Genomic DNA, 139,764 nt, shown 5'->3' on the forward strand with positions numbered 1-139,764 from the left:
CACTGATTAGCCTAGACTGCCCAATAAATCCCAAGGATCAGCCACCTCTGCCTCCCCAGCCCTGGGATTACAAGTGCGCGTTAGCATGCCAGGCACTGATGTGCGTCCTGGGAATGGAACTCAGCTCCTCATATTTGCGAAGCAAGCACTCCATCCACTGAGCCACCTCCCCAACCCCAGACAGGGGTTAAAGAAGGTGGGTTTCTCTCTTGCTTATGCCCCTGTCCTCCGTGGGGTCAGCGTCATCCTGACTTGAGTGCTTTCTGGAACATTACCTGCTAGCAGGCAGGGAGAAGGAGAAATATGGAACCACTTCCTGTCTCGCGGATTCTTCTACCAGAAAGGTCACCCACTTCTTCTGTTCTCATCTCCCTAGCCAGAGGGAGTCCCAGCAAGCTCGGCCTCCGAGGTGTGGCCCTCCCCTCAGCTGCTAAGTAGAAGAGTGATGGCTTCACTTCTGCTTCTGGGGTGCATCAAACGTGCTCCCCTCCCACTCTGGGACTCTGCCCTAGATGATCCTTCTGCCTAGAATATTCTCCCCGAATATCTGCATGGCTCACTCCCTTGCCTTCTCCACATCTTTGTTCCAGGGTCTCTGAATAAGGCTTTCTCTGAACACTTAACACTTCAGACGCCTCTGGGATGGGGATTGCCAGTTACCCTTGCCCGTGTCATAGTTTTCTCACAGTTTTAAGAGACGATATCATCACAGCTTTCTTTGTTTTTAAAAAATCTTTTATTCATTTTTTGTTTGCTTGTTTGTTTTCAAGGCAGGGTCTCACTCTAGCCCAGGCTGACCTGGAATTCACTGTGTAGTCTCAAGGTGGCCTCGAACTCACAGAGATCCTCCTACCTCTGCCTCCCGAGTGCTGGGATTAAAGGCGTGCGCCACCATACCTGGCTAATTTTTTGAAAAATATTTTTAGTCATTTATTTGCACACAGAGAGACAGAGAAGAGAGAGAGAAAGCCGGGGGGTGGGTGGGGGAGAGAATGGGAACACCAGGGCCTCCTGCCACTGCAAACAAATTCCAGATGCATGTGCTACTTTGTGCATCTGGCTTTACATGGGTCCTGGGGAATTGAACCTGGATGGTAGGCTTTGCAGATAAGCGCCTTAACCACTAAGCCATCTGTCAAGCCCTAGGCTTAGTCTTTATTGCCTGTCTCTCACAGCTCGGGTGAAGCTTTTGAGGACAGAGCTGCTTCTGGCTTGGTAAGTGATATAGAAAGCTCAGCCCTGGAAACAGACCAGCCACCCAGCACCTGCTCCGCACTTTTGCTGAGGGGCTGTGTGGTGGTTTGATTCCGGTGTCCCCCAAACACTTAGGTGATCTGAATGCTAGGTCCCTAGCTGACGGAGATTTAGGAATTAATTACACTCCTGGAGGGAGTGTACTGTTGGGGCCAGGCTTATGGGTGTTATAGCCAGTTTCCCCTTGCCAGTGTTTGTTCATGTTGTCCACATGATATTGGCCAGGGGGCGATGTCCACCCTCTGCTCATGCCATCGTTTTCCCTGACATCATGGAGCTTCCCCTCAAGCCTATAAGCCAAAATAAACCTTGTTTTTTCCTGCAAGCTGCTCTTGGTTGGGTGATTTCCACAAGCAATGCAAACCTGGCTGCAACAGGGTAAATAGGCAGATCCGGGGCTCCTCCCTCCTCCAGAGTGTCCATGCATACCCCCGTCAGGCTGCAGCGTTCTTATGTCCTTAAATCTCTCAATTCTTCACCTGAGTCCCCACGACCCAAAGCCACTGCCTCCCCCAGGACTTCATTTATTTTTATTTTTTAGTAGGGATCAAACTCAGGACCTTGTGCATAATAGACATGAATTCTCCCACTGACTAAACCCCCCGGACCCTGATTCTTGCCTAGATCCCTGTTTTATATCAGTCTCCTGGGGTTCTCATAACAGCCTGCATCACCCTTCACCTCCAGTCACCCCATTCCAGACCAGTAACCACTCGCAGAGGCAAGATAAAAGTAACAGGGGTGTGTGGGTTCGAGAGCCCGGGGATCTGGGTTCTTTCCAACTGGGTTTTTCCTCTGGCTCTGCTGTTTGCCAGCTGTGTGCCTTTGAGCAGATATTCTAACTTCTCTGCGCTTCATTCCCACATTTATTTGTAAATGGGGTCGGTAACACCTCTTTCACAAGGTTGAAAGGCTTGAGTGCAAACTTATCCATGTACCTTAGTGCTTTGTAGCTGCCTGATCTTGCTCAAGGCAGATCCAAGGCTGCTGAACACTCTCCCTCAGCCCCTGGTGATTTTCAGTTTCTTCTCTGAGCCGGGGGCCCTCCAAAGCTGGTCTCCTTCTCCCTTTGCTCTGGTTACACAGAACCTGGGGCTTCCTGTGGGTGTCATGCCGCACTTAACCTTGGCCTGGTCATGAGTTGCTCTCTCTGTTCTAAAATGACTTGTACTTGGGTTTTTTTTTTTTTTTTTCACTTTTTTACATAACAAAAATCCCAGCGTGATTTTTGCACATTCACCCATAGCAAAAGGCCACATTCTTTTTTTAAAAAATTAATGAATGAATGAAAGAGAGGCCAAGAGAAAGAGAGAGAGAGAGAGAGAATGGACATGCCAGAACCTACGGCCACTGCAAATGAACTCCAGATGCGTAAGCCATCTTGTGCATTTGGCTTTACATGGATACTGGGGAATCAAGCCTGAGTCCTTAGGCTTTGCAGACAAGAACCTTTAACCACTGAGCAATCTCTCTAGCCACCACATTCTTTTTTACAGCTGCATAAATATTCCATCATGGGGATATGCCAGAGTTGTTGCTAATCCCATGTGGGTGGATATGGAAAATGTTTCCAATTTCCCACATGGCAGGAATGCTGTGCTGAGGAATGACTACATATATATATATATGTGTGATATGTACACATGTCCTGTTTGTGCAGGTGTCTGTGGGACAAAATCCTGGGCCCAAAGGTCACTAGCAAGGCATGACGTAATGCCTTTTACTGTCTTATCAACCCAGTATGCTCACCGACAGATTCATGAGTTTTGGGCCCTGTCCACTGTACTTCCCTGCCTCCTTCAAAAGAGGGACTCAAGTGGTTGGAGAGATGGCTCAGCAGTTGAGGTGCTTGCCTGCAAAGCCTAACCACCCAGGTTCTATTCCCCAGTACCCACATAAAGCCAGGTGCATAAAGTGGTGCATGCATCTGGGGTTCATTTGCAGTGGCTGGAGGCCCTGGTGCACCCATTATCTCTCTGTCTATCTCTCTTCTCTCTGTCTCTCTCTACTTGCAAATAAATAAATATATATTTTTTAAGTAAAAAGAAGAAGAGAGCCAGTGTGGTGGTGCATGCCTTTAATCCTAGCACTCGGGACACAGAGGTAGGAGGACCACTGTGAGTTCAAGGCCAGCTTGAGATGACAGTGAATTCCAGGTCAGCCTGGGCTAGAGTGAGGCCCTACCTCAAAAAACCAAAAGAATAAAATAAAATAAATAAAGCAGAGGTACTCAGGCCATAGGGCAGCTCTACTTTCTGACCCTCAATCAGGGTCAGCCAGCTGGAATCTGTATTTGGGAGAACTGGCAGCCCAGCTTGGAGTTAGCTGGCAAAGCGAGCCACACCCCAGGCCCTTCAAGAACACTCCATACAGGTTGTGGGAAGGTGTGGACTCAAGTAAGTTCTGTACTGGTCATAGCCTCCAGTCTCTCCATGGCACTGGCTCCCTCAGAGACGGAGCAGGCTGGGTGACATCCCCAGGTACCAGCAAAGAGAGAGTGCAGAACTCACGCCCTGGTGGGGGTGAGGGACAGCTCAGGAGAGGCAGCCCTGGCTGGGCTGTGTCTTCCAAGGCTCTGGCTCCAGAGAGCCCACACAGAGGCAAGAGCAGAGTCAGTGCCATCTGCCAGAGGGGTGGGGGCCACGGGAATGGCAGTGCCTTCGAGCCCTGTGCCAGCTTTCTGCAAGAGGGGGCCCTGTACAGGTATGGGAAGGGTTTGGCGAGGGGCACCTCCTCTTCTGGCATCAAGAAAGCCCCTCCTTGGGCTGAAGAGATGGTTTGGCGGTTAAGCACTTGCCTGTGCAGCCTAAGGACCCCGGTTGAAGGCTCGATTCCCCAGGACCCACATTAGCCAGATGCACAAGGGGGTGCACACATCTGGAGTGCCTTTGCAGTGACTGGAGGCCCTGGCATGCCCATTCTCTCCCTCTCTCTCTTTCTGCCTCTTTCTCTCTCTGTCACTCTCAACTAAATAAATTTTTTTTTAAAAAAAAGAACAAAAAATTTACGAAAAAAAAAAAGAAAGCCCCTCCTTGACTGAGCCCTCAGGGCCCTTCATATTCCGTTTACCATCATGCTCTGCTCTCACATGCTAACCTCTCCCACCGCAGCCAGACATGTGCAGAAACCATCCCCTGCCACCTCACCTTGAACCCTTTCCCTCCATTCCTTGCTCACCCAGCTAACTTCTCCAGGAAGACAGAACCGAGAATCACTTTTGGGGTGGTAGAGAGATGGCTTAGTGGTGAAGGTTCTTGCCTTAGAAAGTTAAAGGTCCTAGGTTCGATTCCCCAGTACCCACATGCATCTGGAGTTTGTTTACAGTGGCTAGAGGCCTTGGTGTGCCCAGTCTCTCTTCTCTCTCTCTCTCTCTCTCTCTCTGTAATAAGTAAATAAATAAATATTTGGGGGGAATCACTTTAACCAGCTGGGTAGCACCTGCATAACAACCCAGTGCAGTCGTGACGAGTCTCCCTGGACACCCCCAGATTTCCTTCCAGGCTCTAAGTCCCAAACTCCTCCCAAAGGCACAGAGCTCAGGTGTCTTGACGTCCACCCTAGCAGCCATGCAGGCCTGGCTGGGGCAGCGTGGGACTTAGGCTTGAGGTCGCTGAGCTGTCCCGGGACGAGGGGGTTTCAGTCTTGATGAACGCCTGGCAGGGTCAAAATCCCCACGTCGGCCCTAGGGCAGCCCCGAGGAAAAACCAGGCATCCAAGGCCTCTGGGTCAGGGCCTGGAAACTGCTTCGGAAGGTGTGATGGGGAAGTGAGGGTTGTTGAGGCGATGGGGGAAGGGAGGCCACTTCAAGGATATCATCTGCCGGACTTTCCCCCACCATCCCTTGAGTTTCTGCATGATAGGCTCCCTGGGGTCTGCTGGGGACAGCCCTAAAAGTATCATCTGCCGTCTGAGTGAGCTGGGGGCCCCCGAGAGGAAGAAGAGATGGCAGTGGGCATAAGAGCAGGGGTGAGCTTGAGCCAGCTTCCCGACCCCCCAGAATCCAGAGGCACCCTTGAGCCTCCTGGGCAAGGGAGGGAAGGGAGCTAGAGGCCGTCTTCAGCAGTCTGGTTCTCCTCTGACAGCACCCAACGCATCACCCCAGCCCTGGAGAGACCTACAAACCAGACACAGAAGCAGTCCCAGGCACCTCCCCACTGATTTACAAAGGCCCCTGGTAAGCCCAGGCTACCCAGTCCCTCCCAGTGAGACCATCTTTGGTGCATCTGGGGATTGGTCTCTGAGTTCACTGGTCACGGGGTGTGCAATGCGATCTTCCAAGCTCACGGGGTGTGGAGGTAGGGGGTTCAGCACCCCACCAGACTGGGCCTACCTCTAATATCTCACAAGCACCACCATTGCCTTTGCTTGTACAAAGAACATTCTGGGAAGACAGGATATTGCAGGATACCTGATCCAGTCAGCAAGTCACCTGTGAGTCAGTGTGGTGTAGAGCAAGGATGAACGGCACCCAGCTTCAATGGAGTCCCATAAAGTGTGACCTCACCCAACAAAACTTACCAAGCTGACTTGGGGCGCTGAACTCCACACTATGAAAGTACAACAAGCACCCCAGGAAGCCAGGCTTGGCCCTGCCAAACAAGGATGGACTGAACCAGACTATCAGCCTTTGCCCTCAAGCTCAACTCTCCCCCGCCAGCAGTAATAAAGGCAGGCTTGGTGGAATCAGCACCGCCAGCACCCAGATCCCAGAATCTAGGGTCTCAGGGACAAGAAAGGCAGTGGAGGGCTGAAGGAATGGCTTAGCGGTTAAGGCGTTTGCCTGCAAAGCCAAAGGACCCAGGTTCTATTCCCCAGGTCCCACGTTATCCAGATGCACAAAGGTGTGCACGTGTCTGGAGTTCGTTTGCAGTGGCTAGAGACTCTGGTGCGTGCCCGTTCTCTCTCTCTTCCTCTTTCTCTGTCAAATAAAGATATATATATTTTTTTAAAGAAAGGCAGTGTAGCCAGGCTGAAGAGAAGCCTGGTCTGGCAGACCCTGGGGGCCTCTGTCGCTCACCCCTCATCTACTTACCTGACCAGAGACTGGGAATCTTCAAAGCTTGGCTCCCTTTCACCTAGGACTGTTTTCCCCATTTTTTTTTTATATTGACAGCTTCCATAATTATAGGCAATAAGTCATGATCATTCCCTCCCCTCCCCTACTTTCCCCTTCACAACCCCCCCCATCATATCCCTTCCCATTATGAAGGTCTTGTGTAGGTAGTACCAGGCACTGTGAGGTCATGGATACCCAGGCCATTTTGTCTGGAAGTTTGCATTGTAAGCAGTCTTACCCTTCCTTTGGCTCTTACTTTCCGCCACCTCTTCCACAATGGACCCTGAGCCTTGGAAGGTGTGATAGAGGTGTTTCAGTGCTAAGCATTCCTCTGTCACTTCTTCTCAGCACCATGGTGCCTTCTAAGTCATCCCAGTGATTCCCGGCTGTCTGAAAAGAGAAGCTTCTCTAACCAAAAATGAGAGTAGCATTAACATATGGGTGTGAACTTTAAGAAAAGTGCATACAGGGCAGTTTGGTGAGCATAATGTGTGCATTTAGCCAGACAGCAATAGATGTGACTCCCTAGGGCTCATGACCTCCCCCCCTCCCCCACCGCACCATAGGCTTTTTTTTTTTTTTTTTTTTTTAAGCAAGCCCAAAAGACTGGCCTGTTTTTCAATGAGAGAGAGCAAAAGCAAGTGAGAGAGAATTGGTGCACCAGGGCCTCCAGCCACTGCAACTGACCTCCAGCCACGTGCGCCCCCTTGTGCACACGTGCGACCTTGCACATGCATCACCTCGTGGGTCTGGCTTACGTGACATCTGGAGAGTAGACCATGGGTGCTTAGGCTTCGCAAGCAAGGGCCTTCACCGCTAAGCCATCTCTCCAGCCCAGCCATAGGCTTTTGACTAAGCTTTCAGGACCAGGCACGCATTATTATCTTCTGTGGATCTGGCCTCCAGTCCAAGTAGAGAGCAGTTTGAGTCCCCCATAACAGACATGCCAATATTTCACCTGTTGGCTCATCTGGCTGGCCAAACTTAAAGCTTGCGGTGTCCAGTGCTGTTTATCACTGCTGATGACTTCTCTCCCATAGGGCTGCGTGCAGCATAGCTTCTTCCAGCTTTCCATCAGCTGGTCCACAGGGAGGATTACCTGGGACTTTTTGACCTCCAGCCTCTTGCCACACCGGTCTTGTCCCCCAGAAGAACTAAGAGGATCTAGATTAGGCATCCAGAGACCAGGGCTTCCCTGGGCCACTGCCTTCCAGGGTGGCTCTCGACAAGCCGTTCTTTCCCCTGGGCCTCTTTTTCCTCATTTGACTGTTGGTACATGGCCTGGAAAAGAGGGGTCCATGAAGAGCAACTGGTACATTTCGGGGGGATGGGACTCTGCAGGTCCCAACACAGAGGCACCGGATACCCTGACCATGACCCCCTCCCTCCCAGGAACTAGGAAGGAGGCAGAAGCAGGTCCACACAGCAGCAGGAGCCAGGTCTGTGTGATAGCACACGCATGGCCTGCTTGTCCCCCCGGCTTGGGACCCACCACTCCGTCTCAACCTCAACCACCACTGCTTTCTGCCCACCTCTCCTCCCGGTTCCTACCTCCTCTTTCTCCCAGTGAAAGGCCTGGCACCACACAGGTGCTCAACAGAATGCACATTGAAAGGCACAGAAAATAACAAGAGTTGGTAAGGTTGTGAAAAATTGCTGGAAGCTTCCCCCACAGGTGATAGGAATGTGAAACGTTGAGCCGGGCGTGGTGGCACAGGCCTTTAATCCCAGCACTTGGGAGGCAGAGGTAGGAGGATCGCCGTGAGTTCAAGGCCACCCTGAGACTACAGAGTTAATTCCAGGTCAGCCTGGACCAGAGTGAGACCCTACCTCAAAAAACCAAAAAAAAAAAAGGAATGTGAAACGCCACAAAAAGTTGAACAGGAGCTGGGCATGGTGACGTGCACCTTTAATCCCAGCACTTGGAAGGCAGAGGTAGGAGGATTATAGCTTAAGGCCACCCTGAGACTACATAGTGAATTCCAGGTCAGCCTGGTCTAGAGCAAGATGCTACCTTGAAAAAAAAAAAAAAAAAGTTGGACAGGGTTACCAAATGATTTTGTAACTCCACACCACTCCAAAGGCCTAGAAGGGCTTTTAAGTATTTAAAAAAAAAAAAATTTGTTTTTTTGGTTTTTCGAGGTAGGGTCTCACTCTAGCCCAGGTTGACCTGGAATTCACTATGGAGTCTCAGGGCAGCCTCGAACTCACGGCAATCCTCCTACCTCTGCCTCCCGAGTGCTGGGATTAAAGGCGTGAGCCACCATGCCCAGGTTAAAAAACATTTTTATTTATTTACTTGCAAGCACAGAGAGACATTGAGAGGAGTGATAGACAGAGAGAATGGGCACTCCAGGGACTCCAGCCTCTGCCGACGAACTCCACACGCATGCGTCACTTTGAGCATCTGGCTTTACGTGGCTACTGGGGAATCGAACCTTAACTGCTGAGCCATCTTTCTAGCCCGAGAACTAGAAGTTTGATGACACACAAACTTGTGCCCAAATATTCGTGCGGCATTATTCATAATAGCCCAAAGTGGGGAGCAACTCAAGTGTCCATTAGCCGACGAGTGGCTAAACAAAATATGGCATAGCCACACACTGGAGTATTATTTATTCAGCAATTGAAAAGATGAGAAGGGCGGATATGTGCTTCAACACAGATGATCCTGGAAAACCTTAAGCTAAGCGAAAAGAAGCAGACACAAAAGACCTCAGGGTGGGCTGGAGAGATGGCTTAGCGGTTAAGCACTTGCCTGTGAAGCCTAAGAACCCCGGTTCGAGGCTCAATTCCCCAGGACCCAGATGCACAAGGGGGCACACGTGTCTGGAATTCATTTGCAGTGGCTGGAGGCCCTGGCATGCCCATTCTCTCCCTCTCTCTTTCTCTCTCTGCCTCTTTCTCTCTCTGTCTCTCTCAAATGAATAAATAAAAATTGAATAATTTTTTTTTAAAAAAAGGACTCAGGGTGTGTGACTCCAGCTGCACGAAACGGCCAGAAGGGACAAATCCCCAGACAGAAAGTAGGTGACAGAATGTTCTAGAATTACGTAACAGTAAGGGTAACCTGGCATTGCGAGTCTACTAGAAAGCATGGGACTGTACACTTGAAGATGGTGACTCTTGCTGTGTAAATTTCCCCTCAGTAAAGCACAGGAATGAGGGCTGACAGTCTGCATGGACAGGTAGGGATGGCCAAACCTGACTGGCTGGCTGGTTTGCCTGTGTATTTGTGTCTGGTGGAAAACATCTTCATTCAAGCCATTCTTGGCTGAGGGAAGCGCCGCCCCGTCCCTGTGAAGAAGCGGGAGAGGCCAGCCGCAGGGAGGTCCAGAGGGTCTGCAATGGAGCCCTCCCCTTGTGTCCCCATCTTCAAGGCGAGTGTCCCACGAGAAGGGGACTCGAGGTTCGGCTGCAGTCCCAGCTTGGTCTAGATCCTGTTCCCGCCCGCAGTCTTGTCATCAGTCACCTCACAAGGTCTTTCTGAGGCAGGATGTGGTTTGACAGAGCCCCGGGCGGGATGTTTCCTTCCAGAGGTCTCCTTTTGGCATACACTCTGGCCATGTGGGTACCAGCAGTCGGGAAGTTCTTCCCTTGGTCTGACCACGCTGTCCCATTTGGAGAGGGCAGCGGGCAGATGTTTCCACTGAGTCCACGTAACGCAGCCTCACTCAGCCTCAAGCCCTCATGGGCTTCCTCACTCCCAGATGCTCATCTCAGCTGCTCCCTGAGAGCAATTCCCCTTCTTTCCCTCCCTCCCTTCCTTCCTTCCTTCCTTCCTTCTTTCCTTTCTTCCTTCCCTCCTTCCTTCCTTTTTTTCTTTCTTTTATTCCTTCCTTCCTTTTTTCTTTTCTGTGATGGTTTGATTCAGGTGTACCCCAATAAGCTCATGTGTTCTGAACTCTAGGTCCCCAGCTGATGGCAGTTTGGGAATTGGAGCCTTCTGGAGGTGATAGATTATTGGGGGCGGGATTATGGGTATTATAGCCAACTTCCCCTTGCCAGGGTTTGGCACACTCTCCTGCCTCTGTTGTCCACCTGATGTTGGCTAGGAGGTGATGTCCACCCTCTGCTCATGCCGTTTTCCCCTGCCATCATGGAGCTTCCCCTCGAGTCGGTGAACCAAAATAAACCCTTTTCTCTCACAAGCTGCTCTTGGTTGGGTGCTTTCTGCCAACAACGAGAAGCTGACTGCAACATTTTCTTCTTCCCTCCTTCCCTTCCTCCCTCCTTTATTTCCTTCCTTCCTTGCCTTCTTGCTTTATCCATGACAAGGACCTAACCGGGGTCATGTGCACACTACTCAAGCTTTCCACCATTTCATACGGGCTTCAACATACATAATGCTGAAAGCCTTAAGCTAAGTAAGCCAGACCATCCCAACATGGTTCTATCAGGAGTCACTAAAAGGACCTGGCTGTCCTCCTATTCCCCAAGAGGGTCCCCAGGCAGAGCCAAGGGGCCAGACCTCACCCAGCCCGTCTGGTCCCTTGGAGATCAGATTATCCAGGCAATGCCCCTCTCTGAGCTATGCGTGCCTTGGAACATGGGCTTCCAGGCCCTTCCTCTGGCAGCCAAGCCTGAAGCCCTAATGGAGCCCTGGTCACTGGAACTGACTCCACCCCAGGCAGTCTCACCAGTGACTCACCCACCCCCACCTCTTCCAGTGTGTACACTGAAGTTAGCCGTGGCCATAGCAAAGAGAGGCATACAATGTATGACCATGCATTAAGTGAATGAGAACAGGCAAGACAGTCTCAACCCTGGGTGTTATCTAACACCTTCACACTTGGATAAACAGCTCACCTTGGGCTGGAGGGATGGCTTAGCAGTTAAGGTGCTCGCCTGCAAAGCCAAAGGACCCAGGTTCGATTCTCCAGGACCCATGTAAGCCAGATGTACTTGGTGGCACGTGCTTCTGGAGTTCGTTTACAGCAGCTGAAGTCTCTAGTGCGCCCATTCTCTCTTTCCCTCTCTCTCTCTCTCTCTTTCTCAAATAAGTCAAAAATAAGTTTTAAAAAATGCCTGGCGTGGTGGCGCACGTCTTTAATCCCAGCACTCGGGAGGGAGGAGAATCGCCATGAGTTCAAGGCCACCCTGAGACTACATAGTGAATTCCAGGTCAGCCTGAGCTACAGTGAAACCCTACCTCAGAAAACAAAGATAAATAAATAAAAATAAAACAGCTCACCTTGCCTTAGTTCCTTTAACCAAACACAGAGGTCACAGGTTTGGACACAGCCTGCAGTCCCAACACTCGGGAGGCTGAGACGGCAGGGAGAGCGAGCTCCAGGCTGGTCTAGACTGCTGAACAGGCTCAAATCCAGCCTTTTGTAACTTGATAAGACCCTATTTTAAAACTTAAAAGAGTTAAAAGCAGGGCATGAGGGGAAGGGCTGAAAAGATGGTTCAGTGGTTAAGGCATTCACCTGCAAAGTCTAAGGACCCAAGTTTGATTCCCCAGGACCTACATTCATGCGTCTAGAGTTCCTTTGCAGTGGCTGGAGGCCCTGGTACACCCATTCTCTCCTTCTCCTCCTCATATATATCTTTTTCTCTCTCACTCTCTCTCTCTCAAATAAATAAATAAAATATTTTTTTGGAAAAAAAAAAGGCTTTGGGGATGCAGCTCAGTGGTGGAGCTGCATAGGACCCCTAAATTCAATCCCTAGTACCATAAAAAAAGGGTAAGGAGAGGATAAATCAGCCTCAAGGGGTTTGTGAGAAGACCAAAAATGTTTCCAGACAGTTCTGGGCAGGTGCATGATGCATTAGTAAGTATTCATCTCTATTATAACTAACAGTAGTTGTCCTTGGATACTTGCCTTTTGAAGTCACAGTGGTTGGTTGATCAGTGTCCCTTTTTGTTAGCAAGGAAGTTGCAACTAAGTGACAGCTTGGGGTTGGGCAGAGCGGCTGGCAATGTGGCTTAACAGCTCAATGTGCTTCTTGCACAAGCGTGAGGGTCAGAAAGAACCTGAAACCTTTAAGATCTCCAGATGTCACAGAAACAGCTGGGCAGGACCATGCGTGCCTGTGACCTCAAGTCCTGCAAAGGGGAGTAGGAACCAGGGAATTACCCAGACTAGCAAAAAACCAGTAAGCTCTGGTAGCAGTAAGAGGCTCTGGTTCAAAATGAAAATGGGTTGAAGCGTGTTGGAGCGGAATACCTGACACTCTGCTCTGACCTACCACAGGCAAACACATGGATGGTCACAAGGACACAGACATATGCATTCGACTCAACACACACACACACACACACACACACCATTATATCCATACATTCACACAGGCAAAAAATAAAAATTAAAAATTACAAAAAAAAAAAAGCTCTCTGAAGGCTGGGGAGATGGCTCAGTTGGTAAAAACACTTGCTGCGCAATTGTGAAGACCAGAATTTGGATTCCCCAACACCCATGCAAAAATGCTAAGCATGGTGCTATGCATTTGCAATTCTAGTGCTTGGCACATAGGAACAGGAGCATCCCCCAGGGCAAGATGGAGAGCTAAACTAGCCAGTGAGCTCTGGATTTAGTAAGAGATCTTATCTAACTAAGTAAGGTAGAGAGAGATGGAGGGAGACACCCCACATTGACATCTGGCCTACACACACACACACCCCATTAGCAAACACACATACAATTTTAAAAAGCTCTCTATTGCACGGGCCCATCCCCTGAAACAGGTCTGAGGTGCTTTAGTTCCTTCCCAAGAAGGGGAGGTGGGGCAGGGAGAGGTGGCCCTTCTCTGGTGCCAGCCCTCACAGGCCCTCGCCAGCAGAGGCTGCACTGGACAGGTGCTCTTAACAGGCACAGACCGGCCTTGTGCTGAGGTGGGTGGAGAAAAGAGGCTCTGAGGGCTGCCTGAGCCCAGACCTCAGGGCCTTAGTGACTTGAAAGGGCTTCCTGTCTAATTCGAGTCCTAGGGTTCACCTCTATCCTGGGACATCAGGAAGGCTGAGCACTCCAGGAAAGTCCCGATCCGCCCAGGAAACCAAAGCACCTGGCGGGGCAGCATCCGGTCCATTGTCCTGTAGGGACAGGAACAGTGGCTTGGTCACCACGACCATACACCCCAGGGACATCCAGTCCCCTGCTTTATTCAAAGTGAGGGGGGAGGAGGCCTTCCTGCCTGCAGCCACCTCACCCTGAAGCTGGCTCTGGTCCAGTCAACTGCTGTCCCTAGCTTTCAGCTGGGTCACAGAGCATCTCAGTGGGGCACAAGAGAAGGACCATCACTAATCCCACATGTCATCTTCCTGCCCCAGCTTCCTCTGCTCACCTCCAGATACGCCCCCTCTTTTTGCTGGCAAGTCAGCATGGCCTGGAAATGCCCACTAAAGTACTCGGTATCGATGGCAGAGATCTGGGTGCCAACCTAGGTTCCCAGAGGCCAGTGGCAGGGAGGTAGAGAAATTAGATATGGGCTTGCCCTGAGCCATGAACACATCAAGAAAGGGCAGTTAAGAATGCTGACCACGTGTGTGGGTGCGGCAGCTTTGAAAAGCCTGGGCGCTTGCTGTGGTGGGATATGGTTTGAGGGGTCATCCCCTCTGGAAGACATGCAGGGTGAAAATGTGAAAATGCACTTCCGATAGCATAGTCTGCAGAGCCTGTTCTGTCACAATGTCACAGAAAGGAAACATGCAGGCTTGGATCCCTACATTAAATACCTGACCCTAAAAAAAAAAAAAAAGAAAGGGCAGTTAAGACACTTGGCTACAATGCCAACGGACCAGGGTTCGATTTCCCAGTACCCACATAAAGCCAGATGCACAAAGTGGTACATGCATCTGGAGTTCATTTGTAGTGGCTAGAGGCCCTGGAACACCCATATTCTCTCTCTCTCTCTCCCACCCCTCTCTCCTTACAAATAAATTTTTTAAAAAAATTGGGGGGGGGCGGTTCTAGGTACAGTCTCATTCTAGCCCAGGCTGACCTGGAATGTAGTCTCAGGGTGGCCTCGAACTCACAGAGATCCTCCTACCTCTGCCTCTCAAGTGCTGGGATTAAAGGCGTGCACCACCATACCCGGCACACACACACACACACACACACACACACACACACACACGTTTGCAAGAAGCTCTCCACAAAATGAACATGTGTGTGTGTGTGTGTGTGTGTGTGTGTGTGTGATTGTTCCATGTGAGTGAACACAGTCAGAGCAACACAATGGCACCGGGGGAAAAAAGTCCCCCAGGAACATCCTTCCTGGTCTGGCTGCCAGGACAGAGCTCTGGTCTCATCTCACTCATGTTCCGCCTGGCCTTGGGCTGACCGTGGTTGGGTGGGTTTCCAGAGGGGGTGAATAGGCAGCGGGTTGAGTTCAGGAAAGTGTTGTGAAGCTAGGGTGCCAGCAGAGCCCTCACTTCCAGAACCAGTCTAGAACCTATCCAAAGGCTGGCATTTCCTGTAGCTTGACAAATGGCTCTGGGCTCCCTAGCTACCCACTGTGTTGAATTCCAGTTGACATTCAGCTCTTGAAGGGGCTGGGAGAAGGGAGCACCCAGAGCCAGGCAAAGGTCCTGAGACCCGTCTTCTACCTCACAAACGGCTGATGTGAACAGTCAGGAAACCTCACATCTGCTAGGAGATGAGACGAGGCGGTGAGAAACCCTGAAGTCGGAAACCTTCCCCTACCTCACCCTCACCTTAGCTGAGAGCTTCAAGTTCATACCTAGCTCTGCTTTCCTTAGGAAAGAGTATCGGGTGCAGGTGGGAAGAAGTGGGAAGAGGCAGGAGCCCCGTCTTCTAGACTAGGCTCCCACGGCCAGGTTGCTCCAGGCACGAATCTCACTCTTCTGGGCCTCATGGCCCATCTGTCTAATGGGGAACATAGGGTCTACGCTGGCGCTCTGCCTCCAAGGCACTACTGGGAGATGCCAGGAGCAAGAAGGGACTTTGCAGTAGAATTCCGGCATCGGCTATGGAAAGAGTTCACCCCATGAGCTCAGCATATTCCCCTTGGCTTTCCCCAGAGTTTCAAAGTTTCCTCTCATGAAAGGCAGGTGGCTTCCTCTGCCCCCACTTCCTGCAACAGGGACCCTGTTCAGCTCAGAGTGTGAAAATCATCGTGGGCCTGTAGTGTCACTTGTACACTCATTACTGCCACCAGAGAAGCTCTCCACAAAATGAACTCCCCAAAACCCAAACGTCCAACTCTCACACCCGAAGCTCTGGGGCAGGGGATGGGCTCCAGGCTGGGCATCCGCTGTGCACGGTCTGCTCCCAACTCTGCCACGGTGGCACCAGCTACCTTCACCCAGCCTCCAGAGACAGCCATGCCTGATGCCTGCAATGCCCGACAGGCAGACCCCAGCAGCTCAGAGCTGGAAGGTTACAAGGCCTCCTGCAAGTGATAAGTAAGGAGCCCTCGTAATGAAGGGAAGTTCCTCTTGGGCTGTGCACGGGCTATGATTGGCGGCAGCCTTCCTTCAAGCTCTCAGACCCGACAGGGCAGCCGGCTTCCCGTAGGAATCAGCGCATAAGGGCCGATCCGACAGACATGTCTCGTCGTCCATCCTGCTTAACCAACTGCCCCAGTGACCTGTCTCCTCTGCAGCAACGCGTGTTGGGGGCTCTCTCACACCCTTGGCTTTGCATTGGAGGTTCCACTGCCTGCAGCCCTCACACATGCCTCTGGGTCCTCCTAGGTCCTGCAAGAACTGAATGCACCAACATCTAGAAGCCCAGAGGCCAAGCCCGCTCTGTTCTTGAGGGGCAGAGCGTGAGACAGACCTCGGCAGGCCTGAGTGGGGGAGTGCTGACTCAGGGTCCCCAGGGCCAGGACAAGGAGGAGCCGGCCAGTGGCTAGGGCATATTGTGCAGACAGTGTGGATTGTGGAGGAGTCGGCGGCGGGCGCAGGGCCCGGCTTGGCGCAGGCGGCTGTGGGGGAGTCTGGAACTGCAGACTATTTTTAGGCTCCTGTTTGATTTGAGAGACAAGGATGCTCCGGGCTACAAGCCCCAGTTCATTGGGGAAAGACTAAGGTGGCCCCACAAACCAGACACAACCCCAGCCACCAGCTCAAGGTCATCAGAGCTTCCTCTTTTGTCCCCAGGAACCAAGGGTTGCAGCCAAGAGGTGGACTGAAAGCACCCCCAAAACCCCCTACTATGCAAACACTGCCTGGAGAGGTGATTTCCATACCATTTGCAAGCTGCCTGGCTTCCTGAGCAGAAGGAACTGAAAGTCTCCTCTTCAGTGGTGGGGTGCATTGCACCAGGGTCCCCCTTGAGCAGGAGAGGGTAACACGAATCAGAGAGCGTTCACGGGAATGCTAACATCATGCTAGAGGGGCTGCATAGGCTCAGGGTAGCAAATATCTTCTGTCCGGTGGATCGGTGGTCTCTCTGTCTCCCTGCAGAGCATTGCGGTTGGGAGTTCATTCACTCGATCCACAAATACCTTACTGAGTACCTACCGTGTGCCAGGCACGACTCTGGGCACTAGCAATTCAGTTGTGGACAAGCAAGGCAAAATGCACAGGAGGGGGGCTTTTTGGTCCAGTACACATGTCAGATGAGACTCACAGGTCACTACTGTAAATTTTCTAGTAAGCCACGTTAAATGAAAGGTTTAAAAACAGGCGAGGGCTGGAGAGATGGCTTAGCAGTTAAGGCACTTGCCTGCAAAGCCTAAGGACCCATGTTCAATCTCTCTCTCTCTCAGATCCCACCTAGGTAAGCAAGCTGCACAAAGGCAAGGCAAGTGCACGGTCACATATGTTGACTAGGTGGCACAGGTGTCTGGAGTTTGATTGCAGTGGCTGAGGCCCTGGCACACCAATTTTCTCTCCCCCATCTGTCTCTCTCTCTCTCAAAAAAAAAAGAAGAAAAGAAAAAAAAAAAGGTGAAATTGCCAGGAGTGGTGGCACATGCCTTTAAGCCCAGCACTTGGGAGGCTGAGGTAGGAGGATCGCCATGTGTTTGAGGCCAGCCGGAGGCTACATAGTAAATTCCAGGTCAGCCTGGGCTAGAGCAACAATCTACCTCAAAAATCAATAAAAAGTTAGGCGTGGTGAAACACGCCTCTAATCCCAGTGCTCGGGAGGCAGAAGTAGGAGGATTGCTGTGAGTTCAAGACCAGCCTGAGACTACATAGTGAACCTGGGCTAGAGAGAGACCCTAACTGGGAAGACGAAATAAAAATAACTTGAGCATGGTGGGACACACCTTTAGTCCCAGCACTTGGGAGGCAGAGGTAGGAGAATTGCCATGAGTTTGAGGCCAGCTTGAGAATACATAGTGAATTCCAGGTCAGCCTGGGCTACAGCAAGACCCTACCTTAAAAAATTAAGAATAAAATATGAGTAAGAATAGGTGAAATTAATTTTTAATGTTTTTATTCAGTACAGTAGATCCAAACTATTATCACTGCAATGTGTGGTCTACTTAGTAAGTTGAGATAAATCCCTTTATTCTACATTAGGTTTTTGAGATCTAATGTGTCTTTCATACATACAGCCTATCTCAAGTCAGATATGAGTCACATTTTAGGGGCTCAGAAGCCTGGGAAGATACAGGAAGATAAAGTCATTGCATCTGAACTCAGGAGAAAGGAATGCCACCATTGATTAGTAATGTCTGCACTGGCAGCGACAATAGCTAATCAAGTTACAGGCAGTGTGTTTACCCAAGGATATATGACCAGCTCCAAGGATGTGTTCATCTCTACCTATGCCCTTTGTGGTGATCTGATTCAGGTGGCCCCATAATATTATGTGTTCTGAATGCTAGGTCCCCAGCTAGTGGCAATTTAGGAAGTAGAGCCATGCTAGAGGCAGTATATTGTTGGGGGCGGGCTTATGGATGTGACCACCAGCTTACCCTTGCCAGTGTCTGGCACGCTCTCCTGCCGCCATTGTCTACCTGCTGTTGGCCAGGAGGTGATGTCCAGCCTCTGCTCGTACCACGTTCCCCCGCCCCCACCATCGTGGAGCTTCACCTTGAGTCTGTAAGCCAAAATACACCTCTTTCTCCCACAAACTGCTTTTGGTTGGGTGCTTTCTGCTAGCAACGAGAAGGGTTTGACCCTTGCTATCAGCAGTTTTGGCATGGGTACCACCCTACAAAGCCACCAGCATGGTCCCAGAGCAAATGACTCTAGGGTGTGGTCCTGCATCATTCCCTTGGTGGAGCTGGCTCATGGCCACTGGCCACCCTGAGAATGTAGAATTTATTTTTGTTTTTTATTTTTGTTCCCCCCACCACCAAGGTTTCCTCCTCTCATAGCTAACCAATACCAACATAAAAGAACTTCCTGAGCTCGCTTTTGCGGTTTTAATCCCTTTCCACCAGCCCACACCCACAGACCTCCTGTCTGGCACCCTCACTGGTATGGATCACCCACCCTAGCTGGGATGGCTCCACATTCTTGCTCATATAATGACAAGCTAAAATTAGGTGGTGGAAGGAGCTATAGACACCAAGGATGAGGGAGGGGCTGGGATTAAAGCAGGTAGGCATCAAGTATGAGAAAAACCGGACCACAGGCTCCAACCATCCTTACCATCACCATCTTCCCTACCCCTGCTCTGAACCCTTCCGCCACTAGGATCTACAGGATAAAGTTCTGGGGACTTAGACCCCAGGATATGGCACGGATGGAGTTGTCCCATCTCATTGCTGGGTACTCCCTTCTTTCATCTCATCTCTTTCGCTCCCTGTCCCTTCTCCCCTCCCTTCTTCCCTTTCTTCCTTCCTTTTAAAAAATTTTGTATAATATTATTTCTTTATTTTTACTTATTTCAGAGAGAGAGAGAGAGAATGGCCACACTGAGGCCTCCAGCCACTGCAAACGAACTGCAGACGCATGCACTATCTTGTGCATCTATCTGGCTTTATATGGGTACTGGGGAGTTGAACCTGGACTCTTTGGCTTTGCTGACAAGCGCCTTAACTACAAGCCATATCTCCAGTTCTTTTTTATTTCTTTTTTTTCTTTTGTTTCTTTCTTCTTCCTCTCCTTCCTTCCTTCCTTCCTTTCTTTCTTTCTTCCTTCCTTCCTTCCTTCCTTCCTTTCTTTCTTTCTTTCTTTCTTTCTTTCTTTCTTTCTTTCTTTCTTTCTTTCTTTCTTTCTTTCTTTCTTTCTGTCATAGAGTGTAAGAAGTACCCATCATGTGCCAGGCACTGATCTAGGCACTGGGGATACCACTTGGGAATAGCACTAAGTCCATTTTTTAATGGACTCCTTTTCTAAAGATTTACTTATTTGCAAACCCAGAGAGAAAGACAGAGTAGGAGAGAGACAGAAAGAGAGGGAATGGGCACACCAGGGCCTCTTGCTGCTGCAAACAAACTCCAGGCGCATGTGCTATTTGGTGCAGCTGGCATTATGTGGGTACTGGGGAATCAAACCTGGGCTGTTAGGCATGGTGAGCAAATGCCTTTACTGCTGAGCCATCTCTCCAGCCAGGCCTTTCATATTCTTTTCTTTTTTTAATTTTATTTATTTATTTGAGAGGGGGAAAGAGGCAGAGTGAGAGAGAGAGAGAGAGAATGGGCACGCCAGGGCTGCCAGCCACTGCAAATGAACTCCAGATGCATGCACCACCTTGTGCATCTGGCTTACGTGGGTCCTGGGGAATCGAACCGAGGTCCTTTGGCTTCACAGGCAAGCGCCTTAACTGCTGAGCCATCTCTCCAGCCCATGGCCTTTCATATTCTTGACCCTTCTCTGCCTCCCAGAGAAGATGCTGCACAGAGGCAGAAGGGTGGGTCTGGCTCCCGTCCCCAGCCAACCTTGGCATTGGGGATATCCTGTAGGGATTCCTGCGACAGACCTGTCCACCACCAGGCCAGTGTAAGAGTCCTGCACACTCAACCATTAGCCAGAGGCCGCATCAGAGCAAACAGACAGGGGCCTTGTGCCCGGCCACTCCCCCACCCCAATGGCTCATTTACATGGGATTTACATGGACTCATTTCATGCCTCAATGCACACGGCTTCCTGCCCAGGCCAGTCTCTCCTGGTGCCTCTAGAGAGACAAAGGAGTATGTTTGATCACCCAGCTCCCCTCCACAGGCTCATCAGGATACCACAGGCATTTCCCAAAGGAAAGAGGGACACCGCTGAGGTCCAGAGAGGACAGGGACCACCCGAGAGGTCAGCCAGTGACCCAGGAGGGGCTAGGACTTAACCCACACTGTCCTCACTGACTGCTCCGCTCACTTCGAGCTGGAGCCCATGCTTCCAGCTTTTTGTGTTGCTGCTGTCTGGGGTCTTACTGAAGGGGAGGCCTTGAAACCCCTCTGCTACTGCTAACTGGCTGTGAACTGGAAAACAAACAGATTGGGGCCAGACCCAATAAGCACAGAGGGAAATGAGGCTCTCAAAGGCAGGCCCCTGCCCAGGACCACCATAGGCACCTGCAGCTCAGGGCTCTGCCATAGCCACAGCTCTGCTGCTGGGTCCCTCAAAGTCCCAAAGGCTCTATAACTCCAAGCTCCTTCGCCACCTTGGTCACCCCAGGAAGGCTAGGTGTGGGGGTGAAGAACGCGTGAGGCTGGTTCAAGTAGATAGGGTCTGGTATGCTCAGGGTAGTGGGCACTCCAATCCTATGGGGTCTGCCAGAGTCCACTAGGTGGATCCAGGGAAACTGTCCCAAATCAGTCATGCATCTTCTCCAGCAGTTAACTGCTCCACAGGTAAAGCCCCCAATGAACCCCAAATGCTGGGTCCCTGCCACGGGGATGGGGGCTGGCAAAGAGAACCAAATGGAGAAGTCTAGAAGGGAGATGTTGCAGTCACCTTCTCGTTGCTAGCACAAACCACCCGACCAGAAGCGGCTTACGAGAGAAAGGGGTCTACTTTGGTCTCTAGACTGGAGGGGAAACTCCGTGATGGCCGGGGGGAAAATGGTATGAGCAGACATATGACGTATGAGCCGGACATCACCTCTGCCACAGCAGACAGTACACCACAGCAGGAGAGTGAGCCAAACACTGGCAAGCTAGAGCTCAGAAACCATCAAGGCCCACCCCCAGCAACACACCTCCTCCAGCAAGGCTCCACCTGCCCAATGGCCATCAGCTGGGGATCAAGCATTCAGGAGTCTGTGTTTGTTGTGGGGGGGGGGGGGACACACCTAATTCCAAGCACTACAGAAGATAAAGGGGGAGGGACATCTGAGTTCCTCTGTGCACCAGCCCATATTGTCCCCACCATCTATCCCAGAGCCACCTTCCTAGTTCTGACGCTCACCCGCTGAATAGTCTAATTGCTCACCCCCACCCCAGCCCTGTCCCCTGAGCATACAGCCCCTTTCTCCCAGACCCCTCCCTTTCCTGGCAGCCCAGCCTGGCATAAACAGCCAGTTCCTGGTCCTATTCTGTAATCCTATGTACCCAGTTCTATCACTACAGTACCCCAGGGGCCCTGATTGGTCAGCTCCCCCTCCCAAACTGGCCCCTTGAAGCCAAGGAGGTCTGATGCTGTCTCTAGACAGTGACCCTAGCCAGGCCTCACAGGGTGAGCAGTGGGGGTGGAGGCTGGGGAGAGCCTTGGGGAGGAAGGGTACAGGTTCAAGACCTGCTCAGAGGAACAACTCAGGTTCCCATTCCTGCCCCTCACTACCTGGGACTCTCTGAACCTGTCCACCGCAGGATTACCGGGGCAAGAGTAGTGTTACCACAGGCAGGAGGTTCTGACTAATTGGCAGCATGGTGGGCATCGCAGACAGGAAGCAGGCACCAGTAAATAAATAGCTTGTTTATTAGTAATATGTTACATTATTAAAGTGCATTGAGAAGAGATACAGGAGTGGAAGCTGGAAGGCCCCCGACCCCAGACCCCGCACCAGGCTGAGCTGGAGAGAGGTCAGCTCTCTGCTGAAATCCATGGACTGGGGGCAGGGAGGCCCACGTGGAGAGCTGGGCCTGGGCCATCCCCACAGGAATTTTCACAGTTTAGCCTAAGTTAGGGCATGTCCTGAGCTGAAGGTGGGAGGCTAGGAGCATGGAAGCACAGCCCCTGGGGAAGGGGGCTGAGGGGAAGGGAGGATGTCCCCCCCGCCCCCCAACCCCCAATGCCAAGGGCAGAGTCCTGGAACCTCCCCCCTGTGGACCCGGCTCCTCCTTCAAAATGACCACGGTGAACCTACCTAGGGCTCAATTTTCTCCTTCATTCTCCCCTGCCTCCCTCACCCACCCTTCCCATAACCCCCCCCCCCAAAGCTGGGGACTCGTGCCCTCAGTCTGGGCTCCCAGGGCAGAGCCAGCTCATGCCACTCTCCTCAAACCCATGCCTATCCCTGGACTCTGATCCCATCCCCAGGAGCTCTAGACTGGGATCAGCCCCCACCCACCCATCCTAGCCCCTCCCTCTCCCCCTCCCCCCCCCCAGCATGTAGTTTTGGTATTTTCATACAGATGCAGTCGGAAGTAGCTATACATGAATTAAGCCTAACATAAAAATAGAGCTTTTTCCGTCCTTCCGTCCGGAAAGCAAACATCCTTCAATAAACATGCAAGGCGCTGTCTGGTGGGACCCAGGCTATGAGGGAGCTGCAACAGCAGCCCTGGGTCTGCAGGGATACTGGTCACCTAGCCACGGGGCAAGGAGGACAGGGAAGGAGACAGCTGGGTACAGCAAGTCCTCAAGGACTCGAACCTCTGCCCCAAGGTCCAGAGATGGCAGTCCCAGGCTGTCCTTCCCAACGCCCACTGCCAGGCTGCCCGGCTATCGGGCCAAGAGCATCAGTACGTGAAGTCGTCAAGTGTGAGGAGTTTTCGAAAAATATTCTCGAGAGGACAGAGTCTTGGGTCACTGATGCCTCAGCTTCATAGTCAGCGCCTTCATTCTCAAGTCCCCAACCCCCCACACTGTTCTCACCCTACCTGGGGCCCAGCAGCCGCCTGCGGCTGGACATCTCCAGGCCTTACGTCCCCCTCCCACTAGGGTTATTCTGTCCCCCTGGAAGCATCAGTGGGCAAGGAACTCCCGGGCCAGCCGGCTCTGAGTGTGACATTTTGCTAGTGCCCCTGGGCTCCGGAAGCCTGGGGCATGCGTGCCCAGCCCCCAGGTGGTCCTAATGAACCAGGAAGCCAAGCACGAACGTGGGCAGCACCCCCAGCCAGAGGGAGGCGGCCAGGACGCGGGCGTCGCCCATCAGCTGCTCGGCCAGAGCTCTGTCCTCGGGCGTCAACTCCCAGTGCTGAGCCTCGTGCAGGTAGGAGCCCTCCTGGGCCTCACAGCGGTAGTGGCCGTACTGGCGCGCCGTGAGGTTCTCGATGAAGAGGACACAGTTGGGGCTTTGGTGACCGGGCTCGCAGCTCTGTTCCACATTCTCCTCGTGGCGCCACAAGTAGGTGGCGTGGCGGGACTCCATGGGGCAGCTCAAGTAGTAGCGAGAATTCCGGGCCAGGGAAACCTTCTGCAGCGGGGCACCATCTGGGAGGGCGGGGCAGGGCAGGGCGGGGTGGGGGGGAACAGTCATGAGGCGGGGTACAGGGCTCCCCCCACAGATGGGACTTCTAAGGAAAGGCTTCTAAATGAACACAGGTGACCCAGCCGCCCATTTTCACCTGTGTCCCTCACCCCAGCCCTCTCCTCCGCAGCACCAGATCAGAGGGGCTCCCCTCGGCATGACAGATACCCCCCCCCCCCAGGTCAAGCTATGCCTCCCATAGGAATGGCTCTGCTTCCCCCAAACCAAACAGGGCTGGATCGGATACCTGGCTTGGGGTTTGGACACTCTTTGTGTGGCTCGGCTGGATTGACGGACTGAAGCACTGACCTGGAGGGAGGAGAGGATGCAGTTCAACTCCCGGCCTGTCCTCAGCCCACCCCAGCAGCCGCCCCCCCCCCCCCCAGCCCCCTGCAACGACCACCTACAGCCCTTCAGTGTCGCCTCACACCTACGTCTGCCTTCCTTTGTCAAGACATACCGTTGGGAGCCGAAGATGGACACACAGCGGTCCTGGTCCCAGCCGCAATAGGGGTCTCGGGACATGAGGCAGCCATGACAGCCCCCGCTGTAGACCTCACACAGGTCCAGAGGCACCTGGCTCACCTCCCACTGGGAGTTCACATACAGCTTCCTCTGGAAAGAGAGCAAGACAGGGTAAGGCCAGAGCCATTCTCCGAGTGAGTCGTCAGTCCCCAGCCGTGGGGTCTTACTGCCTTGTGGTCCCTGAGACCCAGAAGCTCCTGGAAGGACATGCAAACCGCAGGCACAGGAGCCCTGTCCTCTGCTGGCTGTCCGGGTGGCCCGCGGGAGCCGCTGGCTGGGGAGGCTCACCCGTTCAGCGTCCAGAGATATGGCCTGAATGGCAGACGCACGGCGGAAGGGCTGGATCTCCATGATGTTGAAGACAAAGCTATGTTCCGGATCCCCAGACTCCACCACCTTGTGGATGGTGCCCCTGTCTGAGGAGACAGTGGGCAAGAGGGTCAGCGGGCCAAGGCCCACCTCAGCCAGGCAAGCCTCTCTCAAGGTTGTGCCGCCCAGAAAAGATGCCGTGTGGGAAGGGCTGATGAAGTCATGACTCAGAAGAGGGTCACAGGACTGGGGTAGGATGGGATGAAGACAGCGTGACCAGGAAAGAACAAGGAGTTGGGAGGGGGGAGCCCAAGGGCAGCCCGGAAGTTTCCAAGGTTGATCCTGGCAGGCCATTCCAGGAGGCCTGTAGCTTTCCAAAGAGGGCCCCCCAAATGTGTCCAAAGCTACATTGTGAGAAACCACTCCAGGAGTTCCACCTCAGTTATCACCTCAGTTAATTCCCTTCCCTCCTCTGCCTGGTGAGGTGGGTGCGATCTCTCCCACTTTGCTGATAAGGGAGGAACAGAAGAGCTAGGCAACTTACTCAAGGTCACACAGCTGGTGGCTCAGCAGGGACCTAGACGGTCAAAACCCGACCCCTTGTTTCTTCTACAGCTCCTTGCCTCCTAGACTCTGAGGGGACGTACTGCGTACATTGTTTGTTTTGGAATATTCTTCGTTTTCCAGAAAAGTTGCAATGGTAGTACAAAAGAACCTCTGTCTAGCCTTCCCCTAGTTTCTCCTAATGCGAAAATCTTATATAACCACAGTACATTTGTCACAACTAAGCAACTGACAGAGACGTGTTCCTATTCACTGAACTGCAGGCTTCATTTGGATTTCAAGGATTTTTCCACTGATGTCCTTCTTTTGTTCCCGGAGCCAATCCAGGACCTGACGTTCATTTAGTCTTAGGGGTATTTTAATTTCTGCAAGATCTCAGATCTGAAAAGAACCTTAGATTCTACACGCGGGCTCCCAAGGTCACATAACTAGGCTGCCTGCTAGACCAGCACTCTCTCTATTGGCATCTGTTGGGGATTGACGGGTATTCTGATCCCTGGTCCTCCTAATCCCACTTTACCTACTGTCCTAGTTTCTAGAATATCCTCCCTTCCATTTCTCCCTCCCTCACCATTTCCCAGAACATCACCTGTCCCCCACCCAAAAGCAGTCAGATGCCTTATCTGGTATGGTTCCTCTAGGATCAGTGGTTCCCACCTGCAGGCTCTGAGATGTGGCCAAAGGTTCCCTGGACCTGACAATCACCCAGCCTAGCCACCTTCCATACACATGCCTGGGTCGTCCAGCCTTCTAAACAATGGAGGGAACTGCTTCCCGCTGTGAACTTTTCCATAACAAAGCCAGTCCCAATTGCAAGAGCTTCCATTCTCTGCAGAGGACTCAGCTCTTTATTTTTATCTGGCCCCAATATTTCTAAATGCTTTAGGATCCAAAATGGTCTCTCCCAGGGGCCTCAGGAAGGATGGAGACTCCTTCCCTAATCCTTCAGTGTGCTTGTGGCCCAGGCATGCAGGAAGGAGTGTGAGGGTTCCCTGGGCTCAAAACCGGCCTGCCCTATGCTGGCTGCTGCTCCCGTTTCTGCACAGCGTGACCTCCCCTCCCTGGTCCCCAGTGTCCTGTATGAAGTTCCTCTCCCTGAGGTTTCCAGGAGGCAAACAATGGCCTTGGGGCTCCAGATGCCAATCAGGCCAAGACAGCCCCAAGGTAAAGCAATCGCAGGAAGTCACATGGGGGAGTAGGAACAACGGAGTGGACCCAGAGGTGTGAGATCCCTTCCAGTCTCCACAAACATCTGCAGCTAGGTTCACCCTAGTGAACCAAGGTGACTCCCAGGACCCCATTTTGGCCAAGGCCTGAGATGGGAAGTAACCACAAACTCAAGCCAGGACAGTCTCCTCCACATTTCAGAATGCAAGAGCACCTCACCCAGCGTTCGCCCAGCCTCCTCCCGGGAGGCCCTGCAGGAAAGGGGAGAGGCTGCCCCAGGCCACTGTGAGCCTCTGCCACCTGCGATTCCTTCCTTACACCCACCAGGTTCCTACCAACTCCTCAAAGGCTTCCTCTCGGCTTAATTCCCAAGTCCAGCGGAGGCTCCCATGAGGCCCGGGGTCTGTGCTCCTCCCCCAACCTTCCACATTTCTTCCTACCGCATTCTTCTCCGAGTCAGACATCCAGACCAAAGCTACCCCTGGCTTTGCTCACTCGCCACATTTCTGCCTCACAACCCAGTTCCAGCTCTTCTCCTAACCCAAGAAGCCTTCCTCCCTTCCCTCTGTCCTATCTCCTCCAGGGAGCCCTTGACCTCCCTGCCTACCTGAGCTTCCACGACCCCAGGCTAACCAACCTGTAACAACTCTAGTCACCCAATTCTCCTTCCACATCGAAGTCAAAGCACAGGTTACCTACATTTTTTTTTTTGTTTTTCTCTAGCTCAGGCTGACCCAGAATTAGTATGTAAACCCAGGCTAGCCTTGAACCCACAGCTCCTCCTACCTCTGCCTCCCGAGTGCTGGGACTAAAGGTGTGTGCCATCACGCCCAGCTTCTACATTCTTTTTGCAAATTTTATTTGAGAGAGAAAGAGAGAAAATGGAAGCACCTGGGCCTCTAGCCACTGAAATGAACTCCAGACACGTGCGCCAGCTAGCACATCTGGCTTTTACATGGGTGGGTACTGGGGAATCAAACCTGGGTCCTTTGGCTTTGCCAGCAAGTGCCTTAATCACTACGCAATCTTTTCAGCCCAGATGTTGCCTACATTCTTCTTTTTATTTATTCTTTCTTTTGAGGCAGGGTCTCACCCTAGCCCAGGCTGACCTGGAACTCACTGTGTAGTCCAAGCTGACCTCAAGCTCACAGCGATCCTGCCACCTCAGCCTCCTGAGAGCTGGGATTATTTACCGGCATGAGCCACAGTGCCCATCCTCCCCCTTTACTCTTGACATCTTTCATACCCACTTTTACAAGGAGGATCACAGAGCCCCAGGGTAGCCCCTCACCTGTGGTTAGGTAAAGCACGTGGAACGTGTGCCCGTGGCTGGCTCGCATGCGGTGGACGACCACTTTCTGGTAGTGATACTTAGAGTGGAACAATGGTGTCTTCAAGGGCCCCATGGGCTCCACCCTCTGTGCCACCTCCGGGTGACTGTCAGCTACCTGGAAGGTCTCCGTGGGGATGGGCTGCTTGTTTGGGAGGCACTAGAAAGGGAAGCACGGCCTAGGTTAGTGGGGCGGCTGGGAGGTGGTGCCACGGAGGGCTGGCGCCGAGACCGCTGGTGGTCGAGCACTAACCTTGCCAGGTCGAGGGTTGGGAAGGCCCATGTGGTAGCCCTTGAGTGAAGAGGTACGGAAGACCTTGTCAATGTCCCCGAGGGAATACACGCACACGGCAGAGTAGTTCCTACAGGGACACAGACCACCTCGGTGAGGGGCCTGGGGTGCACCCACCTCTGCTCACTCAGGCTATGCCTGACAGGAAACAACCACAGTCCTCGGTGAGCCAGGACGCTCCCTGCCACAGGGCCCAGGGCCTGGCACAGTGCTATCAAACACTACTGGAAAGGGAGGGACTCAAACCACAACCTTGGATTCCGTCACTGAGTTCGAGATCATCGGCTCTACCTAACCTAAGGTAGGAGGAGCCTCAGGGTGGACTAGGTCATTCGCTCTCTTGCCCCTCTGTACACAGGCTGCAGGGCACTGATGGCCCAGGAGGCCAGACCTCCATTCTGTGCCCAAATGGTAGCTCTAAACAGACAGGAGGCTGGGCAGGGTTTTCTTGGCTCCTCCCCGACCGCATAACCTCTATGAACACTTTGGTCGCCTTGTTTTCAATCAATGACAGTGATTAAGGAGTGTGAATTATCAGGCATAGGCAGTGCCTGAGCAGGTGTGATAGCACCCAGCACCCCAGGAGAAGCCTCACAGTCTTTCCCAGGACCTCGTGTGGGCTCTGGGGGCACACAGGGATGGGACACACAGACAGGAGTGTGCACATGGCCTGTGCCCACACACCATGCGCACAGACGCACAAATACAACAGCTTACAGATCATACTGACGGACTGACCCACCCGACCTACTAACAGCCCTGTCCTTGTGCCTGTGGTCCTGGCTAATGCCACACTAAGCTATCCGTCAGCAGCGCCCAACCCCAGGATCCCTTCTGAACACAGATCCAGCACCAGCCCCAGCCTGAGGGTGACAGTCACTCACCAGGGGTTGGAGAACACACCATAGACCCTGGTGTCCCTCCAATGGCCACTGGGGTCGGGAAGCAGGAAGACGTCCTGCAGCCGGTTGAAGTTCTTGTTGGTGGTGGCATCACTGCACACCAGCATGGCCTTCAGGAAGGTGTTCCACTTGGAGACTGACAGTGAGCTCTCGCCACCCTGGTCCCCCTAGGGCACAGGGAAGAGGGCACCGCTCGCTTAGCACCAGCCTGGTCCGCTCCACATGCCGCAGGCATGCCAGCGCCTAGGCTTCTGAGAGGCAGGCTAGGCTGTGAGGGGCCACGACCTGCGGGAACTAGGCAGGCTTTTAGGTGCGCTCCAGCCTGGCAGACACAGGACACAGGGCCCACAATGGGGCTCTGCAGCTGAGTTGTCTCTGTCTCCCATAGCAGACAGTGGCAGAAACATCCGCCACTTCCACACATACATACATGTATATATATACATGTGTGTGCGCGCACTTATACAAGCACAGCCCACGTCATCAGGGTATCTCTTACGCACTCACATACTTTCATATCAAATAGACATACAAGCTGGACAACCTTTACTCACAGACACAAGAGGCCCCCCCCCCCCCACGGCTTCAGACACAGACTCGCCAATGCGCGCCGGGCGCTCACTCTTATCGTGTATACACGATGACACACTCGTGTTACCCAGCCACACCCCATGTTATCTGCTTACCCTGCACAGCTGGGCCACCCGGGACACATTGAGCGGGGCCTCGGGGTTCTTGTCGGGGTTGTCCTCCCGGAAGAAGTAGTAGATCTTATCATCGTAGGCTTGGTCTTGGTGTACAATGGTGGCCTTGATAAACTGTGGGTCTGCCCAGCAACACGTGCGATGGGTGTGAGGGTGTACGGGTACCCACTTGATCCTGTACACCTCTCCCCAGATCCGTACAAACCCAGGGCAGCTTCCCAGGGGGGCCTTAGCCTCTGTAGCCTTACACCATGCCTGTTATACCCTTTCCAACAAAGATGTCATGGGCCCAAGAGCAATGACCTCATGCCTGGGGACTAGAAAGGCCTCTGGGGCCCCTTAAGTCACTTCTGCCTAATTGGCAGAGGCTTAATGAGGAAGTGGGGCAGAGTGTCCCAACAGGTCAGAAGGCCGAGCTTTGACTCCTGGGCTCCTACACAGGGTCTGGGCTTTCCCCAGAGCAGATCAGGCTCTTCCATGCCTTTGTCTCTGAGGTGACTCTGCTCTCACAATCTGCACACCTCAGCCCAGGCTGCTCAGGTCTGTGCCGGGCTGAGTCCTTAGGAAACACTCTCAGGACATATCAGGACCCCACCTGCCACCCTGTGCATCCACACCCCCACTCCACCCTCAGCAGTCCCAATCGGACTCACTCTGCATGACCGTATCACTGGTGTACAGTTCGCTCTCGCCCTGGATGCGGCGGAACCGAGGGATCTTCCCATTGTATTCCTGCTTCCGGATCGTGGAGTACACTTCGTCCCCTAGGACGGTGGACAGTTATGTGGGTATGGACGGACAACTCCTGTGAACCCTTCCCGGAGCCCTCGGCCACTGGACAGCAAGCTAACCATTCCTCCCCCTGGTTTAGCACAATAGCACCCTCCCATGGACCCTGCCTTAGTGCTACAATGCAATACCTTCAAACAGAACCAGCGAGTTCTCATCGGGGCTGAAGGGTGCGTAGCCTTTCATCTCACCAAGTGGCACCACACTGTCATTCACCTAGAGGAGACCAGAGGGGCAGATGATCACACGAAGGCATAGCCACTACCATCCTACAAAGACCAGTTTCCTGGCCAGGAAGGAGCCCATCCTCCCAGGGACTCTGTCTAGGTCTCACAGTGCCCCCAGCTCTGGCCATGAGGTGCTGCTATAGGCCATCCAGGTGAAGGGGACTTCTCAGGCACACGGTGGCGGGGGGTGGGGGATGTCTCTCACCAGGTTCCAGCAGCTGGGCTGCCGGGCATTGGTGCCGCACACCAGCAGCCCATCACTCCGTCTCTCCAGGAGTGTAATGTAGTTCCCGCAGTCCTGGATGGGGGAGGAGAAGGGCAGATGCGTGAAAGGACCCTGCAGGCCCAGTGATAAGAAGAAGAGCCTCAGTCTCGGGCGAGAAGCCAAGCAAAGGGCTAAACAACGGGCGGCAGCTGCCCAGGACAGCTCAGAGAGTAGAGCTGACTCCATTCCCCTTTAAGCAAGGCCTCTGGCCTCTGTTAGGAGATCATGCCTCACCCTCGGATTGGGACCCCTAGGACCGGTCTAAACCTCCTCTGTCAGTCTGGGGCACCCACAGTAGAGCCACACTTCCTCCTCCCTCTTCCCCAAGGGACAGAGATCCATCCATAGTCCCTCCCCCACCTCACTCACCTGCTTGTCCTGACAGGTCTCCTTTGTGGATCCTATGCTCACCTAGGGGAGGGAGGAAAAAAAAAAAACAAACATTAGTTCCTCTGGCAAGGGATGAGATGCCCCTGAAATGCTGTGCACAGGACAAACTCTGCATGACGCCACCCTTATTCTCATCTTACAGATAAAGGAACTGGGGCTTGGAGAGAGTGAGCAGATTTCCCAAGGTCACACTGTCTTCTCAATCTGATACCAGGAGCCAGAGCCCAGCAGTCTCAGAAGATAAGCCCTGGTTTCCGAATCCCAGCCTCTCCCATTAGCACTATGTACCTGGCCATGCCTAGGAGCCCCCAGATTTTTCTCCAAAGCGACTCCAAGCTGGACTACTGTTAGGAGCCTCCCCGGGGAACCATGTGTGGAATACGGAAGTGGAGGGACCAGTTCAGGAAGAGATGCCACCTCTCTCATATTCCCTGAGCGACCTCACCGGGGCCAGAGGACAGGGAAGAGCAGAGACAAGACGGAGCTAGAAGGGGCCCGGGCTCACCGTGCGCACGGAGGCATTCTTGCTGTCGGGGAAGTTGAAGAGGTAGACCTTGTTGCGTCCACCCACCCATACAGAGGAGCTGCCCGGCTCATGGAAAAGCACTGTGTGGGGCTCAGCCTGGCCGAAGTCCACGCGGTCCTTCCCTGTACAGCATGAAGGGGTGGAGGGGACACACACTGAGGCTACACCCTAAGCAAGAGGATCCTTGAGCACCCTCAGATACATGAGCCCCTGCCCAGCAGCTAATGCCCAGTGCTCAGGGCACTGACAGCACAGAAACAAAGTCTGGCTGGGGTAGTGCCAGGGCTCAGACAACCCTGGGCAGAAAAAGTAAGAGAGACACCTGGTGAGCTCTAGCAACCAAGTATCCTCACCCTCTGCTGTGTCCCCTCCCCAGCGATGCATGTCACCTCAGGGGGGAGGCAGGCACAGAACTCGGGAGAGGGCAGTGCCCTCCTCAACACCCACGCAGGCCCTCCTGAGGGGCTGCAGTAGCAGCAGAGGACCAGCGGTCGTCAGCTCGGCACCGTGAGTTCTGCCGCCCCAAGACACAGCAAGCAGCCGCTTCCCCTTCATCCAGCCTCCCGGGCAGCAAGCGGCGGGGCCTGCAGACCACCCTCTTACAGTCCAGGTTCCCGGTGATCACTTCATTCAGAATCGCAAGCCTTCCTTCAGGAAGCCATCTCCATCCCCTTCTGCCCTCCACCGCAGGGGGCATGATTTCAGAGTAAGAAGGGAATGGGAACATCTACTCTTCCCCTCCTCACTGCTGGAAAAGCAGTACATAGCCCAAGGACACATGGAAGCTGGGGGTGGAAGGCCTCACAGCACCCATGCTTCTGTCTCCTGGGCTGGGATCTAGCCTGACTTCACCCAGGGGACAAGGTTCAGCATTCCCTTCGCAACAACTCTGGGACAGCGGACCCTTCACAGAGTACAGCCTGGAACCTCCCCCCCCCCCAAAAAAAAAACCCCTCCCCCTGCTTTCTTGTTTTGTTTTCCAAGGCAGGGTCTCGCTCTAGCTCAGGCTGACCTGGAATTCACTATGTAGTCTCAGGGTGGCCTTGAACTCACAGTGATCCTCCCACCTCTGCCACCACACCCGGCAGCCTGGACCTTTTAGCAGAATGCTGACCAGGGCGATTCTGCCCAAAAAAGAAACCGTCTGTACCGCCGCCTCCAGGGAGAGGCTCTCTCATCTCCGGTGACATTGCTGAGGTTGCCCTGGTCGCTGGACTAAATTACAGGGATGGGATACCCTGTGGCTGTGCCCTTAGCAATCAACCACAGCCAGCATCCCTTTAACCTCTGATCAGCCTGGAGCCTCACCCCGGAACCTAGTCTCCCCACTGCTTTGTCAGCTGCAGTGAACTCTGGGACAGCCAAGTTGGCAGGGACAACCAAGCAGGACATAACCCTGTCCTGGCAGGAAAACAAAACAAAACAAAACAAAACAAAACAAAACACCCTGCCATTTCCTCAAAGTCTACCCCAAATCCCTCTTGCTGCCATTTGAGCCGTTCCCACTGGTCACACATCCCAACAGGGGCAAGGCTGCAGCACACAGTGCAGGCTGACCCTTCGTTCCCTTCCTGAACATATACCCCTCCGCAGCCAAATGAGCCCTGGCAGCAGAAATATTCGCATTCTGCGTCTTTGCCGTGGCCTGGCTTGCTGCACAGAGGAGAAAACCGAGCTGGGGGACAGAAAAGATTGGCTCAATCAGATAGTATCATTTCTCCAGCGCGTTCTGAGATATGAGCCTGCCTGGCCACAGAGGCCAAGTTCACGGCCCTTGGGGTGGCCTGGCTCTCCCGGGGCACTCCACAAACAGCCTGACGTAGCAACTCAGGGGGGGTCAGTATCCCCGCACCCCAAGGCTACTTCCATGAGCCCCAGGGGTACAGGGCAAGGGCTGAGACCCCAGCTCTGTCTGCGGTGACACATGCTGGTCGAGTTGGGGTGTGGGATATTAGCCATTAGCAGATCTTGGGACGTTCTGGTTCCGTTGGAGCAACCCCACGAACACTTTTGTCCAAAGTCAGTTTCCACGGCCCTTTCACTCCCAGCCGGTGCCGTTCACGCCTCACACTGCAACCCAGCAGTCTGCAGCCCCGCTTCCCTCCCACGTCCCTGAAGGCCAGCCTGGAAGGGCCCACAGCTGTGTCTGCAGGTATTGAGCTAGTGAGACCCACAGCACCCAGAGGCCAAGGGACAGAAGCACCCTGGAGGCTACACTGGCCACCCCCACCAGTCTCCTTAGCCCCCACTAGCTTTTGGGCCACGGCTACAGCCCCAGGCCTCAGAGAAGGGACAGGCAGGGACAAGGTATAAGTAGACTCACGGGGAAGAGGCACCAGAGGGGACCCTGGAGGGAGCCCTTGTCTGGAGGTGGCAGGGCTATCAAAGGAAGGGGTAGATGAGTGAGGAGACCTGGCCTTCCCTGAGCCTCTAGTCTGAGGGGTAAGAGAGCCATACTACAGAAAGCTCCCATAGCTCACTAAGCTAGGTCTCAGTACAGTGGCCCAGGGCTGCTCCCAGATGACCCCACTGAAGCCATGACAGGGGAGAAGGGGGACGCATGGGGAGGACATTGCAACAGCGTCAGAGCCAAGGCAGCCCTGTGCAAATCTGGCATCTTGTTCCCCTTAAATCCTGGCTGCAATGTTAGGGTCCAGGAGGGCAGAAACTGCTGGCCCCATTTTTTATTTTTTTTTTGCCCAGGAGAACAAAGGAACCGAGGACCACCGCCCCTCTACCCTGTGACCCTCAGGCTCCTGCCCATTCCAGCTCTGTGCCTGGTGATGTGTTATGACTGGGGGGTGATGGCACCAACTCAGGCCCAGGGACAAGACCTTGGCCCATTCTCCACACTAGCCCCGGCCTGGACTCCCGCACTGCCCGAGGCCCTCAAAGGGCCTGATTGTGCCCGGGAAGTGTCAGAGCGGCAGCCCGATGAACACATGAAAGGAAGCTTTGTTCAGGTTCCGCAGGAACGGGGGGCTGGGGGCTCTGGGCAGGAGGGCTGCCTGGAAGTGAAGGCAGCAGCAAGCCCTCGTGGCCAGGATCACCACAGACCGAGCTGGGCCACGGGAGGGGACTGATTCAGGCAGAGGCCAAGCAAGGCTAGGCATGGCTTCAAAAAGGCCCAGGCTAAGGATGCAAGTGTCGTGCTCCCTAAAACACTTGCTTTTGTTTTTGTTCTTTCCTTTCTCCTGCCTTACGAATCCGAAGGGATGGGATGGCCAGATAAAAGCTAAACCGTCCAGGAATGGGGAGGGGGTTCCAAGGCAGGGGAAACAGCCCATGCAAAGATAGGGAAGGTGCAGCCCGGCAGAGTCCTAATGAGAGAGGAATCTAATATAGAAGGTGGGCCCTGAGTGATGGGGGAGGGGAGGGGAAGCTAGCCCAAGGACACACTGACCCGCTGCCCATCAGTCCCCCTGCTCCCTGCTCCAAGGAGCAAGGCCAGAAGTGGGAATGCCTCCCATCCCCTGGCATCCCTCACCTCCCACCTCCCGGCTCCCCCCCCCCCGCTTCCCATCCCATGCGCGCGTCTAAAAGGAGCACCGTCTGGCACCGCGTCTCCCCCCTCACTCCCCGGCCTGACGCATTAGTGGCTGACTAAGTGGTAGCTAAAAGCTCCCAGAATAACCAGGGGTTCAGGCAGGGGAGGGGGCTAAGGACACATGGGGAGGACATGGCCCGAAGGCAGGCTGGGCACAAGAAAACCCACCCCCACCCTCATGTGATTTAGAACCAATCCTGGCTGTGCAACAAGGGCAACATCCTTGGCCGTCCCACACCTAGGCAGACCCCAACACCTCTGAGTCCCCGCCTCCTTACAGCGCCACGCCACAGGCCTGGTCCTAGCTCTAGCCAGACATGAAGGGCAGGAAAATGGGCTGGGGCAGGTAGCCTTATGCAGACCCAGCCCCACGGCCGGATGTCCACAGGGGCTCAGATCTTGTTGGAAAAAAATAAATAAATCAGGCTGGATTCTTCTTGGGGGACCACCCGCTCCCATCACTGTCCCAGCAGTCAAATGACAGTGGAAAGCTGGGACCTCTGCACACTGGGTGTTCCCAAAGCAGGCCTGCATGACGGAGCATCCTTCCTGCCCTCATTCATTCACCGTGGATGCTGTCACCGTCGGGTCCTGCCAGCCCCGGGCCCATGATGTGTGCGAGACAGGACGAGAGGTGGCTTGATGGGAGGGTGAAGTGGGGCTGCTGTCCGCTAAAGGAACAACGGCGGCCCAGTTCGGCAGAGGCGGCTTCCACACTGACCCACTGAACCCACTAGCCTTGAATGCTAACCTCCCGGAGCCCTTGGGAAGAACAGCAGGAATGTGGGCATCCCAGTAGGAAATGTCTGAGTCAGGCAGCCAACGAGCAGGAGGAGCCCAGCCAACTACAGACTGGGGGCCAAGCCACATCTGGCAGGAACCTCCTGCGATGCTGTGTTCCGTTTCGCATTGCCAGGCCCACTGGCACCCCTCACCTGACACCAACACCAGCAGACAGAAGAGTGAGGGGCCACGTGGGAGCCTGGAGCCAGCCTGCAGATTCGCCTTGGCATCTCACACCACACAGGTCGTGGTGGGAAGAGAGGGCATCAAAACAGCTCCCAACAGGCTGGAGAGACGGCTTAGCGGTTAAGCGCTTGCCTGTGAAGCCTAAGGACCCCGGTTCAAGGCTCGGTTCCCCAGGACCCACGTTAGCCAGATGCACAAGGGGGCACACGCGTCTGGAGTTCATTTGCAGTGGCTGGAGGCCCTGGCGTGCCCATTCTCTCTCCCTCTCTCTCTGCCTCTTTCTCTCTCTGTCTGTCGCTCTCAAATAATAAATAAATAAAAATAAACAAATAAAAAAAAAAAAAAACAGCTCCCAAGATGAGAAGTTCAGAGGTCAGGGAGGCTGTTACCACTGTCCTGATGGCGTTACAACCAAGGGAGGCTCACAGTCTCCGGTACCCACCATCCCGATGCATCTGTCCAGGACCATATCTGGACTTCCTCGAGCTCCCCTGTGATGTGCAAACATCTGTCTACTCAGCCTCCCTCTAAGACCCTGTGTCACTCTCTCCCTACCCCTTTCCCTCCTTTGTTCACCCGTGCTGAGTCACTAATCTGACAATGGAAGGGAAACCCACACCCTCCGGGTGGGTCTCTGATCTCTCAAGGGGTCTTTAGCAACGAAGTCTAAAAACTAAGGCATGACTAATGGTGGAACCGTAGGTGCTACCCAGGGTGGTGAGCTGGCTGCAGGTGCAAGGGAACAAATGCCTCACTGGCTCTGCTTCTCCTGATAAGGTCAGGAAAGAAGAACCATCTCCAGGTGGGACTGGCCTAACGCTAAGAACAAGCTGTGGTAACCGCTGGGCAGGGCTGAGATCTGACAGCTGCCTAGCAAGGGCAGGGCCTGCCTATGCTGGCACGGGTGGTGAGACCTTAGGGTGACAGCGCACAGAGGAATGATCTGCCCTCCCTTCATTGGCAATGGGACTAGCAAGTGTGTGGGCTAGAGTGGGACCATAGGCACACCTGCCAAGGTCAACCACCGGCGGTGGGGCGGGAAGGAGAGCTCACGTGTCGCTTCTCCTGCCCTTCGGCAGCCAGGCCACTGGCAAGCTGTGACTGTGGGCAGGGGCTGAGCCTTCCTGAGTTCGGTTTTATCTCCTGTGGTTGGGGGACGGAGCTGCTGATTTGTGGATGCTTGAGTTCTATGACCCACCATGACTCTGGAAGCAAGCACAAGATTGTCAAAGTTCCTGGGTCATTTGGAGGAAGCGTGAGTCTCTGCGTGCTGGAGAAGTCAGAGACAGCTGTTTTGGAAACGGAGACTGCAACATCTTTATCTGCCTCCCCTATAAAATATAAATATATATATAATAAATTTATATATGTTTATTATATTTATATGTAATATAAGATAAACATAAATATATAAAATAAAAAGCCAGCCAAGATCCACACTCCCATTTCACAGAGAGGTAAACTAAGCACCTTCTAAGCCACCAACAGCTAGTGTTCTCTACACTGAAACGCTGTGCTCTGAGAACCAGAAGGCTTGGCTGCTGGGCAGACTGGCTGAGACAAAGTCCTGAGGAGTAGGAGAAGCAAGTTCTGGAAGAACTGAGCTGACTGGGGTTCAGAGGCTCAAGTGGGACAGGGAATGCTGCAAGCAGGCTCTGAGCTCAAGCCCAGAGAAGGCAGGAATTTCAATGTCATGTTCTACCTGGCTTCTTTCAGTTTCTTTTTTTCTAAGTCTTTTTTTTTTTTTTAGATTTACTTATTTATTATTTATTAGAGACAAAGAGAAAGAGTGAGAATGGGCATGCCAGGGCCTCTAGCCACTGCAAATGAACTCCAGATGCATGCGCCACCATGTGCATCTGGCTTAACGTGGGTACTAGGAAATCGAACCATTGTCCTTTGGCTTTGCAGGCAGGCACTTTAACGGCTAAGCCGTCTCTCCAGCCCTCTTTCAGTTTCTTGACCTAGCAGATTCCAAAAGCCCCCAAAGTCAGCTGGTGGCTGTTCAAGGCAGAGACTTAGGCAGAGGCACTGGGCCTGCCCTGGGGTCCGGAGCCAGGGGAGGGGCGAGAGAGCAGACGATGGCTACGCCAGCCCAGTAGGGAGAGACACAGGTGGAAGACCGCGGTGAAACAGAAGGTTCCCAGCCTCAGCTTTAGCCTGGACCAGCAGGGGTCACAGCGCGAGGGCAGCCAGCCAGCATGGCCTGGCCAGTGAGGGAGTGCTGTCAGGGGCTGGAGTGCCAGGGCTACATTCCACAAGAAACCAGAGATTCTGTAGAAGAAAGAACAGGAAGAGGAGGAAGAACAGGAGAGCAGCAGCCATGATGGTGAGCCTGCCCCTACTCGGAGCTCTTCCAGTGTATTGACTGTACGCCAGGCGCTACTCTAAGCGATTCTTAGAGCTTCTGACTCATTGACTCACCGCTGGGCTTACGTGAGGTTCCGTCTCTTAGCATCTCTACATGACAGGTGAGGACAATGAGGCCCAGGGAAGCTAAACGACTGGACCAGAATTGCACAGCTGAATAAATGGTAGCAGTGGAAGTTGACACTCAGACAGACTTGACTCTGAAATCTGCTCATCACTATCTTCTTTTTCCTTTTCTTTTTCTTTTTTTTTTTTTTTTTTGAGGCAGGGGTTCACTCTAGCCCAGGCTGACCTGGAATTCACTATGTAGTCTCAGGGAGGCCTTGAACTCATGGTGATCCTCCTACCTCTGCCTCCTGAGTGCTGGGATTAAAGACAACTATACTTCAGGGAGAGACCCTAAGAGACTTCCAAGGCAGCCCTTCCCAAGCAGCTGAGAATCCCCAAACCCCAGGAGGCTGGGGTCCACTTGGCCATCGAAGGCCTGGCCTCCCTTCACTCATGGCATTCTGGAGCATGGCATATGTATGAACATAAGTATTCAAATCCAGGCGGGGCAGGAATCTAGGGTGTAGCATGGGGCCACGGCCCTAAATGCCAACCAGCATGACTAACTGGGAAGATAAGTCTCTTAAGATCTAGTTCTTGGGCGGGGTGTGGTAGCACACGCCTCTGATCCCAGCATGCAGGGGGGTAGAGGTAAGAGGACTGCCATGAGTTCGAGGCCACCCTGAGAGTATATAGTGAATTCCAGGTTAGCCTGAGCTAGAGTGAGACCCTACCTCCAAAAATAAATAAAGATCCAGTTCTTGAGCTGGAGAGATGGCTCAGCAGTTAAGGAGCTTGCCTACAAAGCCTAAGGACCCAGTACTGATTCTCCAGTACCCATGTAAAGCCAGATATACAAGGTGGGGCATGCATCTGAAGTTCGTTTGCAGTGCTGGAGGCCCTGGCATGCCTATTCTCTCTCTCTCATAAATAAAGAAATAAACTTTTTTTAAAAATCTATGTTCTCAATAGAAAACTATGTGCCAAAAAAAAAAAAAAAGAAGAAGAAGAAGAAAAGAAAGAAAACTATGTGCCAGCCATGCATGGTGGCACACGCCTTTAATCCCAGCACTCGGGAGGCAGAGGTAGGAGGATCGCCATGCATTTGAGGCCACCCTGAGACTACCATAGTGTATTCCAGGTCAGCCTGGGCTACAGTGAGACCCGGCTTCAAAAAAACAAACTAAATAAATAAATAATAAATAAATGAAAACTATGTGGAGAAGATGTGCTCACCAGCCTCTCTCTAATGTACACCTACACTGAATCCCCCCCCCCCCAAGCCAGCACTGACCAGAACTCTTAACTCTACCTCCGGCTCCTAAGCCCAAGAATCCACCATAGCTTCCAACTGCACATTCCAGCAGGGCTCAGCTCCCCAGAGCAGGGCAGCAAAGGCCCATCTTTCTTTGAAGACCCATGTCTTGACTTACTCCCCGCCCCAGGCTCACTTGCCCAACCTTGACTGCCCTCATCCTTTCTCTGGTGCATGCAGATCTCACCTGTCCTTGAACATCTAGCCCCAACCCCCTGACTCCAGGAAGTGTTCCAGACTGTTCCAGCCCTCACTGGTTTGACCTTTATCAGCAACCTGATGCCACCTACCATCTGGCACACATCCTCTTCTCTCAGATCGTACTGCCTAGCAGGCTTTCACCTGGGATGCAGGGGCCGCAGGGACAGTCTGCGTCTCCTACTGCCCTGCTGACACCCAGCACCAGGGCTGGGCAAGATGCGGCAGCTCACATAGTGAGGAGGGGCAGCAATGGGGGGACCAGGCCCTGGTCAGAGGAGCAGACAGACATTTTAGAAGGGGTTTCTTGCCATCAAGTGGGTACAGTGCTCATCATGGTGCTAGGCAGTGCCAGAAAAGCAACATGAGTGGGCCTAGTGAGACCCCTACCCTTCACTCTAGCCTAGCTCCTTCCCCTCCCCCAGGAAGCCTTCCCTGACTGCACCATCCACATCCACTTTCCCTGCTCTCCCTCCTGCCACAGTCTCCACTGTGCTAGAAGGTAAGTCCCAAACTCCCAGGGGCCCCTATTCCATCACAGGCAGGAGGGCCTACCTCTTTCTTCACCAGAGGCCTCCCAAGGGCAAACCCGGGGCTTCTCCGGACTCAGGTAGGACCCTGGGGATGGCTACCCTCCCACAGAAAGGTCCAGGGTCTTGATTGGAAGCAGGGATGCAAGAGGCCCAGCAGGGGCAGCCTAATCCCAGGCTGCTGTGGCAGTTAAACCCAGATTAGCCCAAACTATGACACAGTTAGACCTGCCTTCTGAGACCTGCGCCAGCCCCATAACATACATGCAAGACCTGAAGCCCATACGAAGGAAAGGCCAGGCAAATTCAAGGGGTGGGTCCAAATCTAAGGCCCTAAAGTATGGTCAGGGCTGCTGTGAACAAGAAGACTGGGTTCTGTTGAGCTGGCTGAGAAGGGAAGGGGCTCTAGAAACCCCAGGCCCAAGCAAACAAGAAATTGGAGGAAGTCGGGGAGCTGGGGCACCCCGCAGGCAGAAGATCCAGCCCTGACTCCACTTCTGCCAGTCTTGCCAGGTGACCTTGAACTACTTCCTGTCATTCCAGGCCTCAATTTCCCCATCTGGAGCCCGGCTGATCTCTGATGCCTCTTTTCAGATGCACTAAGCTCTACGTTGTCAGGCCGTGCGAGCTGAGGTCATCACAGAAGGTTCTTCAAAGACACTGAAAAACTGAACAGGGAGGAGGAGGGTGAGCAGAGCACAGAGAGGGGGTGATCTAAGGCAGCAGAGGGGTTCCGGGGATGAAGGAGGGAAGGGGTGTGAGGTGAAGGTGGGAGTGAGACCAGACCAGCATCAGGCCCTGGGGAAGCCTCAGGACTGTGTGTTCTAGAATGACAGAGCGATGACGCATCCTCAAGAAGGGTAGGGCACAGTTTACAGATAGGATAGCAGGGCGAGGGTTAAGGCCTGCTGAAGGAAAGGGTTTGGAGAACCACCCCATACAGCAGGACAGCACATCTGGACCTGGGTTGGCTGGAAAAGGTGGCCTCTCTGGAGCCAGGGCCATGATCCTTCCCCCTCTGGCTCGTGCAGCTCACTGAGGGCCAGGACGGCTGGCCACACTCGTGGCAGCACACCTTGCCCTCCTTGCAAGGCTGAAGAAGGTCAAGAGCCTCTATCTCTTCTTCCATCCCAGAAGAGGAAAGGTTTCTGACCTGACCAAAAAAGGAGATGAAGAGAAGTGGAAACCTTGCTGTCAGCAAGCGCTAGGGAAGTGTGGTCAGTCTCTTGTGACACAGTCAACCACTGTGCATGGAGCGAAATGAGAACTGCGGAGTGGGGTGGCGGGGGGAGGCCAGAGACCCTCCACTCTCAGGACTGCCCCCTTCAGGCTGAGCCTCATCACCTGCCCAGCCTTCCCCCAAGGGTCCCAAACCCCATGTTCCAGAAAGTGATCAGAAAAGGGAAGCTGTGCAGAGAAAAGGTGTCTGCTTCCTGCCCTCCCCCACACATGGGGCTGGGCTGGGGAGAGAACCTCTTCTTCCTCAGAGCGTCTACAGAGGAAGAGCGGGAGACACAGCTAAGCGGCAGATCTCCTCACCTCGAGAATCTCTCCCTGCACTCAAGAGCTGACTGACAGGGAAGACCTTAGTGTCCCTGGACTCTATCATAGCACGCCACCAGGGAGCTGTGACACTGCCAGCCCTGGAGAGATCAGTCTTGTCTGCCACAGTCCTCTGGAGGATACAATCTCTTCCCCACCACTGGGCTGACCATGTGTCCTCTTCTTAAAAATGAGGGGAGGGACTGCTGGAGAGATGGCTTAGAGGTTAAGGCGCTTACTTGTGAAGCCTAAGGACACAGGTTCGATTCCCCAGGACCCATGTAAGTCAGACGCACATGGTGGCGCATGCATCTGGAGTTTGTTTGCAGTGGCTAGAGGCTCAGGCTTACCCATTCTCTCTCCCTCTCTCTCTCTATCAGCCTCTTTCTCTCAATAAATAAATAAATAAATTTTTAAACCGTGCTGGATCTCTGGCCCAAGCCAGCTCAACACTGTCAGAAGGGTTCTTCTTCTTGTCCTTTCCCTCTCCCCACAGCTCCCCATTCCTGCCATCTCCACTCACAAGTTCACCTGTCCAAGAAGCCTGCTGGCCAGGCAGACCCTGTAGCCTATTAGGCCCCTTCTCAGCCTCCACGGCTGCTCTCGGTTACCAGCCCTGCCACATGCCTCCAGCTTATGTGCAGGTTTATCTGCCCAGCCTCCCCATCTACAAGGACACCAGCTCCTCTAGTTTCTCGCTGCCAAACCCTCAAGCCCAGCCCTAGAGCCAGCGCAAAGTGGGACCCAGAAAAGTATCAGCTGAATTTCAGCCATCTTTGAGGTCACAAGCCAAAAAGCTACTTCTTCCAACTGATCCTTGACCTTCAGCCCATGACGGAAAAAGATAAAAAGGACACAAGAATTCCGACCCCTCCCCTCACACCCCGACCTCCCAGGGTTCATTTCTTAATATCTACTAAGATCTGAACAGACCACCACAGCCTCTGCTCAAGCCTTCTCCTCCCAGAGAAGCAGAAATCCTTTAAGTCTTATGGCCTTGAAATAAATGAGCCCCTACCTCTGACCTCCCTGGGCACTTGAGGAAATTGAGATTGGGGGGCGGGGGGGGGGAAGGCAAAACTCTGCCCAGTGTCACACAGCAAATGAGACAGGAACAATTAGGCCAGAACCAGGCTGTGGCCCTTCTACCACTTTCCACCCTGGGTTTAACCTGGGTCCATGCCAGCATCTATCTGTAGGCTCCTTTAACAAAACCTGCTCTCACAGGCCTCAGTGTCCAGAACGCAGTGATCACAGAACTTAGCAGAGAGCTATAGCGACATCGCTTCCATCACAGGAAAGCCCCCTTTCCTCCTGGGGACCGCTCTCCCCAAAAGTACTGCAGAGGGAGTTCACCTTGAAGGTGATGAATACATCTAACCCCCCAAGGGGGCAGGGATTTCCACTGGAAATGCTGATGCTTAGGGAGCCCCAGCTGTGACCTCATCCCCGAGGAGGTGACAACAACCCCCCTGCCCATGGGGAGAGGCACCATAATGACTCCCCAGCAGCCACCAAGCCAATCACAACATCCTGTTGTTTAATTGGACCAGTGAGGGCAGAACCAGCTGGGCAGGTACAGGGAGACTGGAGACTAGATTGTTTCCCTTCGGTGACAGGGGGGCTCGCTTCTGACTTTGGGGTCAGAACTTCCCCGGGCTTCTCTATCTCCTCCAGCCACTGGCGGAGCGTTGGAGAAGTACACAGCTCACACAGGCATGCTGCCCACCCCTTGCGCTCACCTGCCATCGCTCAACTCCTGCCCCTGCCTACTTAAAGGGAGGTCAGTGTCATACATTCACAACTAACGTATCAGTGATGCCCTAGAGGAACAACTCCCAGAGCTCACCCCCCCCCATGGCAAGTTCAGAGGGTCAAAGACAGAAAGACGGGTGAAGAGTTCAAGGACACCCAGCAGGTATATGATGGCATACTGCCCCCCCCACACACACACACCAGTCCAAGCTGCTCTGCACCAGACCTTCATCCACTTGCGAAGGCAGCAGCTCTCTCAACAAAAGCAGGCTAAGACTCTCAGAGAACTCTGCTCTAATCTTTCCCTAAGGCTTGGGAGCGGGAGAGTGTCCAAGCAGCAAAAAATAAAGAACCCTCCATACCTATTCCAGTCCCTATATCCAGCCTGGCCCAAAACTAACACACAAACCTATATTATATTTAGACCAATGGCCTTAGGACCACCACCATCCCTGTTTTGGTCATTCCTGGAAATCACGATACTCTACCCACTGGGCAAGAGGGCTCTAGGCTAATAGCAAAACCTAGGAGGACCCTCCCCACACTCCACTCCTGGGTTTGCCCTACCCAAACTCAGTCCCGTCCGACTGCCATGTGTCACCCCACAGGAGACAGGAGGCAGCTGTCAGCCGAGCACACTGTCACCAGCTGGTGGCCCTGGAGGTGGGGGAGCAGGTGAATGGCTGGGCCTGTCTGGTCAGTGGGACACCTGGCACTACTGAAGGAGATTGCAGACTGTCCTTGGACAAGATTGGTGACTGGCTGGTGGACCCAAGCCAGAGGGGGTCAATAGTGCATTACCAGTGTGGTCACAGCAGTGAACTGCAGGCAGGGGGAAGGGGGGCAGAGAGCTGAGCTGTGAGCTTTAAAAGTGGGTAAGAGGGCTGAAAGCAGCTTTAAATAGCCTCAGGACGAGGACTAAGTGCCAGGGATGGAGAGGTACGCATTAAGTGCTAACAAGTGGGTGTGCATTAAGTATGTGGTGGTGAGGGGGGTCAAGGGAAGACTGGGGGGGTCACACAGAGTCAAACGAAAGGGGTTTAATATATGGGGAGATTCCAAGACACTCAGACGTAACCATTTGTCCTCTCCAGGGTACTCCTGTGATGTGTGGTCCATGATCCATGGGAACCAGAGGCAAGGTAAAAAGCCAGGAGGGCAGAGAAAGGCTGAATGGATAGAACTGAGGGGTGTGCGGGTGTTCACCATGACTAACGCAGCCAGGGCTCCAGCTACACCGCCTCTCTCTCAAGCGCGGGGGGGACACCTCTCTGGCTGGGTAGCATAACAGGAGACCAGGGTAACTCTTACAGTTGGAGAACCACCGGTCCTGTGCCAGATCAGAGCCCCCACCTGCAGAGTGGGTGACCACACTGCCCAGTGACCTTGGGCGAATCACATTCCCTGAGCTGCTGCTGCTGCTGCGGCAGTTCGAGCCAGTTCAAGCCATTCGTTTTATGTGGGGGTTTTTTCCCCCCTCTGCTAAGAATACCTGCCCCAGATAATGCTGACTTCCGCAATCCCTGCAAACTGTCAAGGCATCAAAGGGTTCTCAGTGGGGAAAGACTGGACCAGTATCCCAACCCCCACTGCGAGGCCCCCACCACCACAAAGGGGGGCTGCAGAGACTCCAAATTTGGGGACAGAGCTGAGTTGGCCTGGGGGCGGGGAGGCGTTTGTGTGCAATGCAGGGGAGGGTAACTCGGTCCCTAGCGGCAGAAAGCCTCAAACCCCAGTCTAGCCAGCTTTCTGTCCCACTCACGGTACTGGGGTCTAAACTGATGTACCTCTGAAGGAGACTCCAGTCCCCCAAGGTTCTCATATGCATGAGTCTTAAGGCTGCACTCCTTCCCCAGATATGCCTCCTTGGGTATGTGTGTGTGTGGGGGGGTGTCATCCCAATGGCCTTGCCCCACCCAATGGGCACTGCTCCCCCCATCCATGCTAGCTTTGATTTCGGGTGACAACCGCCACGTGCGGGCAAGGGGGGAGCGGCCGGTCCCGGCATTGCGGAGACAGCGCCCAGGTGCCCGGAGCCCCCTGCACAGCACCTTGTCCCGGTTCGCCAAAGGGTGCCCACCACCTCCTTGCCTGGCCCCGCGCTCCGGGCCGGGGCGGGGGCGGGGGCAAGCGGCGGGGTCTTTGTTCCCGCAGCCGGAGCGCAGCGGCGGCGGCAATGGGTCCGCGCCCCCTTCACCGGCGCAGCCTGAGCCCCGCGTGCCAGCAGAGCCCGCAGTTCACAGGGATAGTGGAGGAAAGGGGGGGGGTGGCCAGGGTGAGGAAAGGGTCCTGCGTAGAAGACCCCGCTGCGGAGGACCGGGAGAGGAAGGAAAAAAAAAAAGGAGGACCAAGCCAGGGGCCCGCATCCTCCCAGCCCGCGCGCCCGGGCGCTGCGGCTCGTGCTCCGGGCTTGCCCGCGGACTTGGAGCGACACTTAGCCGGGGCTCGGGCCCCAGCCGCTCCGCACGCCGGCTGCGGCGTGACAGTTGCACGCACCCTTCCACACCTGCACACACGCGCACACTCCCCTGGACCCCACTCCCTCTCTGCGGGGACAGACCCCTCCCCAGACCCCCGCCGAGCCGAACCGAGCGGAGCGGAGCCGCGCGCACGCACTCGCTCCAAGGGTGCCGCACACTCCGCGCCGAGTCCGAGCCTCCCTGCCTCCCTCCCCCGAGCCCCCCGCTGCCGCCTACCTCTCCAGACCGCCGAGATGCGGGGTCCGCTCCTCGAGTGGCCTTGGGCCGAGACGGCGGCCGCCCAGAGCAGCAGCAGCAACCGCAACGGGAGCCCGGACCGAGCCGGCGACGGGCTGAGGACGCCGGTGCGCGGTGCGCCGGGGGCGGCACGTCCGGGACGACGAGGAGGAGGAGGAGGAGGCGTCATCCCGCAGCCCCGGAGCGACGGCGGCAAGCAGCCGAGACTGAGCCAGCGCCCGGCCGCAGGCAGAACCGGGCGCCAGGAGGCGGAGTCAGGCGCCTGACCCCACCCCGCCCCTCCCCCGCCCCGCGCAGCCTTTCCGCGCCGTCCGCCGGGCCACCCCGAGCGTGCCAGGTGCCCGCTGCCCTGACAGCCTTCGCCAGCACCACCCGCTCGCGAGCCACCAGACTGACTTGGGGTCTGACTTGGGGGGTCCCGGCCCCATTCCCTCTCCGGATCCTCAGTTCCACTCGCCTCGCCTCCTGAAAGGACTGGCCTTAGGCAAGTCACTTATCCAGGACCGCTCGGAGCACACGGATGACTGTAACACCGGACAGCCTGGCTATGGACAGCTATGAGCCGGGGTCCTCGGAGGATGGGCTAGCCCCAGTGGATCCAGCCCCCTGCCTAGCTTATCAGCGGAGCGAGATGCTTTCCCCTGAGGATGTGTGTGTGAGGGAGGGGGGCTGATGTGAGGGGAGCCCCCAGCTCCCTACTATTACGGCTATGCCTGCAAGAACATTGGGAATCTTTCATCTTGGCCTGTCTCCCTCCACTCCCTCTCCTTTCTCCTCCCTTCCCCAGCCAGCAGCCTTCTGGGCCGCCTCCCCCCAGCCAGCTGGTGTACGCTCAGAAAATCCAAACTCATTTCCATGTGAGCTGAGGGGGATATAATTAGGAAGGCCCCTTCCCCAAGTAGAAAAAGAGGAGAAGCACCCTCTGTGCCCAAGACTCAATGTCAGGGTCAGGCCAGCATAAGGGAATCTCTGTCCACACTGCGCCTACGACTCAGCTGCCCAGCACAGACAACCTGTTAGCCCATCGGCTCTGCAGTCACCTGAGCAACTCAGGCAGCTCGGTCATTAGCTCATCCTCTGAGCCACCTTGATCAGGAAGAGGATTCAAAGTCCCCGTCTCTGTTTGTACTCCCGAGAAGTCATGACTGGAAAAATCCTCTTGGCTCAGCAAGTCCTTTTCCAGTGCTCACCTGATATGTAGGCTCTGCTGTGCTGCAATGAAAGGAGACTGGATCTGGAGGGGAACAAAGGTTCGACCTTCAGATCCCTTGACACACCTTCACTTGCTTCGTACACTCCAGACACACCAACAGAGACATGGAGCAGGATGCCCTGGCCCCAGACGCAGCCCGCTGCCATGCTCCGTGAGTCTGGAAAGGAACTACGAGGAACTTTCGCATTGCCATTGCACATTTTGCCTTTTCTCTCCTAAGAACCCCAAGAAGAAAGCTAGCAGGCCGAGAAGGTGGATGCCTCCAGATCTCCAGCACTGGATGGGGAAAAACCCTCCCAGGGATTAGGTAAAAAGCTAGGGTGGATCCATCAGATTCATGATGCCCAGAGTAACACTGTCCCACAGCGAAGGAGGCTGTAGATGGTCTTGAATTTGTCCCTAGATCCGCACTGAATCCTGCAGTCCTAAAAGTGGCCATATGACCAGCCCACATGAGCCTCCAAGACAGACCGGTGCTTTCCAGCCCAAAGATTCATTTGCTGGACAGGTAGGGCCTCGGGTTCTTTTCATCTCTGTGAAAAATTAAGGCAAGAATTCACCTATCTTTGCCTTTAAGAACTAAGAATTCAAATGTGTTCAAAATAAAAACATTACCCATGTGCACCGCAACTCATAAATTCAACCCACTTCCACCCACATCGTCCCTGCCAGATCTATGGTGTTTTTTTTTTTCTTTTTCCCTCACTAAGGAAACACAACTCTATCTTAGGGGAAGAAACTGAGGGACAGGGCCTGCCTGAGGTCAACTGGCAAATGAATGAACCAAGATGAGTGAACTAAAACTTCCTGCTCCATGAGCAACTGCTAACATGCTAGTTGCCTCATCTTAACTCAGTCTTCATGATCCAAGTGGATGGGTGGCAGTATTGGTCTCCCTTTATAAGGAAATTAAGGCACAAGAAAGGAGATAGAATATGTCTAGGATTGCTCAGCTAGAGACTGAGTTTACACTCGGGTGGTCTCTCTAGGGTCCTCCGTAGTGCTGCCTCCTGTCTGTAGCAGCAGTCTGGGTCCAAACAATCCTCAGAAGAACCCAAACAAGGCCCATATCACCAGGTGCCGTGCACAAGGGCAGGTTGGGGTAAGACTCAACCTTTCAAGCAATAGATCAGCAGATGGAAACTAGGGTAGAAGCCACAGAACTTTCTCTTTCCAGGCTGGGGGTTGGGGTTAGTAGTAGTACTGCATGTCATCTTTCAAAGCCTGCTAACTTGGGGACAAAGGGCCAGGGAGGTAAAACCTGGGTCCATGGTTCAAGACAACAGCTCTGCAGATGAAAAGGCAGGTAGATAATGGGGCAAGAGAAGGGAACAGGTAACAGTCTCGGTGTTTGGGCAGGGACTTTCCTGACCCAGGTAGCACAGGGATATCAGATCGGAAGAGTGTAGATGGTGACAGGGGTCCCCCCTGCCTCACTGGAAGCCAAGCCTGCTCTCAGACCCGAACCAACTCATAGCCAAGGATGGGATATGGGCCAGCAGCAACAGATGTGCGTGACGACGGGCTTGAAAGGGAGACACACTCCTGAGCTTCCTCCCCCACTCCTCGGACTGTGAGGTCCACAGTTGCAGGAGTGGGAAAGGAGGTGCTTGCAGAAATGATGCAGGAGCGTCTACCTGAACTCTGTGGTCACCCGAGGTGCAGCCAATGGCAAGAAGGGCCCCTGGGCTGAGCATGGTGGCGCACGCCTTTAATCCCAGCACTCTGGAGGCAGAGGTGGGAGGATCGCCGTGAGTTCGAGGCCACCCTGAGAGTACATAGTGAATTCCAGGTCAGCCTGGGCTAGAGCGAGACCCTACCTCAAAAAGCAAAAACAAAAAAAGGAGGATAAGAGAGAGATGGCTTAGCAGTTAAGGCACTTGCCTGTGAAGCCCAAGGACCTATGTTCAACTTTCCAGGTCCCACATAAGCCAGACACACACGGTGATGCTGGGATTGCTGCAAAAAAAGAAAGAGAGGGAGGGAGGGTCCTTGGGGAATCACAGGAGTTGGACACATGCAGATCTGAGCTTCAGGATCCAGAAACAGCAGAGACCCCGCAAATCCACCCTTAAATTCCAACCAGCGCCTCACACCTTTCAGGACCAGACTCCACCCATTCCTCCATGCTCAAGCTTTCTCCTGACAACCCTGATCCCATGGCTACACAGTGACACCCTAACAAGAGGCCTGTAGGAGATGTAAGGGTTCCGTGAGGAGGAATGATATGCACATGTGTTGTCCTCCCACAAACTTCTTCCTTTCTTTCATGCTTGTAGTCATACAGTTTTGGGGATTATGAGTAACTCTGAGAGGACATTCCACTCCCTTCAGGGATGATGGAGCCCAAGCCTACTGTGTCTCAGAGCTTGGTGTCCACCCAGGTCTACCACCAATAATAGCAACTGCTATGCCCACCACCATGATTTCCCATAGTAGGGAGGGGGCCATGGGGATGAGAGAAGTGGGTGGGCTGGGCCTGGGGAGCACTGTTTACAGGGCATTTACTACCCAGCTCTAGCCTGTGGGGACCACAAAAAGTCTACTCAGCAGAGATAAGTGGTCAGATTTTTCCAATGACCCTGGAACTTGAGTCTTTACTTCAACTCTCCAGTTTTAAAATATCAGCAAATAGGGACTGGGGAGATGGCTCAGTGGTTAAAGGGGCTGGCTTGAAAGCCTGTCAACCTGAGCTTGATCCTCCCCAGTACCCATGTAAAGCTGGACACCAGCTAGAGTGGCAATCTCTGGCAGTAGCTAGAGAGCCTGTCTGAAGGATGGGAGAAGAGCACAGACATTTCAAGACTGCCCTCTGACCTCCACACACATGCCAGGCATGCTATGACATGTGCATACCTACACATACATGTTCCTAAATATATACATATATATTCAATATATATATACATATATATATATACACACACACATATGTATGCATAAATTTTTAAATAAGCAAATACGCAAACGTTAAAGAGGATTACATGACCAAATTAAAAAAATTGTAGGGGCCGGACATGGTGGTGCACACCTTTAATCCCAGCACTCGGGAGGCAGAGGTAGGAGGATTGCTGTGACTTTGAGGCCACCCTGAGACTACATAGTGAATTCCAGGTCAGCCTGGGCTACAGTGAGATCCCACCTCGAAATAAAACAACAACAAAAGACTGTAGGGGCTAGAGAGATAGTTTTGCAATTAAGGCACTTGTCTGCAAAGCCAAAGGACCCAGGTTCAATTCCCCAGGGCCCACATAAGCCAGATGCACAAGGTGGTACTTGCATCTGGAATTGCACTTGCAGCAGCTGATGTCCCTAGTATGCCCATTCTCTTAAAAAAGAAAAAATGAAAAGTCGGGTGTGGTGGTGCACGCCTGTAATCCCAGCACTCAGGAGGCAGAGGTAGGAGAATCGCCAAGAGCTTAAGGACACCCCAGACTACACAGAGAATTCCAGGTCAGCCTGGACCAGAGTGAAACCCTACCCCAAAAAAACAATAAATAAATACAGGGCTGGAAGGATGTCTTAGCGGTTATGGAATTTGCCTGCAAAGCCAAAGGACCCAGGTTCGATTCCTCAGGACCCACGTTAGCCAGATGCACAAGGGGGCCCACGCACCTGGAGTTTGTTTGTAGTGACTGGAGGCCCTGATGCACCCACTCATTCTCTCTCTCTCTCCCTCCCTCTTTCTCTGTCAAATAAATAAGGACAAAATATTTTTTAAAAAGATTGTAGGGGGGCTGGAGAGAGGTAGCTCCATGGCCAAAGGTGCTTGTTTGCAAATCCGGAGGCACTGGGTTCAATTCCCCAGTACCCACATAAAGCCAAATAAAGTGGCACATGCATCTGGAGTTGGTCTGCAGTGGCAAAAGGTTCTGGTGTGCCCATTCTCTCTCATTCTCTCTCCTTCTCTGTCTCTTTCTCCTTGCAAATAAATTCTCAAAAAGATTAAAGACCTCCAGAGCACCATGCCACGGCTGTCTAACAGATATGGTACAGCAGCCTTAGTCACCAGTGTCCTTAGCCAAGCACTCCAACAACCAAGTCAGGGCCTACGTAGAACTAGCAAGAAGTACAGAGGAAGTTTTTAGGCTGCACAGGCCCTGGTACCACACCTCACTCTCCCCAGTGCTCTGTCCACCTTCAAACCTCGGCCAGGATGTTCCCCTCAAGTACCTGCTTCCTTTGCAAACCAGTACAGAGCCTCCCACCTCCCAGGCAGCCACCGGGCCTACCCGCAGTGAATGAAGTTGTTCTCAAGATATCCTCCAGCCTTCTTAGCCTACTGATTAGCGGTGCTCGGTGGCACTTTATTCCTGCATCTCTGTCATGCTAGCTGTATTTTTATTTAAACTTACTCCAAACTGTTAAGACCCTAGTCTAGCCATCCAAATTAAATGATGCCAAAAAAGTAAAATATCCACAGAGGAACATTTAGTAAGGATAGGATTGGCGGAGAAAAACTACTCTTCCACCTCCCATTAGGACAATCTGCTCACCTACAGCATGAATGGGTAGAAATAGCACAGCAAGCAGCCTTAGGTGACACGGGGCTGGGGCTTTGGTGGGAGCGCCCCCTGGTGTCCACTCTGGAACAGACAAGTGTTACACACGGGATGGAAATTCTAAAACCCTCCTGGAAATAAACTCCACCTTCCAGCCCACCCCCACACCCTGCATCCATCTGTGAGCCTCCTTTCTCCGCGGTCTAAGGCCTGGGGCAGACCACAGTCACATGTGAGTCACAAGGAGCCTATCTAATCTAACAGAATCTCTTCACTACATGGCGCTGGGAGATCAACGCTCAGAGCAGCTGTTGACTGGTGAAGTTATATCCTACCCAGCCAATCCTGCTCCTCTGTTTCTTTCTCTACTTTTCCTTTTCTTCCTTCTTCTTTAAAACACTCTTGTGACCTCAGACTTGCAGCAATTCTCCTGCCTCAGCCTCTCAAGTGCTGGGATGATAGGTGTGAGCCACCTCCTGGCCAGACCTGCTCCTTGGGTTACAAGATGAGAACAAGGACAGCGGCAGTTCTGACAAACCTCTCATCCCACCTTCTGAGCGTCCTTCGTGCTTGTATGTTGAATGTGTGTGTGTGTGTATACATACGTATATATATGTATACATATATACATACATATATTTGTGTGTGTGTATACACACACACACACACACACACACATATACATACATACATATATTTGTTTTTAACTATTCTCTCCACAGGATAGGCTCCCAGGACTCGCCCAGCTCTGATGTGGGATCCTTGGGCTTGCTGGAGCCTCATTAGTGAGGAGATGCATGCCTGGTCTTACCCAAGATTTCACTTTCTCTCACAAATGCAACAGAGCTTCCACTTTCTCTTGTGGGTGTGGAAGCTCTCAGAAGGCTTTCAGTCCATCCTGAGAGCCACTTACCACAGCCCTTGTGACAGCCACGCAGCCTCTGTTTACGTGCTTCTAGTGATGAGGCACTCCCTCCCAACGCAACCCTGCCCATCTTCTTGAACTCTGCCACATAACCTTCTTCCCCAGTGGAAGATTTCCAAACAGGGGCCTAAATCTGCCCTCAAGCCATACAGGCCATGTCCAAACAAACCCTCTTTCTGGAATATAGCCCTTCACAGATTTATGAGGTTGTTATCTTTTGAAATGTGCTCTTTTATCAGGAAAGTCTCCCATGGGGTCTCCTGTGGAGCCTAATTTTGGTTGATTCCCAAGACATAATCACTGCTGTAACAGACTGCGACTAAGTCCCTTCCAGGTGTAAAGCAGTCCAGTTTGTGTCCATCCCGATTCAAGATCAGGAGTCAGATCAAACATAGCAGCTAGGGTAGAGGCTGAGAGCAGTAGAGGGCTGAAAAGGCTCATCTTATTGCTCATTGCTCATCTAAACACCTCTGAATGGGGTCTTACAGAGTTGGTTCTTATTTATCATAGCCTAAGGTCCTCAAAGGCTGATTCCTAAATAACCAGTGGTAGCTTTTTAAAAAAATACATTTTTATTTATTTATGACGGGGTGGGGGTAGAGAACGGTCATGCCAGAGCCTCCTGCCACTATAAACAAACTCCAGACACATATGCCACCTTGTGCATCTGGCTTATGTGGGTTCTGGGGAGTTGAACCTGGATCCTTAGGCTTCACAGGCAAGGACCTTAACTACTGAGCCATCTCCTCAGCCCCTGTGGTAGCTTTTTAACCTGGGCTCAAGAAGAAAAGATCTCATCTTGCCTAAGGGCAAATGGTGTTCTGGTCCTCACTGCAAGACTTAAATCTAGTCCCTACCTTAGACTACCTGCTCCTGTCTCTCAACAGAATCCTGACTCAATTTCAAATATTCCCCAGACTGCCATCTCTGACATATGCACTGTCGATATCTACTTACACAGACTGTAGTAAAATGTCTAAGACCCAACTGAGGCTCCCTGTGAAAAGGTAATCTAAACCTCGGTGGGTGTGATTTAGAACCCTAATTCTCCCCCATCTGAACTGCCTCTTCCAGTGGTCAGCAAACCCCTCAAACCAAGTGGCTTCCAGGCCAGCAGGCAAGGACAAGGCCCAGGTGAGTGTACTGATGGGACCAGGTCTGATACACTGTCATCCAAGCCCTGGAAAGTCTGGCTTCCCAGAACACAGTGTATCTAACAGGAAGCGCTTATCTGCAAGAGGAAGAAAAACCTCCCCTTTTCAAAACTGTTGAGAGGATCCATCTAGACAGCTCCTGGGAGCGCAGAACTCAGCGCCTGGCAGAGCGGGTGCTTGATAAATGAGCACTATTGCACTACTGTTGCTGCCAGCTAGTTTTGCCAAGGTAGAGGAGGCCAGTGCCTGGGTCACTGAGAAAGGCACTTCAAACCTACAGGAAGCTGAATTCTATTACCAGCCAACAGCAGAGCCTGTGGGACCAAGACAGGGCTAAAGGCCCAAGGGAGCTAGGGGCACAGCTGGGCTACCTAAACACAGCTCAGGGCCAGAGAGGTCCAAACTGTTAAGAGCTTGGGGAAGGAGTGAGGGGTCTGAATAAACACCCCAACATCCTCACCAAAAACATTCTCTGCCAAGGCCTGGGACAGAGAGAAAACAAGAAGCTACCACAGGGTAGGGATCTGAGAGCTTGGTCTGGGGCCCAGGCCAGATGGGGCTGAGGCAAAGAGCAGAACCAGGGCCCACGTGCCCAGCAAGCTGTGCCAGCCCGGCCCATGTCAGCCCAGCCAAATCTGAGTTATATCAGGAGAAAGGATCTGTTCAGAAAACTCACCCATCTCTGCATATTTGCATGTTCTATTTTGGGGTCTTTCTTCCCTTTTTTTTTCCCACTTAGCTTCCTAGAAAAGTTCTCGTGATCAATTCCAACTTCACCTCTGTTGAACTGCAAATGCTCATTCAATCTCCTCTCCCCCCACCCCTACGCAGTAGTCCCCCTTCCCTCACTAATGAAGTTCTTAGAGATCGGTCTGCCCTCTCGGGCCTCCACTGTCCAGTATGTCCTGACATGTTCAGGCCTCGGTCCCTACAATGTGGCTCTGATTCTGCTGTAGCATCTCAAGATCACCACCACTCAAATCCACAAGCCCAAGGTCAGCCCTTCTCTGCTCCTAGATTTGCCTAGCACCGAAGACCTCTGACCATGCCTTCTGTGCCCACTCATTTCCACTCCCTCCTGTATCTCCAATCTACCTGTCACCATTTGCTACAAAGCCTAACTCCATATGCAATTTTCTTTCACATTTTCCTGGAAAGATGAGTTACCTTCTCACATGATGCAGCCCTAGTCTTGAACTTAAAAACCTCCTATTCAAGCCGGGCGTGGTGGCACATGCCTTTAATCCCAGCACTTGTCAGGAAGAGGTAGGAGAATCACCCTGAGTTCCAGGCCAGCCTGGGCTAGAGTGAGACCCTACCTTGAAAACAACAAACAAAAAACCTCCTGACCATTCTCTCAGCCCAAGGACATCCCCGCCTAGCTGCCTCATGGGCACAGAACTCAAAATGTCCAAAATGGTCTTGTATTCCGAATCTTAACCCCAGTCCTTTTATTCTTGGAACACCACCTTCTACCCACTCACATCCTGCCTCCTCTTTCTCGGCCCCAGATCTGGTCTTCACACCTCACATCCCTTCCCTCCACCCAGCTCCCTGGCTGCAGCTTTGGTTGAGGCCCCCACCATGTCCCATCTGGAGATAGCGAACCTTCTCACTTGGTCGCCCATCCCCAGTCTCACTTCCCACAAATCCAGCCTCCAGGCAGCTGTCAGATTATCTCACATACAGATCTTGCCACCCCACCCGCCTAGTGCCCTGGTAAAAGCCACTCCAAGGGTACTCGGCCCGCAGGACGAGGCTTGAGCTCTAGTCACACCCACGGCCTTCATCATCTATTCCTCCCCACTTCAGAGGCCACAGGCGACCACAGCAAGAGCATGGCTCTAGAGTCCGCTTCGAGTTGTCTACTTCCTACCCATGCAAGTGTGGACATGATCTTTCCCTCTGAACCCAGGAGTCCTCCTCTGCCCAAAGATGTAAAAAGTAAGCTATTTCCCAAGATTGGTATCAGTTGTAACTCTGATCCTCTCCCCCAACCCCTCTCCTTCACCACCAGGCCACACCTCTGCCTCAACTCCACTAAGTCTCCCTCCCCAAGACCAGTCCCATTCCCAATCTACCCACCAATAAGAAGCCATAGAGATGTTATAAAATACGTATGACTCTCCCTGGTGAAAACTGAGATGGCTTTAACCCCAGCACTTGGAAGGCTGAGATAGGAGGATGGCCATGAGTTCAAGGCCAGCCTGGGACTACAGAGTTTCCAGATCAGCCTGGGCTAGAGAGAGACCTTGGCCCAAAAACTCCACCCCCACCCAAAAAACTTGACTTCCTCTGGCCTGTCTTGCGTTCCACCAACAGGACAATAGGAGCCACATTCCCTTCCTACCCATATGCCTTCATGCCCACCCTTCCTTACCCTTCACATCTAGCTCAAATGCCACTTTCTGCAGGCTGCTCTCCTTCATACACACGTGCTCCAATCCGAGTGAGTCCTCCACCCCGCCCCTGAATGTGCCTGGCCGTTTTCTTCCGGCTACAGTGTTGCCATGTTTGTCTCTTCCCAATGACATGGCTCTCAGAGCAAGGGTGTCACCATGTTGACCCCTAGACTGCTTGTTGAACAGAAAGGCACAGTGGTGAGGAAGGAGTCCTCAGCCAGGGAGAGCCCCAGGCTCAGCGGGGGCATATACCAGACCCAACACGTACTACCTCACACATGACCAGAGGAAGCAAGGCCAAGGTGCCAAGACCCCGGAGGAAAGAGCCAACAAACAAGGGAAACGGTTCAGCTCAATTCTGGGAAGCTGTGTACCTGGTGTGGGGGTTAGTTCCGGATGGGTGGGGGGAAATGGAAAGGGTGAGCTAAGTAGCTTTGGTGACTATGAAGGGCCTTAGTGGTAGGGTAGGTTGCCACAGAATGGAGACCAGCTCTAGGCAAACTATCATGGACACAGGAAAGGGCTGTTAGCTCCATTTGACCACCACAAGCCCATGAGGATGGCACTGGCCTTTGTTTCAATCACAAAAAAGCAAGTGACATTGAGTTCAGAGACAAAGCTTCTAGATCCTTGCTCCCAACCACAAGGCAGGCCTCCAGGCAGACCACTGATGAACCAAGAGGCCTGGAGAGTGCTGTGTCTGCTGATGCAAACACCTTTCAATGCTAGTCTCAGGGGTGGCGGGGAAACGCAGACTTCAAATTCTGCAGTGGTAATAAAGAACAAGGGGGCACCAGGGACATCTGGAATAGTGGGGTCTTCTGACTTCCCTTTGCAGACTGTCACTGATAAACTGAAGGTCATCCACAGAGAACAGGATGTGCTGGGGACCAAAACCAGGACAGGTCATGGGACACATGAATCCTGAGCACTGCAGTTAAAACCCTGCTAGTGGACAGAGGGGCTCACCTGCTCTGGGCTAACACCTTACAGGGGAGAGGGCCAAGAAAGGTGTTTATGGCAAGCCTTCTGTCCCAACAGGAGACAGGCAGGAGGCAATGGCCATGACTGGGGATGGTATGGATGGAACGTCCACCCGGTCAAACACAATCAATGGTGATGTCTGTTTTTTTCCTACCAAAGTATTCCAAGCACGTAAAACCCATTTTGTCAACCTGGGCATGTCTGTGATGCTGCAGGGAATGCCATCGGGGACACTCTGCCAAGGGGAACGAGAGCACAGGCAGATGGAGCAGCAGTTGGGGGCCTGGTGCCCTCTCTTTAGTTTTAAACTCAGCCCTGTTTGTGGTGTTTAGTATTGTTATTTAGCCATTCGTGTATTTATGCTTTTAGAACAAGGGTGGGGGGCATCCTGTGGTGCAGCTTTGAGACCCAGATTCTGGCATCATCATAGAATAGGCATCAAAGGATGTTTGGTAAGATGAGGCCAAGGAAGAGACAAAATCATTTGGAAGGCTTTGGGAGAGGGAGTAATGTGGAAGACACATTACCCACACCTGGACGTTCATTAGCCACTCCCTAGACCGCAGGCCTCTCAGTAGCAGGAGCCTCTACTGGCCATGTTGGAATACAGTACCCACCCCAAGAATGGGCAGTTGTCCTGCTCCAGACCTGGGAGGTCCTGAGGCTGCCACCCTCCACAGTAGAGTCTAGGAGTGAGAAACTTGTTCCCAAAGCGAACATGAGCGTCATGCAGCATTCCATGATGTGGCTATAAAATCCTCTAGCCAGGAGCCGACTCTGACCCCTAATGCCACAGCACCAAGACCACACACCTTGATGTCCCACTGCCTCGGCTGGTTCAGATCAGCCAGAAAGGCCAAGCACTGGACAAAGTGGGACCCATCATCACCAGGTGTATTGGGGGAAGGGGAGGGAAGAGCGGGAGGCAACATCCCAAGTGCTTCCCACTGGGAGTAGCCTCTGCAACATGCTGAGAGCTCAGGAGGAACAGGGAGGTCATGGGGCTCCTCCAGCAAAGATAAGCTCCAAGGCTGCTTGGATGTCCCCTCCAGTGGCCTGCAGGGCCCGTAAGCTCAGCTCGTCATCCTGGATGCCCATGTCACGCAACTGCTGTAGCTGCGGCTGCCACTGGCTCTGTGAAAAGACAGGGCAAGCACAACAATACACGCGTTAGTTGGGCTCCTGATGAAGACTCACCGAGGTCAATGTTTTCAGGAGAGTAAGGAATACGAGAGGCCCACAGCAAAGCTACAGATGTTCAGGGCCATGGAATGGGGCTTCAAGGAGACTGAAGGATAGTCTTGAGAGTAAACAGGGCAAAATCCAAATTTTACAAGGAAAAAAAATCAAAAGAGAAAGTACAATTCAAAAAATTACTCTTTGTTTTATTACACACACAAAAATTGGAATGGGGGGTAAATTTTAAAAATAGTTTTGAGCCACACATGATGGTACATACATTTAATTCCAGAACTAGGGGACTCAAAACATGGCATCTCTAATTCAGGCACAGCCTGAGTTACAAAGAGAGGCTGCTCAAAAAAACTGGTTTTGTTCTTATATATACTTTTTGTTTGTTTGTTTGTTTTTCAAGCAGGGTCTTGCTCTCACCCAGGCAAAGCTGGAATTCACTATGTATTCTCAGGCTGGCCTCGAACTCACAGCGATCCTTCTACCTCTGCTTCCAGAGTGCTAGTAATAAAGGCGTGTGCTACCACGCCCAGCTGCTCTTACATGTTTTTTTTTTCTTGTTGTTGTTGTTCATTTTTATTTATTTATTTGAAAGTAACAGACAGAAAAAGGCAGATAGAGAGAAAATGGGCATGCCAGGGCCTCCAGCCACTGCAAACAAACTCCAGATGCGTACAACCCCTTGTGCATCTGGCTAACATGGGTCCTGGGGAATTGAGCCTCGAACAGGGGTCCTTAGCTTTCACAGGCAAGTGCTTAACCACTAAGCCATCTCTCCAGCCCTCTTACATGTTTTTTTTTTTTAAATATTTTTATTTACTTATTTGAGAGGCAGAGAGGAAAAAAAGGGGGGTGGATAGAGAATGGGCACACCAGGGCCACTAGTCCCTGCAAACGAACTCCAGACACATGCACCAACTTGTACATTGGCTTTATGTGGGTCCTGGGGAATTGAACCTGGGTCCTTTGGCTTTGGCTTTGCCAGCAAGCACCTTAACCACTAAGCCATCTCTCCATTCCTATTCTAACAATTTTGAGATAGGATCTCATGTAGCCTAGGCTGACTTCAGTCAGATTCACTATGTAGCAAAGGATGGCCTTGAACTTCTGTACCTCTTGTTTCCCCCTCCCAAGTACTGGGATTACAGGTGTGTACCACCACACCCAGCTTTTAAAAGTTTTTTTTTTTTTTGTTTTGTTTGTTTGTTTGTTTTAACATCAGAGGCAGTGAAAAGTGTTTGTACTACTTCCCACCCCATCCCAGATAATCAGTTTTATTTCCTTTGATAAAGCCACGCATTGTGGCAGACACCTTTAAATCCCAGCACTCAGGAAGCAGAAGTAGGAGGATCACTGTGAGTCCGAGGCCAGCCTAGGGCTACATGGTGAATTACAGGTCAGCCTGGGCTAGGGTGAGACCCTATTTGGGAACAACAACAAAAAAAAAAACCATAATCATGTACTTTACCTGTTTCTTATATCCCTGTTCTACATCTACCACTACCCTAATATTTACTCTTAAAAAAAAAAATTTAGCCTGGAGGAACTGTCAGGCTAGTAGGCAAATAATTTTGCTTTTCCATTTTGAGAATCTTGCTAATGTAGATCAACTACCCTCAAGCCCGTGATACTCCTGACAGCCTCCTGAGTGCCAGGCTCACAGATGTGCACCACCATGCCCAACAACAAAGAACTTCTTAGTACGTATGTAGTATCTCAGCCCAGAAAAATATTACTTACTTACTTGCAAGTAGAGAGAAAATAGGAGAGGGAAGGAGAGGGAGAGACAGAAAGAAAGGGAATATGAATAGGCACCCCAGGGCCTCCTGCTGCTGGAAACAAACTCCACATGCATGTGCCACTTTGTGGGTACTGGGGACTCAAACCCAAGTCATCAGGCTTTGCAAGCAAGCACCTTTAACTACTGAGTCACCTCTCCAGCCCCCACGACTGTTCGTAAATGTACTAAAACTAGGTGACTTCCAATCATGCCCTGACAAACAACGCTGCAGTGACTCTGTACAACTGTATTTTCTGCACGCACACGCACCTATCTCTAGGACAACTTCTGAGAACTGAGATGGCTAGTAAGACGCAGGTTAACTAGCCATCTGCACTTCCTTTTCAGTGAATAGTTTACTCATATCCTTTGCTCACATGTCTAGGGAGTTATTGGTCTTAAATTTCTAGAACTGCTATATATTGGGAAGATCATGCCCTTTGTGTGAAACTTTCCTTAGATTTTGTTGATTTTGAGGGTTTTGTTTGCCAAGCAGAATTTTTCACTTTCACAAACTCAAAATTTTGACTCTTACTAATTAACTCTGAACTTTGAGTTTCCGTTATAAAAGGCCTTTTCTACTGCAAGGATTAAAGAAAGTCACCCACACTATCTCCTAGTACCTTCCTAGTAGCTTTCCTGATACATGGGAGAGAAATGCACAGCTTAGGGAAAACAGCGTGTTCACATGTGGGAAGGCGGCCCTGGAGAAGAAACGCAGAGGCGGCAGCAGGCAGGGCGAGCCGACGAAGGTGGAGAAAAGCATCACCTAGGATTCACTGTAGTGCCAGGGAGAGCCCGCAGGGAAGCCTGGAGCTGCAAAGCCTATGAGCACACAGCTAGCCACGGAAGACTGATGTGCAGAGAACACAACCTGTCCACATGACAGGTACCTTTCCTCCTCACTGCCCACGAGGGCCACACGGTAGTGACAACTATGTAGGCTTGAACCCTGCCTTCCCTTCGTGGCTCTGTGACCGGGAATGACGTTCCCGCCACAATTACTGTGAGTGATGGGAACAGACAGTTCATGAAAGCACGAGCTAAATGGCTGATACTTAAAATCTTCCATTTGGCTGCAAGAGTGACCTTTCCCCTCCTTCAAGCCTCCCAAGGGTCCCTAGAAACTGCTGGAACAAGTTTAATACCCTGAGTTTGGCATTCCAGGCCACCCCACACTCATACTGTTTCTCTGATCCCCTCTCAGGATATCCTGGACTGTGACACCACATTCCAGCCAGGTCGTGTTGGGCATGTCGCACATACCTCCATACCTTGCTTGATCAGGTGCTAGCCTGCTCCGGGAAATTATTCCCTCCCTACTACAAACACCCCTTTCCTGCCTGGCTACCCTAACTGATTCTATAACAACAGTCGAACAGCCCTTCCTCAGACAAGGTTTGCCTGACTTAGGCAGTTGGACTTCCTGCTATGAGGCGCCCTGCGTGCCTGGTGCCCTCCATGGCAGAGATGAAGATCGGCTCAGAGCCTGGATCTACAGCAACTGAGGTCAGGCCCAGGATACTCATATTCACTGCTCAGTCAAGCGGGGAGCACTGACTTGAACAGTCAGAGGAGTCAGGAAATGGACACTGGGGGCAGAAATCCACTGGCCCAGGAACAACTTCCCTTACGAGAACGCTGCTCACCTGTCACTGCCATTCATTCCCCCTGTTGTTACTTGAGTGACGCATGCTAGTGGAAAGGAGGCCCAGTATGCACAAAACAACAAGGAGGCCACTCGGAAACCTGAAAGTAGGAAGACTCACCTGAAGGCTGGGCTGCCCAGAGGCCTGCAGGGCATGCTGGAGGGCTTGGCTGAAGAGATCATTGGTGATGGGGGTCCCCGACTGGACACCAGAGGACATTGGTGAGGTCCCTGAAGAATGGCCCTGGATTCAAATAAGCAGTTAGTGGTGTCCTCAGAACCATCTCAATCTCACAACAGATGTTCACTGCTGCCATGTCACCCTACAATGTTCCTGGGGTACCTAACTACTGTCTCCCAACAGGGGCTAGCCAAGAGACTATCACACTATGTTACAAGGTACCTAGAAGCAATCTATGTGAACAAGAAAGGTTCTATTCTCTTCTACTCTGGTGAAATGGACTCCTGAGGCACAGACTAGGACCCCGGAAGTAGAAAAGATAGCCTTGGAAGCTAGACTAACTCACTGTCAAGAATACTTGAGAAGCCGGGCGTAGTGGCGCACGCCTTTAATCCCAGCACTCGGGAGGCAGAGGTAGGAGGATCGCAGAGAGTTCAAGGCCACCCTGAGACTACAGAGTTAATTCCAGGTCAGCCTGGACCAGAGTGAGACCCTACCTCGAAAAACCAAAAAAAAGAATATTTGAAATGATGACGCTTAGTCTCTACTGGGGATAATGAAGGAACCCATCAGGCCTGTGCTAAACAATGGATTTCAGAACCCTGAAGACAAGCACAACAAAGGGGCGACCATCTGAAGTGCAGTAAGAAATCCCTACCAGGGATTTGGGGTTTAACTCAAACCACATCTAGCACCAGGATCAGCAAAGGCAAAACTATTCTAAGCAAAGCATGGTGGCAGATGCCTTTAGTCTCAGCACTCAAGAAACTGAGATATGAGAATCACTGCGAGTTCAAGTCCAGCCTGGGGCTACAGACTGAGTTCCAGGTCAGCCTCTGCTTAGGCTACAGCGAGACCCTGCCTGACAGATCTAATCTACCACAGGAAGCTCCTCCCTTAGGGGCCCCTAATGCTCCCAGTCCTCTCTCCATACCTGAGTACCAGGGGTTGGTGTGTGAGAGCTGCTCTCTGGAGTGCTGGCCAGGGCCAGGGCAGTGGCCAGCTCACTCTGGGTGATGGGCCGGGGCCCAGCGGCTCCACTGTACCCCAGGGAGGCGGGGCGGGAGCTAGATGTACTGCTAGAGGGCGTGGACCGGGTGCTCTGGAGGAGACAGGAGACCAGAATCAGGTAAGTGGCACTGTAACACTGCAAAAGAACCATACCCCTCCCTACACAGTTCCCAGAGAGACTTCCTAAGCTCCCATACTGCAAAAGGAATATAGGAAAGGAATAGAAGGACATGGGCATGGTCGTGGCCTCCAAAGGCCCCCTATGGCCACCTCTTCACTTTGGGAATGCCAGGTGCTAAGGAGAGCCGGTTCCCAGCACCATCTTCCCCAAGGGGCAGACGGCCAGGCCACTTACTGGGTGAAAGTCATCCTCATCATCCGAGAGTCCTTCAAACAGGAAGCCACCTGGAAGAGGGTGAACAGATTTCAGGAGGAAGAACAGAAAGACACAGGCGCAGCTCCAGATCCCAGCTCAAGTTACTCTCCAAATTCACATCTCATCTCTCCCCTTGGAAAATTACAGGACAGATGCACTTCCTGACTCAAACTGAGAGTTCCCAAGGAACGCCCTCTGCCAACACTATACATAGCTGCTGAGTAAAGCAAATCCCTGGGCCACTACCAGCTCCTGAGAGGTCTATGCTGCATTCTGCTGGGCCTCACCTGGCATATCTCGCATATCCCGCATGTCCCGGTATGAACTGGAAGGCATGCTCCGGGAAGAGGAGTCAGCTCCTGGCATCGGGGTGCTACCTGCTACCGAGTGCAGAACCAGAATGATGGCATTGACTAGGGCGGGGTGAGCAGGCACCAATCTAGAACAGGGGCAGGGAGAAACCCAAAAGTGACCAAGAAAAGGTCACCTCTTGTCTACAACAATCTGGGTGTCCTGTTACAATACAGCAATTTGTGCCTACCCTTAAAAAGCTTTAGTCTTCTGGGTTGGAGAGATGGCTTAGTGGTTAAGGTGCTTGCCTGCAAAGCCTAAAGACACAGGTTTGGTTCCCCAGAACCCATATAAGCTAGATGCACATAGTGGAACATGCATCTGGAGTTCGTATGCAGTGGCTGGAGGCCCTGGCATGCCCACCCTCCCTCTCTCTCTGTAAGTAAAAATATTTTTAAAAATATGTAAATTTTTAGTCTTCAGCATTTCTTTGTTTGTTTTACATTTATTGAGAGAGGGATGAGGGAAAAGGATGGCTGTACCAGGGCCTTCAGCTGCTATAAACAAACTCTAGATGCATGTGCCACATTGTGTATCTGGCTTACGTGGGTCCTGGGGAACTAGACCTGGGTCTTTTGGCTTTGCAGGCAAACACCTTAACTACTAAGCCATCTCTCCATCCTGTTTTTGTTGTTTATTAATTAGGGTCTCACTATGTAGCCCTGGCTGGCCTGGAACTCATTAGGTAGACCACAATCCTCCTGCCTCACCTCCTGAGTGCTAGGATTACAGGTGTGTGCCAGCTCCTCATTCCACATCCTTTGCCAGGAAGTTTAACCTCCTGCTCATCTGTCCACAGCAAGGTACTCAATCTCTGGGATCTACTGATATCTATTCCCTTCGCCTCAGGCAAGACATTATGGGAAATGAAGTGTGCAGTCTGATAGGCTCAAGGGTTGAGTTGGTCCAGACAGTACATTAGGCACCTTTTGACAGCTCCCTTCTCTTCCCTAGGGCAGGGAATGTTTCTTCACTTGCAAATAAGGGACCACAATATATTGTCCTTTCAGTGCTAACATTTCATGGAAATACGTACCTAAGTCTCACTTCCCTAGCTTAAAATCCTTCAAAAGCTCCCTCGTCTATTGAATGAAATTTGAGCTGTACTTGGCATACAGAACCCTCTCCTACAGCACGCTGCTGTATCCCAACACTCTTCATATGCCCTTGCCCTTGGGTTTTGCCATTCCCCAAGTAGCCTTTGCTAGTCTTTACCTCCCGGTAAATACAGAAAGCAGAGTGGGACTAGGGATGTGACTCAATGGGTAGAGTACCTGAGTTACATACATGAAGCCCTGACTTTGGTCCCTAGCACTACACAACAGGGTGTTGTAGTCTGTGGTGGTCTGATTCAGGTGTCCCCCATAAACGTAGGTGTTCTGAATGCTAGATTCCCAGCCGATGGAGATTTGGGAATTAACGTCTCCTGGAGGGAGTGTATTGTTGGGGGCGGGCTTATGGGTGTTATAGCCAGTGTCTCCTTGCCAGTGTTTGGCACACTCTCCTGTTGTTATTGTCCACCTTAAATTGGTAATGTCCACCCTTTGCTCATGTCATCATTTTCCCCTGCCACTGTGGAGCTCCCCCTCGAGCCTGTAAGCCAAAATAAACCTTTTCCCCACAAGCTGCTCTTGGTCAGGTAATTTCTATGAGCAATGCGAACCTGACTGCAACATAGTCCAAACCTGTAATTCCAGTACCCTGGAGGTAGGGGCAGGAAAATCCTCAGCTACATAGTAAGTTCAAGGCCAACCTGAGCTTCGTGAGACTGCTGCAAAAAGAAAACAAGGGGCGGGGGCACTGGAGAGATGGCACAGCACTTAGAGGCACTTGCTTATAAAGCCTTTTGGTTCAGGTAGTCCAATTCCCACCAGACACACAAAACAGCGCATGCATCACCTGCAGTGGCTAGAGGCCCTGGGGCACCCATTGTGTCAGTCACTTCTCTTTTGCAGAAAAATAAATAAAAATATTTTTAAAAAGGAAGAGGAAAAAACAGAAAGCAGACCCAGTGACAGAATGAGCAGAGGCGCCAAGAGCAGAAGCCATGACAACAGCTTCCTGGCCTGGCCACGGGAGAACTAAGGCACCCTCTACTACGATGGCTGTACTTACGTATCCAACATGTTGGGATCAGCAAAGACAGAGAACAAGTCCTTGTCCTGGAGAACCCCTGAAAGAGAACAGGGCCCCCTGAGAGAGTGGCGACCTGGCCAGATCCAGGAGGGCGGCATCAGATCGCAGCACAGCAGGGACGCAGCGTCCCAATGGCAGCAGCATAACCCAGGCACTGGCCAGCCCATTCCAGGGGGGATGTTCCCCAGGGCCCCACATCCTCCTACACTTCAGCCACACATCAAGCACTGACACACAGGTGTCTTTCCCTCCTATCTCTAGATTCTTCCTTTATACTTATCAAGATGCACAAGAAGTGTTCCCCCACTACAGTAATTTGAGCTAACTGTTGACCTCACTTGGCATCCTCCTAACCTCATTCATGATTTATGACAGTCCATTACCACTGTGGAGGGTGGAGTGATCACAGTGGCTGGGGCATGTGAAACACATCCTGATTATGCGCCCACTCCGCCCCGAAACAGATTCTTCCGAAGATGGTCAGACGCTTGACAGTCACTGTCTTCTGGCCTCTCCTTTTCCAACAGCTTCTATTTCCTCAAATTCTTTCTTTCTTTTTTAATGCTTTTTAAAAGATTTATTTTTATTTATTTATTAGAGACAGGCAGAGAGAGAGAGAACGGGCGCACCAGGGCCTCCAGCCACTGCAAATAAACTCCAGACACATGCACCTCCTTGTGCACCTGGCTTACGTAGAACCTGGAGAATCAAACCTAGGTCCTCAGGCTTCACAGGCATGCACCTTAACCACTAAGCCATCTCTCCAACCCTCAAATTCTTTCTTGTACTTACCCAGAGCAATGGGGTCACTGCTGAGACCTGGGGTGGCCACGATAATTTGATCCAGAGACTCCTTATTGCTGAGCATCTTGAAGACCTGCAGGAGAAATAGGGCGGGCTGAGCATGCCTGCTAGCTTCTCACGTTCATCAAAGGCCCACATTCTCCTGAAGAACCTCCACCCTCTGAGCGCTCACACAGACATTGCCAGTGAAACAACAGTTTCCCAGACCCAGAAGAGCCTTTTTGCTGACACCAAAAAGGAAACAAAAAGAAAAAAAGGCAGCAAGCCCACAATAACCTCCAATCTCTGTAATCCTTTCCCCCACCCATAGCTCTAATATTTCCAAAATAAAAACTCTCATTACAAGCCTAATAACATGGGGTATTCTAGGTCTCCAAAGCCCTTTTCAATCTCTAGACAATTACTATTTCATACTTGTACATGTTAGGAAGTTCACAGCTGCATTAATTCTACCTGTCAATTCCCCTAGAGAAAGACATCAGCCAATTTCTCCAGTGAGGAAACCCATGCTGAGGGGTGACACGCAGCCAGCTAAAAGTCAAGATCAAGGCCCATCAGAAAGACCTTTTGGCTGTCACCATATTCAGTCCATGAGGCCAGTCTGAGAAGAGGTTGTATAACTACCATTAGAGGAAATCAACAACCAATGCCTGGATGAAACAGGCTCTTTGGGGAAAGATAGGACTCTACCAAGGCGCATAGACATGGCAAATACTCCCAAAGGAACTCTTAGTTACCATGGCAACAGTCTTCCACAGCCTCCACTGTAACTCTACACCACTGCCAGGGTTCAAACCCTCTCCTATAGCCCTAGCTCATACTCACCGCTTCCCTGTAGGAGGAGCTGCTGTGCAGGGCCGTGTGCAGCACCCGGAACTCTCTCAGGGCAGCCACTTTGTCCACAGGTTCTGGAGGACAAGGCACTCAGTTACCCTATAGTCCAGACCCTGTCCTTAACACAGATGTGGCAACGCAATTTCAGCATATGCCTAGGCATAACCTGATCTATATAGTCCCTTCCCTCATTTGACAGAGAAAGAGGGAGAGAGTGAGAGAATGGGTACGCCAGGCCCTCCAGCCACTGCAAACAAACTTCAGACACATGTGCCCCCTTGTGCATCTGGCTAATGTGGGTCCTGGGGAATCGAACCTGGGTCCTTTGGCTTTGCAGGCAAACAATGCCTTAACCACTAAGCAATCTCTCCAGCCCTCAGCCCCCCTTGTCACCTTCTAAGAATGTGAGCACCACTAAGAAAACCTCATTTGTTCCACATATGAAAATTGCACACTTGGGGCTGGAAAGATGGCTCAGTGACTAAACAAGCATGAGAATCCAGAGTTCAGTCCCTAGTACCAGGCATGTACATGCCTGTAATGCCAACACTGAGTGGAGTGACGACAAACTTCAGGTTCAGTGATAAACTCTGTAAATAAAAGTAGAACAATAAAGAAAGGCACCTGGGAATCCAGGCGTGGTGGTGCACACCTTTAATCCCAGCACTAGGAGGCAGAGGTAGGAGGACTACCATGAGTTGAAGGCCACTCTGAGGCTACATAACGAATTCCAGGTCAGCCTGAGCTAGATGGAGACTCTACCTCAAAAAACCGGGGGGAGGGGAGAGGGGGAAGGCACCTGGGTTCTTTCCTAGCCTCTGAACACACACATATACCACCATACCACACCAACACACACCCACATGCACACACCTAAACTCTCTCTGAAGCATCTTCAGTACATGAATCAATTCAAGTTCCAGCAGAGGGGAATCCTGTTACATGAAAGAGGCTGCTTTAATCAACATTCCACTATAGGAACTCGAGATTTCTCACATTTAAAAAGGAAGAATGGAGCCAGACAGATGGCTTAGAGGTTAAGGCACTTCCCTGTAAAGCCTAAGGACTCATGTTCGACTCTCCAGGTCCCATATAAGCCAGACGCACAGTGATGCAAGCACGCAAGGTCACACATGTACACAAGGGGGCACATGTGTCTGGAGTTTGATTGTAGTGGCTGGAGGCCCTGGCATGCCTTTTCTCTCCCCCACCTCTCTCTCTCACATTAAAAAAAAAAAAAAAAAAAAAAGGCAAGTCTGTTGGGATTGCCTCAAAATAATAATAATAAAGACAACAGTTGTGGTGCTACACGCCTTTAATCCCAGCACTTGAGAGGCAGAGGTAGGTTCCAGGTCAACCTGAGACAGAGCGAGACCCTACCTTTAAAAAACCAAAACATAAATTAACTAAATAACAAAAAGAATGTGGACTCTTCTTCAGGGACTGAAAGTGTTCCTCAATCCATCTTAACAAAACAGTTAATACTGACTGACACAATGTTAAGAGAAATAAACAGAACATAATGCTGGATGTGCATGCTCCGGTAAAACCATATAAATCATGTGAGTCTGCATATGGCCCAAGGCTAGAAGGAACAAGAGGGAAAAAGGCAATCATTTAGGACACAGCTCTGTAATATTATTTTGATTCATGAAAAAATAAAATAGTAGCCGGGAGTGGTGGCGCACACCTTTAGTCCCAGTACTATGGGAGGCAGAGGTAAGAGGATCACACTGAGTTCAAGGCCACCCTGAGACTACATAGTGAATTCGAGGTCAGCCTGGGCTAGAGCAAAACCCTACCTGGAATCACCCCCCCCCAAAAAAAAAATAGTAGAATGGGGCTGGATAGAGTGTACCCTGCAGCAGGTGTAAAGCCCTAGGTCTGATCCTCAGTATTGAGACACACACACCATACACATACACAGGCGAAGAAAACACACAGTACTTCAAATTTTCATCACATGCCAAACAGCCAAGTGTTTACTGGACTCAAAACTCCTTTTTTCTCTTTGGACACTATGATTCATATATATGGGAAATTTAGCAATTGTCACAGTTGCACTTGGTTACCATACTATCTAGTATATCATCCTATTTCATGAGGTGGGGGTGGGGGAGGGGAGCAAACTTTCTGAGTAACAGAAAGGGGAACAAGCAGGAAGTTCACCCTGGGCCACACTTTTTAAAGCACAAGCAAAGTGAACTCAAGCCCTGGAGCTCACTGTGGTAGACATGTTCTCACAGCCCTAATCACAAGGGCTATCTCCTTGGAAAAAGTTACCTCAAGTAAATTATTTAACATACTTATTCAACAAACTGAACTAAGCCTTAACCTTGTACTTTGGGCAAATCACAAGAATGTGAAAAATAAGAATCCCTGCCACCAGAACACTTGGACCAGTACGAGAAATGAGACTAGATCCAACACACAAACAGAAAATTACAGTATCACACTGAGGACCTGAGCAGAGACATGAATACTAGTGAGGGCGCTGGCCATCACCGAGAGGCAAGGCTAGACCCAGCTGCCTCCCAAAGACCATCCAAGAGGGGAACTAAAGGTACAAGAGGTTTACTGACGGAAGCTCTTCCATGCCTAAGTGACACATAGGCAAAGGCATGTGTGACAGTTTGAATGGATGGCCCCCAACTGATTCAGGAGTTTTATTAAAGCTTGTAACTTGGTGTCACTGTGGGTGGACACTAGGGTCCAGCCTTAAGGTGTGTGTGTGTGGGGGGGTGGACCCCGAATTCCAACCTAAAGATATGCAAAGTGCCCGAGTTCTGCCTGGGTTCCCTGTGATTTAGCTGCTGGGTTTTTGCTCTTGCTTTTGGTGGTATTCTTTTTTCTTTTCTTTTTTTTTTTTTTCTGCCATTATGAAACTTCCCCTGGATCTGTAAGCGTCAAATGAATGCCACTTCTCCCATAAACTGCACTTGGTTTGGAGGTTCATCCCAGGATGTGACTCTGACTACAAAAGCATGAGAGAGTAAGAAAGGGGTGCCTTAAAGGAATACTGGGGGTTGCTTTTGTGGCTGGAGCTCAAAACACACTTCCCTGCTAAAAGAAGATGTTTGGTTGGGAATGTGGCTCGAGGGTAGAATGTTTGCCAGGCATGTAGGGGCCCTAGGTTGGACCTTCAGCACTGCCCCAAAATAAATAAATAACATTAAGCTGGGTGGGGTGGCACAAGCCTATAATCCTAGCACTTTGGAAGTACAGTCCTAGGCCAGTCCAGATATGACAGCAAGTCTCTGCCTCAAGTAAAATAATAAAATAAAGTGAGCTAGTTATGGAAACAATAACCAGTCAGGGAGCTCACCAAAGTGGTCCAGGTGCGAGACAAGACTGGCAGGCTCTCTCCTACACACTCTAGATCTACAGGGAGGACAACGTCAGCGCCAACTTGAGTTGTGTGCCGCAACTTTTCTTTTCCTTTTTTCTTTCTTTCTTTTTTTTTTTTTGGTTTTCAGGTAGGGTTTCCCTCTAGCCCAGGCTGAGCCGAAATTCACTATGTAGTCTCAGGAGGGCCCTGAACTCAGAGCAATCCTCCTACCTCAGCCTCCTGAGTTCTGGGTTTTGAAGCAAACACCATCATGGCCGGCTGCTACTGTTTCTATGAAGACCAGGTAGGCCTCCAATGGACAACCCTCCTCCTCAGCCATAGGAGCACACTTACCTCCTCTTGGAAGACTGCTGAAAGAGGGAATATCTTAAGTACGGCCATAAAACAATTTCTTTTCAGATATCAAATTTATTTTCACCTTCCAATAAAAAGCCCATCTGTGGGACTAGAGAGATGGCTCAGAGGTTAAGGTGCTTGTCTACAAATTCTAAGGAGTCAGGTTCATTTTCCTAGTACCCATGTAAAGCCAGAAGCACAAGGTGGCACAAGCATCTGGACTTTCTTTGCAATGACTACACACACACACACACACACACACACACACTCTCTCTCTCTCTCTCTCTCTCTCCTCTCTCTCTCTCTCTCCTCTCTCCCTCTCCCTCTCCCTCTCCCTCTCCCTCTCCCTCTCCCTCTCCCTCTCCCTCTCCCTCTCCCTCTCCCTCTCCCTCTCCCTCTCCCTCTCCCTCTCCCTCTCCCTCTCCCTCTCCCTCTCCCTCTCTCTCTGCCTCTCTCATTCATAAAAGTAAACAAAGGTCCATTTGTTTCACAAATAAATCTCCACCCAGGTGTGATGGCACACACTTTTGTTTTGTTTTGTGTTTTTGGTTTTTCGAGGTAGGGTCTTGCTCTAGCTCAGGCTGACCTGGAAGAATTCACTATGTAATCTCAGGGTGGCCTTGAACTCACAGTGATCCTCCTACCTCTGCCTCCCGAGTGCTGGGATTAAAGGCGTGCGCCACCGTGCCCGGCTTGGCATACACTTTTAATCTCAGTACTTGGGAGGCCAAGTGAGTTCAGGCCTAAGACTACATACTAAATTCCAGGTCAACCAGGGCACTAGAGCAAGAACCTACCTCCAAAAAAGGGTGGGGATGGAGAGATGGCTTAGTAGTTAAGCGCTTGCCTGTGAAGCCTAAGGACCCCAGTTCGAGATGCTATTCCCCAGGATCCACATAAGCCAGATGCACAAGGTGGCACATGCATCTGGAGTTCGTTTGTAGTGGCTGGAGGCCCTGGTGTACCCATTCTCTCTCTCTGTCGCTCGCAAATAAATAAATAAAAACAAAAAGGGCTGGGAGATGGCTTATCAGTTGAGGCACTTGCCTGCAATGCCAAAGGACCTACGTTCAATTCCCCAGGGCCCATGTAAGCCAGATGCACAAGGGAGCACATGCATCTGGAGTTTGTTTGCAGTGGCTGGAGGCCCTGGCATGCCCTCCCTCTCCCAGCCTCAAATAATAAAAATAAAATGTTTTTTAAAAATCTCTAGGCTGTGCTCGCTTCGGCAGCACATATACTAAAAAAAAAAAAAAAAAAAATCTCTAGACAGCCGGGCATGGTGGCGCACGCTTTTAACCCCAGCATTCGAGAGGCAGAGGTAGGAAGATCGCCATGAGTTCAAGGCCACCCTGAGACTCCATAGTGAATTCCAGGTCAGCCTGGGCTAGAGTGAGACCCTACCTCGGAAAACAAAACAACAACCAAAAAAAATCTCTAGACAGATCCCTGAAAATAAATGACCTCTAAATACCCTAAGCATAGGAGAGATGGCTTAGCAGTCAAATGCTTGCCAGCAAAGCCAAAGGACCAAGTACCCACTTAAAGCCAGATGCACAAGGTGGGGCATTCATCTAGAGTTCACTGGCAATAGTTACAGGCCGTGGTGTGGCCCATTCTCTCTCTAGCTATCTGCCTCTCTCTCAAATAAATACCTAGTTCCTGTTCATACCTCAGTTCTTGAATTTATTTATCTTTCTTTCTTTCTAACCTCCAAGGTAGGGTCTCATTCTAGCCCACACTCACCAGGAACATACTCTGTAGTCCCAGGCTGACCTGGGGTATGCACCCCCACTCTTTTTCGTGTGTGTATGTCTTCGTTTTTAAGTAAGTGACTTTGAACCAATGCTTTTCCAATCCTTCGTCTATAAAATGCTAGCACTTTTATCTACCCTGCAGGGCCACTGCCCTGATTAAGATAGTCAAGCCAGACATAGTGGCCTTTAATTCCAGAACGTGGGAGGCAGAGGTAGGAGGATCACTGTGAGTTCGAGGCCACCCTGAGACTCCATAGTGAATTTCAGGTCAGCCTGAGCTAGAGACCCTACCTTGAGGGGGGAAAAAAGGTATTCAAGAGGAAAAAAAAGCCTAACTCACAGAAACCATAAATGTTCCTTTCTGTCAATGTCTTCTGGCTAGAGCAGAGAGGCAGAGCTGTGTCTGAATGAATCTCAACAAACTGGGCTCAGTGCTCAGTCATTCAGGAGAAGGCACAGTGCAGGGAACTGTGGGGCATCTCTGTTAGAGGATATTATAAAGGACACAGGACTTGGGCTTGTGTTGAATGATTCTGGAGAAAACAGAGCTTTGCTCTGGAGTCAACACATCAGGAAGTAGGGACAATCTTATGACTAGATCTCTTATTGAGAAGGCCAACTACAGCAAGGTGAATGCTGTAGTTGGTTAAAAAAAAAGGCAGCAGCCACTCTTATTAGCCACAGTAGAGGGATATGTGCTCACTTTTGTGGTATGGATAATATGTGGAGTGTCTCTGTTCAGAAATGATAGGGTTCTTGTTTTTGTCTTCATCCATGATGGTCTTAGAATGTCCCTGTGTGATGATGGTGACCTGTGTAAACTGTTCACTTCCACAGTGGGACTCCAAAGGCTAGTTATGAGGACCAAACCAATCCTTGGATATCAGGGGCTGTCTTTCTCTTCCTCACTTCCCATCAGGGTACAAAACAGGATGTTTTTGTCCTTAATGTTTAGAATTAAATAAAGGGTAGATTTTAAGCTGATATCTAGTCACAGCAATAACAAACACTATAAAAATATGTCACACTGCTATTTTAGCAAAGCTAATCTCTTTGGCATAACTTAGTTTCAGCGCTGGGGAAGCTTTTAAAACACAAAATTTAAATTGTGATTTCAAGCAGTACTTGCTATTAATAAACCAAAAAGGCTTTAAATGGTTTGAATATTTTCTTGAAGAGCTACTTTAATGCTTTTGGACTATTTTCTAGAAAATAAATGACCAATTCAGAAGGAGGTAGCTGATTCAAATCACCACCTAAGGCAGTTTGTGAGAAGATTTACACATAAGAGAACAAACTACAGCATGTAAATTTTCTAGCCTTTTCTAATGAGCTCAACAATCCTAATTAAGGGACATAAAGCTTACTAAAAAACAGTTCATATAGGGCTGGAGAGATGGCTTAGCGGTTAAGCGCTTGCCTGTGAAGCCTAAGGACCCCGGTTCGAGGCTCGGTTCCCCAGGTCCCACGTTAGCCAGATGCACAAGGGGGCGCACGCGTCTGGAGTTCGTTTGCAGTGGATGGAGGCCCTGATGTGCCCATTCTCTCTCTCTCCCTCTATCTGTCTTTCTCTCTGTGTCTGTCGCTCTCAAATAAATAAATAAATAATTTAAAAAAAAAGTTCATATAAAGAGTTTAAACAAATCTATACTCTACTCCATTAATAATCAGTGAGGGATGAACTTACAAAATAAATTTTTTAGAGAAATAAATTTGTTAGTGGTATTGGCAGTAAGAAAGTCCCAGCTGAATTGCTTTTCCATGTGATCTAAAGCAGTCAGTAATATAATAGCACCCATAACCATCTCAGTAAATCACCCGCTCTGATCCACTCAAGCTTATGGCTCAAGACTCTTCCCCTGGAGATATTAAGAAGCTCCGCCCATGTGACTAAGAATAAACCCTCACTCACCGGGTTTCTGATCTGGTTCAGGCCAAGATTTTCGGAGAACATGGACTGTGGACCCAGGCTGAATGCCATAGAAGTCAAGGGTCTGGTCATCTTTTAGCTTCCGACCACAGTAGATGAGATCTGAAAAACAACTGCCTACTTATAATTTGTTTCCCCAGATTATTTAGACAATTGCTATCCCGAGACTTATTTTGAAGAATGATACATGCTTTAAAAGCTATTCCCAAGCTGGGGAGATGGATTAGTGGGTAAGAATGCTGGCCACTCAAGCATGAGGGCCTGATGTACTCTGAGTACAATTTCCCATCACCCACATAAGCAGGTGGGTGTGGTCATGCACACCTATAACCCCAGTCCTGTGAGGAGTGAAGACTGGAAAATCACTGGGGCTCAATGAACAGCCAGTCTGAAAATGGAAGCTCTGGATTCAATGATAGACTCCATCTCAAGGAAGCACACAGATGATAGACAGAGGAAGACACCTAACATTCTTTTCTGGTCTCCACAGGGCCCATGCATCTTCACACATGCACATGTGCAAACACACACGCATACACAAGTATACACCAGCCCCTTTCCTCCCATACACACAATGATACTCTCCATCAAGGCACAGGGGCACACATCTAAAATCCCAGCTATTTGGGAGGATGAAGCAGAAGGATTACAAGTTTGAGGCCAGCCTGGAGAATTTACCAAGGCCCTAATTCAGCATTTTTAAAAAAAATATACTCCATTTATTTATTTAATACAGAGAAAGAGGCAGAGAGAAAGAGAAAGAGAAAGAGAAAGAGAAAGAGAAAGAGAAAGAGAAAGAGAAAGAGAAAGAGAAAGAGAAAGAGAGAGGGAGGGAATGGGCATGCCAGGGCCTTCAGCCAATGCAAACGAACTCCAGATGCATGTGCCTCCTTGTGCATCTGGCTTATGTGGGTCCTGGAGAATCAAATGGGGATCCTTTGGCTTTGCAGGCAAATGTCTCAACCGCTAAGCCATCTCTCCAGCCCAAATTCAGCATTTTTTTAAAAAGGGCTGGGGCTGTAGCTCAGCAGTAGAACACTTCCTTAGCAATGAGCAAGGCCCTGGGTTCAATCCCCAACACTAACGGAAGAAAAAAAAAAAAAAGGTTCTTCTTGTTAAGAAATACGTTTTAGCCAGGCATGGTGTGCACGCCTTTAATCCCAGCACTCGGGAGGCAGTGGTAGGAGGATTGCTGCGAGTTTGAGACCACCCTGAGACTACATAGTGAATTCCACTTCATCCTGGGCTACAGCAAGATCCTACCGTGAGAAAAAAAAATTAACAATGACTTATCAAGTACAAGCCCTTAAATATAACAAGCTGGAGAGATGGCTCAGCTGCAATAGGTACTTGCTTGCAAAGCAGGTCAACCTGGGTTCAATTCCCCAGTACCCAAGTAAAGCCAAATGTACACAGTGGAACATGTGTCTGGAGGTTGTTTGCAATGACAAGAGGCCCTGGTGTACCCATACACACACACACACACACACACACACACACACACGCACGCACACACGGGCGCACTCTCTCAAAATAAAAAAATATTAAAAGGATGGATGGATGGATGGAAGAAAGGAAAGGAAAGGGAAGGGAAGGAAGGAGAGAGTAAATTTACAGAAGGGTTTTATATTTACAGTATACATTTTTTTTCAAGGTAGGGTCTCACTGTAGCCCAGGCTGACCTGGAATTCATTTTGTAGTCTCAGGGTGGCTCGAACTCTTAGCAATCCTCCTACCTCTGCCTCCCAAGTGCTGGGATTAAAGGCGTGCACCACCCCGCCCAGCCCTACAGTATAATTATATTACTCCTTAATTCTTCTGTCATCACTAGGCACACTTGCCAATTTCATGTCATGCCTTCCCTTTAACTAGCCAGGGGTATCCAACCTTTTAGTTTCTCTGGGACACAGTGAATGAAAAATTGTCTTTGACCACACATTAAATACATGAGATACCCCCGCAAGTAAGCCGAGCATCCTTCCTTAAGACTTAAGGGATGTCTCGAGGAGCCTTGTCTGATCAATAACTCCTTCCCAAGCCCACATCAAATTCTGGTGCTTTCAGAAAAAAATACTTCAACAATATCAATAGTTAAAGAACATTGTAATGTGTTCAGTGTAACACATGACTGAGATGGCAACCAACAATTTTATCATATAGTTTGCATTACCACTCACACAACACTCCCCTCTCTGGCCACAAATCACAAGCCTTAATTTACTCTTGTAATTCCAGAAATATCCTCTCCCCTTCCCCCACACCCCACCAAAGAGATCAGCATAGCAACTCCATCCCAGCCCACAGACTCACCAATCAGCTCAGGGTCTGGAACAGACTCCTGGAGTTTGCCAGCAATAAGCTGCTTCAGGAAAGAAATGCTGTAGCCCCCTAGTGAATACTCTCCTAGTTCTGTCTCTGGCAACTGAAGAATCGACTTGGGGGCAAGTGGCTGGTCAGCCAGCTTCACCGCCAGATGCCAGTCTGAGAGAGACATCCTCTCTCTTTCGCGCTCTCTCTTTCTCCCTGTAAAAGAACAAGGTTTTCATTACGTTCATGAACTCACAGTTGGGCCCACCATTAATGAATGCTGGCGAAGCTCATTAGGCCTCCACCCCTCTCTGAGGATTATGCTGACCATTAATGGTTGCTGGGGAAGGAGGGAGGAGACATTTTCTTCCATGGTACAACCACCAGTGAGCTGAAAGTGCTCTGGTAAATTACTCCCCACCCATGCTTAGACAAGCAATCCTTTGTGGGGGGGGGGGAGGTTGTTCTGTTGTTGTTGGTTGGTTGGTTGGTTTTTTTCTTTTTGGGTCCAAAGTAGGATCTCGCTGTAGCTGACCTGGAACTCACTGTCCATCCAGGCTGGTCTCAAATTCATGGCGAGCCACCTACTTCAGCCTCCCAAGGGCTAGAATTAATGGTGTTCGTCAACACACCTGGCCACAAGCAAGCTTAATTAAACTTACTGGGTCACAAAAAAAAAAAAAATAAAATAAAATCAGCTGGAGAAAGAAACTTCGGCTCTACCATTCAACCCGTCAGGAATGTTGTGAGGTTCAAGTTGAGATCATCCAACCCTCTCCGTTGGATACACTCCTTATTTCTCATTTTCTTCAATTTTTGCTTAAGCTGTTACAATAGCTTTAGAGTAAGTGTCCTACCTTTCCAACTCTAAGCTCTTTTGTGTGTGTGTGGGGGGGGACTGAGATAGGGTCTTACTCTAATGAACTCACAGTGATCCTCCTACCTCTGCCTCCGGAGCGCTGGAATTAAAGGCACTCGCCACCACACTTGGATGCATGTCCAAGATCTATGTGTCGTCTTAAAACGTAACTGTGACTGGGTATAGTGGCTCCCACCTATAATCCCAGCATTAGGATGGCTGAGTGTCAGGAGGATGAACATGAGAGGCCAGCCTGGGGTTACAGGGTTCTTGGTGAGCCTAGACTAGTCTCAAGGCCTCAAAATTCTGCTCAACTCGTCTTCGGGTGTAAGTTCTCTTCACTTTTTGCTGTTAGAAAATCCCTACCTGGGCTGGAGAGATGGTGTAGCGGTTAAGCGCTTGCCTATGAAGCCTAAGGACCCTGGTTCAAGGCTCAATTCCCCAGGACCCACATAAGCCAGATGCACAAGGAGGCTCACACATCTGGAGTTCATTTGCAGTGGCTGGAGGCCCTGATATGCCCATTCTCTGTCTCTCTCTCTCTGCCTCTTTGTCTGTCGCTCTCAAATAAATAAAAATAAATTTTTTTAAAGGAAGAAAATCCCTACCTACCAAGACCTACAGAAATACACCCTTCTGTGACCTCCTTTATCTCCTACTGGCCATTCGTTCACTAGGGCAAGAGCACTTGACTACTCAATCTCCCTGACCCATGTCCTCAACCCTGGCACAAATGAAGGCCCCAGAAAGTCAGTCTGAAAACAGTGTCTTGGAAGGCAAGCGCGGTCCTTCAGATGGTCGTAACTGATTCCAAAAGCGGCCTTGGGCCGGGCACGGTGACGCACGCTTTTCATCCCAGCATCTGGGAGGTTAAGCGGCAGGAAGATGGTGTCTGCCGAGTTCAAGGCCAGCCTGGGCTAGAGCGAGAACCCCCCACACCTCAAACCAACCAACCAAAGAGAGCTGGGAAGGCTACCCAAGCGACTTCGAGGTAACCTTACAGCTGCGGCCCGGGCACATAGTCTTATCCACATTTTACAGGTGGGAGTCCACGATCAGAAGGGTGAAGCCACACGGCTCAAGGTCATAGATACCTAGTCCGTGGGTCAGGGACACTCGTCTGTTGGCGACCCCGCCCCACCCGTCCCGTGGGACCGGTTACCAAGCCAACAACGCAACCCTCCCCCCCTCGGGGGGGAGCGCTCGCGCGGCCTCACCCGTGCCGCGGAAGGAAGCCGGCCGCAGCGCGCCGCCGGAGGGTAAACGCTCGCTCGGGCCGTCTCGCCGGAAGCCGGAAGCGTCGCGCTGCATGCTGGGACTGCGAGTTTCCGCCGCGGCCCCGGCCCCTGACGGGGAGCCGGCTCTTAAGGTGGTCGGGCGCCAGCACTTCCGGTTCCTGGGAGGCGTGGCTTGTGAATGAATGCTCCCGGCTACAGCGACCCCTGTTCTTCTTTTTTTTTTTTTTCATATTTTAATTTTTTTTTTAATTTATACATTTTTGAGAGGAAAAAGTGAGAGAGTGGGCCAGATAGAGAATGGGCGCTCCAGACGCATGCGCCCCCTCGTGCATCTGGCTTAGGTGGGTACTGGGGAATCGAACAGGGATTCCCTACGCCTTGCAGGCAAACGCCTTAACTGCTAAGCCACCTCTCCAGCCCTTTAAAAAATTTTTATTTTACTTTTAAAAATATTTTATTTTTACCTATTTATTTGAGAGAGAAAAAGAGGCAGACAGAATGGGCACGCCAGGGCCTCTCTAGCCACTTCAGAGAAAGTCCGGGCACATGTGCCACTTTGTGCATCTGGCTTACCTGGGTACTGGGGAATCGAACCTACGTCCTTAGGCTCCACTGGCAAGTGCCTTAACTGCCCATCTTTTCTTTAAATATCTTATTAAATATTTTATTATTTAAGAGAGGCCAGGGCCTCCAGCCACTGCAAAATGAACTCCGGACACTTGTGCTTCTGGATGATGTGGGTACTGGGGACTTGATCCCAGGTTGCTAGGCCTTCCGGGTAAGAGACTTAACTCCTGAGCCATCTCTCTAGCCCCTGTCACCTGTTCTTCTGTCAGACAAACCCCTTGAGTGGAGGTAGGATCACCTGTTGTTAGGTTTTCCTAGAGAGCCTAGAGATAACCGCACTCCCCTTAGACGCATGGAAGGAAAGTCTTGCTTCTGCCAGGCTGAGAGAAAGCTTTGGTCGGTCCTAGGCCTGATGGTGGACCCGAGGTCTACTCCAGCCAGGAGGCTAACCTCCAGAAGTCCCCTTTCCCCAGTGAACAGTGATACTTGGGGGTCCCTCACTGCTTGCCTTCTCCCAGGACCCACCTGGCACTCTGTGACCACGCAACCAACAGGTTAATAGCACAGACATTCATAGAATCTATTGGGGAGGGGAATTTCCACAGAACTCTCCTACAGAAACTGTCCATTTTAGATAGTTGAAAAACTTCTGTGAAATTCAACTGAAATTGTGTTTGCATAGAAGTTAAAATTAAGCCGGGGTGGTGGCACATACCTTTAGTCCCAGAACTTGGGAGGCAGAGATAGGCGAATTGCTGTGAGAAGTCAGCCTTGGACTACATAGTGAATTTCAAGTCAGCCTGAGCTAGAGTGAGACCCTACCTCAAAAAAATAAAATAAAAAATAAAAAAGTTAAAATTAGCCAGAAGTGTGGCTGGGCATGGAGGCACATGCCTTTAATCCCAGTACATGGGAGGCAGAGGTAGGAGGGTTGCTGTGAGTTCCAGGTCTAGGCTAGAGTGAGACTCTACCTTGAAAAAAACAACACACACACAAAACTAGCTAGCATTGAAGATGGGCAACTGATTGGATTCAAGAAATTAGTTGTAAAACTAAAGAAAACAACATCCAGAAAAAGTGAGTATTAGAAAATTAGGGAGCTGGAGAGATGGCTTAGTGGATAAGGTACTTGCCTGAGAAGACTAAGGACCCAGGTTCAATTCTCCAGTCCCCAAATAAGCCAGATGCATAAGGTGGCACATGCATCTGGAGTTTGATTGCACTGTCTGGATGCCCTTAACCCACCCATTTTCTCTGTATATCTACCTCTTTCTCTCTCTCAAATAAGTAAATAAATAAATAAATGTTTTTTCGAAGTAGGGTTTCACTCTAGCCCAGGCTGACCTGGAATTCACTGTGTAGTCTCAGGGTGGCCTCGAACTCACCATGGTCCTCCTACCTTTCTCCCAAGTGCTGGGATTAAAAGCATGCACCGGGCTGGAGAGATGGCTTAGCGGTTAAATGCTTGCATGTGAAGCCTAAGGACCCCGGTTCGAGGTTCGGTTCCCCAGGTCCCACGTTAGCCAGATGCACAAGGGGGCGCATGCGTCTGGAGTTCATTTGCAGAGGCTGGAAGCCCTGGCGCGCCCATTCTCTCTCTCTCCCTCTATCTGTCCTCTCTCTCTCTGTCACTCTCAAATAAATAAATAAAATAATTAAAAAAAAAAAAAGCATGCACCACCATCACCATGCCCAGCTAAATAAAACATTTTTTAAAAGGTGATTCCATGAATTTCATTTAAAAAAGAAAGAAATCTGGCTGGAAAGAAGGCTTGGCTTACTATACTATGCGTATAAAATTCTTATCTTGGGGCTGGAGAGATGGCTCAGTGGTTAAGGTGCTTGTCTGCCAAGCCTAATAACCTGAATTTGATTCCCCTGTACCCACATAAAGCCAGATTTGCAGTGCCTTTGGGCTAAAAGTGAGACCCTACCTCAAAAAAAAGTCCTTGTCTTGGTTGATGTCATAATCATTATGAGGGAGTGGACTGTGATTGTCATGTGCATTTTTTGTCTGGTAGATTAACAGTAAATATGTTCTGAACAAATAATTCAGGCCAAAGTTCTTTACTAAATGTAACTGTCTTGCTGTCTGTAACCCTTTGTTCCCAAGTGGGAAGGTAAGCTCCTTTGGGTTGTCAACTATAATGTTCGGAAGTGCTAATGATAAGGTATTAATGGGCAGATTAATAAAAGGGTGAGCCAGGACCAACCAAACAGGTTCTTTGGAAAGCAAGTATTGTAGTCACCTCATTGCTGGGCAAGCAACTGAGCAAAAGCAGTTGATGGGAGAAGAGATTTTATCTTGGCTTACGTCTCAAGGGGAAGCTTCATGATGGCAGGGGAAAGCATGGCATGAGTAAAAGCTGGACATCACCTCTGCCCCAGCAGGTGGGCAACAGATCCAGGAGAGTGAGCTGATCTGTCAAAGGGGAGCTGGCTATAACTAAGCTTGCCCCTAAGGAACACACGTCCAACAAGACTCCACCTCCCAAATTGCCACCAGCTGGATACTAATCATTCAAAACGCATGAGCTCATGGGGGACATCTGATTCAAACCACACACCAAGTTAGCAAGTAAGTGCTTACTCCAAGGCAAAGGTCAGGTCCTAGAAAAACAACAAAAGCTAGAAGCCTGAACACAAGACAGAGATAGATGATCAGACATTTAGCAAGAAGGAAAATGTCCAAAACCAGGTCCTTCAGCCAGTTCATGTTTGGGAGCACTGATAACCCTTGTCAGCTCTTTCTGAGGAGCAGCTAGGTGATCATTAAACAAGACATTATTTGTCATAGTAACTGTTGGGAAAAAAGTATAAGAATGGATGCTTGCATTTTTTAAAATTTTTTTAAAGATGTTTTTAAATTTTTATTTGAGAGCAACAGACAGGGAGAAAAAGAGGCAGATAGAGAGAGAGAGAATGGGCGTGCCAGGGCCTCCAGCCACTGCGAAGGAACTCCAGACGCATGCGCCCCCTTGTGCATCTGGCTAACGTGGGTCCTGGTGAATCAAGCCTTGAACCGGGATCTTTAGGCTTCACAGGCAAGCGCTTAACCACTAAGCCATTTCTCCAGCCCAACACTTGCATTTTTTAAATAACATTAAAAATTTTTTTTTTTTTTTCCCAACGTAGGGTCTCACTCTAGTCCAGGCTGACTTGGAATTCACTGCATATTCTCAGGATGGCCTCAAACTCACGGCAATCCTCCTACCGAGTGCTGGGATTAAAGGCGTGCACCACCATGCCTGGCTAAAATAATATTTTTTGTTAGTCTGGTTTGGTTTTGATTTTGGCTTTTTCCAGGCAGGATCTCATTATAGCCTATGCTGGAACTCACTCACAATCCTCCTACCTCAGCTTCTGAGTGTTGGGATTAAAGACATGCACCACCGTGTCTGGATTTTAAATAACCTTGTTTTTGTTTTATTTATTTATTTATTTATTTATTATTTGGTGTTTTGAGGTAGGCTTTCACTCTAACCCAGGCTGACCTGGCATTCACTATGTAGTCTCAGGGTGGCCTTGAACTCACTGTGATCCTTCTACCTCTGCCTCCTGAGTGCTGGGATTAAAGGCATACGCCACCACACCTGGCTTTGTTTTGTTTTTAAAATTTATTTATTTATTTGAGAAATGAGAGAGAAAGAGGGAGGGAGAGAGAGAGAGAAAATGGGCCCATCAGAGCCTCCAGCCACTGCAAACTAACTCCAGATACATGCGCCACCTTGTGCATCTGGTTTACGTAGGTCTTGGGGAATCGAACCGAGGTCCTTTGACTTTGCAGGCAAATACCTTAACCACTAAGTCATCTCTCCAGCTCTTGTTTTTTTTCAAGGCAGGGTCTCTGCCCAAGCCGACCTGGAATTCACTATGTAGTCTCAGGGTGGCCTTGAACTCATGGTGATCCTCCTACCTTTGCCTCCTGAGTGCTGGGATTAAAGGTGTATGCCACCATGCCCGGCTTGTTTTGTTTTTTTTTCAGGCAGGGACTAACTGTAGCCCAGGCTGACCTGGAATTCACTCTGTAGTCTCAGGGTGGCCTTGAACTCACGGTGATCCTCCCACCTCCACCTCCAGACTGCTGGGATTAAAGGGGTGTGCCACCACATCTGGCTTTTAAAGAACATTTTTAAGTTATAAAATTAATATGAGTGGCTCAGCATTTGAAGTCTCTTGCTTGCAAAGCCTTGCTGGTCCTGGCTTTGATTCCCCAGTACCCACATAAAACCAGATGCACAAAGCAACACGTGAGTCTGGAGTTTGCACCAGCAGGAGGCCACGGCATGCCCATTCTCATTTTCTGTCTCCCTCCCTTTCTGTTTTCACAAGTAAATAACGTTAAAAAACAACATGGAGGGCTGGAGAGATGGCTTAGCGGTTAAGCGCTTGCCTGTGAAGCCTAAGGACCCCGGTTCGAGGCTCGGTTCCCCAGGTCCCACGTTAGCCAGATGCACAAGGGGGCGCACGCATCTGGAGTTTGTTTGCAGAGGCTGGAAGCCCTGGCGCGCCCATTCTCTCTCTCTCCCTCTATCTGTCTTTCTCTCTGTGTCTGTTGCTCTCAAATAAATAAATAAATAAATGATATCATCATAATAATAAATTAAAAAAAAACTATTTTAAAAAAACAACATGGAGCAGGGCATGGTGGTACATGCCTTTAATTCCAGCACTTGGGAGACAGAGGTAGGAAGATTGCCATGAGTTCGAAGACACCCTGAGAATACAGAGTGAATTCCAGGTCAGCCTGGGCTAGAGTGAGACCCTACCTCAAAAAACCAAAAAAGAAAAGAAGTGAAATGAAGGGCTGGAGAGATGGCTTAGTGGTTAAGGCATTTGCCTTGCAAAGCCAAAGGACCCAGGTTCGATTCCCCAGGACCCACATAAGCAAGATGCACAAGGGGCACATCTGTCTGGAGTTCATTTGCAATGTCTAGAGGCCCTGGTATGTCCATTCTCTCTCTCTCTCTCTCTCTCTCTCTCTCTCTCTCTCTCTCTCTCTCTCTGCTTGCAAATAAATGAATTAAATTTTTAAAAAGTTAAAACAAAAATAGTATGAGAGGGATTCAGTGAAGGAGTAACTGGGGTGGAAGTGAGGGGGTGGGAGGGAATTATGATCATGGTATATGTCTATATGTACACAGCCTGTCAATAAAAAGTTAAAAATAAAAATGAGTATTTTAGGGTCTCAGAAGATAGTAAATGAAAATCATCTATATCTATTCCTGCTACAAGCACAAATGTTATATAAAATAGTCCACTTACTTTAAAAAGAAATCACAAAGCTATGAAAGGAAATCCTCAGATGCCAAAGATAAAAAGTAGAACTGAAAATAGCAGTGAGCTCGAGAGCTGATACGAACCTTCCCAGAAATATCTATGTTCTGGAAACCTTGCTTACGAGTTTTTGTTTTAACATCAAAGCACTGGCCACTCAGCTAATCTCTGCTTGAAGTTGAAACCCTTAAACTATTTGTACCCTAAGTGATAGGGCAGGCTACTTAAAAAATAATCATTATGCACTACAAGAGGACCAAAATATATATATATATATATTCCTACTTAGCACTGAGAAGAGAACAGGGAGGGGCAATTGTGTGTGAAAAGAATTGTCTTGGGTTGGAGAGAGAGCTCAACAGCTAAGGCGCTGGCCTGCAATGCTTAATGACCCAGGTTCTATTCCCTAGGGCCCACATAAAGCCAGATGTACAAAGTGGCGCATGCATCTGGAGTTTGCAGTGGCTAGAGACCCTGGTGTGCCCATTCTCTCTCTCTCTGCAAATTAATAAATATTTTTTAATTGTCTTCTATGAGAAATTGAAACTTCAAAGTTGTATTATGTAAGTTTGGAATCAAATTTTCTAAAATTGTCCAGGGATAGCCACATTTTGTCCTGTGCATCTTGGAAAACCAAATAAAAATCCTTTGGAGCAGCACTTCCAACACCCATACCATTTGACAATAGAAAGCCAAGCCAAAGATGATTTTTCGACAAGTAAAATATCAGTGGAAATTAAAAAAAAAAAGATTTTAAAAAAAGAAGCTAGCAGGAAAATAAGAGCGAACCGAAACAAGTTTGATATCAGGAAGTCATAAAAGAAAAAGAAATTATTAAAGACAAAAGATCAAACATCAAGCCTTTAAGGCATGATTAGAGAAGATATATTTGAGAAGAATTATGAACTTTTTTATGCATACAAACACACATGCACACACATGCGCGTGCCCATGGGAAAAGTCTAGAAGGACACAGCCACATACATGACCACCCAATAGGCACAGAAGCGACAGAGGTTCAAATAAGAGGACTAACACCTCAGAGTTTGGGGAGACGAGTTTATTAATGACTCAGAGAGGGGAGCCTTTGGACCAAGGGGCAAGCGGGGCGGGGCACATGCATCGGTGGTGGGCCGCAGTGCTGCCAGCCCAGAGGTGGGTCAGCAGGGAAGGGGAACCAGGGTGTGATCTGGCTGAGAAGCAGGGAGGGGAGGGAGAGCAGCGGAGTTAGACAAGAGCAAGGTGCATACATGAAGGAGAACAGAGGCTGAGGGGGAAACAGAGACAGAGGCATAGAGAAATATAAGCACCTTGTCAGGGGGAAAAGCCGGAATAGGAAGAGACACAAATTCTCCAGTGTCTTCCCCACAAACTCGAAAAAGCTGCAGGTCGTTCTTGTCAACATGGGACACAGGCAAGGGGACGCAGCCTCTAGTCCTCACGGGTCATCTTGAACAGAGCTCATGCACCTTCTTGTTTTCCTCTAAGCATTCCTTGAAAGTGTCTTTCTGGCGGACCCTGGCCTCATCCGCTGCAAGGTCATTGATCATGCTGTTCGTGACACGCTCCGAGAGGGCCGCTTCGTAGCCATCCTCCAACATGTTAGAATTTTGCATAGCAATGTGAGCGACACGAGGGAAGATAAAACTGGTTTCCACGAGCCCCAGCTTGTAAGCCATATTTCAGAACAGAAGAATTCTATTTTTTGTGCGTGTGATGAACGATGCGGGGGATGTACTGCTGTGCCCATTTTGGGTCTTTGTCAAGTTTTTAGAAGAGCACGCTGGCTTGAAGTCCTTTCGCAGCCAATGGTTCTCGGGACAAAGGACCACCGGCAATCTCACTCACAGGGCACCGATCGGTCACCCATGGATGGACAGGGCCAGCTCCAAGGTCTTGCCTTTAGTGTTCTCTGCAGTCTGTCCCAAATCATCCTCAACACTTTGGAATTCAGAAGAGAGGAGATGGGGATGGAGAGATGGCTCAGTGGTTAAGGTACTTGTTTGCAAAGCCTGACGATTTGGGCTTGATTCCCCAATCCCCATATAAAGCCAGATGCATAAAGTGGCTCATGAGTCTGGAGTTTGCTGTGGCAGGAGGCCTTGGCATGCCCATTCATCCCCCCCACCACCACCCACTGCTTACAAATAAATAATTTTTGTTTTTTTGAATTGGGGTCTCAGGCTGACCTGGAATGTAGTCTCAGGCTGGCCTCGAACTCATGGCGATCCTCCTACCTCTGCCTCTTGAGTCCTGGGACTAAAGGTGTGAGCCACCACACTTGGAAAATAAAATATTTCTTAAAAAAAATAAAAGAGGGCCAGAGAGATGGCTTAGCAGTTAAGGCGCTTGCCTGTGAAGCCTAAGGACACAGGTTTGACTCCCCAGAACCCACATAAGTCGGATGCACAAGGAGATGCATGCACACAAGGTGGCACAAGTGTTGAGTTCAATTGCAGTGGCTAAGGCCCTGGCACAATTCTCTCTCTCTCTCTCTCTACTAAAGTAAAAATAAAAGATAAAAAAGAAAAGACCAACTCTTCCAGTTTTTTTGTTTTGTTTTGTTTTGTTTTATAGGTAGGGTCTCACTCTGGTCCAGGCTGACCTGAAATTCACTATGTAGTCTCAGGGTGGCCTCGAATTTATGGCAATCCTCCTACCTCTGCCTCCTGAGTGCTTGGATTAAAGGCATGAGCCACCAGGCCTGGCTCAACTCTTCCAGTTTGAATGAAATTTGCTCTTCATAAATTTCAGTGTTATTGGGCTGGAGGGATGGCTTAGCAGTTAAGGCGTTCGCCTGCAACACCAAAGGACTCAGGTTCAATTCCCAAGGACCCACGTAAGCCAGATGCACAAGCAGGCGCGTGCATCTGGAGCACGTTCGCAGTGGCTATAGGCCCTGGCGCTCCCATTCTTTCTCTCTCTCTCTCTCTCTGACTCTAAGTAAATAAATTAAACTTAAAAAATAATTCAGTGTTATCAAAGATCATCACAGACTGGCATCAGCACAGTCCAGAGCTGTTTGAACGTCATTGCTCAGGCATTGCAAGAAGAGCTTTGACCTTGCTGGGGTCACAGACAAACGCCCACAGTTCGGGCAGCAGGCCACCAAGGTTAGCAAGACCCATGAGTGTCGGCAGAGTCGTCAGTGATGTCTGGTAGAGGACCCAGGTGCAGAAAGCCTGTATCTCAGCAGAGCCAGCGTGGTTGCCCCGGACAGGCCCGAGGACGTTCTGAACCGGGGTCTAAAGTACACACTCGAAGAAACCTTCGGTGGACCACTTTCGACGGGGACACTGGTGGCCTGGGATCCCGCTCCAGCAGCTCCTTGTTGGGGATGTCAGTGAAGGAGATGCAGACGAGAGACGTGCCCCACAGCAACCACAGCTGCTCGGTGCTCAGGAGCATGGACTCCGTAAGAGCATGACCCAGGGAAAACCAGCCTAGGACAGGATGCCCATGTGTTCTGAAATGCGGTCCTCCAGACATGACATTGATGACCGTAGCCCTCTAGGACTATCAGCATCTGTCATTGCCTGAAGGAGATTTATGCAAGATGGAGCCCATTACTGTGATGGAGGGGAGAGGGGCTCACATGGCACTAACCCTCCCAAGGACTTATACACAGTTGACATTTGCTCACGGCCACCTCCACGCCACCAAGGCTATATATAGTTTACAGTTGCTAGGGGAGGGGCTTAAGATCCTGCCTCTCCCCAGGGATTTTTTTTTTAATTTTTTATTTATTTGAGAGCGACAGACACAGAGAGAAAGACAGATAGAGGGAGAGAGAGAGAATGGGAGCGCCAGGGCCTCCAGCCTCTGCCAACGAACTCCAGACGCGTGCATCTGGCTAACGTGGGACCTGGGGAACCGAGCCTCAAACCGGGGTCCTTAGGCTTCACAGGCAAGCACTTAACTGCTAAGCCATCTCTCCAGCCCATCCCCAGGGATTTTTTAAGCAATTATTAATTGCTAGATTCAGAAGGTCCTGCCTTTCCTTGAAGATACTAGAAGTGGTTAATGGTTGATGAAAGGGAGGAGAGAGGTATTTTATTTTATTATCTTAGAGAGACATAGGGAGAGAGAGAATTGGTGCGCCAGGGCCTCAGCCACTGAAATCAAACTCCAGACACTTCTGCCACCTAGTGGGCATGTGGGACCTTGCACTTGCCTCACCTTCGTGTGTCTGGCTTAAGTGGGATCTGGAGAGTCTAACATGGGTCTTTAGGCTTCACAAGCAAGCACCTTAACAGCTAAGCCATGCCTCCAGCCCAAGAGAGGCATTTTTTTTTAAGTATTTATTTAGCCGGGTGTAGTGGTGCACACCTTTAATCCCAGCACTTGGAAGGCAGAGGTAGGCGGATTGCCGTGAATTCGAGGCCACCCTGAGACTACATAGTGAATTCCAGGTGAGCCTGAGCTAGAGTGAGTCCCTACCTCGAAAAAAATAATAAATAAATAAAATTAAAATTAAAAAGTATTTATTTATTTATTTGCAATCAGAGAAAGATTAGAGAGAAGGGAGACAGATTAGAGAGAAGACAGAACGGGCATGCCAGGAACTCCAGCCACTGCAATGGGACTCCAGATGCATGTGCCACCTTGTGCATGTGGCTTTAGGTGGGCACTGGGAAATCAAACTCAGGTTGTTAGGCTTTGCAGGCAAGCGCCTTAACCACGAAGCTATCTAAGAGAGGCCTCTTTTCTTCAGTGAGGGAGTTGTCCATCATGAGTTGCTTTTGCTCTTGTAAGTTATCCCGCCCATATGCTCCTGTAAGTAACCCCAACTAAACTCTGATTCACCCAACTACACTTTACTTTCAGCAGTTACTTCATTTCTGTCTTCGGTACCCTCTCTGAGGAGAGTAGACGTTTGCTGGCCTGTACTGAGGAAAAGGTCACAAAACTCCGTGGGTGAACAAGCCCATAGATCCATCTGCCTCCTCTAACACACCAGCGCTGAGGGAACCCAAGTGTAGGAGGTTGCCCATAAATAAAGCATGGCTTCCCTCAAAACTTTGCTATCTCCAGGCATGGTGGCGCACGCCTTTAATCCCAGCACTTGGGAGGCAGAAGTAGGAGGATCGCCATGAGTTCGAGGCCACCCTGAGTCTACATAGTGAATTCCAGGTCAGCCTGAGCTAGAGTGACACCTCACTTCAAAAAAAAAAAAAAAAGAATTGCTATCTGTTACCACATTGGTCTTTTTCTCTTAGGAATTTGGGCTGGAGAGATGACTTAGTGGTTAAGCGCTTGCCTATAAAGCCTAAGGAACCCGGTTCAAGGCTCGATTCCCCAGGACCCACGTTAGCCAGATGCACAAGGGGGCGCTCGTGTCTGGAGTTTGTTTGCAGTGGCTAGAAACCCTGGTGCGCCCATTCTCTCTCTCTCTCTCTTTCTCTCTCTCTCTCTCTCTCTCTCTGTCTGTCTGTCACTCTCAAGTAAATAAAATTTAAAAAAAAATACAATGAATTTATGAAGCACAGCATACTATTCTAAAGCAGTGAACACTTAGGTGGTCGCTGTGCTCAGATGAACCCCAGGCATGACGTGGATGAGGAATGACTTCACCAGATTGTCTGAAAATTGAGTGGCAACCTCAGAGTCCAGTGCTCGAGGGCAGGCGGCTTTCAGTGATAGTGTCGTTGAGCAGACAGGCTCAGAGTCTGGCCACAGACCTCAGATTAACAGTACCTGCCAGCTGAGATGTCCCATTATATTTACAAGCATAAATGTGGCTCATAGCTTGTCAAAGGCTCTCACCTCTCCCCAAAGAATCTTCCATGTTGAAGAGGCTGTGACAGTGACAACCAATGTTTTCAGGCTTGAGCTGGTCAAGAAACTCGCCCAATGCCGCCCAATGTCCTCAATCTGTTTAATCCACAGGAAAACCAAAGCCTTGGAAAGAGCCAGAGAAACAATACCTTAGGCTCATCCTCAGCACCCGTGCTGCTCAGGATGCAGTAACACAACTTCCTGGATCTCTCATTTGCCTCCTTAATTCTGAATAAGGATAGCAGTTTCAGGCTGGAGAGAAGGCTTAGGGGTTAAGGCCCTTGCCTGCAAAGCCAAAGGACCTTGGTTCGATTGCCCAGGAACCATGTAAGCCAGATGCACAAGGTGGCTCATGCATCTGGAGTTCATTTGCAAAGGCTTAGAGACCCCGGAGCTCCCATTCCCTCTTCTCTATCTGCCTTTCTCTCTCTCAAATAAATAAAAAATAAAAAATTAAGCCGGGCGTGGTGGTGCATGCCTGTAATCCCAGCACTCAGGAGGCAGAGGTAGGAGGATCGTTGTGAGTTTGAGGCCACCCTGAGACTCCATAGTGAATTCCAGGTCAGCCTGAGCTAGAGTGAGACCCTACCTCGAAAAAAATAAAATAAAATATTAAAAAGAAAAGAATAGCAGCTTCTTGGCAGCCTTAAAAATACAAAGTGCATTTCTTTTACTGGACCCAAAGTCGTCTGCTTTAAAAATCTCATCAAGCCTCCCCTCACATCTCTGTGCAGTTGATGCTGGGCCTGACCCTCCAGGGACGCTTCCCGCAGCTCCATCTGCCTCAGCCTTTCTTGCGTCTGCCAGCAAGCCACACTCTCAAAGTCTGAGGTGGGGTGAACATGTCTGCCAGCCAGTCCAAACTTTGAGGCCTGACTGTGCAGTGGAGATGCTAGGTGGAACCATTAGTGGCCTCCTAGAGGACTCAAGTTGAAAACAGCTTCCCACTTCAGAGGAGCTGGTTTGTCCACAGGCCACGGCCCTTCATCCTCTCAAGACCCCTGACATGGCTGGTGCCTCCCTGCAGGAGACCGGGGTTCTGTCAGAAAGCCAACCCGCCCTGGGTATTAGCTCTCTGAACTCTACCCAGAAGCAAGCATCCAGTTCTGGGAAACAACAGTTCCACAGAGCTCCAAGAAGGAAGAAGTGTCAGCGAAGTTAAACGTCAATAGAGCTGAGCGTGGTGGCGCACGCCTTTAATCCCAGCAGAGGTAGGAGGATCACCATGAGTTCAAGGCCACCCTGAGACTACATAGTGAATTCCAGGTCGGCCTGGGCCAGAGTGAGACCCTACCTTGAAAAACAACAAAAAACAAAACAAACAAACAAAAAAAAATAAACCTGCCCGTCGTGGCGCGGTGGCACACGCCTTTAATCCCAACATTCAGCAGCCAGAGGTAGAAGGACTGCTGAGGGTTCGAGGCCAGTCTGGGACTAGAACATGAGCTCCAGGTCAGCCTGGGCTAGAGTGAGACCCTATCTCAAAAATAAATAAATAAATAAATAACTGCTTTTTCACTAAGGAAGCTCCTGCCTCTCCCAAAGCCAAAGCCAAAGCAAGGTTCTGACAGCCAAGAAGGCCGTGCTGAAAGGCGTCCACAGCCACAAAAAGAAAAAGATCCCCACGTCTCCCACCTTTCCGCGACCCAAGACACTGTGCCTCCGCGGGCAGCCTAAATACCCTGGGAAGAGCGCCCCCTAGGGGAAACAAGCTCGACCACTGTGCCACCATCAAGTCCCCCCACCACCCAGTCGGCCAAGAAGATGACAGGAGACAACCCCACCCTGGTGTTCCCTGTGGACATCAAGGCTAACAAGCGCCAGACCAAACAGGCTGAGAAGAAACGCCATGACACTGATGTGGCCAAGATCAATACTGATCGGGCCTGATGGAGAGAAGACATTCGTTCAGCTGGTTCCCCATTATGATGCTTTAGATGTTGCCAACAAAATTGGGATCATCTAAACTGGATACAGCTGGTTAATTCTAAATACACCTTTTTTCACTATTTAAAAAAAAAGAGAGAGAGAGAGAGAGAGCTGGAGAGATGGCTTAGCAGTTAAGGCATTTGCCTGCAAAGCCAAAGGATCCTGGTTCAATTCTCCAGGACCCACGTAAGCCAGATGCATAAAAGGCATTTGCATCTGTTGTTCATTTGCAGTGGCTGGAGGCCCTGGTGCATCCATTCTCTCTCTCAAATAAATAAAATATATTTAATAAAAAAGAGAGAAAAAACTAAAAATGAAATATGGCAACTTTAGTTGGGGTGGTGCCACATACCTTTAATCCCTGCATTTGGCAAGCTGAAGTAAGAGGATCACCATGAGTTCAAAACCAGCCTGGGCTATATAGTGAGTTTCAGGTCAGCCTGGACTAGAATGAGACCCTGCCTCCCAAAGAAATAAAAATTAAATAAATTTTTAAAAAGAAAATATAGTACAACAATATGCTATTATATCATAACACAATATAGCAACTTATTTTCTGAGAGTCTCCAGTTCTATTACCCTTCCCAAGGACCTTCTCTTTTCTCCATGTCCATCTCTGTCCTGTTCAACTTTTTTTAAATTTTTTATTTATTTGAGAGTGACAGACAGATAGAGAGAAAGAGGCAGAGAGAGAGAGAGAGAATGGGCATATCAGGGCCTCCAGCCACTGCAAACGAACTCCAGATGTGTGCGCCCCCTTGTGCATCTGGTTAATATGGGTCCTGGGGAATCGAGCCTTGAACCAGGGTCCTTAGGCTTCACAGGCAAGCGCTTAACCACTAAGCCATCTCTCCAACCCTCCTGTTCAATTTTAAGTCCTTCACTGGCAATTTATTCTCAGTGTGATTGATAGCCTGCCTTGGAAGGCGGATCTGGCAGATCAGCTTTAGGGAGCTTACCAGCTCATCTGCTCCAGTGTCTTAAAGCAGATCTTTTCCATGGAGCTAACTGGTGGGGGCAAAGAACTCGCAGTCAGTCTCACATTAGTGATGCTTCGCAATGAATGTCTGTTGGCTCTCTAGGGGAATTGCTGCTCTCAGCTCTGTCGGCTGTATCACCCCCCCTCCCTCTGCTTCTCTCTGCTCAGGCAGGGCTCCTGGATGCCAGGAGTTTGCCCTCAGCAAATTGCATTTTGGAGTAAATGGGGATGCCTTGTTATCTGTTGTATTAGTCTGTTCAGGCGATCTTACAAAATACAGACTGTGTGGCTGAAATGAACATTGACTTTCTCATAGGTCTGGAGGTTGGAGACCTCAAGATCAAAGTCCAAAAAGGTTCAGTTTCTGGAAAGGATTTGTTTTCTGGCTTTCAGGTATCACCTTGTTGCTTGTTATGACCTTTCCTCAGCGTGCAGTGGGGGGTCACAGACAGGGAGGGAGGAAGAGAAGGAGGAGGAGGAGAGAGAGGGACAGAGCTCTTTTGTAAGACATCAATGCTGTTGGGTTAGGGTTCTATCCTCATGACTTCATTTAATTTTTTTTTTTTTTTTTTTTGAGGTAGAGTCTCACTCTAGCTCAGGCTGATCTGGAATTTACTGTGTGATCTCAGGCTGGCCTCGAACTCACAGTGCTCCTCCTGCCTCTGCCTTCCAAGTGCTGAGATTAAAGGTGCGTGCCACTATGCACAGCAACTTCATTTAATTTTAATTACCTTTTAGAAGCCTAATCTCCAAATGATACTTAAAGTTACATTTGGCTGGGCATAATGGCCAACCTGGGACTACAGAGTGAGTTTCAGGTCAGCCTGAGCTAGACTGAGACCCTACCTCAAAAAATTTATATATGTATATATATAAATTTTGCATATATATAATATATATTATATGTAATATATATTATATATGTGTACATATATGTATGGGTGTGCGTGTGTAGCCAATTACAAAAGGACAAATATTAGCCGGGTGTGGTGGCACACGCCTTTAATCCCAGCACTCGGGAGGCAGAGGTAGGAGGATCGCGGTGAGTTTGAGGCCACCCTGAGACTACGTAGTGAATTCCAGGTCAGCCTGAGCCGGAGTGAGACCCTACCTCGAAAAACCAAAAAAAAAAAAAAAAAAAGGACAAATATTGAATGAGTCTATTTATACAGCTAGAGTAGTTACAATCATACAATCATAAATTGGATATTGTGGCGGGCTAGATGTAGGAAGGAGTAGAAAGTTATTATTGAGTGAAACAAAGTTTCATTTGGGAAGAGTTTCCATTGGGAAGATGTAACAAATTCCTGAAGGTATGACAGTTGCACGATGTAGCAGTTGTCTTCTAGTTGCTGGGACAAAACACTAGACCAAAGGCAGTGTATGGAAGTGAAGGGTTTATTTCCAGGTTACGGTTTCAAGGAGAAGTTTCATCACACCCCGGAACACATGGAAAGAGCAGACAGTCAAGTATGTCGTCTCCACAGCAGCAGAGAGAAAATAGAGAGAAGGAGCCCAGTGTAGCAGGAGGAGCTGGCTGCAACACCCAAGGCCAGCCCCGCCCACAGTGACACCCTGCCTCCATCAGATAAAGGGTCTGCGTGCCTCTGTGTCCCCAAAGTGCCCTGTGCAGTCTTGGTTGTTGTATGTGCTCACTATATTGTCTATTTTAAAAGCTCTTCAGGCTGGAGAGATTGCTTAGTGATTAAGCGCTTGCCTGTGAAGCCTAAGGACCCCGGTTCAAGGCCCCATTCCCCAGGACCTACGTGTCCTTAAGTATGCTCCTTAACTGCTAAACCATCTCTCCATCCTCCCCCCTATTTATTTTATTTTGGTTTTTCAAGGTAGGGTCTCCCACTAGTCCAGCCTGACCTGGAATTCACTATGTAGTCTCAGGGTGGCCCCAAACTCATAGTGATCTTCCTACTTCTGCCTCCCAAGTGCTAGGATTAAAGGCATGCCTCACCACGCCCGGCTCTTCTGTCTCTCTCTACTTGCAAATAAATAAAAATATTTTAAAAACAAGGACCTGGGGTTGGAGAAATGGTTTAGTCATTAAGGTACTTTCCTGCAAAGCGAAAGGAGCCAGGTTTGACTCCACAGGACTCATGAAAGCCACATGCACAAGATGGCGCATACATCTGTAGTTCATTTGCAGAGCTAAAGGCCCTGGCGTGCCCATTCTCTCTCCCTCCCTCTCTCTTTCTTTCTATCTGCTTCCCTCTCTTTCTGTCTCTCAAATAAATAAAAAATAAATGAGGATCTCAAGACCTCAGAAACACCTCTCATGTTGCCTCCAATCATTCCTCCCCCAAAGACAAACAGTATGCCTGACTTCTAACACCATATACTTGCTTTGTCTGTTTTTGAATGTCTTCTGAATACAGCCGTACCATGTATAGCTAGCGATTTGGTTCTGGCTTCTTTCATTTGGCAGGACGAGGTTGTTTGCTTGCGGTGCTGGCTTGAGCCCAGGGTCTTGCGCATGCTCTGTGAGCACTCTATCACTGTGCGGCATGCCCAACCCTCATTCAACACCATGGCCATGGTATTTTTCTTCCAGGTTGCTGGCAATATTAGTAGTTCCTTCATTTTGATAGTTTTACAGAATACATAGTAGATGTTTTTCTCAAGGCAGGGTCTCACTGTAGCCCAGGCTGGCCTGGAATTGACTATGTAGTCTCAGGGTGGCCTCGAACTCATGGTGATGCTCCTACCTCTGCCTCTCAAGTGGTGGGATTAAAGGTGTGCACCACCACGCCAGGCTCATAGTAGACTTTATTATTATATGGATTTGAATGAAAGCACTCATTCTTGTGTTGATACATATTTGGATTTATCTTCCCTTTAAGCCTATAAAAGATAATGAATTTTGGTGGGCATATTTATGCATTATTTATATACTACAGGACTTAGGAAAAGAATTGCTGGGACATAGAATAAGTCTAGTTTCAGGCTTAGTACCTACTGCCAAACAGATTGTATCAATTTGCGCTGCTACCAGGCTTGTATGGGACCCTATTTTCTCTAGAGCTTTGTCAATTCTTGGTGTTATTAAACTTCCTGAGTTAGTTTTCTTATGTTTGTTTGTTTGTTTGTTTTGAAATAGGGTCTTGATATGTAGCCCAAATCTGGTCTGGAAATCACTAGGTAGCCAGGCTGAGCTCAAAGTGGCGACCCTTCTGACTCAGCCTCCCAGGCACCGATATTATGGGCATGTGCCACCATGTGCCCAGACAAACTCTTTAATTTGAGTTATTCTGATAGGCATGACATTGCAGATGGCTTTTGACCAATTAGCATGAGTAAATTTTCATATGAATGCTTAGGTGGGTCTTTTGTAGCTGAAGGGTCTGTTCATATAAGATTTAAGTCCTGGCCATTTAAAACCAGGACAAGTAGACAGACCATGAGGGTCACAACAAGAAACACAGAAGATTAAAAAAAAAAAAAAAAGGGGGGGGGGGGCTGGGCATCAGCGGCACATGTGTTTAATCCCAGGACTCAGGAGGCAGAGGTAGGAGAGTTGCTGAGGGTTTGAGGCCAGCTTGAGACTACATAGTGAAAGAAAAAACAAACAACAACAGAAAAAAACTTTGTAGGGCTGAGGAGATCACTCCGTGGATAAAGCACTTGCTGATTAAGCATGAGTGCCTAAGTTTGGTAAAAGCTGAATGCTGTGGTGAGCTTCTGTAATCCTGGAGTGCCCACAGCAAGAAAGGAGATAGAAGCCAGGTGTGGTGGCGCATGCCTTTAATCCCAGCACTGGGAGGCAGAGGTAGGATTGCCACGAGTTCGAGGCCACCCTGAGACTACGTAGTGCATTCCAGGTCAGCCTGGACTAGAGCAAGACCCTACCTCAAAAAAAAAAAAAAAAAAAAAAAGACAGGAGGTAAGACGGGAGAATTTCCTAGAAGCTTGCAAGCCAGTTAGCCTGGTGAGTAGAGCAGTGAACAAAACCCCGAGATCCTGCTTCAAACAAGGTAGAAGGCCTGAGGCTGTCCTCTGACCTCCACAGGCGTGCTGTGGCGTGTGTATGCCCAAACACATGAACGCGCATGCACGCGGCAACACAAATCATATACACATGTGCTCATCACCCACACATGCACCCACACAAGCATTATGGGCCTAGGGGCTTAGTTTATTTGGTAAAGTGCTTGCGTAGCATGCGTGAAGGCTTGTGTCCAATGAGAGATACATGAGACCCTATCTCAAAGAAGAAGGGGAAGGAGAGGAAGAATGAGAGATATGGGAGAGGGGAATAAAGAGGGGAGAGGAGAAGGAAGAAAAAGAAAAGGAGGAGGAATAAGTGTGTATCAGCTCAAACCCAACCTTGTCAAACTCAGGAATGAAATGTGCAATGTGACTCCAGCATAAGACCCTGGACTCTGTGAGGCCTGAAGCTAATACCCAAGGAGTAAGTGGTAGGTTGGGTACATGGCAATGTGGGGGGACTCCACGGAAACCCATCAGCTGATTGCACCCCGGCTCACAAGTTATCAGATAACTTGAAAACACCGGGACTTGTGTTCTCCTCAGCTACACGGGCTCAGAAAAGAGCCTCTGCAGACACAGTGAGTCAGAAATTAGTGTAAACACAAGAATGCTGGCGGGATCATTTTCACCATAAACCAGAGCTGCTGAGGCATTCCAGTTTCTGATTAGGACGCTCTTCCTGCAAGAAAACAGTCTAGGCAACTAATATAATCCGTAGGCTTCACAGAGAGCTAGAATCAGAGAGCCAATGTGGGAGAGGTGACTAGAGACTTCATTCCACTCTCACAGATTTCTAAAAAGAAGCCAGTGGAGCCAGGTGTGGTGGTGCATGCCTTTAATGCCAGCACTCGAGAGGCAGAGGTAGAAGGTTGACATGAGTCCTAGGACAGCCTGGGACTACGGAGTGAGTTTCAGGTCACAGCCTGAGCTAGAGTAAGACCCTGCCTTGGGGGGGGGGGGGGAAACAGGCTGGAAAGATGGCTTAGCAGTTAAGGTACTTGCCTGCAAAGCCAAAGGACCCAGGTTTGATTCCCCAAGACCCACATAAAGCCAGATGCACAAAGTGGCATCATATTTATCACATTCATCAATCAAGATAATAAGTCAATCAAGATAATGAGTCAGATGTACAAGATGTGTATCCGGAGTTCGCTTGCAGAAGCTGGAAGCCCTGGTGTGCCCATTCTCTCTCTAATAAATAAAAATAAAATATTTTAAATAACCAACCATGGACTGAAGGAAGTGCCACTTCACAAGGAACAACTCTCTTCCATGAGGTGTGAATGTTCTTTAAATGAACATGTCATAATTTAGAAATTTGTAGATCTGACAAAGATGACTACTATGCTTTCAAATAGATGTGGTGGCTGCCAAGCAATTCCTTGAAAGGAGATCAAACTGGTGTCTTGGGTCTTCCCTAGTCAGCTTCCTTTAAGAATTAACACTTAGGCCAGGTGCGGTGGCACATGCCTTTAATCCCAGCACTCGGGAGGCAGAGGTAGGAGGATTGCCATGAGTTCGAGACCACCCTGAAACTACACAGTGAATTCCAGTTCAGCCTGGGCTAGAGCAAGACCCTACCTTGAAACTTTCCCCCCAAAATATTACCACTCAGGGCAGGAGAGATGACTCAGTGGTTAAGGCACTTACCTGCAAAGCCTAACAACCCGGGTCCAATTCCCAGTATCCATGTAAAGCCAGATGCACAAAGTGGCATCATATTTATCACATTCATCAATCAAGATAATAAGGTTTAACATTTTTTGAACTGGGCACCGGGCGTGGTGGTGCACTCCTTTAATCCCAGCACTCGGGAGGCAGAGGTAGGAAGATTGCTGTGAATTTGAGGCCACGCTGAGACTACGTAGTGAATTCCAGGTCAGCCTGGGATAGAGTGAGACTCTACCTTGAAAAACAACAAAAGTTCTAAGATAGACCCAAGCCTGTCATAGTTCTTCCACACACCTGGTAGGAGTTTCAGATTCCTGTAAGCAAGATTTTGTGTTAAGGCCTCTTAGCCTCTGTGTTGCTGTGATCATCCTGTCTTCCTACGGACAAGGGTGAGATCAAGTGGAGAAACTAGAGCGAAGTGAACCAAGACCTCGCTGCCTCCCATGGCACTGCTTGGGTTTAAGCTTGGGCACATCTTGCTTCAGGCTTCAGTGCTAGGCAGGGCAGGGAGAGGGAAACACAGGAAACTGGGGGAGCAAACAGGCAGTCATGCTTCAAAGATCGGAGTGAAGGATGGTGAAGAGCTGTGGGTGCCAGGACAGGGCAGGGAGCGACTTTTCCAGCCCATGGCCCAAACAGCGTGGCACTTGACCTGACCATCTCCACCTACAAATACCTTTTTTTTCCTATTGTCTAATTCATAAAACTCTGATCATATTTTTTAAATTTTTATTTATTTGAGAGAGAGAGAGATCTAGAAATAGGCAGATAGAGAGATACAGAAATAGGCAGAGAGAGGGGAGCCAGAGAATTGGAGCGCCAGGGTCTCCAGCCACTGCAAACTCCAGATGCATGCACCCCCTGGTGTATCTGGCTTATGTGGGTCCTGGGAAGTCGAACCTAGGTCCTTTGGCTTTGCAGGCAAGTGCTCTAACTGCTAAACCATCTTTACAGCCCTTTTTTCTGATCATACTTTAAAAAGATATACACACACACACATACACACACACACACACATATATGTTGCAAGTAGAAAGATAGAGCAAGAAGGAATGGGCATACAAGGGCCACCAGTCACTGCAGACGAACTCCAGATGAACTTTGTACACCAGGCATCTGGCTTTATGTGGATACTGGGGAATCAATCCCAGGCTTTGTAAGCAAACACCTTTAACTGCTGAGCCATCTCTCTAGCCCAAACTCTGATCATACTTCTTCAGTTCCTTTTTTTTTTTTTGTTTTGTTTTTTTTTTGTTTGTTTTTCGAGGTAGGGTCTCACTCTAGCTCAGGCTGACCTGGAATTCACTTTGTAGTCTCAGGGTGGTCTTGAACTCTTGGTGATCCTTCCTACCTCTGTCTCCTGAGTGCTGGGATTAAAGACATGCACCACCACACCCAGATTTAATTTTGTTTTAGTATATTTATTTTATTTTTATTTGAGAGAGAGAGAGAGAGAATGGGCACACCAGGGTTTCCGGCCGCTGCAAACGAACTCCAGACAAATGCGGCCCCTTGCGTATCATGGCATGCATGTGGAGGTCAGAGGACAACTTTTAGTCCGGCCTCTTTGCCATTCCAACTCATTTGAGGCAGAGTTTCTCTGGATCTCATGCGGCTGTTGTTCTTCTGCTGCACTTGGGGAAACTTCTGGAAAATTCCTCTGTCTCCAACTCCCATCTTGCTGTCACAGCGCTGGACCTACAGAAGCCTACCACCACATCTGTCTATATGGGGTCTGAGGATCAAACTTGGGTATGCAGACTTGAGCAGCAAGCACTTTACTGAGCAACCTCCCTAGCCCCTTCTTTAACTTTTTAATTGATATTTACCTTATTACTGCAGTATTTGTTGTAATACAATTCCTTTATTTATTTATGAGAGAAAGGGAGAGACCAACCTTTTAGGTTTTTTTGTTTGTTTGTTTGTTTTTAACTAGAGAGAGAAAGGGAGAAAGAATGGGTGTGCCAGGGCCTCTTGCCACTGCAAACAAACTCTAGACATATGTGCTACTTTGTGCATCTGGTTTTGTGGGTATTGGGAAATTGAACCCAGGTCAGTAGGTTTTGAAAGCAAGCACCTTTAACTGCTGAACCATCTCCCCAGGCCTTATTACCCTTTTTAAAAATTATTTATTTAAGAGAGAGACAGAGAGGAATGAATGGGTACTCCAGGGCTACTAGCCACTGCAAACAAACTCCAGACACATGTGCTACTTTGTGCATCTGGCTTTACGTAAGCCCTAGGGAATTGAACTTAGGCCATCAGACTTTGCAAGCAAGTGCCTTTAACTGCTGAACCATCTCTCCAGCCCATGCATGTGTTTTATTTTTTTGTTCATTACTTATTTATTTATTTGAGAGCGACAGAGAAAGAGGCAAAGAGAGAGGGAAAAAGAGAGAGAGAATGGACGCACCAGGGCCTCCAGCCGCTGCAAACGAACTCCAGACGTGTGGCCCCCCTTGTGCATCTGGCTAACGTGGATCCTGGGGAATCAAGCCTCGAACTGGAGTCCTTAGGCTTCACAGGCAAGCGCTTAACCGCTAAGCCATCTCTCCAGCCCTGTGTTTTGGCTTTTTTTAGATGGAATCTCTCCAGCTCTGCTTTTGTGTTATAATTTTTGCTGTCATTATTGTGTTCACAGAATATTGTTTACATTTTTTAAGTAACTAAAATTTCTTTTTTTTTTTTTGTCCTAATATAGCATTATTTTCACAAATGTTCCCCTCGATCATCTGCCAGCCAGTGCTCCACCGGGTCTCACATGTATCCTCGGTGTTTCCCCAATAAGAATCGATCTGTTCGTTCTTCATGAGAACAACAGTGGATGCTATTCTGTCTGGCCACTGCTAGGTCCCCGCAGCTCTCAGCTCTCTCCACCACCCCTCTGATTCTATTGGGATAGGGCTGTAGAGCTAGCTCTTGGGGTTTCAAATGTTTATCTCCCATTTACATGTAAATTGAAGTTTGAGGTCTTCTCTGCCTCTGAATGATGCTGCAGGTGAGAGCTGGGCCGATCTAATTTGCTTTCATTGTTGATTTGTATGGTTTATGAAAGATTGTGAGGAAATTTAAAGGTCTTCATTATTCTACAAAAATCAGGAAGCCATGTGCTTTTCATTATATATATATATATATATATATATATATATATGATGGTGGGCTGCTTTTTCTTCTTTCCTGCCTTCCATTGGTTTAATCAAAAAAAAAATTTTTTTTTTAACTTTTGCCCTTTATCATGGACATTGAAGTCACAGTTCTATTTTTGTCCTCAGAATGTTAACCCTTCAAAGTGTAGCATGCACCAGGTATGCTGGTTCACACCTTTTTAATCTCAGCACTCAGGAGGCAGAGGTAGGAGGATCGCAGTAAATTCAAAGCCAGCCTGAGACTACAGAGTGAATTCCAGGTCAACCTGGGCTAGAGTGAGACCCTACCTTAAAAAACAAACAAACAAACAAAAAAGTGTGGTATGCAGGGCTGGAGAGAATACTTAGCGGTTAAGGTACTTGCCTGTGAAACCTAAGGACCCAGGTTTGATTCCCCAGTACCCATGTAAGCCAGCTGCACAAGGTGGTGCATGCATCTGGAGTTCCTTTGCAGTGGCTAGAGGCCCTGGTGCACCCATTTTCTAACTGCCTCTCTCTCTCAAATAAATGAATAAAATAATTTTTTTTAAAGTATGGTATGCAATTTGGCTTAGCAAAGTCTACAGTTAATGAATGTTACCTCCTTCCAAACAATACAAAGACCTCAGAATACCTCAGCTCCCAATATCTCCCACTTAGTATTATTCTTTCAACAATTTTGATACACTGTGGATAAAGCATGCCCAATTGATACAATAAGAAACAAGAGCAAGGAAGGAAGAGAGAATTCCTGTTTACATTACATTTTAGTGAGAGAGAGAAACAAGTTACAAATCGTGAAATGTACGTACTATGTTGCTTAATGAAAAGTTCTAGGAGCCTGGCGTGGTGGCGCACGCCTTTAATCCCAGCACTTGGGAGGCAGACGTAGGAGGATCACCAAGAGAGTTCGAGGCCACCCTGAGACTACAGAGTGAATTCCAGGTCAGCCTGAGCTAGAGTGAGACCCTACCTCGAAAAACAAAAACAAACAAAAACAAAAGTTCTAGGAGCCTGGCGTGGTGGCGCACGCCTTTAATCCCAGCACTCGGGAGGCAGAGGTAGGAGGATCGCCGTGAGTTCGAGGCTACCCTGAGATTACATAGTGAATTCCAGGTCAGCCTGAGCCAGAGTGAGACCCTACCTTGAAAAACCAAAAAAAAAAAAAAAAAAAAAAAAAAGTTCTAGGAGATAAAATTAAGGATGTGTAGGTAAAACTGTAAGATGGCTGGGCACTGAAATGTGCTTGCTTGCCAAGACTGTTGCCTGGGTTCAGTTTCCAAGATGCCCACATACGGTGCTCACAAAAAGTGGCACAAGTATCTACTGTTCCTTTGCAGCAGCAAGAAACTGTCCCCCACCCCTGCCATGCAAATAAATACAAATTGAAAGGAGGGAAGGTGGATTAGCTAATCCCATGTTGCTGTGACCTGACAAAAACAGGGCAAAAGTTTAGTTTAGTTTTTGTTTGTTTGTTTGTTTTTGCTTTTGTTTTTCGAGGTAGGGTCTCACTCTGGTCCAGGCTGACCTGGAGTTAACTATGTAGTCACAGGGTGGCTTCAAACTCTCAGCAATTCTCCTATCTCTGCCTCCTAAATGCTGAGATTAAAGGCGTGTGCCACCATGCCCAGCAAAAGTTTAGTGTTTTTTTTTTTTGTTTGTTTGTTTATTTTTACTTATTTGAGAGCGACAGAGAGAGAGAGAAAGAGGCAGATAAAGAGAGAGAATGGGCATGCCAGGGCCTCCAGCCACTGCAAACCGAACTCCAGATGCGTGCGCCCCCTTGTGCATCTGGCTAATGTGGGTCCTGGAGAATCGAGCCTCAAACCGGGGTCCTCAGGCTTCACAGGCAAGCGCTTAATGGCTAAGCCAATCTCAGCCCTAGTGTTTTTTGTTTTTTTTTTTTTTTAATTTATTTATCTATTTACAAGGAGAAAAACAGAGAGGAAGTGAGATGGGTGCACAAGGGCCCCCACTGCTGCCAATGAACTCCAGATGCATGTGCCACCCTATGCATCTAGCTTTACCCGAGTACTTGGGGAGTCAAACCTGGGCTGGCAGGCTTTAACCACTGAGCAAGCATTCTCTCCTGTCCCAGAAAGGTGTGTTTTTGTTTGTTTGCTCACAGTTTTTGTGGGTTGCAATTCATCACAGCAGGGAAGGCAATGGTGGAGTTCATGGCAGAGGAAGTGTGCCACTTACACCCAACGTGGAGACAGGGAAAGCTAGACTGGAAGCAGGAGTGAGTATAAACTTCTCAGGCCTGTTCCTAGCGACCTAATTCCACTAGTCACACCCCACCTCCTAAAGGCTCTATAGGGGCTGGAGAGATGGCTTAGTGGTTAAGCGCTTGCCTGTGAAGCCTAAGGACCTGGGTTCAAGGTTTGATTCCCCAGGACCTATGTAAGCCAGATGCACAGGTGGCTCATAAATCTGGAGTTTGTTTGCAGTGGCTGGAGGCCCTAACATGCCCATTCTCTATCTATCTGCCTCTTTGTCTCTCTGTCTGTTGCTCCCGAGTAAATAAATAAAAATAAAAATAAATTTTAAAGGCTCTATAACCTTCAAAACAGCAGCCCCACAAAATCTGTGTGTTATATTTCTGATTGAAACCATAAAAGTAGAAGATATAGGGCTAGAGATGATGGCTTAGCAGTTAAGGCATTTGCCTGCAAACCAAAGGGCCCTGGTTCAATTCCTCAGAACCCAAGTAAACCAGATGCACAAGGGAGACCCATGTTCAACTTTCCAGATCCCACATAAGCCAGATGCACCAAGGCAAGTCAAGCGCAAGGTGGCACGTGTCCACTAGGTGGCTCAAGCACCCGGAGTTCGATTGCAGTGGCTGATACCCTGGCACACCCTTTCTCTTTCTCTCTCTCCTTCTGTCTCTCTCTGTCTTTCTTTTTTTTTTTTTTTTTTAATTTTTGTTGTTGTTGTTCATTTTTATTTATTTGAGAGCGACAGAGACAGAAAGAGGCAGATAGAGAGAGAGAGAGAATGGGTGCACCAGGGCTTCCAGCCACTGCAAACGAACTCCAGACGCGTAAGCCCCCTTGTGCATCTGACTAACGTGGGTCCTGGAAAATCAAGCCTCGAACCGGGGTCCTTAGGCTTCACAGGCAAGTGCTTAACCACTAAGCATCTCTCCAGCCCTCTCTCTCTCTTTCTAAAATAAAAGAAGAAAAAGAAAGGAAGAGAAGGAGGAAAGGAAGGAAATGGGGGAGGAAGGAAAAGAAAGAAAGAGAAAAAAAAGAAAGAGGGGCTGGAGTGATGGCTTAGCGGTTAAGCACTTGCCTGTGAAGCCTAAGGACCCCGGTTCGAGGCTCGATTCCCCAGGACCCACGTTAGCCAGATGCACAAGGGGGCACACGCATCTGGAGTTTGTTTGCAGTGGCTGGAGGCCCTGGAGCGCCCATTCTCTGTCTCTGTCTCTCTCTCTCTCTCTGTCACTCTCAAATAAATAAAAATGAAACAAAAAAAAAATTTTTTTAAAAAGAAAGAGAAAGATGGGAGAGATGGCTCAGAGGTTAAAGAAACTTATAAATTTCAACACTGTGGGGAGGGGGAAACATGCTGAGGGGAAAGGCCACTATGGGTGACTGAAACAATAGGCCAAAGAGATGGTGACTGGCCCAAAGTGGAGCACAAAGTGATGACAAATGCTTGAATTCTGAGCACGTTTTAGAACTAGAGCTGACATAATTTGCTAGTTGATCAGTGAAGTGTGGAAACAAGTGAGAGGTCAAGGGTAACAACTCAATATTTTGATCTGAGCAATTAGAATAAGTTACCATTAGCTTCCTATAGACTAGAATTTAATCATATGGTATAGCAGGCAGAATTCTGAGGACCTCCCCCCCCCTCGGTTAACTTTGCCCTGACCTAATTCCTTCATTTCCCCTTGAGGGTAGAGCTCACTTACATGATTGTATTCTAGGGCAGAGATGTACAAACTTTTGGCTTTCGTTGGGCCACATTGGATGAAGAAAAATTCTGTCGAGCAAATGCCAGTGAAATCTAGAGAGTGAGTAGTCAGAAAGAAAGGGTTCAATGGAAGTGGAGACAAAGAGGAGATAATGAGAGATTATAATCAAAATACATTATATATGTATGAAATTTGTTAATAAAAAGGTTTTTAAAGCCAGGAATGGTGGTGCACACCTTTAATCCCAGCACTCGGGAGGCAGAGGTAGGAGGATCTCTGTGAGTTCCAGGCCACCCCGAGACTGCATAGTGAATTTCGAGTCAGCCTGAACTAGAGCGAGACCCCACCTCAAGAAATAAAAATTAAAAAAATTTAAAAGGGTTTTTTTTTTTTTTTTTTTTTTTTCTTTTTGCTTTCTGAGATAGGGTCTTGCTGTAGCTCAGAGCTGACCTGGAATTCATTTGCTTGGGCGTGATGGCACATGCCTTTAATCACAGCACTCGGGAAGCAGAGGTAGGAGGATTGCCATGAGTTTGAGGCCACCCTGAGGTTCCATAGTAAATTCCAGGTTAGCCTGGGCTAGAGTGAGACCCTACCTCGAAAAAACAAAAACAAAAACAAAAAAAAAGAACACTTTTTTTTTTTTTTAATGGGCTGGGGAGATTGTTCAATGGTTAGAGATGCTTGCTTGCAAACTTTGCTATCCCAGATTCAATAATTCCCCAGTTCCCACACAGAGCCAGATACACAGATGGCACATGCATTTTGAGATCACTTGCAGCAGCAGGAGGCCCTGACATGATTATGTGTTCTTTCTCTTTCTCAAATAAAAAATAAAATAAAAGAGTGACCCAAAGGGATCAGAAAATAAAAATCTGCTAGGTATGGTGGCACACACCTTTAATCTCAGCACTCAGAAGGCAGAAGTAAGAGGATTGCCATAAGTTCAAGGCCACCCTGAGCCTACAGAGTGAATTCCACATCAGCCTTGGCTAGAGTGAGACCCGACCTTGAAAATTAAAAAAATAAAAGGAAAGAAAAACAAAAAGAAAAAAAATCTGTGAGGGCTGAAGAGATGGCTCAGCAGTTAAAGGTACTTGGTTGCAAAGCCTGACAGCCTGGGTTTGATTCCTTAGTACCCACGTAAAGCCAGATGGACAAACTGATGCATGTGTCTGTAGTTCATTTGTAGTGGCACTAGGTTCTGGTGTGCCCGTTCTTATTCTCTCTCTCTCTCTCTCTCTCTCTCTCTCTCTCCCCCTCTCTATCTCTCTCTCTGTTTCTTTCTGCTTACAAATCAATACATAAAAATGTTTTACAGAAAAGATCTCTGTTGGGCTGGAGAGATGGCTTAGGAAAGCACTTGCCTGCAAAGCCTGAGGACCCAGGTTCAACTCCCCAGGACCCATGTAAACCAGATGCACAAGATGATGCATCTGCACAAGGTGGTGCATGTGTGTGGAGTTCAACTGCAGTGGCTAGAGACCCTGGAGTGCCAATATTCTCTCTCTCTCTCTTTCTCGCCCATAAAAAGGGTCTCTGTGTAATTTTCTTGATATCCACCATCAGGGATAAACACAGAAGTTCTCACAGAATAATCCTAATTGCGTGGCACCCATTTAGACACGATTTTTATTTATTTATTTGAGAGAGAGAAATAGGCAGGGAGAGAGAGAGAAGAGAGAGAGAGAGAGAGAATAGGCACACCAGGGTCTCCAGCCACCACATACAAACTCCAGATGCATGTGGCCCCTTGCGTATCTGACTTATGTGGGTCCTAGGGAATTGAACCTAGGTCCTTTGGCTTTGCAGGCAAGTGCCTGAACCTCTAAGCCATCTCTCCAGTCCTTTATTTTTACTTATTTATTTGTTTGTTTGTTGGTTGGTTTTTGGTTTTTCGAGATAGGATTTCACTCTAGCCCAGGCTGACCTGGAATTTATTATGTCATCTCAGGGTGGCCTTGAACTCATGGTGATCCTCCTACCTCTGCCTCCCAAGTGCTGGGATTAAAGGCATGTACTACCACACCCAGCTTTCAGAGAGTATTTTTAAATTGGCAAACCCATCTCAAGTTTGTTATCACTAATAAAGAAAACGAACATATCTAAATAATAAAGCTTCATTCATTTTTATTTATTTATTTATTTATTTTGCTTTTTGAGGTAGGGTCTTATTCCAGCCCAGGCTGACCTGGAATTCACTATGGAGTCTCAGGGTGGCCTCGAACTCACTGCAATCCTCCTACCTCTGCTTCCCGAGGGCTGGGATTAAAGGTGTGCGCCACCACGCCCGGCTTTCATTCATTTTTATTATAAAAGTAAAAATGGGTAACAAAACTATTGGGGATCTTTGACCTTGTATTTGAGAAAATAACACATCTATATGTGGCTCATTGGAAGTAGCTGTAATTAATGAAAAAGCTATCATAGGATACTTTGTTCTGATCTTATTCTTATTGTGCTTTATTCTGGTTAATATATACTCCTTTTTACTTTAATAAGAATATTATACATGTATATAACCTATTTTGATCATATTTACCTTCTCTATCTTCTCTTGTCCCTCTCCCACCTCCACTGAAACCCGTCTTTTTCCCAACTAACCCCGCTTCTCCTTTGATGTATTTTTAAGTGACCTGCTGAGTTTAAATTAGGGCTGCTTGCAAAAGTAGAGGTGGAGAGTTATTTACTTGAGCCTGGGCAACTTACCAGTGGCTACATCACTTAAGAAAATGTGTTCCGTCTGGAGTACTGAGTTACATCTTGATCACACCTTCCAAGGCTCAGGATCCATTGGGGAAGAGGTGGCAGAAAGAATGTAAGAGCCAAAGGAAGGGTAGGACTCCTTACAACGTGCTCCCCCCAGACACAAAATGGCCTGGATATCTATGACCTCACAGTGCCTGACACTACCTACACAAGACCATCATAAGAGGAGGAAAAGATCATGACATCAAAATAAAGACTGAGATGGGGAGGGGATATGATGGAGAATGGAATTTCAAAGAGGAAAGTTGGGGGGGAGGGAGGGTAATATCATGGGTTATTTTTTATAATCATGGAAGATGTTAATAACAATTGAGAGAGAAAAAAAAAACAGATGAATCCCTTATAAACCTTAGAGTAAAAAATAAAATAAAATAAGAAGAAAATGTGTTCCCCTCAGTATCTATAGATTGTTGCTAGAAAATTTTCAGTGCCAGGAATGGGATACCTTCCAGTGAGTTGTTGAGCAGGGAGGTCCCTGATGCCCCCCAAACATTACAGGCCATTGCTGGGGCCCTTGCTTTCCCACCAGGAATAGATGGTAAGACCCTATTGCTGAAGACTCCACGTACTTGGGCTGCAAGGCCACTGAGAAATCCTGCTGGAACTGAGCTGATAACCTCCTCCATGTAGAAATAGGAATGTGCGTGCATGTGTGTGCACATGTTATGTATACATATGTGTGTGTGTGTGTGTGTGCATGGATGTGGAGGTCAGAGGTTGGCATTGGGAGTCTTCCTTGACCATGTTCCAACTTATTTGCTGAAGCAGAGTCTCTCACTTAAGCCCAGAGCTCACTAGTTTGGCTAGTCAAAGCTATAAAGGGGCTGGAGAGATGGCTCTGTGGTTAAGGTACTTCATGAAAAGCCTGAAGACCAGGGTTCAGTTCCCCAGTACCCACATGAAGCCAGACGTACAAGGTGGAGCATGCATCTGGAGTTGGTTTGCAGTGGTTAAAGGTCCTAGCATGCTCTCTCTCTCTCTCTCTCTCTCTCTCTCTCTCTCTTTCTCTCTTTCTCTCTCTCTCTCCTTGCTAATGAGTAAATTTAAAAAAATATATTTTAAAGAGAGAGACAGAGAGAATTGGCACACCAGGGCTCAGCCATTGCACTCGAACTCCAGACACACTTGCACCACCTTGTGGGCATATACGCTTTCCTCACCTTTGTGCATCTGGCTTATGTGGGTCCTTGGGCTTTGCGGGCAAGCTCCTTAACGGCTAAGCTGTCTCTCTAGTGCAAAAAATATTTTTATAAAGCTAGCCAGATCCAAAGATCCCGTATCTCTGCCTCCTGGGTGCTAGGATAACAAGCAGGCTGCCACACCTGCTTGGCATGGACACGGGGGGCTGGGGCTCCCACCTCCGTTCCTCATGCTTATGCAGCAAGTGCTTTGCCCAGGTGCCCACCTCTCCCCATCTAGTTCTGATAGACAACCAGAGCACCTCATTCTTGAAAGTAGAGCTCACAAATGCAGGTGTTGCCAAAAAAAAAAAAAAGGGGGAGGGGATGACGTGAACAAGGCATGATTGTGAAGTGACAGATATTTGTCTCTTGGAAGACAAGACATAGAAAAGGCTATAAAAAGGGCTGGAGAGATGGCTTAGTGGTTAGGGTGCTTGCCTACAAAGCCAAAGGACCCGGGTTTTGATTCCCCAGGACCCATGTAAGCCAGATGCACAAGGTGGTGCATGCATCTGAAGTTTGTTTACAATTGCTGGAGGCCCTGGAACACCCATTTTCTCCCTTTTCCTCTCTTCCTCTTTCAAATAAATGAATAAATAAAATTTTTTTTCTTTTTTTTTTTTTTTTTTTTTGGTTTTTCGAGGTAGGGTCTCACTCTGGTCCAGGCTGACCTGGAATTAACTCTGTAGTCTCAGGGTGGCCTTGAACTCTCGGCAGTCCTCCTACCTCTGCCTCCCGAGTGCTGGGATTAAAGGCGTGCGCCACCATGCCCAGCTAAAATTTTTAAAGTCTATAAAAACTGTGATCAAATTTTTCTTTGAGTTGAATTTCAGAGTGTAGATTTATGCTTCCTATTTGAAAATTTGGCAGCTATCATATTTAGGTTGACTGAAAATAGAGTTGCAAATATACCAAAATATTGTTTTTCTTGAAATCTGTTCTCAAATTCTTATATCAAATCACAAAGCAAGGTTAGGGCACACCTTTAATCCCAGCACCCTAGAAGCAGAGATAGGAGGCTCATCATGAGTTTGAGACCAGCCTGGGTCTACAGAATGAGTTCCAAAGTCATCTTAAGCTAGAGTGAGAAAATAAAGCAAGGTTAGATATTTTTCACTGTTCATGGGACTGTACTTAGTTAATGTATCAAAATGCATAAACTTGTTTGCCTTAAATTGAGCTTTCCATAATTGCAGTTTCATTTGGAATGCTCTTATGGTTTGAAACACTGGATTGACAAGTTTCTTTTTTTTTCACCTTGATGATGCCTGTTTAACTCATTCAAATGAATGGTTAACTCTACTGAAAAGCCTAAATCTTTTTTTTTTTTTTTAATTTTATTTATTTATTTATTTGAGAGTGACAGACACAGAGAGAAAGACAGATAGAGGGAGAGAGAGAATGGGCGCGCCAGGGCTTCCAGCCTCTGCAAACGAACTCCAGATGCGTGCGCCCCCTTGTGCATCTGGCTAACGTGGGACCTGGGGAACCGAGCCTCGAACCGGGGTCCTTACGCTTCACAGGCAAGTGCTTAACCGCTAAGCCATCTCTCCAGCCCTCTTTTTTTTTTTTTTATGTAAGCCATGTAACTGGCCACTTTCATTCATTTTTTATTAACAACATCCATAATTTTAGTCAATAAACCATGATAATCCCGTCCCCCTCACTGTCCCCTTGAAATTCCACTCTCCATCATATAGCTTCCCCCTCCTAATTAGTCTCTCTTTTATTTTGATGTCATGATATTTTCTTCCTATTATGATGGTTGTGTAGGTAGTGTCAGGCACTGTGAGGTCATGAATATCCAGGCCACTTTGTGTCTGGGGGAGCACGTTATAAGAGTCCTACCCTTCCTTTGGCTCTTAGATTCTTTCTCCCATCTCTTCCGCAATGGACCCTGAGCCTTGGAAGGTGTGATAGAGACATTTCAGTGCTGAGCACTCCTCTGTCACTTCTCAGCACCATGGTGCCTTCTGAGTCATCCCAAGGTCACCACCATCTGAAAAGAGAAGCTTCTCTAACCAAAAGTGAGAGTCACATTAATACATGTGTATAAACATTAAGAGAAGTGTTTACCAGGCAGTTTGGTGAGCATAATGTATACATTTAGCCAGACACGAGCAGGCGTTACAACCCTGGGGCCTATGACTATTTCATCATCAAGTTCTGGTACAAATGTTGGTTCTGATTCTATAAATGACTTGTTAACATGTCACAGATTAGACTTTTCTCAACATTTGGCCTCTGTGTGGCTATCTTACTTCTGGAAAACAAATAATGTCAGTATCAACACTTTTTGTTGTTTGTTTTTAGAGTAGGGTCTCACTCTAGCCTAGGCTGAATCTAGAATTCACTATGTCTTCTCAGGGTGGCCTCGAACTCACAGCGATCCTCCTACCTCTGCCTCCTGAGTGCTGGGATTAAAGGTTTGTGCCACCACGCCCAGCTACTTTTTTAATTTTTATGTTTTATTTACTTATTTGAGAGACAGAGAGAGGGAAAGAGAGAATAGGTGTGCCAGAGTCTCCAGCCACTGCAAATAAACTCCAGACGCATGCGCCACCTTGTGCATCTGGCTTACATGGGTCCTGGAGAAGTGAACCTGGGACCTTTGCCTTTGCAGGCAAGCGCCTTAACCACAAAGCCATCCCTCCAGCCCAACACTGGTTTTTTGTTGTTGTTGTTTTTTCTTCTTCGTGGTAGGGTCTCATTCTAGCTCAGGCTGACCTGGAATTCTCTATGAAGTCTCAAGGTGGCCTCGAACTCTCAGAGATCCTCCTACCTCTGCCACCCCCCGTGCTAGGATTAAAGGCATGTACCACCACACCTGGTATCCAATACTTTAAAAAAAATTTTATTAACAACTTCCATGATTATAAAAAATATTCCATGGTAATACCCTCCCTCCCCCCACTTTGAAACTCCATTCTCCATCATATCCCCTCCCCATCTCAATCAGACTCACTTTTATTTTGCCAACACTTTTTTTTAAATAATATTTATTTATTTATTCATTTGCAAGCACACTCAGGAAGAGAGAGAGAGAGAGAGAATTCGTGAGCCAGGGCCTCCATCTGTTGCACGTGAACTCCAGATACATGCACCACTTTGTGCATCTGGCTCACATGGGTACTGGGGAATCAAACCCAGGTCATTAGGCTTTGTAGGCAAGTGCCTTAACTACTGAGGCATCTCTCCAACCCAGCATCAACACTTTTAAGGAATTCCTAGAATTGGTGATGATTTAATCCTTTGGCATGATTTGCAGGACATCACTCATTTTTTTAAAATTATTTATTTATTTATTTGAGAGCGACAGACACAGAGAAAAAGACAGATAGAGGGAGGGAGAGAGAATGGGCGCGCCAGGGCTTCCAGCCTCTGCAAACGAACTCCAGACGCGTGCGCCCCCTTGTGCATCTGGCTAACGTGGGACCTGGGGAACCGAGCCTTGAACCAGGGTCCTTAGGCTTCACAGGCAAGCACTTAACCGCTAAGCCATCTCTCCAGCCCATCACTCATTTTTTTAATGCTTTTATACATAAAATTCCTTGATGTAGCCGGGCGTGGTGGCACACACCTTTCATCCCAGCACTCGGGATGCAGAGGTAGGAGGATCGCAGTGAGTTTGAGGCAACCCTGAGATGAGATAGTGAATTCCAGGTCAGCCTGGGCTAGAGCGAGACCCTATCTCAAAAAATAAAATAAAATAATATAGAAAAATCCTTGATATGATGGTGCTTCATTAAATGTCCATTTGAACAGCAATTGCATCTTCTACTAACTTTACAAGTCTTTTTTTTTGTTTTTCCTGTTTTTCAAGATAGGGTCTCATGCTAGTCCAGGCTGACCTGGAACTCACTATATAGTCTCAGGGTGACCTCAAACTCACAGCGATCCTCCTACCTCTGCCTCCCGAGTGCTGGGATGAAAGGTGTGCGCCACCATGCCCAGCCCTGACTTTATAAGTCTTTTTATCTACTGTTTCTGAGCCTCTATCAGTAACTGTACCAGATACATTAATGATTAGAAAATCACATATAGGTAGGTAGGTAGGTAGGTAGGTAGGTAGGTAGGTAGGTAGATAGATAGATATAGGTATTTGTTTGTTTTTCCAGGTAGGGTTTCACTCCAGTCCAGGCTGACCTGGAATTCACTATGTAGTCTCAGGGTGGCCTCAAACTCATAGCAATCCTCCTACCTCTGCCTCCTGAGTGCCAGGATTAAAGGCATGCACCCGGCTCATATTTTTTTACTGCTTCAAATTAAATCTCTTTATTTAGTTGTGTCTTTTTTTTTTCGATGTAGGGTCTCACTCTAGCCCAGGCTGACCTGGAATTCACTATGGAGTCTCAGGGTGGCCTCGAACTCACGGCGATCCTCCTACCTCTGCCTAGTTGTGTCTTTTTTATTGTTGCTGTTTTTTTTTTTTTTTTTTTTTTTTTTTTGAAGCAGAGTCTCGCTCTAGCCCAGGTTAACCTGGAACTCACTGTGAGTTATAGGGTGGCCGGTACCCCACAGCGATCCTCCTACCTCAGCTTCTCGAGTGCTAGGATGAAAGGCATGCGCCACCACCCCTAGTCCCCACATCCAGCCAGATGTACAAAGTGGTGCATACATCTAGAGTTTGTTTGCAGTGGCTAGAGGCCCTGGGGCACCTATTCTCACTCACTCTCTCTGTTTGTAAACAGTAAATAGATTTTAAAGAACAAGTTCAGGTAGTAGAGCTGCCAATTTTAAAGTGCTGGTTAAAGTATTTTGTTTATTTGAGAAAGAGTAAGAGAGAGAGGGAATGGGCTAGTGCCAGGGCCTCTAGCTGCTGCAAATGAAACTCAAAACTGGGGGATCAAACCTCAGTCCTTAGGCTTCACAAGCAAGCACCTTAACAGCTAAGCCATCTCTCCACCCCTAAAGTGATTTTTAAGTTTTTTAACTTAATTTTTTTTTTAATTTATGAGAGAGACACACAGAGAGAATTGGCACGCCAGGGCCTCAGCCACTGCAAACAAACTTCAGATGTGTGCACCACCTTGTGTGGATGCATTACCCTGTGAATCCATCCTATGCTCTGGGGAGTCGAATCTGGGTCCTTAGGCTTATCAGGCAAGTGCCTGAACTGGTAAGCCGTCTCTCCAGCCTGTTTTATTTTTTTTTTTTAATTTAAGAGATTCTATTTTTATTTATTTGAGAGGAGAGAGGCAGTAAAACTAGACGGCCACCACTGTGGAGTTTCATGACTGATCTTTTGAGGCTGGACACACCACAATCCCCTGCAGAATCTAAGTTTTCAGGGTGGTTGTACTTAGTTAAGAATCTTAAACTGAAGCTGGGTATGATGGCACACACCTTTAATCCCAGCACTCGGGAGGCAGAGGTAGGAGGATCACCATGAGTTCAAGGCCACTCTGAGACTACATAGTGAATTCCAGGTCAGCCTGGGATAGAGTGAGACCCTACCTCGAAAAACCAAAAATAAATAAATAAATAATCTCAACCTGTCCTTAAGGAAGAATGAAGGGCTAGTTAGCTACCCAGCCAGGACATGAGCAGAGCCCTCTGGTGGACTGTGGCAGCATCTGAGCCAGGCTAGCAGAATACGCCACTCCAGGCACTCCTGGTTACCTCCATGGCCCCTCTTCCAAAGCTCACTGCTTCCACCAGAACAATCTTTTTTTTTTTTTTTTTTTTGGTTTTTCGAGGTAGGGTCTCACTCTAGCCCAGGCTGACCTAGAATTCCCTATGGAGTATTAGGGTGGCCTCAAACTCACAGTGATCCTCCTACCTCTGCCTCCCTAATGCTGGGATCAAAGGTGTGAGCCACCACGCCCAACTTCTTCTTTTTTTTTTTAAAGAAAAATTTATTTATTTATTTTTTAAACAGAGAGAGGATGGGTGTTCCAGGGCCTCCAGCTACTGCAAATGAACCCCAGATGCATGCTCCACTTTGTGCATGTGGCCTTAAGTGGGTACTAGGGACTCAAACCCTGGTCATGAGGTTTTGCAGCAAGTGCCTTAACCAGTGAGCAATCTCTCCAGCCCCAGAACAGCCTTTTAAGCTTCATCAGATGGCTTTACTCCTCAGATTAAAACGTCAGAATAACTTCCCTTCCTATTCAGATGTAAAGTCATCACCCTGCCCTCCATGACTCTATTCCATATACCTCCCTTCTCCTAGCTCCATCCCGTCCCCACCTCCCAACGCTGGGCCCCTTACTCTTTTACTATAGCCATGTGGGCTGCTTTCTTTTCTGCCAGACTAACGTCATGAACATGTTTCAAATGACTTAAAAAAAAAAAAAAACAACTTTTGAGACAAGGTGTCATGTAGCCTAGACTGGCCTTGAATGCACTATGTAGCCTTGAGGGTACCCTAGAGCTCCCAACCTTCTTGCCTCCAATTCCCAATTGCTGGGATATCAGGCATGTGCCACTGCGCCCAGCTTTGTTTGTTTGTTTGAAACAGGATTGGAGTCTGTGGCTCACTCAGGCTGTCCCAGAACTCACCATGTAGCCCAGGTTGGTTGGTTGGTTGTGAACTCACAACAATCCTCCTGTCTCAGCCTCCCAAGTGTGGGGACTATAGGCATGAGGCACCATATCTGACTCAGATTTATACATACCTCTGCCTCCTGAGTGCTGGGATCAAAGGTGTACGCCACCATGCCCAGCCAGATTCATATTTTTAAAAACATGTTTATTTATTTACTTGAGAAAGAATGAGAGAGGAGAGAAACAGACAGACAGAAAAAGATAGTCACGCTAGGGTCTCCTCCACTGCAAATGACCTCCAGATACATGCATACTTTGTACATCTGGCTTTACATTAGTACTGGGGAATCAAACCCAGGCTGCCAGACTTTTAAAGTAAGTGCCTTTAACCACTGAGCCATCTTTCTAGCCCATCAGATTTCTTTGCAGTTAAATTATATACATATATATTTTGAGGCAAATGATTGGACTTTTTATGAGAGAGAGAGAGAGAGAGAATTGGCATGCCAGCGCCTCCAGGCACTGCAATTGAACTCCAGATGTGTGCGCCACCTTGTGCATCATATGTGTGACCTTGTGCATCATATGTGTGACCTTGTGCTGTGTCACCTTGTGTGTCTGGCTTTTGTGGATTCTGGAGAGTCAGGCCTGGGTCCTTAGGCTTCAGAGGCAAGCATCTTAACCGCTAAGCCAGCTCTCCAGCCCCGAGTTATTACTTTGAAATTTATTTGGAAAAATAAATTACTTGTAAGTGCCTGATAAATACAGGAAGAAGTACATCAGTACCAGATATAAGAGGGCACTGTAACGCTTCCATCATGGTATCTATAGCATGTTGCTATAGGAGGAGCCAAATGAAGCAGTAGGTCAGAACTGAAAATAAGTGTTAGATATTTGTTTATAAGAATATAACATGGGGGCTGGAGAGATGGCATAGTGGTTAAGCACTTGCCTGTGAAGCCTAAGGACCCCGGTTCGAGGCTCGGTTCCCCAGGTCCCACGTTAGCCAGATGCACAAGGGGGCACACGCGTCTGGAGTTTGTTTGCAGAGGCTGGAAGCCCTGGCGCGCCCATTCTCTCTCTCTTCCTCTATCTGTCTTTCTCTCTGTGTCTGTCGCTCTCAAATAAATAAAATAATAATAAAAAAAGAATATAACATGGGCTGGAGGGATGGCTTAGCGGTTAAGGCATTTGCCTGCAAAGCCAAAGGACCCAGGTTCAATTCCCCAGGGCCCACATTAGCCAGATGCACAAGGGGGCACATGCTTCTGGAGTTTGTTTGGAGTGGCTGGAGGTCCTGGCGCGTCCATTCTCTCTCTGTGTTAAATAAATAGATAAAAATAAAATATATTTTTTTAAAAAAAGAATGTAGCATATGAGCCAGGCATGGTGGCGCATGCCTTTAAGCAGAGGTAGGAGGATTGCCATGAGTTCGAGGACACCCTGAAACTACATAGTGAATTCCAGGTCAGCCTGGACTAGAGTGAGACTCTACCTTGAAAAAACAAAACAACAACAACAAAAAAGAATATAACATTAGTTTTTCTCTTCTCTCTCTCTTTTTTTAGTTTTTCAAAGTAGGGTCTCACTCTGGCCCAGGCTGACTTGCAATTAACTATTATCAGGGTGGCCTTGAACTCACAGCAATCCTCCTACCTCTGCCTCCTGAGTGCTGGGATTAAAGGCGTGCACCACCACGCCCGGTTTTGTAGAGAAATCTTTGTGTCATAGCAGCACCTATTATTATTTGAAGTTTGGCAGTTCCTCTTAGGTTTTTCTTTTTGTCTATTTATTTGAGAGAGCGAGAGAGAAAAAGGGAGAGAGAAAGAATGAGAATGGGCATGCCAGGGCCTTCAGCCGCTGCAGATGAACTCCAGACGCATATGCCACCTTGTGCATCTGGTTTATGAAGCACACGCGTCTGGAGTTCATCTGCAGCGGCTGGAGGCCCTGGCATGCCCATTCTCTCTGTCTTCCTCTCTCTCTCTCGCTAATATAAAAATTAAAATAAAATAATCTTTAAGTGGTCGTGAAGGTCAAGAAAAGACTGAGGGATGATTCCACTAAAGAAGACTCAAGAGAGATAAAAACCAAAGCACAGAGTGTGATACTGGATTGGATTTTTGTCGAAGGACATTTTTTTTTCTTTTCAAAAAATTTTTTGTTAACAACTACCATGATTATAAACAATATCCCATCATAACCCCACCTCCTCTCAATCAGTCTCTCTTTTATTTTATTTTATTTTTAATTTTATTTATTTATTTATTTGAGAGTGACAGACACAGAGAGAAAGACAGATAGAGGGAGAGAGAGGGAATGGGCGCGCCAGGGCTTCCAGCCTCTGCCAACGAACTCCAGACGCGTGCGCCCCCTTGTGCATCTGGCTAACGTGGGACCTGGGGAACCGAGCCTCGAACCTGGGTTCTTAGGCTTCACAGGCAAGCGCTTAACCACTAAGCCATCTCTCCAGCCCCAGTCTCTCTTTTATTTTGATGTCATGATCTTTTCCTCCTATTATGATGGTCTTGTGTAGGTGGTATCAGGCACTGTGAGATCATGGATTTCCAGGCCATTTTGTGTCTGGGGAGAGCACGTTGTAAGGAGTCCTACCCTTCCTTTGGCTCTTACATTCTTTCAGCTACCTCTTCCTCAATAGTCCCTGAGCCTTGGAAGGTGAGATATTGCAGTGCTGAGCACTCCTGTCACTTCTTTCCGGCACCATGATGTCTTCTGAGTCATCCCAAGGTCACTGCCATCTGAAAAGAGAAGCTTCTCTACTAAAAGTGAGAGTAGCATTAATATATAGGTATGAACATTAAGAGAAGTGCTTACTGGGCAGTTTGATAAGCATAGTATATACATTTATCCAGACAGCAGCAGACGTTACACCCCTAGGGCTCATGACTACCCCTGTTTTAAGTTTTCAATATCAGGGATGTATTCCCTCCCATGGAGTGGGCCTCCAGTCCAATTAGAGGGCAGTTGGTTTCCACCATGACAGACGTGTCACTATTGCACCCATTGGCTCATTTGTCCTGGCTGGCCAAATATAAGGCTTGCAGTGTCCACTGTTGAGTGTCTTCACTACATTTTGTGACAAATGTCAAAACTTAAATGGGGCTGGACAGGGTGGTACACGCCTTTAATTCAGCACTTGGAGGCAGAGGTAGGAGGATCTCCATGAGTTTGAGGCTACCCTGAGACTACATAGCAACATAGTGAATTCCAGGTCCGCCTGGGCTAGAGCAAGACCCTACCTTGAAAAACCAAAACAAACAAACAAACAAAAAACTTAAATAGGGTCTGTGTGTTAGGTAAGTAATGTGTCATTGTCAATGTCCTGGTTTTGATGGTCATATTGTGTTTATGTAAAAGAATGTTTGTAGGAAGTACATTAAAGGATTCTCGTGGGCAATAAGACATATTATTGGCAAGATACTCTTAAATAGCTCAGAGCAAAACAAATTTTTGCACTAGTATTGCAATTTTCTGGAAGTATGAAATTGTTCATAATAAAAAGAAAGAGAGGGTTATTTTTTATTTTATTAAGTAGACACTTTGCATGGACACCTCATGTGTTGGTACCATCATTTCCCTCCTCCCGGCCCCCATCCGCTGAGGGCCCTCCTCAGTCGGATGGCTGGTATCACCATGGACTTGTGGGTTACGAGATGCCAGAGCAGCAGCCAGTCATTGTAGTGGAGGGATGTGCAAGGCCTCTGGATACTTCCTTCTGCTCTGTGGCTCTTTTTTTTTTTTTTAATTTTTATTTATTTATTTATTTGAGAGCGACAGACACAGAGAGAAAGACAGAGAGAGGGAGAGAGAAAGAGAGGGCTTCCAGCCTCTGCAAATGAACTCCAGACGTGTGCACCCCCTTGTGCATCTGGCTAACGTGGGACCTGGGGAACCGAGCCTCGAACCAGGTCCTTAGGCTTCACAGGCAAGCGCTTAACCGCTAAGCCATCTCTCCAGCCCTGCTCTGTGGCTCTTACAATCTTTCCACCCCCTCTTTTGCAAAATTCCCTGAGCCATGGTGCCGCCCACATGCTGTCTTTTTGGTTTCTTGGTTTTGCTTTGAGATAGGGTCTTACTCTAGCCTAGGTTAACCTTGAACTCACTGTGATCCTCCTACCAAGTGCTGGGATTAAAGGCATGCGCCACCATGCCAGCCAAAAGGGAGTCTTTTTGTTGTTGTTTTTGCTTTGGTTTTTATTTATTTATTTATTTGAGAGAGAGAGAGAGAGAGAGAGACAGAATAGGTATGCCAAGGCCTCCAGCCACTGCAACCAAACTCGAGATGCATGTGCTACCCTGTGCATCTAGCTTACATGGGTTGTGAAGAATCAAACCATGGTCCTTTGGCTTTTCTGGAAAGTGCCTTAACCTCTAAGCCATTTCTCCAGCCCCCAAAAGGGAGTTTGTTTGTTTTGTTTTGTTTTAACTAAAAACATTGTCACTAAGACCTGATCTGGAGGACATAACTAAACTGTGTCACCAGCCCCCACTCCACCCTAATACGAATAGTTTGAAGGATGGAACCAACATTAACTAACAAGGAACAATTTCCACCTAAATCCTTTAAGTTAAAAAAAAAATGAAAGAAAGAGGGGTTAGAGAGATGGCTCAATGGTTAAGATGCTTGCCTGCAGCCTGTAAGAATGTGTACTTGATCCCCAGTACCCACGTAATTCCAGATGCACAAGGTGACACATGCATCTGGAGTTCCTTTGCAGTGGCTAGAGGGCCTGGCATGCCCATTCATTCTCTTTCTTTCTCTCTCCCATAAATAAATAGAATTAAAAGAAGTAAAGGGAGAGGGCTGGAGAGATGGCTTAGCGGTTAAGCGCTTGCCTGTGAAGCCTAAGGACCCCGGTTCGAGGCTCGGTTCCCCAGGTCCCACGTTAGCCAGATGCATAAGGGGGCGCTCCACACATCTGGAGTTCGTTTGCAGAGGCTGGAAGCCCTGGCACGCCCATTCTCTCTCTCTCCCTCTATCTGTCTTTCTCTCTGTGTCTGTCGCTCTCAAATAAATAAATAAATAAATAATTTTTAAAAAAGTAAAGGGAGAGAAAGAGGTAAGAAGGAAGGGAGGGAACAAGGAAGAAAGGAAGGGGGACAATGGAAGTGGAAAAGATCCTCAGGACATTCTGTGAATACATTCAATCTTGACTAGAGTGTAACACAATGCAAACAGGATTGCTATAATACAAAGCTCGCTATGGCACGCTGTGCACACCTCTATTCCAACTGGCCTAAACACTTCTCAACTCAATTATTTCCTAGCCTGTTGGGCTGCCCACAGAGGAACGCATTGATCTGCTCTTCGATCCAGTCTTTGTATAAGGCTGATATGTCTGTGTCCATTCAGTAAACAAGGCAGCTGAGATCTGCCAGATGGTCGATAAAAATCAAACAACTGAGTTATATCACATCTGATGGAGGGGCTGGACATAGTCAGTTCAGATGTTCTTCACACACTGTGCAAATGCATCTCATGCATTAACTGGCAGATTCATAGTCAGTGTAAATCTGCCTTCTGACCTCACGGCAGGCTGGAGCAGAAAAATATAGTGTAAGAGATTTTACCAAATGCTTTGCTGCAGCGGCCACCACAACCATAACACTGACACCAACCAGGCAATTCCCAAGAGAGAAGCCGCCGGAAGCCCAAGAGAGTCTTGTTCTAACCACCAATTCAATGGAGAGGGGGAAGAAGGATAAAACAAAATCGCACGTGTAGTTATAGTTACGTGTCTCTATAGCCATACTTGAATTCCTTTTCCTGTTGGTGTGGCAAAACACCTACGGCACTGGATCCCATCAGTCCTTGGACGGTGGCGTTAGCTGAGAGCTTGTGGGTAGGAAAAGCAAAGCCATGCCTGGAGCATGCATGAGCCTCTGACCCCTGCAGAGTGGGCTGGGTCTAGGATTGACAAGTTGCTCTCCTGGAGGAGCACCGAGGACTTTAACCTGGTCTTTGTTAGTGGAGGCTGGACAGAAGAATAGCTGCATCAGCCTTGATTAGCAGAAGTCCGTGCTGTTGGGTGGTCTCTGTATTAAGCAGGGTTCTTTTTTAAATTTTTATTTTATTTTATTTATTTGAAAGAGAGACAGAGAATGGGCACACCAGGGTCTTCAGCTGCTGCATACTAACTCCAGACAAATGTACCACTGTGTGCATCTGGCTTACATGGGTCCTGGGGAATCGAGACTGGGTCCTTTGGCTTTGTAGGCAAGCACCTTAACTGTTATGCCATCTCTCCAACCCTTAAGCAGGATTCTTTTTTGTTCTTTAACTTTTTTTTATATTCTATTTTTATTTATTTATTTGAGAGAGGGGAAAAAAGTATAGAAAGAGAAAGAGAGAGAGAGAATGGGCACACCAGGGCTTTCAGCCACTGAAGACAAATTCCAAATGCATGTGCCACCTTGTGCATCTGGCTTATGTGGGTCCTAAGGAATTGAACCAAGGTCCTTTGGCTTTGCAGGCAAGCGCCTTAACCACTAAGCCATTTCTCCAGCCCCTTAACATTTTTTTTTTTTTTTTGCAAATAGAGAGAGAGAGGAGGAGGAGAGAGAGAGAGAAAGAGGACGAGAGTGCCAGGGCCTCTAGCCACTGCAAACAAACTCCAGATACATGCGCCCCCTTGTGCATCTGGCTTACATGGGTCCTGGGGAATTAAACCTGGGTCCTTTAGCTTTGCAGCAAGCACCTTGACCACTAAGCCATCTCTCCAGCCCCTTAAGCAGGATTCTTTAAAAGAACAGAACCTGGGGCTGCTTCCCTATAGGACTGAGGCTATGGGTGCACATGGTCATACCCACGTGTTCATGTGGGCTCTGGAGATTCGAGCTCAGGTGGTCTGAGGTTCCTTCAGGCCCTCATGTTTGCACAGGAGACATACTTAACTGCTGAGCCATCTCTCCAGCCCAATGTACCCTTTTTTGAAAGGTCTCTCGCTGACCTGAAATTTGCCAGATGGGCTAGACTGACTTGTCAGTGAATCCCAGGGATTTACTTGTCTCCACCTCCCCAGTGCTGAGATTACAAGACTACGTGGCCAGATATTTTTTTTTTTTTTCTGGTTTTTCAAGGTAGGGTCTCACTCTAGTCCAGGCTGACCTGGAATTCACTACGTAGTTTCTGGGTGGCCTTGAACTCTCAGAGATCCTTCTACCTCTGCCCCCAAGTGCTGGGATTAAAAGCGTGCACCACCACGCCCAGCTTTCTTCTTTTCTTTTTTTAACATGGGTTCTGGGGATCGAGCTCAAGTCCTCTACCAGTGCAGCCACTTCACTGACTGGCCTGTCTTCCCAGATCTTGTCTTTTACTTTGGAAGGAATATCTCAAAATGTCCCTAAGACTGGACTCTTAAATTTTTATGTTGTGGGCTGCAGAGATGGCTCAGGGGTTAAAGCACTTACCTGCAAAGACTAACGGCCTGAGTTCGATTCCCCAGTACCCATGTAAAGCCAGATGCACAAAGTGGCACGTGCATCTGGAGTTTATCTGTAGTGGCTGGAGGCCCTGGCGCACCCATTCTCTCTCTATCTGTCTCACCTCTCTCTCCCTCTCTCCCTCCCTCTCTCTCTCTCTCTCTCTCTGTTTGCAAATAAATAAATATAAATATTTTGAAAAAAGAAAAAAAGTAGATGTAACAGACCCCGGAATCTGCACAGAGCCCCCTCTGCAGTGGATGCATCTTACTAAGGCCTCCAACATGCAATCCACACCTTATCCATGAGTCTCGTTAACATAACCCAAGTTTGGTTCCCCAGTACCCATGTAAGCTACATGCACAATGTGGTGCATGCATCTGGAATTTATTTGCAGTGGCTGGAGGCCCTGGAACGCCCATTCTCTCTATCTGCCTCTTCCTCTCTCTCTCTCCCTCTCTCAAAGAAATGAATAAATAAAATATTTTAAAAATATTTCTATTTAGTTATTTGCAAGGAGAGAAAAGAAATGAGAATGCCAGAGCCTCTTGCCACTGCAAACAAACTCCATATGCATGTGCTGCTTTGTGTGTCTGGCTTTACAGGGGTGCTAGGGAATCAAACTTGGGCCATCGGGCTTTGCAAGCCAGTCTTTAACTGCTGAGCCATCACTCCATCCTCTCTCTCTCTCTCTTTAAATGTTCACTTTTTTTGTTCATTTTTTAAATTTATTTAAGAGTGATAGAGACACAGAGAGAGAGGGAGAGAATGGGTGCGCCAGGGCCTCCAGCCACTGCAAACGAACTCCAGACGCGTGCACCCCCTTGTACATCTGGCTAACGTGGGTCCTGGGAAATTGAGCCTCGAACCGGGGTCCTTAGGCTTCACAGGCAAGTGTTTAACTGCTAAGCCATCTCTCCAGCCTGGGTGTCTTTTTTAGTTGCTCTCCACCTTATTCTTTGAGCCAGGATCTCTCACTGGCTCTAGAACTCACTGATGCCACTGGACTAGTTAGCCAGTGAGCTCCAGGGACTTTCTGTCTCTGCCCTCCCAGCCATGGGATCCCAGGTTGCTTCATGTCCTTGACAACACTTGACATCATCAGCTCGTTCATTTTAGCCGTTGTCATTGGTATCTCACTGTGGTTTTAATTTGTTTATCCCTGATGACTAATGAGGTCGGAAAACTTTTCTGTGTTTGTCACCCAATTGGCTATCTGCTTTAATGAAGTGCTCGGTCATGTATTTTGTCCTTAATTTTCCTTTTTTGTGTATGTGTGTCCTAATGGGCACACAAGTCTTTTGTTGCTGCAAATGAATATAAACACATGTGCCTTTTTTTTTTTTTTTTTTTTTTTTGAGGTAGGGTCTCACTCTAGCCCAGGCTGACCTGGAATTCACTATGTAATCTCAGGGTGGCCTCGAACTCATGGCGATCCTCCTACTTCTGTCTCCCGAGTAGCTGTGCACCACCACACCCAGCCACATGTGCCATTTTTTGTGTCTGGCTTTAGTTGGGTGACTGGGGTATTAAACCTTGGCCAGAAGACTTTGCAAACAAGTGCTTTTAACCACTGAGTCATCTTCCCAGCCACAGGGTTTTCTTATTCATCTGTGGTATTATAGTATGACTAGGTATTGTGCAAAGGGTGACTTTCCACTATAGATGGCACAGATTTGCTTGAGAACCACAGAACCTTTCTGAGCTTGCCACAAACTACGCAGCATCTTGTCTCCCACCCAAGGTTGTATGTGTGTATATTTACACACGTAGGCACAAGTGTGTTCTAAATAAGGGTCTATTGTTGGATTTGAGATATATAAACAGTGTTCTCTCTGATGGCCAGTATTCTTTATTTTAATAAATTTAAATATCTTTTTCTCTTTTTTGCATGTGTGTGTGTGTATGTGTGTGTGTGTGTGTGTGTGTATAGTGGTGTTTTGTGTGTGTGTGTGTGCCCTTGTAGCACCCAATATTTGCTTGTCTGCAGCAGGGGTAATTTTCTTTTCTCTCTTTCTTCCTTTCTTCCTCTCTCTCTCTCTCTCTCTCTCTCTCTCTCTCTTTCTCTGGTTCTTTCTTTCTTCCTTTCTTTCTCTTTCTCCCTCTCCCTTTCTTGCTACGAGGTGGAAAATAGCCTGGATTCCTAAGTCACCACCTGGGGAACAGCTTTCCTGAACAGTTTCTATCTTGCACAGACATATGCAATTACAGAAAATATACATGTTTCCTGAGGTTAGAAACAGATTTCAAGTTTACTATGTAAATATAACATAATTTAGTCTATGCTAGTAAAAAAAATTTCCAGAAATGTATTTTACATATTCAGAAATATATATACAGAAATGTATGCCTACTTGTATACAATTTTATTACACATACTATTTATTGTACATAAATAAGCACACTGTAAAAGTGTTCTGTAATTCCCTTTTTTACCTAACAAAATATCTTTGAGATTTTTCTACACCAGAATATATAGTTCACTCTTATTTGTTTGTTTATTTATTTAAGAGAAAGAGGAGAGAATGGTCACACCAGGGCCTCTAGCCACTGTAAATGAATTCCAGACATATGCATCACAATGTACATCTGGCTTACGTGGGTTCTGGGAAATTGAATATAGGCCCTTGGGCTTTGCAGGCAAGTGCCTTAATCGCTAAGCCATCTCTCCAGCCCTACTTTGTAAAACTTAAGAAGAGTGAACTAGGGCTGGAGAGATGGCTAAGAGGTTAAGCGCTTGCCTGTGAAGCCTAAGGACCCCGGTTCGAGGCTCGGTTCCCCAGGTCCCACGTTAGCCAGATGCACAAGGGGGCGCACGCGTCTGGAGTTCGTTTGCAGAGGCTGGAAGCCCTGGCGTGCCCATTCTCTCTCTCTCCTTCTGTCTGTCTTTCTCTCTGTGTCTGTCGCTCTCAAATAAATAAATAAATTTAAAAAATTTAAAAAAAAAAAAAAAGAAGAGTGAACTAGGACTGGAGAGATGGACCCATGTTCCACCTCCAGATCCCATGTTAGCCAAATGCACAAAGGTGAGGCAGGCGCAAGGTCGCATGTGCCCACTAGGTCTGGAGTTTGATTGCATTGGCTGAGGCCCTAGTGTGCCAATTCTCTCTCCCCCCCCCTTTCTTTCTCTCTCTCGCTTTCTCCAAAATAATTTTTAAAAGCAGAGCCAGGCATGGTGGCATACGCCTTTAATCCACTTGGGAGGAAGAGGTAGAAGGATCACTGTGAGTTCAAGTCTACCCTGAGACTACCAAGTGAATTCCAATCAGCCTGGGATAGAGAGAGATCCTACCTCAAAACCAAAACCAAAACAAAACAAAAAAAACATAAATAAATAAATATAAAAGATTTTCTAAGTATTGCACAAATTCACTGCAACATATTTAGGGGGTACATTTCTTTAATTGGATGTTTTGGAATAGATATTATATACATATAATTTAAAATTAAAACAGTTCTTCCCACTACTGTCCTGAGCCAACAAATTCCTCTTCAAAGGTAACCAATATTTTCTGTTCCATATGTAGACTTCCAGTGATATGTTATGCACAGGATATTTAAATAAACTTGTGCCTCAGGTTTGGCTGAAACCCCAATATAATAAGGTCACATTTCAAAGTTAAACACAAGGTCCTCCAACTCAAGATTTGCAAAAGAGATTACAGGAAGCCAGTTTTCTCTCTTAGCTTACCACCCACCTCCAACCTATAAATGATGTTAGAGAAATCAAAGGAAATACAAGAGATTAAAAGTCCTCGGAGAAAGTTAATACCGTGATCAGTCATTGGTAGTACCCTTAACTTCATCCTTCGGGGTGCGTGGCACTCACCTCTTGCTAATAATAGAAATTTTTACTTGGATCGCCTAGTAGAACATAGCATATGTTTCTCCCAACTTGACAGACATGGTGGGCTGATATTGGAGCTACTCCTAAGACAAATAGGAAGGGAAGGGCTTTGGGGCTGGAGAGATGTGGCTCATTGGATTGAGAGCACTTGCTGAACAAGCATGGGGACCTGAGTATGATTCCCAGCACCCACATTAGAAAGCTGGCGGTGGGGGCTGGAGAGATGGCTTCATGGTTAAGGCGCTTGCCTACAAAGCCTAAGGACCCAGGTTTGATTCCAGAGCACCCACCAGTAAGCCACATGCACAAGGTGGTCCATGTGTCTGGAATCGGTTTGCAGTGGCTAGAGGCCCTGGTGTGCCCATTCTCACTCTCTCTCTTGCTTGATCACATAAAAAAATAACAAAAGCTGATTATGGCCATCCACGCCTGTATCCCCAGTGCTGACGGATGGAGCCAGGATGATTGATTGCCTGAGCTCACTGATCATCCAGTCTGACCAAAAAAAGAAGAAATAAAAAGAAAAAAACAGCAGGCTACAAGTTTCAGTGAGAGATTCTGTCTCAGGGAATTGGTTGGAAGAGCAATTGAGAACACCAGAATTTCTGCTCTGGCTTCTGCTCAGGTACTCAAGAGGCACATGCATCTCACATACATACATGTGCACATATAATATACAGACATACCACACATCACACACACACACTTAAAAGGTTGATGCAGGTTATCCTGTGGGTGGATATGGTGCTGTGGTTTAGGATCTAACAGCATTCACAATAATGGATCCAGTGAACATTCTCTCACTCTCTTACTCTCCAATTTTTTTTTTTTTTTTTTTTTGAGAGTTGGTCTCACTCTGGCCTGGGCTGATCTGGAACTCGGACTGGTTTCGAATTCACAGCAATACCCCTGCCTCAGCCTCCCAAGCCCTGGGATATGATGGAAGGTGGATTGATGAGGGGAAAGCAGGGGAGGGGAGGAGATTACCATGGTTTACTGTCTATAATTATGGAAGTTGTTAACAGGAAAACTTTAAAAAGAAAAACTGAGCTGAGGGCTAGAGAGATGGCTTACTGGTTAAGGAGCTTGCCTTCAAGCCTAAGGACCCAGGTTCAATTCCCCAGGACCCACATAAAACCAGACATACAAGATGGTGGATGTATCTGGTTCGTTTGTAGTGGCTAGAGGCCCTGACATGCCCATTCTTTCTCTGCCTCTGTCTCTCTCTCTCTCTATCAAATAAATAAATTAAATAAAATTTTAAAAAACTGAGCTAAGGCCAGGTGAGGTGGCACATACCTTTAATCCCAGCACTCAGGAGGCACAGGTAGGAGGTTTTCCATGAGTTCGAGGCCACCCTGAGACTCCATAGTGAATTCCAGGTCAGCCTGGGCTACAGTGAGACCCTACCTCGGAAAACAAAACAAACAAACAAACAAAAAACTGAGCTAAACCGGGCGTGGTGGCGCACACCTTTAATTCCAGCACTCGGGAAGCAGAGGTAGGAGGTTTGCCATGAGTCCGAGGCCACCCTGAGATTACATAGTTAATTCCAGGTCAGCCTGGGCCAGAGTGAGACCTTACTTCAAGAAGAAAAAAAAAAAAAAAAAAAAAAAAAAAAAACTGAGCTAAGACATGGACTGAGACCTCTCTTAGTCCCCACAATGAACACCAATAGCCCCTCTGAAGCCACTCAGCAGAATTGAGGTAGGGGAGAGGGGACCTATGTGTGCAGAAAGTCAGGAAATTAGGGCTGGAGTTATGGCTTTAGTGGTTAAGGACCCAGGTTCAATTCCCCAGTGCCCATGTAAGACATATGCACAAGGTGGTGCATGCATCTGGAGTTCATTTGCAGTTGCTAGAGGCCCTGGCATGCCCATTCTCTGTCTCTCAAGTAAATAAGTAAAAATTTCAAAAAGATCAATAAATTTAAAAAATACTGAGCTGGAACTGTATGCAGTAATGCATACCTTTAATCCCAGCACTGGAGAGACTTGAGGCAGAAGGATTGCCACAAGTTGAAGGTCAGCTTGGGCTACACTGTGAGTAGCAGGTGAACCATGGCTCTATGCCAGGATCCTGTTAAAAAAAAAAAAAGGAGGAGGAGAAAGAGGAGGGGAAGAAGTGGGGCATGGTGGTGCACGCCTTTGATCCCAACACTTGGGAGGCAGAGGTAGGAGGATTGCTGTGAGTTCGAGGCCACCCTAAGACTACATAGTGAATTCCAGGTCAGCCAGGGCTAGAGCAAGACCCTACCTTGAAAAACCAAAAAAGAAAATAGTAATAATAATAATAATGACTTGGGGGCTGTAGCTAAGTGGGTAGAATGGATTTGCACCCCGGCCCTACTCTATAAGACTGGTTATGGTGGCCCATGCCTATAATGTAGGCACTGAAGAGATCGAGGTGGGAGGCTGTGGAGCTGAAGGTCGCTCTCAGCCACATGGAAAGTGCATGGTCAGAATGGGGTGCCTCATGAGACCCTGCCTCAAAAGGGCAAGAGTTCTAGAGTTGTCTTGGATCCTGTTCAAGAAAGCTACCTAGAGGAGGAGTGAGTGAATGTATTTCCAGAAGCCTAGAATCTCAGGAAAGAATGATAAAACAAATATAAGGCAATGCATTCGCTTATGCAAAAGAAACTGCAGCAATGAGACCTTCCTCCCAGAGACAACAGGAAGGATCTCCAAAGAACTCAGGAGTATAGCCAGTCAAAGTTGTAAGTAAATAGGAGGCTGTAGAGATGGCTAAGTGGTTAAAGCATTTGCTTGCCAAGCCTGATGACCTGGGTTCGATTCCCCAGTACCCACATAAAGCTAGTGTCATAAAGTGGGACATGAGTCTGGGGTTCCATTTGCAGTGGCAGGAGGCCCTGACACCCATTCTCATTTTCCCTCTCTCTGCTTGAAAATAAATAATAAAGTGCTGTAGAGATTGCTTAGCAGTTAAGCGCTTGCCTGTGAAGCCTAAGGACCCCGGTTCGAGGCTCGGTTCCCCAGGTCCCACGTTAGCCAGATGCACAAGGGGGCGCACGCGTCTGGAGTTCGTTTGCAGTGACTGGAAGCCCTGGCGCGCCCATTCTCTCTCTCTCTCTCTCTCTCCTTCTAAGTCAAATAAATAAATAAAAATATTTTTAGAATTTTTGTTTGTCTATTTAGTCTGTATGTGTGTACAGTCACATGTGCGGAAGCCAGAGGACAGCTTTCAGATTGGTCCTCGCCACCTGGTTTCCTCACACGGGGACTACAGAAGCCGGCCGCAGGGTCTGGCTTTCACACGGGGGTCTGGTGACCTGAACTCAGGGATTCAGGATTGCAGGGCAAACGCTTTGCCCACTGAGCCATCTACCTAGCCCTAGAGTAGGGGAGGTAAAAAGAAGTGGAGTTGCTTTCTGATTCACATTCTAGAGTGGTGGCTGCTAACATCCATATTCTCTGCCTTAGACACAAAGGTGTATTTCCCAGCATCCCTTACAGTTAATAGAGCTATTTGATTAATTCTCTCCAATAGAGCCTGAGATGGGTTGGGATTAATAGGATAAGCACCATTTGAAGGACTGGCCTATAAAATTCCCTATGAAACTCTTGCTTTCCTTTCCCTTTTTGGCAGTTTGGTTCAGATGAGGAAGAGGACCGAAATGGGAGCAGCTAGAAGGAACCAAGGGGAAGAGAGCTGCCCGGAACTAAACACCTGCCCCAGACAGCCATGTGAGCAGGAGCTGGACTTCTATGTTGTTAAGCCTTTATAGTTTAGGTTTGCTCAAGTTAAAGAAGTCAGTTTTAGCCAGGCGTGTTGGCGCACGCCTTTAATCCCAGCACTCTGGAGGCAGAGGTAGGAGGATCGCCATGAATTCAAGGCCACCCTGAGACTACATAGTGAATTCCAGGTCAGCCTGGGCTAGAGCGAGACCCTACCTTGAAAAGCCAAAAAAAAAAAAAAAAAAAAAAAAAAGGTCAGTCTTTCATTTTATTTATTTATGAGAAAGAGAGAGAGAGAGAAAGGGGTAGATAGGGAGAGAGAGAACAGGCACGTCAGCCACTGCAAACACTCCAGACACATGCACCACCTTGTGCACCTGGCTTACATGAGTACTGGAAAATCAAACCTGGGACCTCAGGCTTCACAGGCAATCGCTAAGCCATCTACTCCAGCCCAGATGTCAGTTTTTCAAATCTGGAAAATAAAAGTAGAATTTCATTGCAAGGAACAACTGCCAGGAGCTTTGAGATCACTACGGGTGGCATAAAGGATGCAGGGTTCATGTAGCTCGCAGAGGAAATAAGAATGATTCATTTGAGCTTCTGACTGGGAAGAGCACAGAATCATGAGTGCCAAGGATATTATAGTCATGAGCTGCGTGCAGATGTTTGAGGAGTGGCGAGATGGTTCAGCGGTTAAGGCACTTGCATGCAAAGCCTAAGGACCCAGGTTCAATTCCCCAGTACCCATGTAAGGCAACTGTACAACGTGGTGCATGCATCTGGAGTTCACCGTTCACTTGCAGTAGATAGAGACACTGGCACATCCATTATTCCTCTCCCCGCACCACCTTTCACTCTCAAAAGAAATAAATAAAAGATATTTTGGGGGCTGGAAAGATGGCTTAGTGGCTAATTGCTTACCTGTGAAGCCTAAGGACCCCGGTTCAAGGCTCGATTCCCCAGGACCCACGTAAGCCAGATGCACAAGGGGGCGCATGCATCCGGGGTTCGTTTGCAGTGGCTGGAAGCCCTGGCGTGCCCAATCTCTCTCTCTCTCTCTTCCTCTTTCTCTCTCTGTCTGTCACTTTCAAATAAATAAATAAAAATTTTAAAGGGATGTAGGGATGGTTTAGTGGGTAAGGTGCTTGCCTTCAAAGCCAAAGGATCCCTGTTCAATTCTCCAGGACCCACGTAAGCCAGATGCACAAGGGGGCGCAAGCGTCTGGAGTTCCTTTGCAGTGGCTGGAGGCTCTGGCGCGCCCATTCTCTCTCACTCTCTACCACTTTCTCTCTCAAATAAATAAAAAAAATGTATTTAAAACAACAACAAGATGTTTCTGTCAACAACAGAACACATAAAAGACAGTGATCCCCTAAAATTACAATGGCGTTGAGGCTCAAGGCACACACCTGTAATCCCTGTTCTCAGGAGGTGGGAAGCAAGAGGATTACAGATTTAAGGTCAGCCTTAGCCACACAGTAAGACCTGGTTTCAAAACCAAGGGCTGGGGATGGAGCTCAGCAGTAGAGCATCTGCGTATGTGCACAAGGCCCTGGGCTCAATCACGTGCACACACATACACACACACACACACACACACTTGTGCTGAAGGTGACAACATGGCTTCCAAAGCATTGCAGCACAAAGCACTGCTCATGTGTTCATGATGATGCTAGTGTAAACAAACCCGTTGGGCTGCTACTTGGATCAAAGCAAGGCACATATAAGCATATACATGGGCTGGAGAGATGGATCAATGGTTAACCATGCTTATTGTGTGAGCCTGAGGGCCCATGACTATCTGCGTTCCAATCACACATAGAAACAGCTGGGTGTAAGTCAAGTGTGGTGACACACGTCTTTAATAGTCATCTCTCCACTTTTTGCCTTTTTGCTAGGCAACCATCTTTTATCCATAATTCTTTTTTTTTTAATTTTTTTTGTTGTTGTTTATTTGAGAGCGACAGAGAGAGAAAGAGAGAGAGAGAGAGAGAACAGGCATGCCAGGGCTTCCAGCCACTGCAAACAAACTCCAGACACCTGCGCCCCCTTGTGCATCTGGCTAACGTGGGTCCTGGGGAATCGAGTCTCGAACCGGGGTCCTTAGGCTTCACAGGCAAGTGCTTAACCACTAAGCCATCTCTCCAGCCCCATAATTCTTTTTTTAGGGTTCTGTTTTTGTTTGAGACATTGTAGATGCCATGTTGGTATTAAAAAAAAAAAAAAAAGAACCAGGTGTGGTGGCGTATGCCTTTAATCTCAGAACTCAAGAGGCAAAGGGAGGAGAATTGCTATGAGTTCAAGGCCACCCTGAGACTACATAGTGAGTTCCAGATCAGCCTGGGCTAGAGTAAGACCCTATTTAAAAAAAAATGGTTTGAATAAATAGTAATAATAATAAAAGGCTGGAGAGATGGCTTAGTGGTTCAGCTGCTTGCCTGCAAAGCCTAAGGATCCAGGTTTGATATCCCAGGACCCATGTAAGCCAGATGCACAAGGTAGTGCATGTGTCTAGCATTTGTTTGCAGTGGCAGGAAGCCCTGGCACGCCATTCTCTCTCTCTCTTGCTATTGCTTTCATTCTATCTCTCTCAAATAAATGAAATTTTTTTTTAAATGTCTTCAAGGGCTGGAGAGATGGCATAGCAGTTAAGGCACTTGCCTATGAAACCTAAGGACCCAAGTTCAATTCCCCAGTGCCCATGTAAGCCAGATGCACAAGGTGGCACATGCGTCTGGAGTCCATTTGCAGTGGCTGGAGGCCCTGGTGTGCTTATTCTTTCTCTCTATCTACCTCTTTCTCTCTCTACCTGCCCTCCTCTCTCAAATAAATAAAATAGAATAAAATAAAATAAGTGATTTCAGGGGGCTGGAGAGATGACTCAGCAGTTAAAGGCACTTGTTTGCAAAGCCTGCTGGCTGAGACTCAATTCCCCAACTATTCACGTAAAGCTAGATGCAAAAAGTGGCACTGGCATCTGGTATTCCTTTGCAATTGCAAGAGACCCTGGTGTGTGTGTGTATGTGTGTGTGCACGTGCATGTGTGTGCGCGCGCGCACACACACACACACACACACACACACACACACACACATAAATAAATGTTTAAAAACACATTTTTAGCCAGGCGTGGTGGTGTACACCTTTAATCCCAGCACTCAGGAGGCAGAGGTAGGAGGATCACTGTGAGTTCAAGGCCACCCTGAGACTACATAGTGAATTCCAGGTCAGCCTGGGCTAGAGTGAGACCCTGCCTCGAAAAGCCAAAAAAAAAAAAAAAAAAAATTTTTTTGAGATATGATTCCAACATGTTTCACTCCTATAAGGTTGCCAGTAATTTGTTGCCCACAGGTGAATATGCATTGGCCACACCCTCTACTAAGGAAAGTTTCCCTCCAGTATTTAATATTATAGCAAGTTATATCCCCGATATGGCAGATAATTCTATTGAAAACCCCATTTCAAAAGGGCTGGAGAGATGGCTTAGCGGTTAAGTGTCTGCTTGTCAGGCCTCAGGACCCCGGTTCGAGGCTCAATTCCCCAGGCCCCACGTTAGCCAGATGCACAAGGGGCGCATGGGTCTGGAGTTCCTTTGCAGTGGCTAGAGGCCCTGGCGCACCCATTCTCTATCTATCTATCTGCCTCTTTCTCTCTCTCTCTCTCTGTCACTCCCAAATAAATAAAGTTTTCTAGTGCTACTGAGACCAAGCAGAGGAGCTCACCTCTCCCTGGGGCACTCGGGCAGGAACTAAGCCCTGTTAAGTACCATTAAGAACTGTGAAATCGGGCTGGAGAGATGGCTTGGCGGTTAAGCGCTTGCCTGTGAGGCCTAAGGACCTCGGTTCGAGGCTCGGTTCCCCAGGTCCCACGTTAGCCAGATGCGCAAGGGGGCGCACGCGTCTGGAGTTCGTTTGCAGAGGCTGGAAGCCCTGGCGCGCCCATTCTCTCTCTCTCCCTCTATCTGTCTTTCTCTCTGTGTCTGTCACTCTCAAATAAATAAATAAATAATTAATTAAAAAAAAAAAAAAAGAACTGTGAAATGCCATTAGAATTGTTAACTCTGCGTTGAGCTTTTGTAAAGACCTTACTGTAAACACCCTTTTCATACTTTCTGTGAATGATTAAAACAGCCAAGAAAAGGCCATTTGATGGGCCATCATGTCAGCCTGGTGGCTTTGGACACTTTACAGTTGGTCTGGGGTCACTTCGCCAGGTTCAAGGACCACTGCAATGACCACTGGGACATGCTCCAGGCAGGAGCCCTCTCAGTAGACACCCTTGAACTCCAGATGTGACCCTGCAACCATTTTCAACCAGGCCAGAAGGGAAGCACTTCTGGTGGTGGCAGAACACCCGCAGCTGGCACAGCGCAGCCCTTCATCCACAGGAGGGCCTTCTGTGATTGGCACCCTAGCCACACCCCCTGTCAGTTTTTATAAATTTTTACTGACAACTTCCATAATTATAGACAACAAACCATGAAAATTCCCTCTCCTCCCACACTTTCCCCTTTACAAATCAACTCTCCATCATATCTCCTCCCCCTTTCTTTGTTATTTTTATTTATTTATTTGAGAGAGAGAGAGAGATACAGAGATAGGCAGGTAGACAGAGAGAATGGGCGCGCCAGGGCCTCCAGCCACTGCAAACGAACTCCAGACGCGTGCGCCCCCTTGTGCATCTGGCTAACGTGGGACCTGGGGAACCGAGCCTCGAACCGGGGTCCTTAGGCTTCACAGGCAAGCGCTTAACCGCTAAGCCATCTCTCCAGCCCGTGGCTCACTTTTCAAGTCAGCTAGCAAACACCCTCCTGTGTTGCCCTCTGGTGTTGCAGCATTTGAATGGCCTTCGTTTTTCCTTTTTTCCTCCATTTTATTTTATTATTTCTGGCAATTTCATACATGTATATTATGTATTTTGATCACATTTGCCCTCCATTACCCTCTCTTATCCTGCCCCCCACTCCTGCTAAACCCCTTCTTCCCAACAGTCCCCTTCCTACTTTCATGTTTTGTGTGTGTGTGAGAGAGAGAGAGAGAAAGAAAGAAAAAGAAAGAGACAGAGAGAGAGAGGAAGGAAGGACAAAAAGAAAGAAAGAAGGAAGGAAGGAAGGACAAAAGAAAGAAGGAAGGAAGGAAAGAAGGAAGGGAGAAAGGGATTTGAATTCAATTAGTGTTACAGGGCTGGAGAGATGGCTGTTATTCAAAGCATTTGCTTGCAAAACCTGCTGACCTGGATTTGATTCCCCAGTACCCATACAAAGCCAGATGCACAAAGTGGAGCATGCATGTGGAGTTCATTTGCAGAGGCCCTGGTGTGGCCATCATTCTCTCGTTTTCTGTCTCAAATAAGTTCATAAATAAGTAAATTAGGATTGCTTCCATAAGCAAGAGTTAGGGGAAGGTGGCTATTTTCCAGAATGTGAGCAACTTACCAGTGGCTATTTTGCTTACTTTTTAAAAAAAAATAAATTTTATTTATTTATTTGAGAGAGAGAGAGAGAGAGAATGGGCATGCCAGGGCCTCCAGCCACTGCAAACAAACTCCAGACACAGGTGCCACCTTGTGCATCTGGCTTATGTGGGTCCTGGGGAATCAAACTTGGGTCCTTTGGCTTTGTAGGCAAGCGCATTAACCACTAAGCCATCTCACCAGCCTAATCTTGATCTTTATCATTACCAGAGCAGGCCGAGCTAGGAACACAAAGAGAACAAGCATCAGAGAGCGGTGGTGGCCCCAGTGACAGCTGCAGTAGCAGGGAAAGGGCAGCTGGGGCAGAAATAATGGAGCAGGGGCATTGGATGCAGAAAGAAGGTAAGAGAATGTGGAGAGCGAAGGCGGAAGAAAGATAGAAGGGAGACACGGGTCCTGGTCACATGAAGAGTTCCGAGTCAGGCATGCGCACGCCTTTCTTCCCAGCACTCGGGAGGCAGAGGTAGGAGGATCGCTGTGAGCTCAAGGCCAGCCTGAGACTCCCGAGTGAATTCCAGGTCAGCCTGGGCTACATCAAGCACTACCCTGAAAACCAAATAATAATGATAAATATATATATATATATATATATATATATATATATATATATATATATGAATAATAAACAAAGAGTTCTGGGGAGCTGCCAAGCCTCCAGGGCCAATGGGTCTTAGACACTTTAGGCCTGAGAGAGATAACAGTAGGAACTGTCAAGGACCAAGGCTTCTGACACTCTAGTCTTAAAAGCTCCAGTGCAAGTCTCCCCCACCAAGAGGTGAAATAGGTGTCACCGTAGGGCAAGGGTCTGAGCGTGCAAGACCCGTGCAAGAGCCGCAGCACTGGCAGGTGTCCCACTGCTGCCTCTCACTGCACCTGGAAGCCAAGAATTACAGCAGTGGCCAAGCCGTTAAAGGCCAGAGCAACGCACCCCAACCTGAGTGCCTGGAACCAGCTGGGCGTGGTGGCGCACGCCTTTAATCCCAGGTAGGAGGATCGCCGTGAGTTCGAGGCCACCCCGAGACTGCATAGTGAGTTCCAGGTCAGCCTGAGCCAGAGTGAGACCCTACCTCGAAAACCCAAAAGAAAAAAGAAAGCTAAACCCTGGAACCATAGTCCACCACCAGCCTCAGGGTTTGGATTTTTGGATTTGCAAGCCTCTAATTCTGCCAGTCCAGCCCCTAACTTCAGGGTATGCAAGGACTGGGATTCCCAGTCCCAGAAGAACAACTCCTCACAACAATTCCTGTCTGAGCCAAAGTACCCCAGCCACCTGACTGAGAACACTGCCTGGAAGCTATCTTCATGAGTCTTACAAGACTTGTTCATAGGTGATAGAATTCTTGGACTTTGGGACTGGAGAGATGGCCTAGCAGTTAAGGCACTTGCCTGCAAAGCCAAAGGACCTTGGTTTGATACCCCAGAACCCACACAAGCCAGATGCAAGCATTGGAGTTCATTTGCCATGACTGGAGGCCCTGGCGTGCCCATTCTCTCTCTCTCTCTCCCTCTCAAATAAATAAAAATAAATATTTTTTAAAAATTAAAAAAAAAAGAATTCTTGGACTTCCTTCCTTATGAGTCATCATTCTGGGTTTTAAAACTTTTATTTATTTAT

At 48.8% G+C, this 139,764-nt stretch overlaps 2 protein-coding genes across 3 annotated transcripts; both read right to left on the reverse strand.

Moving 5' to 3' along the window:
* Window positions 1-22,663: 22,663 nt before the first annotated feature.
* Sema7a (semaphorin 7A (John Milton Hagen blood group)) lies at window positions 22,664-46,897 on the reverse strand. Its single transcript, XM_004666691.2, has 14 exons — window positions 46,708-46,897; window positions 31,717-31,859; window positions 31,191-31,232; window positions 30,762-30,854; window positions 30,461-30,545; window positions 30,194-30,304; window positions 29,523-29,662; window positions 28,819-29,003; window positions 27,896-28,004; window positions 27,604-27,802; window positions 24,561-24,688; window positions 24,208-24,362; window positions 23,995-24,056; window positions 22,664-23,710 (listed from the first exon to the last, which is right to left on the reverse strand). The coding sequence occupies exons 1-14, from the start codon at window positions 46,895-46,897 to the stop codon at window positions 23,349-23,351; spliced, it is 2,004 nt and encodes a 667-aa protein (XP_004666748.2). The 3' UTR covers window positions 22,664-23,348.
* Window positions 46,898-58,784: 11,887 nt separating this feature from the next.
* Ubl7 (ubiquitin like 7) lies at window positions 58,785-80,085 on the reverse strand. Of its 2 annotated transcripts, none has more exons than XM_045160906.1 (11): window positions 79,976-80,085; window positions 77,903-78,115; window positions 75,575-75,694; window positions 68,212-68,294; window positions 67,375-67,459; window positions 66,562-66,619; window positions 64,383-64,534; window positions 64,075-64,124; window positions 63,643-63,810; window positions 62,649-62,771; window positions 58,785-59,042 (listed from the first exon to the last, which is right to left on the reverse strand). In XM_045160906.1, exons 1-11 carry the CDS (start codon window positions 80,067-80,069, stop codon window positions 58,905-58,907), a joined length of 1,284 nt encoding a protein of 427 aa, XP_045016841.1. In that variant the 5' UTR covers window positions 80,070-80,085; the 3' UTR covers window positions 58,785-58,904. The 2 variants fall into 2 exon arrangements, with proteins under 2 accessions (XP_045016841.1, XP_045016842.1); XM_045160907.1 differs by having other exon boundaries at window positions 79,853-79,978.
* Window positions 80,086-139,764: the final 59,679 nt, after the last annotated feature.

Source organism: Jaculus jaculus, chromosome 10 (genome assembly GCF_020740685.1).
Source record: "Jaculus jaculus isolate mJacJac1 chromosome 10, mJacJac1.mat.Y.cur, whole genome shotgun sequence".
NCBI classification, from domain to species: domain Eukaryota; kingdom Metazoa; phylum Chordata; class Mammalia; order Rodentia; family Dipodidae; genus Jaculus; species Jaculus jaculus.

Coding starts and splice junctions, on each gene's coding strand:
- Sema7a (XM_004666691.2), bottom strand. CDS start 46,897: ATGACGCCTCCTCCTCCTCCTCCTCGTCGTCCCGGACGTGCCGCCCCC. Junction 24,363..24,560: donor TATCTCTGGACGCTGAACGG/GTGAGCCTCCCC, acceptor CTCTCTTTCCAG/AGGAAGCTGTATGTGAACTC. Junction 23,711..23,994: donor GTGTCCAAACCCCAAGCCAG/GTATCCGATCCA, acceptor CCGCCCTCCCAG/ATGGTGCCCCGCTGCAGAAG.
- Ubl7 (XM_045160906.1), bottom strand. CDS start 80,069: ATGCAGCGCGACGCTTCCGGCTTCCGGCGAGACGGCCCGAGCGAGCGT. Junction 68,295..75,574: donor TGAACCAGATCAGAAACCCG/GTGAGTGAGGGT, acceptor CTTGTCCTCCAG/AACCTGTGGACAAAGTGGCT. Junction 64,535..66,561: donor GATCCCAACATGTTGGATAC/GTAAGTACAGCC, acceptor CCCCTGTTCTAG/ATTGGTGCCTGCTCACCCCG.